The 144,179-nt window shown below is 45.8% G+C and overlaps 3 protein-coding genes, 2 long non-coding RNA genes and 3 pseudogenes across 9 annotated transcripts; 4 read left to right on the top strand and 4 right to left on the bottom strand.

Moving 5' to 3' along the window:
• Positions 1–15,050: 15,050 nt before the first annotated feature.
• Positions 15,051–15,614, bottom strand: LOC136507574 (uncharacterized). The gene has a single exon (XM_066502250.1). It carries the CDS (start codon positions 15,612–15,614, stop codon positions 15,051–15,053), a length of 564 nt encoding a protein of 187 aa, XP_066358347.1.
• Positions 15,615–67,139: 51,525 nt separating this feature from the next.
• LOC136508587 (uncharacterized) lies at positions 67,140–71,285 on the top strand. 5 transcript variants are annotated; one of them, XR_010772034.1, is made up of 4 exons: positions 67,140–67,478; positions 70,233–70,289; positions 70,458–70,590; positions 70,890–71,285. It is a non-coding gene; the product is annotated as an uncharacterized lncRNA (long non-coding RNA). The 5 variants fall into 5 exon arrangements; XR_010772036.1 differs by having other exon boundaries at positions 70,230–70,289; XR_010772033.1 differs by lacking the exon at positions 67,140–67,478 and adding an exon at positions 67,486–69,927 and having other exon boundaries at positions 70,017–70,289.
• A 2,232-nt stretch (positions 71,286–73,517) lies between these two features.
• Positions 73,518–80,509, bottom strand: LOC136507572 (uncharacterized). Its single transcript, XM_066502249.1, has 3 exons — positions 80,453–80,509; positions 76,356–76,775; positions 73,518–75,916 (listed from the first exon to the last, which is right to left on the bottom strand). Exons 1-3 carry the CDS (start codon positions 80,507–80,509, stop codon positions 75,908–75,910), a joined length of 486 nt encoding a protein of 161 aa, XP_066358346.1. The 3' UTR covers positions 73,518–75,907.
• A 12,838-nt stretch (positions 80,510–93,347) lies between these two features.
• Positions 93,348–97,677, top strand: LOC136509360 (cellulose synthase-like protein D4). Its single transcript, XM_066504179.1, has 3 exons — positions 93,348–94,653; positions 94,753–95,578; positions 95,668–97,677. Exons 1-3 carry the CDS (start codon positions 93,614–93,616, stop codon positions 97,477–97,479), a joined length of 3,678 nt encoding a protein of 1,225 aa, XP_066360276.1. The 5' UTR covers positions 93,348–93,613; the 3' UTR covers positions 97,480–97,677.
• Positions 97,678–100,451: 2,774 nt separating this feature from the next.
• On the top strand, positions 100,452–129,989 carry LOC136507571 (uncharacterized; annotated as a pseudogene).
• A 258-nt stretch (positions 129,990–130,247) lies between these two features.
• LOC136507570 (protein FAR1-RELATED SEQUENCE 1-like) lies at positions 130,248–131,386 on the bottom strand (annotated as a pseudogene).
• A 3,474-nt stretch (positions 131,387–134,860) lies between these two features.
• On the top strand, positions 134,861–137,941 carry LOC136509676 (uncharacterized). Its single transcript, XR_010772427.1, has 4 exons — positions 134,861–134,996; positions 135,698–135,744; positions 136,610–137,013; positions 137,303–137,941. It is a non-coding gene; the product is annotated as an uncharacterized lncRNA (long non-coding RNA).
• Positions 137,942–138,325: 384 nt separating this feature from the next.
• LOC136506425 (pathogenesis-related protein 1-like) lies at positions 138,326–139,004 on the bottom strand (annotated as a pseudogene).
• Between the last annotated feature and the right edge of the window lie 5,175 nt (positions 139,005–144,179).

Genomic DNA, 144,179 nt, shown 5'->3' with positions numbered 1-144,179 from the left:
TAACTTGCTGGTTAGTATCATATATATGGTATTCATGCTTAGTTCACACAAGCACATATATGATGTCACAAACCTTTTGATTATCGTTATTTTCTAGATTAAATTGCTATTGAAAATGCCTAAATATCTACCAGACGATGCATAAAAATAAATGGAGGATAAATACATTACATGCATGGCAATTGATCCTACATTTCTCCTTGCAAAAAGTTGTCTCTTCATAGAGCTGGTATGGATATTTTTCACAAATTAATACAACTAGAATTACCCTAATAGCACCTTCGTAAAACCAAATTAAATGGCGCGAACAGAGAAATTAAGGAACAAATTTCTCGTAGATCATGTCGTAGCCGTAGTGGATTAGCAACACCAGTTGTTTGTGTGCCCTCTGTAATAGGTTATGAATGCATGACTTCAAACACTATATTTACATGATTAACTTAAAGACAAAAAAAGCAAAATAATAAATTAGAAATCTGGTTGTATATGCCTTAAATTGCTACTTTTTCGCTCTTACATTAGTATAGTTCTATATCCATGTCTTTGAACAATAAAGCCACATTTTAGTTCTACTTACGTTGAACTCAGATGAACTAATCACATGTTTAAAGTATCTTATACAAAAGGAAATACATATATAAATAAGATCATGCTAAACAATAGTATTTGGTGTATGAGTGACCACCTTTGCCAAGCCTCTATCTCATGCCACGAAAACCCAACCCGGGTTTGGTTCAAAATTGAAAGGCTCGATACTTGTGTGAAACATGTCTCTTTTAAATTGGAGTTTCGTCTGAATTTGAATGGAGATTCTCAACTTTTTGTTAGATTTTCTTTATAGGACTGAACTGGAAATGTATCACTTTTTTCACCAGAAACAGCCAGGGCGAATACACTGAGATATTAATCATAAACAATTTTCTAAACAAGCAAGCTCTCGTAGCTCGGTTAGAGCACCGCTTTAGTAAGCGGGAGGTTTTGAGTTCAACAGTCAACGAGAGCACATTTTTCAGCTTTTTGTCACTTTTAGCTATTTGTTAATTTTTCTTTTGCACTTTTAGCTGTTTGAGCTTTTTTGCACTTTTACCTATTTGATAATTTTTTTTGCACTTTTAGCTGTTTGTTAATTTTTCCCTCTTTAGTGTTTGGAAGGCAATAATTCCTGTTCTTCTAGGTCAAATGTGTTGAGAGCACTTTATCAATAAAATATGTGTTGAGAGCACATTTTTTTCATTTTTAGTTGTTTGTTAATTTTCTTTCCGCTTTTTTTTTGCACTTTTAGCTGTTTGCTAATTTTTTCCCTCTTTAGTGTTTGGAAGGCAATATACTCCCTGTTCTTCTAGGTCAAATGTGTTGAGAGCACTTTATCAAAAAAATGTGTTGAGAGCACTTTTTTTTTCATTTTTAGTTGTTTGTTAATTGTCCCCATCTTTAGCGTTTGGAAGACAATACTTCCTGTTCTTCTAGGTCAATGTGTAACGCATCATCTTGTTTCACGTGTTTATTAATTTTTTCCCCTCTATACGACATGTTCGTTGGTTGGTTTCTGGGTTGATAAGCCCAGCTGGTGCTGTTTGTTGTGAGAGGAAAACACTGTTGGCTGACTGATAAGTCCTGGCTGAAATCAACAATCGAACAGGCTCATAGTGTTTGGAAGACAATGCATCCTGTTCTTTTTTGTTCAATGTGTGTAATGCATCATCTTGGAGGCATCATGCGCTGGCGTTCCGTCTTTAGTGTTTGGAAGACAAAATAACGTCCTGTTCTTCTTGGTCACCAGTTTGCAATGCATTAGATATTTCTGAGGACTGGATGCTTTTGATTCTATGGCTCCGTTTGGCTCGCTGAATCTTGACTGAAACTGATTGAAAATACTGTTTTAGCTGAATTGTTGTGAGAGAAAAATATTGTTCCGGCTGAAAAAACAAGCCGAACAAATCGAATATGGGGTAAGCCGAACGGACCTATATAGCATCATAGTGGTTGGCCATTTTTTATTTTATATATACTTGTGCTGTACTGATGCAGGTAGCTTTGCTGCGAGAAAAACAAAATTCTGATTCTGATCCACCCATCGTCTCTATATATTGGCATCATTCAATAGCCAGCAACATACAATAGTCAACACATGAATCTTGTAGGGCACTTTTTTTCTCTACAACATGTGTGTCACTAAAAAACACTCCCTCTATCCTAAAAAAACTTAATGTTTTATTTTTGTCCTAAGTCAAACTATCTAAAATTTGATCAAATTTATATACTAGAATACTAATTCTTATAGTATCAAATAAGTATAATTAGATTCGTCGTGCAACATATTTTCTAAATGTTAGCAAAATTCTCTGTAGATTTTGTCAAAGTTAAAATAGTTTAATTTAGCATAAAATTAAAACATTAAGTTTTTTTTGGAACGGAGGGAATATTATCTAATCAGTGGGAAAGACAATTTGAAATAATTTAAGTCTACTCTTGCATCATCTCCCTCCTTCATTGTTGCTTGCATAGTCGCATCAGTAGCCTTGGTATGTTTACTACGAGTTGTTTGTCAACACTTTTTGAGTAGATTCTCTGTGAAAATTACTCCTCCTCAGTCAAACAATAAAATCTCGTATCGATTCTGATGGGGAGCGGATAAGAATCACTCTTCCATTTACACGGGGAACTAAAAGAAATCACTCCTCGCTGCCCCATGTTCAATCCCCACTACAATCGCTCCGGAATCAATTCTCACATGCTCCCTCCCTGCCCCCTCATCAGAATCAACTAGAATCACTCTATCGGAGAATCAAGACACTAGAGCTAAGAATCAGGGAGTGGAGCTCTACCGGACATATGCCCTAACCTTGCTTTTACCTAGTTCATTAGGATTGGGTTCTTGTTTATCTCAAAATTGATTTTTATAGAGTAAATTGATCTAGCTTTTACTAAAGAGGCTTTTACCTGTCTGTTATTATAAAAGTTGGTAATTACCCACAAGCCATTAAAAAGTTGAGTTCACAAAGGTGCCACTGCTCTGAACTCTTTTGCCCTACACGCCACTTCCATTAGATTTAGCTCTAACGATGTCAAACTACGGGCGTAAAAAGTCAAAAATACCCTTAGGTTTAAATCTGTAATTAATTTTTTAAGCATCTTAACAATCTCAAATGAAAAAAACTCAAAACTAGAAAGTTGTAGATCTCATCGAGATCTACAATATTTATATAAAAATTATCTTCATTTGATTTCGTACAACAAATATGATTTTTCTAAGACATATTAATCATATCAGATCAATTTTTTTGTACGGAATGGTCGGTGTTTCGAATAAGCACCGGCAAGTAAATTTATATTTATGTGCGTTAGGCCCGGATGGTGCGCTAAAGGACACAAGATTTATACTGGTTCGGGCTGAATGTCCCTACGTCCAGTTTGTTGCTGCTCGTGTTATTAGCACCGAAAATGGTTCGTAGTAGGGGGTACAAACGGTCGAGAGAGGGACTGGTCCCAGGTCTCTGATGAAAGGGTCGAAAGGATGCCAAGAGCTTGATAGCAGCTTGACTGTGTGTGATGTGTGTTGTGTTGCCCGTCAAAAGTCGGTCCCTCTAGTGGGGAGCCCTGCCCTCCCTTTTATAGACCAAGAGGGGAGCAGGGGCTATAGATGGGAGAAAGAAGAAAATAGCAAGAGTATAGGAGGTCCTTTGAAGGAGTCGGGTCTTCCTTTTTTTCCAGCGCCTGCCCTGTATAACATGGCAGACTGTGTCAGAAGTGGTGTGCTGGTTGATCTTCGTAGGCCATGCCCTGGCCTCTTTTAGCAAGTGGGTGCGTCCCATCTCGCCCCTGCGGGCGGCGTATCAGACGGGGTTGTTGATCTCCGACCCCGTAGGGAGCGGATGGCGCGGTGACTGCTTGTTTGTCACTGTAGAAGACGGGAGTCCCTTCTTTGGAACGTAGTGGTTGTCGTATGTCCACGTCGGGTTCTTCGCCCGGAGGCTGAAGGCGGCGCCTACAACACTGTAGGGCGAAGAGCACGCGCCCGCAACATTGTTCAGGCTCTGCCACCCCTAGGAAGGGTCTAAGCGCTCGTCCCGTCATGTCCTGATGGTACTTTCTTGTAGGGGTGCAGGGTATGGTCCTTGATGCCGCGGTTGACCCGAACGTCTTGTCTTACCCTATACCTATCGTCATGAGGGAGCGAGGAGTGGTTGTCAGGCGAGGCAGAGTCAGTCTTTATGGGCGTCGACCGAGGCGAGGTCCATCCTCAGACGTCGAGCGAGGTGGAGCCTAGCTTTTTATCCATCGGGCGAGGTCAAGCCTAGCCCTCAGGGGTCGGCCGAGGTGGAGTCCAGCCCCTAGCCCTCGGGTGAGGCGGAGCTGGCTCATGGGCGTCGGGCGAGGCGGAGTCTAGCCCCTAGCCCTCGGGCGAGGTAGAGCTAGCCCACGGGCGTCGAGCGAGGCGAAACCAAACTCCCATCATTCGGGCAAGAAACGCAGTAGCGCCCTTGTCCGTCCGGGAGTTTTTAACATTCGATGGTTATTAATTCTACCTCCTTGGATACCCTGGTATTACGGTCCCCGACAGTAGCCCCTGAGCCCCCGGGTGATTCAGACAGAATCGCCCAGGGGGGTGTTTTTGATTTCGTCGGAGTTTAATTTGCCAGAGGGTGCGCGCGAGCGCACCCACTGGGTGTAGCCCCCGAGCCCCCGGGTGATTTGAGTAGAATTGCCTAGGGGTAGTATCGGACCCTCCACGGGTAAGGCCAAAAGACTTGATTTTTCGTCAACTAAATATTTTTAAGGGAATCGTGGTGTTCGCGGGAATTTTATTCAGGGCCAGCCTGGCTGGAACCCGACTGCAGATCGAGGCCCTGGTGACGCTTGTGTCCCTAGGTTCTGGTTGCTTATAGGCCCATCCCCTGTCGGGTTGGTCATCGAGACCGTTGGGCCGTTCCCTGGACATTCCAGGCCTAGGTGGGCTAGAGACGAAGCATTCTGACCCATATTCCCTTTTTGGGGAGAGAGTCCAGTCCATTTGGGAAAGCGAACCGTCTAGCATGGTTTTGGTGGGAAATGATAGAGGTCATGGGTGCGTACCATGTGAGGTGACCCCTATAAAACCACGGGGTTCACCCTAGGGTTCCGTATTTCACCTTCTCACCTTCGCGTCTGAATCTTTCGCCATCAATCGCTTTAGCTTCTAGCCCCGTGCTACCGCCGTTGTTAGGTTTGCATCCGCGTCGTAGCCGCCGTCAAGCTCACGCCCGTGTCGCAGCTGCCATCGAGCTTGCCCCCACCTTTTTCCCAACAACTCAATGGAGTTGTGGGGCAGATCTAGAATTACCCCTCGGCGTGTGGAGGGCCTCGTCCGCCGCAGCCTTCTCCGCCCGTTGGCCGCCGCTGAGGGGTGGCTGTTGCTCGGTGATGAGGACCAGCTGTCGCTGCCTGAAGGGTATGTCCTGGCTTTCACTATCTTTCATGAGCGGGGATTCGCCGTACCTACGCATAGATTTCTTCGAGGGCTATTGGATTACTACCAGGTGGAATTACAGCATCTTACTCCTAACGGGGTTCAACATATGGCGGCGTTTGTTGCCCTGTGCAAGGGTTTTCTAGGGATCGATCCTCACTTTGATCTGTGGTGGCACTTCTTTACCATCAGTCTGTCAAAGAGGTGGATTGGGGGGAAGGAGGTGAGTGTGCCGATGGGATGTGCCAGCATTCACCTATGCCACACTCGGGTGAGCGGCTACCCATTGATGCATTTGTTGTCCTCCAACAAGGGGTGGCATTCGCTAGTGGTTTTACATCAGGGATGACGTGAATGCCCCCTTGCCGAAGTATTCAGGGTGCCTCATTGAAGAGGCCCTGGAGTCATGGAAGTGGGGCATCCTGACCAGGGAGAAGAAGCATCTCACCGATCTTCTCGCCGCCCTCCATACTCTGAAGGACCAGGGCATGAAGGGGTCGGGGATCATTGGTGCCTACCATGCAAGGAGGGTGGCGACTGCTGATGGCAGCGCGCGCTCCCCCTACACTAGATGGTGCATGGAGTGTCGTTTGAAGGGATGATGCTCGTTGATGAAGCACTTCCTCCCTCTGAGGTGGCACAGCGCATCAAGGAGGTGATGGAGCCTACGAAGGACTCCGCTAGCGACATCCTCGATCATGTGTATCCGGTGCTGGGGCATCCCCCAATGTGGCCTGGAACTAGGATTTTTTGAACTTCGTAAGCTTTCTTTCCCCACGCTCCTCTTTTCGCTTGAATTTTTGACTCCTTAACGCTAACTTTGGGATGGCGTGATCAGCCAGGGAGACTCTCTTTCAAGGAGAGTCCGGTCCCTGGAGCCAAAGGATCAGGTTCTGATGGCGGCGAATCACACCGCGACTGAGTGGGACAGGAGGACAAGGGAGCTCAAGAAGGAGTTGATACGATAAGCAGCAGGCATGGGACCGAGGAACGGAGGTAAGCAGTGATGACAATGACGACGATGACGATGATGTAGCAGCCTGGCGTGGATTGGGGTGACCTAGAGAATGAGGACTCACTGTCCATGCAGGGACCCCTTCTGTTCCATGCGAAAGGAAGCGAGTCTATGAGGACTGGTGGAGCCGAGCCTACCTCTAGGTCCGGTGGGTGCCGGTGGATCCACCGTCACCCTCGGGGTGCCGTCGGAGGATCAGTGGATGGGAGGGGATGGATCCATGGCTGTCCCTAAGGTGCTGATGGAGGGGGATGGCTTCGACTGCCGTGCCCTATGAGCTGATGGAGGGGACGGCTCCGTCGCCGTGCCCCACGAGCCGATAGAGGGGAGCGGCCCTATCGCCGCACCCTTGGAGACAAGGGAGACGAGCCCCCTGCCCTAGAGCAGGGAGTAGGCCTGAAGCAGTCCCACCCACATGAGTTGGAGCTGGGGGTCCGGGGGTTCATCCTCCAAATGTACCCGTCGCCCAAAAGCGTCAGAGTATGTCATCGATTCCCCTCATTTTCCCTTTTTTACTATTTTGTTCTAACTTTATGTCTTTTTCCCTTTTCACAGATTCTTGCGATGGGGCCACCCTCTAGGACCGGCGCCCAAGAAGAGCCTTGCCCTTTAGGCATGGTGGATGGTGCTGTTCGACATCACCCCTGTTTTGGGCAGGAGCGGTGCTGACATTGTGGCCTCGTTGGCCGATCCGGCGGCACCTGTGGTGGTTACTGAGCAGGCGGCCATGACCATGCCAAGCCGGGAGCAGCTGGACATAGCCACGGTGGTGTTCAAGGGGGTGGCGCATTTCGTGCCCCCAGTGGCCCAAGTGACGGTGCCTGACGTGGACCGGGCGGAGGCGGATGTAGCCGCGGTGGTGTCCGATGAAGCAGAGTAGTTCACGCCACCGGAGACCCAGACGGAGGTGGCCGCAACCACGACAAGCCCAACGGGGTCAGACACCACCATGGTGGTAGCCGAGGGGGTGGCGTAATCCATGTCACTAGCAGTCCAGGCCATGGTGCCCGGGGCAAGCCGGATGGAGGAGGACGTGGCTAGAGGGTCTTCGGGCGTCATAACAATGGTGGGGAGGACCAGAAGGGAGCCACCTTTGGCCCTATTGTCTAGAGGCAACTGCTCCCCCTCATGGGGTGAGCAGCCGGTCCAGTGGATGGCCACCCAGGACCCATCGTCGATTCTTTTTTCGCTTGACGATGCTACCGAGAGCTTGGAGCTGGAGAGTCTTGATGTCGGGCTCTCGGCGGTGATGGTTTCCCTAAGGGAGGCCAGTGGTGCCTTGTGTGAAATCCTCGTTCCTTCTAGCCCAGTATCTGTTTGATCTTCTCGCTTGTTTTCTTCTTTCTTCACACATTTCTGTGTTTTTGTGTCTTCTGATTCCAGTCCTCTTTTCAGAATATTGTTGCTCATAGCCGGGACAAGTCTTGGTTCCTTCGTGAGCAAAAAACGGAATGGGACCGCCTTACTGAGGAGGCTAGGCTACGAGGAGATGTGGGCGTGCAACTTGCTGTCACCCAGTAGCAGGAGGCTAAGGCATGCTGGGACGCGGAGGAGGCTCATGGGATGTTTGAGGATCTATCGGCGAGGGTGAAGCTGGACGAGGAGGATGCCGCCAGGCTTCGAAAGGAACAGGACAAGCTGCTATAGAAGCACACCATGGCCAGTGAGCGGGCCGATGAGCTCCTGGCAGAGCTAGAGACAGAGCAAGACCTCAAGCTGAAGGCTGAGGAGAGGTTCGTGGTGTTGCAGCAGAGGGCGGACCGGGACGCCGAGACAATCACCTGGTTGCACGATGAGCGGGACGAGCTATGTCGGACCGAGGAAAGACTTCGCTTGGAGCATAGTGCAGCCCGTGAGGATTGCGACCAGGCCATCCAAGAGTAGGACGAGGCGCGTGGGGTGGTCAACTCTCTCCAGGCTGATCTTGGAGTCACGGTGAACCGAAGGTTGGACATTGAGAGCGCTGCTGCCAGGCTAGAGAAAGAGCTTAGCGAAGTGAGAGGGATCCTTCAGACCGAGAGCGACGAGCACGACCTTCTACAATCCGCTGTCGGGGTGCTCATCGATGCCCTGGGGGTGGCGCAACTGGTGGGAACCAGCTCGCTCGCGGCTCATGCCGCGGGTATCATGGCGTAGGTGGGCCAACTTGAGGAGGACGCCTTTCACACTAGGATCACCCAAGCCTTTGCTATCGCCCGTTCCCATTATGATCGAGAGATTAACCTAGAGGTGATGAGCCATGGCTTCACGCCTGTCTATGATGACGATGAGTTGGACGAGATGGAAAAGGCAGTGGCTCCCCTTGCACAGAACCTAGCGAACAGTTTGAAAGAAGAGGTTCTCCCTTCATGGAAGTAGTTAGTTTGATAAACACTTATCTGTAATATATGAACAAGTGTCAGTACTTTTGTGTCCTAGAAACGGTTTCGTAATTTTCATTTCATTTGTTTGATCTTACCTTCTCTCTTTTTGCGATAAAAAAGATTTTGACAATCGACCCTTCCGTTTGTTAAGACCGTAGGGCCCAAGGTTTTTTAGGGGAATTTTGATTGTGCTGGTGAGCAAAATTACTGTAGCTATCTGGGCGTGGGATTTTTGCGGTCTTACCAGTCTGTTCCCCCAAACCTTGCCACTAGTCTTGATGCGAAGAGGAAGTCTAATGTAATGTTTTCTCGAAAAAAGAAAGGAGGTACCCATACCTTTATCAGCCCCTGGGTGAGATCCGACCCCTTGCAGTTGTTGGGGTCGGATGTTACTGGAGACCGGAGCAAGGGAGGCGAACTTATGTTTGTATTTACTCATACCCCTTACCAAGGTCTTTGATGATCGCTGCATGACCATGCGTTATGAGCTTGCTAACGGGGATGTTCGAACGGAATCCGATCCCATTTGCTTCGTGGTAGGGTCGGCAAAGCCCTCGGGTGGTGTTCTGTTACTCCTTGGCCTGCCTTTCGATAGATTCCCCCTTAATGGGGTTTCTATGGGGTCAGCTAGAGGCAGGATTGAACAAGAAGGTTGAGATGACCCTATTCGCCTTAATGCGGGAAAGGCAAAGGCCGTTGAGGCTCATCTATGTTTTCTCCCCTGGCTCTTGTTTGACACGAGGCGGCCTCAGACCCTTCGCTGGTCAGCCTTCGAACCTTGGTCTCTCAATCTTGGATTGAGCGGCTCGAGCCCCTGAGCCCTTTAGGGTAAGTTAGGGGCCGGCCGTGTTTTCACGCGCTACCCCGTCCTCAGTTTCTGTGACCGGAGGGGCTAAGTTGACGACATTTGCCTTGATGGCTCAAGTGTCGTGCTCAATGAGCTCACTAACGGGTATGTTCGTGTGGAATCCGGATCCATCATTCGCTGACGGGTCGGTAGGGTCCTCATGTGGCATTCCACTACTTCTTAACCCGCCTCCCAACAGATGCCTGAGCCGTTCGCTGGGCTTAGGCGACCCGTTGGCCTCTCCTTGATGGAGATTCTATGGGTCTGGCTTGAGGTTAGAATTGAATGAGAAAGGTCGAGATGTCCCTGTCCGTTTCTGAATGGGGTCGGGCGAGGCCGCTGGGGCTCATTTTGGTTTTTCTCCCCTGGCTCTATTTGACACGAGGTGGCCTCAAGCCCTTTGCGGGCCAGCCTTCAAACCCCAGTCAGGCGTCACTCATATTGAATGAGGCGACTGCCGCTTCATGACGTGACACAAAGCGTTGAGATGCAAGGATTTGCATATGCAACGTTTGGATGTATGGAATTAGCATATAGTTTAATCGAAACGAAAGCAGGGGTCGGTAATGTTACCTTGGTGGTATGAGCTGTGGGAAGCTCATATAGACATGTCCATGTTAGGTTCGGGTCCGACGTTTGCGATGAGGCTGGTGTAACCTGCATAAGTATCGCTATTTTTGTTTTCGTCTTTTGGCGGCGATCCGAGCCGCTCGATTGATTTTTAAGTGATCTGTCAGCTTCCCCCCTAAAGGGGGGGTCTGTAGGTGGACCCCTCCAAACTCCTTTTGGGAAGGCGGGAGCTAAGGCGTGATGTGAGGAACTATGAATGCGATTATATTGATGAACAAAAAACACCGTAGCCATCGGGGTGTAGGGTCTGGTGGTTCGTCTAGTTGTATTCATCATTTTATTCCCACACGCCATGCTTCTGGTTTCGCAAACGTAAGGAGGGGTCAGTCTAAGAGGGTGTTTTAACAAACAGGCGCTCTTGGCAACCCCCGAGCGACGTCTGTACCCCTGCCGTTGCTGGGGTCGGAGGCTCGGTAAAGAATTTAACACTCAAAGTAAGTAAACAAGGGTGCGTATCTTTCAATTGATCGTTCGTTCGTTATTTTGCTTGGGCCGCCCGATCGACCCCGAAGGCCTGTTGGGCTCCCCCTGGAGGGAGGTTCCATCGTTGGGTTGTTCCATGGTCCTGCCTAGGGAAGCGGAGAGTTGCCTGCAGGTGAACATGCCCCGGTTCCTACGCCCAGGGCGCATTAGTGGCGGGGCATGCCTGGGTGACGTTCTGACTTACTAGGCGGCATCTCGTCGTTTCCGACATGTCCCCTCGGATTCACGTCGGCATTGATTTCCCACCTCCTCGCCAGTCTCTGAGCTACCACCTCTTCTCCTTCCTTTCCACCGAATGCAGTGGTTCCTTGGTTGTGGCTGATGATGATGGCGTAGTCCCTGTACACCCTAGCAGAGGGGCCCTGCAGTCGCCGATGCGGTGCTCGACGTTGCATATGATGGCGCCTTCGAGGATCCTATGGAGCGGTGGGATGTCACCGATGGGGAGCGTGGTGCGGCGGTCGTAGTAGATGAACCGGCCCGTGTACATGCCCAGATGTTGCCGATGGAGAGTGTGGCGCGGCGGCCGCAGTAGTACTCGTAGCAAAGCTAGGTAGAGACTGTAATTGAATAAGTTTGTGGGGGAGCCCCGAGTAGATAGTCTTTGGAATTTATGTGTACATTAGTCCTCTTTGTGATGAAATTACTTTGTAAGTGGTGAATTTGTGCAAAAAATGACTGAACAAATTTTCATCTTTTGTTATGGTAAACAGCTTTTCAGCTTCCCCTTTCTGTAGAAGAGGTTTCGATGCCCTCCGACCCTTCCCATGGTTCAAGTTGTAAGAAACTAGGAGTTCGGATGAATTAATTCTGATCACGATGGTGAGCAAAGAGGTCGTAGCCGCTGGGACATGGGTCTCCCGCCATCCTACCAGCTGTACTCGGAATTTGTTTGCAAAATCTTAGTCCTTAGGACTTTGCTTATGAGAAGAACGGAAAACTTAGAGAGTATTTGCAAATATAATATGGGAAGTTTTTGCAAGATAAATGTACTTGTATCATTCGTATCAGCCCCCGAGTGAGGTCTGACCCCTTGCAATTTGCAGGGTCGGATGTCACTAAAGATCGGGGTTTTGTAAAGACAACAACTGATAAGGAAGAGTATGCGTTTATTTAAGGGTAAAAATGACATAGCTGTTTGATGTTCCAGGCGTTGGTGAAGACCTTGCCGTCGATTGTTTTCAACTTGTAGGCACCTGGATGGAGTACTTCTGAGATGACGTATAGCCCTTCCTAGGGTGGGGAGAGCTTGTGGCGGTCCTTGTTGCTCTGTACAAGGTGGAGAACAAGGTCCTCGATGTTGAAAGCTCGATCCCGCACTCGTTGGCTGTGGTACCACCATAGCGCCTGCTGGTACTTGGTCGAACAGAGGAGGGCGATGTCGCGAGCATTGTCTAGTTGGTCCAAGGCGTCTTGGTGGGATGCCTCGGGTCCCTGCTTGTCGTAGGCTCTGACTCTTGGCGCACCATAGTCGAGGTCTGTTGGGAGGACGGCCTCGGCACCGTAGACCATGAAGAAAGGCGTGTAGCCGGTGGCCCGGCTGGGAGTTGTTCTCAGGCTCTAGAGTACTGCGGGGAGCTCGATGACCCAGCGTGCGCTGAACTTGTTCAACTGGTTGAAGATCCTAGGCTTGAGGCCCTGTAAGAGCATGCCGTTTGCGCGCTCGACCTGCCCATTCATCCAGGGGTGCGCAACAGCCACCCAATCGATCCGTATGTGTTGTTCGTCGCATAATCGAATGAATTTCCTACCGATGAACTACGTGCCGTTGTCCGTGATGATGGAGTTTGGTACTCTAAAACGATGGATGATATCGAGGAAGAACCGCATGGCCTATTTGGATTTGATCATGGAGATCGACCGAGCTTCGATCCATTTCATAAACTTGTCTATGGTGACAAGTAGGTGGGTGAAGCCCCCGGGTGCCTTTTTGAATGGCCCAACCAGGTTGAGCCCCTAGACCACGAAGGACCACGTGATGGGAATCATCTGGAGTGCCTAGGCCAGAAGGTGAGTTTGCCGAGCGTAGTACTGACACCCTTCGCAGATGTGTACGATTTGCTCGGCGTCGGCTACTGCAGTGGGCCAGTAGAAGCCCTGCCGGAATGCATTTCCAACCAAGGTCCTCGGCATGGCATGGTGACCGCAGACCCCACCATGGATATCGCTCAGTAGAAGTTTTCCCTGTTCGCTAGGGATACAAAGCTGCAGCATCCTGGTGTGGCTCTGTTTGTAGAGTTCGCCTTTTACAAGAACGAAGGAGTTGGCACGGCGTGCGAGCTGTCGAGCTTCCGTCTTGTCCGCTGGTAGTGTGTCGTGGAAGAGGTAGTCGAGGTAAAGCATTCTCGAGTCATTTAGTGGGTCGAGCTCTACTGCTGGATCCTCTTCAAGCTCCATGACCTTAGGGTCAGAGGGAGCAGTCAGCGGGTCGGCCTTCGAGGTTGGATCAGATGGGCCATTGTCGGCCCATTCCGACTCCTCATAGCACACCAAGGGTTTGTGTTGGTCGCTGGCGAAGACTCCCATTGGCATCGGTTCTCGACAAGACACCGCCTTCGCGAGTGCGTTGGCTGCCTCGTTGAGGTGCCTCGGGACGTGATTAAGTTTGAGTCCATCGAACTTGTCCTCTAGTCGTCAGACTTCTCGGTAGTATGCCACCATCTTGGCATCGTGGCAGCTGGACTCCTTTATGACTTGATCAACGACCAGCTAAGAGTCACCCCGAATGTCGAGGCGTCGGATGCCTAGCTCGATGGCGATGCACAGGCCATTGACGAGTGCCTCATACTCGGCCACATTATTTGATGAAGGGAAATGGAGGTGAATCATATACCTCATGCGGACCCCGAGGGGTGATACGAAGACCAGTCCTGCACCGGCGCCCTTCTTCATCAGCGACCCATCGAAGTACATCGTCAAGTACTCTTGATCGATGGTTGTCGGTGGCGTCTGGATCTCGGTCCATTCTGCGATGAAGTCAGCCAACACCTAGGACTTGATTGCTGCTCGGGAGGCGTATGTGATGCCCTGATCCATCAGCTCAAGTGCCCATTTCACGGTCCTTCCTATGGCATCCTGGCTTTGGACGACCTCGCCGAGGGGGAACGATGTCACGACCATCACGAGATGTGACTCGAAGTAGTGGCGTAGCTTCCTTTTGGTGAAGTACCTTGAGTGTGTGCCCCTCTTCCTCTAGCTCTACGACCAGGGCGGCGATGACCACCTGCATGGTGGTCGCTATGTACAACAGGAGGTACTCTCCGTTGCTTGGAGGAACTAGGATCAGGGGCCTTGTCAGGAGTTGTTTGACCATGTCAAGTGCCTCCTGGGCCTCAGATGTCCACTCGAAGTGGTTGGCTTTCTTCAAGAGTTGATAAAGGGGGAGTCCTCGTTCGCCAAGGCGTGAGATAAATCGACTAAGGGCGGCGAGGCACCCTATGATTCATTGAACCCTCTTTATGTTCTGAATTGGGCCCATTTTTGTGATGGCCGAGATTTTCTCCGGGTTAGCCTCAATGCCACGCTCGGAGATGATAAAGCCGAGCAGCATACCCTTTGGGACCCCGAAAACACATTTCTCGGGATTGAGTTTGATGCCATTTGCCTGGAGTTTCACAAAGGTTTGCCCAAGGTCGACAACGAGGTGGTCAGCCTATTTGAACTTAACCACGATGTCATCAACGTAGGACTCAACGGTCCGCCTGATGAGGTCCCTGAAGCATCTCAGCATACACCATTGGTATGTCGTCCTGGTGTTTTTTAGACCGAACAGCATTGAAATGTAGCAGAACGATCCGAAGGGGGTGATTTAAGACGTCGCGAGTTCGTCAGACTCCTTCATCGCGATTTGATCGTAGCCGGAGTACGCATCAAGGAAGCAGAGGGTTTCGCACCCTGAGGTTGAGTCGACTATTTGGTCAATGCATGGCAAAGGAAACATATCCTTTGGACATGCCTTGTTGAGACCAGTATAGTCGACGCACATCCTCCATTTTCCATTCTTCTTTCGCACAAGAACGGGGTTAGCTAACCACTCTAGGTGGTTTACCTCCCTGATGAACCCGGTGGCCAACAGTTTTGCTATCTCCTCCCCGATGGCCTGTGCTTCTCCTTGTCGAAGTGACGTAGGCATTGCTTCACCAGCTTGGAGCTTGGGTGGATTTTCAAGGTATGCTCGGCGACCTCCCTCGGGATGCCTAGCATATCCGAGGGTTTCCACGCGAAAACATCTCTGTTGTCATGAAGGAAGTTGACGAGCCTACTTTCCTATTTGGAGGAGTGCGTGGTACCAATGCACACCTTTTTGCCCTCAGAGCTGCTTGGGTCTATGAGGACCTCCTTGGAGCCCTCCGCTGGTTCGAAAGACCTAGTTGATTTCTTGGCGTCGGGCATTTTTTCGGCAACCTCCTCCCTGAGGGTGGCGAGTTCCTTGGAGGCGACGACTGCGATGGTGTGGTCGCAGCATTCGACATTGCACTCATAAGCACGCTGGAAGGAGGTGTCAACGGTGATGATCCCACGGGGACCCGACATCTTTAGCTTGAGGTATGTATAGTTGGGGACGGCCATGAACTTCGTGTAACATGGTCGTCCTAGGATGGTGTGGAAGGTTCCCAGGAATCCCACCACATCAAAGGTGAGGGTCTCAGTCCTATAGTTGGACCGATCCCCAAATGTGACGGGCAGATCGATCTGCCCCATCGGTACGGCCTGTTTACCAGGCATGACGCCATGGAACGGCCCTTGGATTGGGCGAAGGTTCGACCGGTCGATGCCCATCTCGTTGAGCGTCTTGGCGTACATGATGTTGAGGCCACTGCCTCTGTCCATCTATACTTTCATGAGTCGCTTTGGGCCAACGATCGGGTCGACAACAAGCGGGTACCTTCCTAGGTGTGGGATGGCATCTAGATGGTCAGCCCGATCAAAGATTATGGCAGATTTAGACCACCGGAGGAAGGCAGGCGTGGCTGGTCTAGCCGTATAGACCTCACGACGCATGACCTTTTGGTGGCATTTGGAGTCGTAGGCCGTTGATCCTCCAAAAATCATGAGGGCGCCATTCGGTGTCAGAAAGGCGTCGTCCTTCTCCTCGGTGTCATCCGTGGTGGGGGCGGGTTCCTTCCCCTACTCTCCTTTGTTGAGGCCTCCGAACAAGTATTTGCACATGAGGCCACAATCCTTGTATAGATGCTTGGCCGGGAAAGCATGGTTTGGGCATGGCCCCTCGAGCATTTTTTCGAAGTGGTTTGGAGTGCCCTCCATGGGCTTCCAGCCACCCTTGCGGTCGATAGCGGCCATGTGCGAGTCATCGTGCCATTGCTTCTTGTTCTTTCTTTTGGTGGGACGGTTGGAGGCGCCTTCATCGGCGTCCTCGTCTCGCCTCGCCTTGTCGTCGGAACAGTCGAAGATGGCTTCGACCGCCTCCTCTCCCAAGGCATGGCTGGTGGCAATGTCTAGGAGTTCCTCGGTGGTCTACGGGCCCCAACGCCCTAGCTTGTGAATCAAAGACTCGCAGGTCATCCTGGATAGGAAGGCCCCTATCACGTCGGCGTCGGCGACGTTAGGGAGCTCGTTGCACTGCCGGGAGAAGCGCCGAATGTACCCGCGGAGGGTTTCATCAGCCTTCTGGCGGTAGTTCTTGAGGTCCCATGGGTTTCTAGGGAATTTGTACGTGCCCTGGAAGTTCCCCACAAAGATTTCCATCAGATCCGCCCAACTTTGAATGGCGTTGGACAGTAGGTGCTCCAACCACGCTCATGCCAAATCAGCCAAGAATAGTGGGAGATTGCGAATAATGAAATCGTCATCACTTCCACCACCGGCTTGACAAGCAAGTCGATAGTCTTTGAGCCAAAGCCCGGGGTTTGTTTCCCTAGAATATTTAGGGATATTGGTGGGTGGTCGGTACCTTGGTGGGAAAGCAGCGTTGAGGATGTGTTGGCCAAAGGCCTGAGGGCCTGGCAGGCTAGGGCTCGGGCTCCGGTCCTCACCGTTGTCGTAGCATTCACCGCATCGAGGATGATAGCTGTGGTGGGCTCCTTCCCTTGCGTCATCATGGTTGCGCCTGCGGGCGTCGATGGTGCTGCGCATGTCACAGTTGTGGCCTAGACATTGATGTACTGGGACAGCGGTGTGCTACCTGCCGCCTAGCGGTGTTTGGTGAACAGACACGTCCTTGGCGGGGCGCACCAAGGGCGTGCGCTGGCTGGTGTCGGGCTTGCATCGCCGAGACAATGAGCTTTCCGCCTGCTACACCACCGCACGCTCGGGCAACGTGCGAATCTCTCGGTGGGCTCGATGATCCTCGAACGTTGCAGCCTCTGGAAGGCTGTGCAGCAAGGCCATCGTAGCGGCGATGTTCTGGCTCACCCGAGTGAAGTGAGGGAGGATCCCGTCGTCGATGAGGATCCTTTGGTGTACGGTGTGGGCCGTGGCGCGTGCGCGCCCACCGTTTTCACGGCGTTCGATCTCGCAATTGATGTCCATGTACTCCCACACGAGCCCTTGTTCGGCCTCATCGATCTCTAGCTTCTGGGCTCTCAGCTGCTCCATCCTCAAGCGAGATAGGGCCGCTGTCTCTCCCCCCTAGACCCACCGCCAGGGTTGCTTATCAAGGTAGCCTCCTCCTCGGAGACGCTTTCGACGTGCCTCTCGGGAGTTTGCGCCATGAAGCATTCCCGGGAAGGGTGATGGCTACCCCTGCTAGAGTCAAAGCCTGAGGACGATTCTGGCTCCTCCGCGAGGAGCCCATGGAGAGTCCTCGTGTCATGTTCAATTGCCCCCACAAACTCGCTGTCCGTGGGTGGTTGAACCATGCGTAGTGCCAGAAGGTGGCCAGCGGTTGCCGCAATGTTGCGGAGGCTGAACGGAAACGCTGTCAGGGCGCTCCGTAGGTGGCACTCCGGAGGGAGGGTGATGTGGCGTGGGGCCTCCCTGGACGACTGGGGTCCAAGGGAGATGCCGAGCTGGCCCTCAAGCCTCCGATGGCTGAAGTTAACAGGAGGGAGAGACTGGACGGCCGTGTGGGCCAGCGCCAGCTCTCCTCCCAGCGTGACGATGAAATCCAAGCCACCAAAACGCACGTGTGCGCCCAGGACCCAGCTGATTGTGTGGTTGGCCATCCGAGGCCTAATTTGGAATGCGTAAAGTTCTCCTACCTGGCGCGCCAACTGTCGGTGTTTCGAATAAGCACCGGGAAGTAAATTTATATTTATGCGCGTTAGGCCCGGATGGTGCGCTAAAGGACACAAGATTTATACTGGTTCCGGTTGAATATCCCTACGTCCAGTTTGTTGTTGCTCGTGTTATTAGCACCGAAAATGGTTCGTAGTAGGGGGTACAAATGGTCGAGAGAGGGACTGGTCCTAGGTCTCTGATGGAAGGGTCAAAAGGATGCCAAGAGCTTGATAGCAGCTTGACTGTGTGTGATGTGTGTTGTGTTGCCCGTCAAAAGTCGGTCCCTCTAGTGGGGAGCCCTGCCCTCCCTTTTATAGACCAAGGGGGGAGCAGGGGCTACAGATGGGAGAAAGAAGAAAATAGCAAGGGTATATGAAGTCCTTCGAAGGAGCCGGGTCTTCCTTTTTTCCAGCGCCTGCCTTGTATAACATGGCAGACCGTGTCAGAAGCAGTGTGCTGATTGACCTTCGTAGGCCATGCCCTAGCCTCTTTTAGCAAGTGGGTGCATCCCATCCCGCCCCTGCGGGCGGCGTATCAGACGAGGTTGTTGATCTCTGACCCCGTAGGGAGCGGATGGCGCGGTGACTGCTCGTTTGTCACTATAGAAGACGGGTGTCCCTTCTTTGGAACGTAGTGGTTGTCGTATGTCCGCGTGGGGTTCTTCGCCCGGAGGCTGAAAGCGGCACCTACAACACTGTAGGGCGAAGAGCACGCGCCCGCAACACTGTTCAGGCTCTGCCACGCCTAGAAGGGTCTAAGCGCTCGTCTCGTCACGTCCTGATGGTACTTTCTTGCAGGGGTGCAGGGTATGGTCCTTGATGCTGCGGTTGACCCGAACGTCTTGTCTTAACCTGTACCTATCGTCATGAGGGAGCGAGGAGTGGTTGTCAGGTGAGACGGAGTCAGTCTTTGTGGGCGTCGAGCGAGGTGAGGTCCGTCCTCGGACATCGAGCGAGGTGGAGCCTAGCTTTTTATCCGTCGGGTGAGGCTGAGCCCAGCCCTCGGGGGTCGGGCGAGGCGGAGTCCAGCCCCTAGCCCTCGGGTGAGGCGGAGCTGGCTCACGGGCGTTGAGCGAGGCGCAGTCTAGCCCCTAGCCCTCGGGCGAGGCGAAGCTAGCCCACGGGCGTCGGGCGAGGCGGAACCAAACTCCCGTCATTCGGGCAAGAAACGTAGTAGCGCCCTTGTCCGTCCGGGAGTTTTTAACGTTCGATGGTTATTAATTCCACCTCCTTGGTTACCCCGGTATTAGGTCCCGACAGGAATTAAATGAAGATAATTTTTATACAAAAATTGTAGATATTGTCGAAATCTACAACTTTCTAGTTTTGAGTTTTTTTTATTTGAGGTCATTAAGATGCTAAAAAAATTAATTGCATATTCAGACCTGAGAGTATTTTTGACTTTTCACACCTATGATTTGATACTATTAGGGCTAAATCTAACGGAAGTGGCATGAAGGCTCAAAGAGTTCATAGCAGTGGCACATGTGAGAACTCAACTTTTTTAGTAGTTTGTGTGTAATTACCAAATGGCACGTGGGTAAAAGCCTCTTTACTAAAAGCTTAAACATGTTTTTCTACAAACCTTCTTACAACACGGCACAAGTCCACCTAGGAAGGCATATCAACTCACTCCACTCATACTGTCATATACTAGTGAGAACTACAAACTATAACAACTGAAGCAACAAACTAGGCTAAGCATGGACAAAAGAAAGCAATAAGCTAACCCAAGCTAGCTAAACATGCTCACGCGAATAAATGATCACCAATTTGCAAGACCGTCTTCAACTTCTTCAGTAGCTCCTCCACATAAATTGCCTTCTTCCTTGCCATCTTCTTGCAGTATCGTAAGATTACAAAAATTTTATGAACTACGTATATACTTTGAAGATTTGACTAGCATATTAGAGAAAACCCAATAGTTTCTAGTTTTTCATAACCCACAACCCACTCCACCTGAGACAAACAACCATCTCCACCAATTAGTCTTGTCTCCGGCTTCCCTGAGCACCTCTATATACCTAATAATAAAGAGACAAAATTTCTGTCACAATTTTTTTTGTTCAACTCTGATCTCTATTTAGATTATGATTTTTTTGTCTGGTAATCATCTTTTCAAAGTCTCGTTCAGTTTGGATCTTATCTCTATCTATCTATACCTAAAACATATCTGGAACCGTGCCCCAGACGGTAAAAAAAAATCAAATCGGAAAAAGGATGGTGCTGAGCCTGGCTGCTATGCACGACCAACAGCAATTGGGCATGTAGCAGCTATAAAAAAAGGCCAAAAATCAAGGAGCGGGCCAGAAATTAAAAACCGTGCGTAAAGAAGAAAAAAAATCTTTTTACAGGAAACTAAAACTCTAATTAAAATCGTTCCTTTAAATAACTAATATATGAAAATTCAGAAAAGCAAAAAAATCTACACATAAAAAATCACACAAACTAAACTGAAGGCCCGCGGATACTAACAACTAATTGTTAGCTAGCTAAAAATTAACAAAATACCATGACCAATATGTCAAGGCAGCCGAAGCAAGAGGATGCACGCAAGGGCAGCCATGCTTGTTCGCCCCCTAGCACTCACGCTGGGCGGCGACATCAACGCTAGCCAGATCAAGTAACGCCGGCAATCGGTGCCGGCGCAAATAACCATTGTGTACGGAGGGCATGCAACAACGTCCTGAGTCAAGACGTCGAGTTATTTTTTTTTCCGTTGCAACACACGTGCATGATTCTATCTTTAATAATTTTCTGTTCCTTGGTTTGTGTCCCCACCTCCCACCTGATGGACTCTCATACTAATCCAATAGGAGAAATACAATACAGCGACTCAATAAATAAATTGAATACAAATTGGATTAAATTAAACACCAATTATTAAACCATATAAGCAAGGCACCATATCAGCGCAGGCGAAGCGGCATGAAAAGATGCTGAGGCTAGAATGACGATGGCACGAGGCGTGGAGACGACGGCGAGGTCGAGCAAGGAGGGGCAACCTAATGAGACGACGACGTGAGTGAGACCGTGTCGACGAAATATGATCGGCAGTCTACCTAGGGGTATGCCCAAGGTAGTAGATTATCGGCAGACATATGCGCAAGCTACAAACAAGATGGTGACGCAAGACAGACACGAGGTTTTATCTAGGTTCGGCCGCCGTGAAGGCGTAATACCTACGTCCTGCGTCTGATTATATTGCTGTATGTCAATGAGAGATGTTTTTGAGAGGGGTCCCCTGCCCGCCTTATATAGTCTGGAGGGCAGGGTTACAGATCTGGAAACTAATCCTAACCAGCTACAATTGTCATAGGTGGCCGGATAAGGATTCCTATTCTAACCGACCAGGATCTTGCTTGATCTCCAAGTCTGTCTTGATTCCTTATGCGGGACTCCGAGCAGATTGGCTGGGCCGCACGTCGTCTTCTAGTGGGCCAGATCCCCTGGTCCGGGCCGGCCCAAGCCTAGCCGTAAGGGTATAGGGGTTAATACCCCCACAGCTAGTCCTCGAGCACCATATATTATGCTGCGACACGCTGTTCGATCCCCTTCGGCTAATGCGATCCGTCTTCATGTCATCTCCAACTGGTTGAAACATTGACCAAGCGAATGTACCAGTATTCTGGTTAGAACAGAGAGCAGTAGACCACGATTATAGCCGAAGATTCTGGTTGTCCGAAGAATGCATGGTGCTCTAAAGAAAAAAGAAAAAGATTTCTTTCCTGATCAAGTGTGCCCACTTGTATTTCTGAAAAGAATTGTAAGTAACCCTTGTACAGTAGTAGTTATAGCCAATAGTCAGAGTGTAGGGGTCGATAAAATAAACATATTAACCGTAAGGTGAAGTATGCCCACTTAGTCCCCGAGCCTGGTAGTAGGTGACGCAGGCACGTGGTGCCAGGGTCTAAAAAGAATTCCCAATTAAATTAAGAATCCAATCGTCGTACCAGCGATACGAGATACACCGGCAGGTGCATCGTACCGATGTAGTCCCCGAGCTTGCTGGAAGGCGAGGTATCAGCCTTGTAGCAAGGTCTAAGTTAGAAAACATAAATGTCTCTCAACTGTATGCGAGTACTAATCACATGTAGCTGCGGAGAGCGGTCTCCGAGCAATGGTCGGAGAATGGTCGTTGCAGTCCCCGAGCATGGGTAAACAACGAATCCCCGAGAATAATCGTAGTCAGTTTAGTCCTCGTGCATGAGGGTGATCGAGACAGTCCCGAGCACGAGAGTGGTCGGAACAGTCCCCGAGCACGATGGTGGTCTGGACAGTCCCCGAGCACGATGGTGGTCTGGACAGTCCCCGAGCACGATGGTGGTCTGGGCTGTCCTCGAGCACGATGTTGATCGGGATAATCCCCAAGCACAAAAAGTGTAGCAAAAAACCATATGCCACTTATACTATTATTTCATGTATTTATTTATTTGCTCTGACAAGTCTAGTCTGACACGTCTGGTCAAAGAAGTAGACGGGTATAGCACGTCATACTACCTTTTTGTCTTATCAAGCAAACAATTGTGTGGCACCTGTTAGTAGGCGCGTGAGCGTGGGCCCTCCCACACTTGCAACGAAGAGGCGCATATATTGGCGTAGATCTCAAGGCTGTGAAAACAACCGTCTACGGCGCGTGCGCACATCTCCCAAGAATCCTAGGCAGACAAAACGACATAACTCTTGGGTTAAATATAGTATAGGATAGGTAAGTTTTTATTTACTGAACCCCATTGCCATTCGCAACCGCAGCTTTCTTCTTCCTCTCGCCAACCCTAATACATCCAAAATCACCACCAATCTATCCGCCGCCATTTCCCTGTTCACCAGAAAGGCTAGAGCTGTTGCAGAACTGACCAATTTATAAGAGTACAAGTACAATGGCAGCCCGCAAGCGGACGCACTGTCATACTTGAACCCATATAAACCCGGTAGTCCGTCGAGTACCACGACGGGTCTCGATAAATGATTTACAACAACCAAGATCGTACAGGATTCAACATTCATGCCACATATTACATAAAGTCCATAGATACATTTCATCATCAGAGTACGAATAAAAGTTATTACAAACCAAGTTTGATAAATAAAGCGGAAGCAATTAAGTTCGAAAATAAAGTTTCCAACATAGTTTGATACAGTGCCAAGTTGGATCACGGTCCACAAAAGCAAAGATAGGAATTAATAAAGAAGCCTGCCCAAGGCTTACTCCTCATCCACAGCGGGATAGAAGCAACTCTTGCAATAACCATGATACACAGTGCCATCTGCAACAATGGGAAATAAAACCCTGAGTATGAGAAGGTACTCAGCTAGACTTACCCGTCATGAACCAGAAATAAAATGACTCCAAGGATTATGCAAGGCTGTATAAATGGACGTAACTCGATAACATTTTGCATAAAGGCAATTGACTCATTGTACAATTACGATTCCTTTATCAAGTTAATTATAACTATCCATTTCTAGATTAGCAACTATCTTATGCCAAACATGTGGTATATCAATTGAGAAGCATACAATAGTAACCATAGCAGGTATTGTAATTCCATATTCATCCGAACCATCATGTTTCATAACACAGTTGCTACGATGTTGGGACTAGCCAAGTTTCTCACTATCCGGGAGAGACGGCAATTCGAATCGATTTCAACCAGCTGGAAATTTATTCCTAACACAAACCCAGGTCTACCAGCCACGATAGCCTTAGGTCACCTTTGGTACAACTCAGGTACACATTTCGCGGGTACGTACCACGCCGCACAATCTAGAACACCAGATGCCAGGATGCTTAGGCCAAGCCTGCCCTTGGGCTCAGTCTAATCGTTCCCCGAAAGGAGCGCACAATAGAACGGGTCCCGGCCTAGGTTGAATTACTCGGCTTCGTGGTTGGAACGAGTTATCCGGCCAGCTAAGTGAGAGGCATGTGTTCAATCTTGTCAGAAGCGTCAACAACGGTACGGTCCTTAATCGACATAGATGGGGATAGATCCACACCCAAGACCTCCATGTCTTGTTGCTTCTCTATTGACATCCCGCCTGGTCTCGATTTTCTTTTACCCCATGGTTCTGTTCCACGATAGCAAATATAGCCAACCGTGCTCTGGTATCCACCTATATCTCGCAGGTGACAGGATGTCACCCGTCTTCTACCGGTCTAAGCATGGCTAAGCATATATTCGATCCTAGACCTATACCAGTTAAAGGTGTAATATCTGGACAAGGAATGCACGTGCATCAATTGGTTCCATTCAACTCTTATAACCTAATACATCAATCATAGGTACTTAAGTAAACATTTGTAAATTACTAGGAGACTTATAATGCTCTGGGGCTTGCCTCGCAGAAAGGAAGTAGGGCGGTGGTCAGGACACTCCGGAAGCTCTTCAGGGTTCTGCTCCACGCCTTCGGGAGCTGCGGCTTGCGGATTCTCCTGCTGGTCCCCTTCCTCTGCTTCTTCGAATTCCAGCAACATTATCTCTTCCTCCGATCCTAGATGCATGAGTATGGCATAAGTATTATAAATGCATATATGTTAACAAGTGCATCATGTTTATTGAGTAGGTGCATATCTCTTCTCGATTATTTAATCATCTACTTCCACAATGCATCGATTATGCCACAAAACAGTAGCTACTTGTTTCACTCATAACTGGAGTTCTACTAATCCAAATACAGTGATCCTAGACTTTCTGGAAAGCTTATCAAATTCTCTACAACTTTGTTATTAACAATTTTGACAGTACACATCATTTTCAATATGCAACTCATCAAACTCCAGAATCTGTCCGGAAACTATTCAATATGCAATACAAAGTAACAATACTTCTACTTCATGTAATCATTCAAAATTTGACAACATAAAATCTACCAACAGTTTAAGCATACCAAATACATTTAAGATAATATAATGGTACTAGGATTACCTCCAACAAATTTCATGAATTTTGGATTCCTAAATAATTTATAAAAATTTACACAAGGATCTCCTAATTATAAAAGAAAAATCTATAACTACAAATCTACACATGCACTCATCTTCAAATTTTTACCAAAGCTCATATATGCTAAGACTAGCTTACCACAAAAATTTCATAATTTTTGGAGCACAGGAACTCTAGATATAAAATAAACAATTTTGAATGCATTCAAAAGCACATTTCAAATCCCTATTTAAATATCCAAAAATTTCTACTGTAAATGTCAAGAACATATTTTTCCTAAATACTACACTCCCTAAGGAGCACTACCAAATTTATTGCACAATTTTTGAAGCTACCAAACTGAAGATACAAAAATTACAAAACATATGAAATCTACATTCAAAATGAACTGGCTTTAATACATGGAGTCGCTGACACGCAGGACCCACTGGTCAGTTGACCCCACCAGTCAGCGAGACAAAACAGAGCACGACGGCGCCGCTCGACGCTGCGTGGCTGGAGCTCGTCGATGGTGAGTCTGCCGGTGGTGACGTCTTCACGACATGACCCCCACTACTTCCCGGACCTAGTGACCTACTTGACCAAGCCTATTGACGGAGCTAAGTATGGTGGCGGCATTCATGGCGGCACGGTGAAGCTGGACAATGGCGCTATGCCGACGAAGACCACGGTGAGGCACTAAAAGGCGCGGACGAGCTTCCATGGGCTCAGGCGAACCTATCGCGCAAGGTTGCACGGTCTACGGTGGAGGGAGGTGCCCCAGCCACGGTGACGGGCGCGGCGAGGATGCTCCGACGAGCTAGCGCACGGTGCTGTTGCTTACCAAGTGCGGTCAGCGAGCGCGGGCCAAGGCGGTGAGTCACTAGAGCTCAGGTGGAGGTGTTGAAGTGGTGGAGAAGCGATGAGGGCGAGCTGGAGCTGGCGCTAGCTACGGCGACGGTGGAGCTGCTCGGTGCTGCGGGAGCTTGGCGGCTGCGTGCAAGGACGAAGGAGGGCCGGGAAATGCGAAATGAGGGTGCGGACAGGAGCGGGCGGGTGCTGGCTTGATAATGCTGCGCTCCGGCGCATCATGGCCTGCACGGTAAGGGCAACGGCGACACGCGGCCATTGTAACCTCCACGTGGTGCGCGGTTCCTGCCGATGTCGGCCACTAAAGATCTCGATTCAGTCGGTTCAGTTAAGTAAGGCCGAGCCTGACGACGAGTTTTGCAATTGAGTTAACTGAGAATCCGTGGCTCCATTGTGCAACCATCCTAAACCGAATTGGTAGACCTATGTACCAGCTTCAACTATTGTTCAATAATCATGTTCTAATTCCCAACCAACATCGAGTAAAATCAATCCAAAGTCGGGCTGACAGCACTGTCAGTGATCAAGACTTAGAAAAATTTTGTTAAGTGTTGAAATCTTGATTCTTCTGACTTTTGTGGGACCAATTCAAGCATGTTAGAAGCTAAATCAGTCAATGACCCAAAAATAAAAGTTGTTCCTTATGTCAAACACTACAACTTTGCTTTAGTGATCTCCTCCATGCAAGGTCTCTAACACCTAGTTCAAACTTAGTCAAACATGTCACATTTAGGTGATGATACACATCAAAGCATGGCTCAATGACCTTTTTACCCCTAACCATGAATATCAAAGTTGTTCATAATGATACTCTAAACATGTTTAGGCAATTTGCAAGGTTATCCAATCATTTCATGTAGTAGTCACTCATTGAGCTAGTTAGTGTAATCACAAGAAAGCTTAAGTGTTGGTTCATGAAATGTAACCATGAACAAGGTTCTATTTGCTACCCTAGGTGTGGCTACATGTTTGTGTGACTCACATTCACCAAGTACATGTGTCCACTCATGATCATATGCATAGACACATGGAGACATGAAATAATGAGAAAAGTTGCATATGTTTAAGAAACATGCGATAATAAGCAAATGTTGCAGATGTTGCAATCCAATGTTTCAAGTGTCAAAGCTTATATATGAATGCTTTATGATCATGCTCATGCTATGCAAGTCAAGTTATGCAAGGCTAACACCCAAGGTGTTACAGCCCCTCCCCCTTATAAAAATCTCGTCCCGAGATTTGCAAGACCTACCATTCTTGGAAAAAGGCGGGATAAACTTCTCGTAGATAATCTTCTCTTTTCTACGTAGCATCTTGTTCACTATGATTGTTCCACACCACCTTATAGAATTTAATAATCTTACTCTGTGTTACTCTCTCCATCTCCTCTATTACTCAAATTGGCTTTTCTTCATAGGTCAAATCCAATTGAAGCTGCACGTTGGTGGGTGCAATAGCTTCTTCAGGTACTCGAAGACATTTCTTCAGCTGGGAAATATGGAACACATCAAATATTGCACTCATTTCTGGTGGAAGCTGTAACTTGTACGCAACATTTCCTTTTCGTTCCAAAATTTTGTATGGCCCTACATATCTTGGTGAAAGCTTCTTTTTCATCCCAAATCTTTTCACACCTTTCATGGGTGATACTCTCAAGTATACATAGTCACCCACTTCAAAGTTAGTGGTCTTCTTCTTCTGTCGGCATAACTCTTTTGTCTTGATTGAGCTGCCTTCATATGTTATTGGATGATACGTACTTGCTCTTTGGCTTCATTGATAAAGTCAATACCAAAGTATCTCCTTTCACCAGGCTCAATCCAATTCAAGGGAGTTCTACATTTTCTGCCATACAAGGCTTCAAATGGAGCCATTTTGATACTCGCTTGATAACTATTGTTATAGGAGAACTCAGCTAAAGGTAACCATTTCTCCCATGAACCTTTTGAAGATATAACACAAGCTCTAAGTAAATCTTCTAGGATTTGGTTCACTCGCTCTGTCTATCCTGAAGTTTGCGGATGATATGCTGAACTTCTGATTAGCTTGGTTCCCAAAGCCTGGTGTAAGTGCTCCCAGAAACAAGCTATGAACTATGGTCCTCGATCTGAGATTATAGTCCTGGGTACTCCATGCAGTCTCATGATCTGGGAAACATATATCTCAGCGTATTTTCCAACTATATACTATGTGTTCATGGGTATAAAGTGTGCTGACTTGGTGAGACGGTCAACAATTACCCATATTGAATCGTGACCTCGTGGCGTCATTAGAAGGCCTATGATAAAGTCCATGCTGATTTCCTCCCACTTCCATCCTGGAATAGGCAATGGCTAAAGTAATCCAGCAGTTTTCATATGGACAGCTTTTACTCTACTTTAGTTATCACACCTAGCAACATAGGCTGCGATCTCTTTCTTCATCTTAGTCCACCAAAAATAGGTTTTCAAATCTTGATACATCTTACTACTACCCGGATGGATAGACAATTTGGATGAGTGAGCTTCCTCTAAGATTTGATTCCTTAGCTCACGGTCTTTTGGTACCACTAGCCGGTCCTCAAACCATAATACACCTCTTTCATCCAATCTAAAATGTTTGGTTTCCTGCTCTTGCATTTTTCTCTTGATGTGACTTATTCCTACATCTGTCTGCTGTAGCTCTATGATTTTGCCCTCAAGTGAACAACTGATTGTGATATTGTGTAGTACAGCAGGATGTAACAAGTTGAATCCATCTTCCAACAATGCTTCCACAGTGTTGCAATGGGACTTCCGACTGAGTGCATCGGCTACTACATTAGCTTTACCCGGATGGTAATGCACTTCTAAATTGTAGTCCTTAATCAATTCTAACTATCTTCGTTGTCTCATGTTTAGCTCTGGCTGGGTAAAGATATACTTGAGACTTTTGTGGTCAGTATAGATATGACATACATTACCCAACAAGTAATGTCTCCATATCTTTAATGCATGGACAACGGCTGCAAGTTCCAAATCATGTGTAGGGTAGTTGACTTCATGTTTTCTCAATTACCGAGAAGCATATGCAATTACTCTTCCTTCTTGCATAAGCACACATCCTAAACCTATTCCCAAGGCATCACAAAATACATCAAAAGGCTTTTCAATGTCTGGTTGTGCTAGCACAGGTGCTGTAGTCAACAAAGTTCTGAGGGTGTGAAAAGTTGTTTCACATTCTGGTGTCCATTTGTACTTCTCATCTTTCTAAAGTAGTCTGGTCATAGGCTTAGCTATCTTTGAGAAATCTGGAATAAACCGACGATAGTATCCTGCTAACCCTAGAAAACTCTGAACTTCATGAACCGAAGTTGGGGCTTTCCAATCCAGGACCTCTTGTACTTTTGATGGGTCTATAGAGATTCCATCTTTGATAAAATGTAAGCTAAGAAAGGTACTTTGCTCAACCAAAATTCACATTTGCTAAACTTGGCATATAGCTTATGCTCCCTCAGTCTGGATAGGACAATCCTTAGATGCTCTTCATGATCTGACTCATTTTCTGAATAAATCAATATATCATCGATAAACACGACCACGAACTTGTCAAGTTTGGGCATGAATACCGAGTTCATCAGGTACATGAAGTAGGCTGGAGCATTTGTTAGTCCAAAAGACATAACCAAATACTCGTATAAGCCGTACCTAGTAGAGAAAGCAGTTTTAGGTATATCCTCTAGTCTGATCTTTATCTGATGGTAGCCTGATCTCAAGTCAATTTTGGAGAATACCTTTGCCTTCGCTAGCTGATCGAACAAGATGTCGATGCGGGGCAATGGATATTTGTTCTTGATGGTCACAGCATTGAGTGGTCTGTAATCTACACACATTCTTAGTGACTTGTCCTTCTTTTTCACAAACAAGGCTGGACATCCCCATGGAGATGAGCTAGGTTGGATAAGACCCTTGTCCAATAGATCTTGCAATTGAACCTTAAGTTCTGCTAACTCATTGGGTGACATTCTATAGGGCCTTCTAGATATGGGTGCTGTACCTGGCACTAATTCAATCTTAATTTCCATGTCCCTATCCGGTGGTAGACCGGGTAATTCTTCTGGAAATACATCCGAAAACTCACAAACCACGGGGATATCACATATTGTGGTGGTTTGGATAGCACAGGCTAAATGTTGGGGTTCGAAATCATGGGAGAGTGGTACTAGAAAAGCATTCCCTCCCGTGGGTTCTCTCAACATAATAGTATGGGTGCTAGTGTCAATAAGAACACCATGATCCTTCATCCAATTCATGCTTAAGATTACACTTATCGATAACCTCGGCAATATTATCAAATCTGTTGTGTACTCCCTCCCTTATATAGAGATGAGTACATTTTTACTATCTTTTTGGTAGTAACAGTTCCCCTTGCTGAACTTATGTTAAAACCCCCTTTGCTTACTTCAATTATTTCTTGATCATGTCTAGATGCAAATGCTTGACTCATAAATGAATGAGAAGCTCCCGAATCAAATAAAATAACAGCAGGATGCATGTTGACGAGAAACATACCAGCCGTGACAACTTCTCCGGTGGGCACTTCCTCCATAGCGGTATAATGCACTTGTCCCTAACGTGCCTTGGCATTCGCCTGTCTCTGATTGTTCTGATTCTGGTTGATATTCTTCTTGGGGTGGGGGCATTCCTTGGACCAATGACCCAGTTGGTTGCAGTTGAAACATGGTTGATTACTTCTGAATCCGGTGGAGCTGTCCTGACTGCCATTTCCTTTTGGTAAGGCAATAGTAAACGCCTTACAGAATGGTTTCTGTGGCCTATTATTCTGAGCTTTCGGTGGTGGAGGCCTAAACTTGGGTGCAGGTGGACGGAATTGTGGTCTAGCTGTGATAGGCGCTTTTGACTAGAAGGATCTGGATGCACCGGCCTCATATGCCCTCTTGCGACCCTTGGCAACTGCATGCATGTTGTTGTGATTTTCTTGGGTCAAGGCATCACTAATAAACTCATTGTACGTGGCACACCTAGAATTTGCCATAGTCTTCATCAGTTTAGTACCCAAACCTCGCTTGAAACTCTCTATCTTTTTCTCCTCGGTATCCACAAAACTTGGAGCATATCTGGACAAGTTGTTGAATGCGTGCATATATTCAGTGAGTGACTTTGTTCCTTGAGTGAGCCTCATAAATTCGGCCGCTTTCATGCGCATCAGGCCTGGGGGAATATGATGTCCCCTAAAAGCCAGCTTGAACTATTCCCAGGTCACTCGTGCATTAGCAGGCAAAGATGACAAAAAATGTGTCCACCAGATCCCTGCTGGTCCTTGCAATTGATGAGAAGCATACTCAGCTTTCAGATGTTCTGTGACCCTCAGCAGACGAAATTTCTGCTCAATGGTATTTAGCCACTCGTCAGCCTGTAGTGGTTCCTCAACCACCTTGAAGATTGGAGGCTTCGTATCTAGAAACTCCTTGAATGTACTGTGCTGATTTGGCTCGGCCCCTGGCTGATGTGGGTGGCCACGAGCAGTGTTTTGCGCGCTAAGGCGCAAAGCTTCCTCCATTGTCCTCTGGCTCCCTAGGAACTGGGTAAAGAACTCCTGAACAGACGGCGGCGGTGGGGGTGGCAAGTCATCATGGTTGCCATCCTGGCTGCCACCAGCTCCAGCACGGGTGCGCGTCATCTGTGATGTTGCAACAATAAGCGATTATTGGTTGATGTCAAGAGATTGCAGATGAATTAGGTACTCATGCCAAACTGAAATTACTGGAGAAAATTCTCAAAATCACAATAAAAACAGAGGCATAACAATTCATTCTCGCAACATGACATCCCCAATTTGACCACTCATCGCGCTCATAACGCATGCAAAGTTAAATCATGATTACCGACAAAGGACTGGAATTGCATTGATATTCAACCAAACGTGCGATTAATCAACATTACATGATAGTCGGGTTACTAATGCCAAATTCGAACTACAGGTCCATTACATGAATAAAGGTGATACATTAGACCTTCCACTAAGTACTAAGCGATCTAATCCTCATCATGATCACTATCGAGGTCAGACGTAGGATCATCTCCTTCCTCAGGCTCCACTTCTTCTTTAGGCTCTACTTCTTCTTCTTCCTCGTCCCCTTCTAGATCCATCTCTGTGGCTCCAGGTGGGACATAAGGGTGGAGCTAGTTGTTCAGTAGATGAACCTCTTCATGTAGATTATCGTTGTATTCTTCCGCATTGGCTAGCTGCTGCCCTAGCTCAAACTATCGAGCTCTCAGGACATCTTCCCTAGACCAGTCTGCATTCCTCTAGTGAGTTAACCGAGCCATCTCTTCATTGAGCCTCTCAATCTCGGTGTCGTGCTCCCTCTGAAGCTGACGTTGGTCCTCGCGGGCATGACCAAGAGCACCAGACACACGTCTGAGGCTACCTTCTACTCCATCTAACACTCTCATCACTGCGAACATGGCGCTCATGGAAGGGTTATCACTGTTCTGCCCTTCTACTGCACCAATCTCTAAAGGTCTTCCTCTTGCCTGCTGCCATGAGTTAGTGGAGGGGTTGCCCCTCGGAAAGACTCCAACCAAAGTGGCTGCCAGCTCCTGAGGAAAACGATCCATGATATCCCTCAGGATCCCAAAGGCTGCCCTGCCAGCTGCTTCTTCAGCAGTCCTACTAGTTGACTCATAACACCAACCTATCCACTCAGAATCGTCACCTCGGGGATGAACAATGGCCTCCACAGTAACCAAGAGACCTTCTCCCAACTGCTCATTCGCCTAGAAGTAGCAGGGTTCCATTCCATCAGGATAGCCTACATAGCTGAGCACTCTCCATAAGAGTGTAGGCATCCCAAACTATCCAAGAAACATATGACATTGACGGGTACATGGAGCAAGCTGACGGTTGGGAGCTCTGCCTTCGGTGGACTTGCGAGCAGTCTGCTTGGTGCGTGCCATCTGCACCATTAACATGTACCACTTGGTGAGACAATGCCATAATGGATAAGAGTTACATAACCGAGTAAGAATTTTATAAGGGGAGGAACAATGTAATTATGTGAATGGTAATTATCATGATGCATGCTCGTTCCGTACGTCCTCACAAACTTAGAAAAAATTTGTTTCTAACGGTAGACATGGTGGCATACATACGTTATCTCATAAATAGCGTAACTAGTCGAGCTACACGTTTCGTTGTTAGTGTACCTGCATAAAATTTCATCTCAGCCCTAAACCCATAATGAAATATGCAGAATGTAATTGTAAATACTTCCATATATGTATATCCATACATATACCTCCATATCAATCTACCCGACAATAATTTAAACCCACAATTAAATACGTACCATATACGCATGCAGGCATGCATACATAACCATATCAAAGCTAACTCTCCCCGACCGCACGCTTACCTCTTGCGGTCATACACTCATCATCCTACCTTGACATAGAGGCATTTGATCCATACATTACCACTCAAGTGAATGGCATCCATACAATAGCACGCCGTATGGACGACGAAGTAAAAACCCCCATGTTAGTACTTAATAGCCACCTAATAGTCCTTAATTTGGGCATAAGGAAAGTGATCATTGGCACACTTTAGATTTCAAATACCTATTATATAACTATTAGTTGCCAGAGAAGGGTTTTTGGAAAATAAAAACTTTTGTTTTAAATACACTTATGACAATTAACGTTGAATCTTGCTCTAATACCAGCTGTCGCAGAACCAACCAATTTATAAGAGTACAAGTACAATGGCAGCCCGCAAGCGGTCGCACTGTCATACTTGAACCCATATAAACCCGGTAGTCCATTGAGTACCATGACGGGTCTCGATAAACGATTTACAACAACCAAGATCGTACAGGATTCAACATTTATGCCACATATTACATAAAGTTCACAGATACATTTCATCATCAGAGTACGAATAAAAGTTATTACAAACTGAGTTTGATAAATAAAGCGGAAGCAATTAAGTTCGAAAATAAAGTTTCCAACACAGTTTGATACAGTGCCAAGTCAGATCACGATCTACAAAAGCAAAGATAGGAATTAATAAAGAAGCCTGCCCAAGGCTTACTCCTCATCCACAGCGGGATAGAAGCAACTCTTGCAATAACCATGATACACAGTGCCATCTGCAACAATGGGAAATAAAACCCTAAGTATGAGAAGGTACTCAGCTAGACTTACCCGTCATGAACCAGAAATAAAATGACTCTAAGGATTATGCAAGGCTGTATAAATGGACATAACTCGATAACATTTTGCATAAAGGCAATTGACTCATTGTACAATTACGATTCCTTTATCAAGTTAATTATAACTATCCATTTCTAGATTAGCAACTATCTTATGTCAAACATGTGGTGTATCAATTGAGAAGCATACAATAGTAACCATAGCAGGTATTGTAATTCCATATTCATCCGAACCATCATGTTTCATAACACAGTTGCTACGATGTTGGGACTAGCCAAGTTTCTCACTATCCGGGAGAGACGACGATTCAAATCGATTTCAACCAGCTGGGAATTTATTCCTAACACAAACCCAGGTCTACCAACCACGATAGCCTTAGGTCACCTTTGGTACAACTCAGGTACACATGTCGTGGGTCCGTACCATGCCGCACAATCTAGAACACCAGATGCCAGGATGCTTAGGCCAAGCCTGCCCTTGGGCTCAGTTTGATCGTTCCCCGGAAGGAGCGCACAATAGAACGGGTCCCGGCCTGAGTTGAATTACTCGGCTTTACGGTCGGAACGAGTTATCCGGCCAGCTAAGTGAGAGGCATGCGTTCAATCTTGTCAGAAGCGCCAACAACGGTACGGTCCTTAATCGACACAGACGGGGATAGATCCACACCCAAGACCTCCATGTCTTGTTGCTTCTCTATCGACATCCCGTCCAGTCTCGATTTTCTTTTACCCCATGGTTCTATTCCACGATAGCAAATATAGCCAACCGTGCTCTGGTATCCACCTATATCTCGCAGGTGATAGGACGTCACCCGTCTTCTACTGGTCTAAGCATGGCTAAGCATATATTCGATCCTGGACCTATACTGGTTAAAGGTGTAATATCTGGACAAGGAATGTACGTGCATCAATTGGTTTCATTCAACTCTTATAACCTAATGCATCAATCATAGGTACTTAAGTAAACATTTGTAAATTACTGGGAGACTTATAATGCTCTAGGGCTTGCCTCGTAGAAAGGAAGTAGGGCGGTGGTCAGGACATTCTGGAAGCTCTTTAGGGTTCTGCTCCACGCCTTCGGGAGCTGCGGCTTGCGGATTCTCCTGCTGGTCCCCTTCCTCTGCTTCTTTGAATTCCAGCAATGTTATCTCTTCCTCCGATCCTAGATGCATGAGTATGGCATAAGTATTACGAATACATATATGTTAACAAGTGCATCATGTTTATTGAGTAGGTGCATATCTCTTCTCGATTATTTAATCATCTACTTCCACAATGCATCGATTATGCCACAAAACAGTAGCTACTTGTTTCACTCATAACTGGAGTTCTACTAATCCAAATACAGTGATCCTAGACTTTCTAGAAAGCTTATCAAATTCTCTACAACTTTGTTATTAACAATTTTGACAGTACACAACATTTTCAACATGCAACTCATCAAACTCCAGAATCTATCCGGAAACTATTCAATATGCAATACAAAGTAACAATACTTCTACTTCATGTAATCATTCAAAATTTGACAACATAAAATCTACCAACAGTTTAAGCATACCAAATACATTTAAGATAATATAATGGTGAAGCTCAAACTATTTATTTAAATGCCTTTATTATTTTACTGAGATATTTAGGTTAAATAATAAACATATATCAGATGTACTTCATAAATTCTCAAAAAAAATTACAGTGCCTTACTAATGCTATCAAAGGACTACTATAAAAGTTTCATGCCATTTTGCCAAGTAGAACATCCTATACAAAAATGGAAAGGAAGCAAGGCTTGAAATAGCATAAATGGAAAACCCTATTAAAAAGCGTCAAGCAACATATTTCCTATTTTTCTTAGCATCCATATGGTACTAGGATTACCTCCAACAAATTTCATGAATTTTGGATTCCTAAATAATTTATAAAAATTTACACAATGATCTCCTAATTATAAAAGAAAAATCTATAACTACAAATCTACACATGCACTCATCTTCAAATTTTTACCAGAGCTCATATATGCTAAGACTAGCTTACCACAAAAATTTCATAATTTTTGGAGCACAGGAACTCTAGATATAAAATAAACAATTTTGAATGCATTCAAAAGCACATTTCAAATCCCTATTTAAATCTCCAAAAATTTCTACTGTAAATGTCAAGAACATATTTTTCCTAAATACTACACTCCCTAAGGAGCACTACCAAATTTATTGCACAATTTTTGAAGCTACCAAACTGAAGATACAAAAATTACAAAACATATGAAATCTGCATTCAAAATGAACTGGCTTTAATACATGGAGTCGCTGACACGCAGGACCCACTGGTCAGTTGACCCCACCGGTCAGCGAGACAAAACAGAGCACGACGGCGCCGCTCAACGCTGCGTGGCTAGAGCTCGTCGACGGTGAGTCTGCCGGCGGTGACGTCTTCACGACATGACCCCCACTACTTCCCGGACCTAGTGACCTACTTGACCGAGCCTATTGACGGAGCTAAGTACGGTGGCGGCATTCATGGCGGCACGGTGGAGCCGGACAATGGCGCTACACCGACGGCGACCACGGCGAGGCACTAAAAGGCGCGGACGAGCTTCCATGGGCTCAGACGAACCTATCGCGCAAGGTTGCACGATCTACAGTGGAGGGAGGTGCCCCAGCTATGGTGACGGGCATGGCGGGGATGCTATGGTGAGCTAGCGTACGGCACTGTTGCTTACCAAGTGCGGTCAGCGAGCACAGGCCGAGGCGGTGAGTCACTGGAGCTCAGGTGGAGGTGTTGTAGTGGTGGAGAAGCGACGAGGGCGAGCTGGCGCTGGCTACAGTGACGGCGGAGCTGCTCAGTGCTGCGGGAGCTCGGCGGCTGCGCACAAGGACGAAGGAGGGCCGGGAAATGTGAAATGAGGGCGCGGACAGGAGCGGGCGGGTGCTGGCGTGATAATGCCACGCTCCGGCGCGTCGTGGCCTGCGCGGTCAGGGCAACGGCGATGCGCAGCCATCACAACCTCCACGCGGTGCGCGGTTCCTGCCGGTGTCGGCCACTGAAGATTTTGATTCAGTCGGTTCAGTTAAGTAAGGCTGAGCCTGACGACGAGTTTTGCAATCGAGTTAACTGAGAATCCGTGGCTCCGTTGTGCAACCATCCTAAACCGAATTGGTAGACCTATGTACCAGCTTCAACTATTGTTCAATAATCGTGTTCTAATTCCCAACCAACATCGAGTAAAATCAATCCAAAGTCGGGCTGACAGCACTGTCAATGATCAAGACTTAGAAAAATTTTGTTAAGTGTTGAAATCTTGATTCTTCTAACTTTTGTGGGACCAATTCAAGCATGTTAGAAGCTAAATCAGTCAATGACCCAAAAATAAAAGTTGTTCCTTATGTCAAAAACTACAACTTTGCTTTAGTGATCTCCTCCATGCAAGGTCTCTAACACCTAGTTCAAACTTGGTCAAACATGTCACATTTAGGTGATGATACACATCAAAGCATGGCTCAATGACCTTTTTACCCCTAACCATGAATATCAAAGTTGTTCATAATGATACTCTAAACATGTTTAGGCAATTTGCAAGGTTATCCAATCATTTCATGTAGTAGTCACTCATTGAGCTAGTTAGTGTAATCACAAGAAAGCTTAAGTGTTGGTTCATGAAATGTAACCATGAACAAGGTTCTATTTGCTACCCTAGGTGTGGCTACATGTTTGTGTGACTCACATTCACCAAGTACATGTGTCCACTCATGATCATATGCATAGACACATGGAGACATGAAATAACGAGAAAAGTTGCATATGTTTAAGAAACATGCGATAATAAGCAAACGTTGCAGATGTTGCAATCCAATGTTTCAAGTGTCAAAGCTTATATATGAATGCTTTATGATCATGCTCATGCTATGCAAGTCAAGTTATGCAAGGCTAACACCCGAGGTGTTACAAGAGTCATGGCGAAAAGTGATGCGCAGAAGAAAGCAGGAGTCATGGCGAAGGAATGGTGGAAATTGAAAAGCAATGAGCAGACCACTAAAGACCTTGTCACCATGGGGGTACTCCACAACAAGGAGCTCGTAGGATGGCATGCACTGGAAGGCAAGGGGTACCCCGATCCACATCTAGGTGAGATCATGGTGTTCGAAGATTTCTTTAAACGGGGATTTGGGGTTTCGGTACATTCGTTTCTTTAGGGGCTCTGTCTTTACTATGAGATTGGAATTTGCAATCTGCATCCCAACTCGGCCCTCCTTGTCACCACTTTCATTCATCTCTGCGAAGCATATGGCGGCTTCTAGCCCCATTTCAATTTTTTCTACCATCTTTTTTGTCTACGAAAGAAAGGAAGCGATGGTTCGAAGATAGCTGGGGTGTGTATCTCAACCTCCGTGACGACATGAAAGCCCAGTACCTGCACTGCCCATGGAACACATCGCTCAACGACTGGTACAAGAAATGGTTCTACATTTGTGAAGAGCCAAACACGATCATGCTGTGCGACATGGGCTACATTCTAGAGAAGAAGACAAGCTAGTCGAAGAAACCTGAGCATCTGGAATAGATTCCAGAAATATTTGGAATGATCCCATGGAAAAAACTTGATGGTCCGAGCATGGTCGGGAGCTTCATCAGCCGATGGATCCAGCCCTGCTAGAGGAGGGTACATCCTGGCTATGAGTATCAAGGTAGCGCGGACCCAACGAGGGCGAGGCAGGAAGCGCTTGACAAAATCGAAATCAAAGCTAGAATTGGTGAGCTATTTAACTTAGCTGATCCAAATTATGCCAGATTGAGCGACATCGAGCACGCTTTCAAGCTTGCCCGACCTCCCCCAAAGGTAACTCATATTACCTTGTACCCATAGTCTTATATTGTGGTAGGATAAGTGGAAACTTACTCTGTTCACTCCCTGTTGTTACCCAGGTTAATGGTCGGGATAGAGCGATAGTGTTTGTGTCGCCACCCCCTGGAGTAGAGTGGCCACAAGGAGCTAATCCCACCACCCAGACCAGCATCGAGATTGAGGACGAGGACGTCGACTGGGCGATGCTTGTAGCGGGAGAGGAGGCAGCGGCCAAAGCCGCTGGTAAATGGCCGGCTGCCCCCAAACAGTCAAAGAAGAGATCAGTAACCACCCTGCTCACCGGGGGGCGCTAAATATCAATGAGCCCGAGGGGGACCCGAATGAAAACTCAGCCAGCAAGCGTTGGCAGGTGATTTTTGCCTGGCCGAACGATGACGTAGAGGAGGGAGAAGATGTAGACGCCTTTCAACTTGTCCCTCAGAAAAGGAGGAAACAACTGGAGTCAATGGAGCAAGGAACGTGGCCAGCAATGGAAGCAACAACTCAACTGAACACACCACCGACCACTGCAGCGCGAAGGACAAGCGATGGAGGAGTCGAGGACCAAGGCCCAGCGATAGTGCTGGATGTAGAGGGAGACCAGGAGTCATCCGCACAGCACATGGAGCAAGTATGGCCAAAGAGACGCGCCTTCTCCACATCATTCCGTGCTTCCAACATGTAAGTATTTGTAGTCTTGATATAAATTAGCAATTTGCATTTAATATGATTGCCTTATGAACTTATCTCGGATGTACTAGGTCGGCGTCCACTGAAAGTCCGGACCAGCTAGTCGGAAGTGGCATGGCGCCACCAATAAGTGTAGAGTAGACTGCCCAGCAGCCGACCACCAAGGAACCCATAGTAGATGATCCGTCGGGGCCTTAGCAAGCAAGCAGTCAGACAACAGTCCCTGAGTAGGTGGTCGAGGGAACAGCCGAGCCAGGCATGAGTGCTCCTAGCGCTAAACCTACTGAGGGCAACACCTCAGCATCGAGGGTAATAGAGCAGACCAAGGAGCAGCGACCGGAGGTGGGTGTACAAACCACGTTTATCGACGCTGCAGCCCGTGGGAAGGCTGTGGTGATCACAGATGCTGCTGACGCCGGACCAGCACCAGGACCCAAAGAAGGGCCCAAAGAGGACGAGGTGGAGGAGGTCCTAGGGCATCCGCAAGATAAGCGACAATATGTTTATGTGTTGTCTTGGTGGAACGACCAATGAGTTGTCCATGAGGAAATCCTGGAGGTCGAAGAAACCAAGAAAGTTGAACAGACGGCGAAGCGGCTTGTTACGGAAGTGCAGGTAAGCTTCGCTTCACTGGTTGGTCTTGCTGTTTAGTCGTAGTTGTCTTACTTAGCTATCTACACTTAGGACTTAATGAAGACTGCAAGGTACCATAAGAGATGCTTCGACCAGATTGAGGGGATCACTGCAAACAACAAGGAGCTGACGGTGGAGGTGGAACGCTTGCGCCAGTGACTTGAAGCCACCAATCATGAAAAGGCGGTGCAAGAGTCCCAGAACCAGAACCTGGTCATGTAGCTCAGTAATAAAGAGTGGGAAAGAACAAGTAAGTAGCCATTTTATCATACCAACTACTCACAAGTGTTGTTGCATTGTTGGTAGTAACAGCTGTAGTGCAGGCTTAGAAGCTGAAGTGATCCGTCTCTGAGAGGAGAACAGTCGTGTGGTCGGGGAGTGTGATCGCTTAAACGAGGACAACAGAAAACTGGCGCAAGACCAGTCATAGCTTCGGGACCACACGACCAAGATGACAGAGGAGCTAAAAGGCAAGTTGTCCAACCACCTTTGCTCATTTTTGTTGCCTACCGTAGTTTGGTGTAGCATAGCGTCTTAACAGCATGTGCAGTTTGCAGTTATAAAAATCAATGCAAAGAAACATCTGGAGGCCATGATGAAAGACCGTGACGGCTAGAAAGCGTAATGCCATGAGATCACCAAGGACTGTGACACCTGGAAAAGTTGGTGCTAGGAGGTGGCAAAGGACATTTTGTCGGTCCTTAACCTCGTTGATCCGGCGCTAGCAGAAGACGTGCTAAGGACGCCACAGCTAGGATTGATCGAGAGATGCCAAAGGGCGTGGGGATGGTTCTAGGAGTTCGTGAAGGAGGCGGGAGGGTACGTAGGCACACATGTGCTAAGCATGGTACGTGCTCACTACCCCTTGATCGATCTCAAGCACCTAGAGGCTGGATACTCGAAGGAGGTAGATCCAGACAAGGCTGAGGAGCTATGGATGACCCAGCTGGACTTGTCGGCAAAAATAATTGGTGATATTAGCCTGTGTGGAGGTGCGACACCACCCGTACAGGGGACGCCATTAACAAGTTAGCTGGGAGCGCCGTCATTTTCAAGCCAACCGGCGAAGCCTGCGGTCTCGACCAACCAGGCATCGGCAGGGCCATCTTCTTCAGCTCGATCAGTGCCAGAGTCCCCGAGACCCTTGCACGATGTTAGGCTCAGCAAGCAGCAGGTGCCACATGCCCTGACTAGCCAATAGTATAGGCTATAACTGTAGAAGAAGATGTAGTTGTGTTATTGTAAACTTGGACCTTTTCAGGCAAGCTTGTAATAATGTAATGTATATCAACATAAGCTTGTTTGTTTTGTAGAAAACGTGTTTAAGCTCGGATATCGTGTTGATGTAACTAAGTTAGAACGTGTTGGCATTCTGTTTAGTTGTACCAGTTTAGTCGACATGTCATCCTGAAAGGTTTGTATGGCCCTAGTTTGTCTTGTGGTCGGAGTGTAAGGTGCGTCGCTTGTGCACATGTACAAACACGCAAGTCAAACCAGAGAGCGCCTGCCGATCACCCGTAGCGTAGAGAGCGGATCCCATGCACGCATTGGGAGGAATCAGAGACAGGGCCTGCTCCGAGAACCTGAGAAGGAATGGTGGTCGGTTTTAACTAGTAGAGTTAGAATAACAATAGACTTCGAAGTGACACATTAGAGTGGTCGGAGAAATCATAATAGCTTCATTGAAATAAATCAATAGTACAAGAGGAGGTACATATCTTAGTAGCTAAGCATAGAAATGCCTCAGCTTGTCGATGTGCCAGGAATTGGGTACGTCTGTGCCATCTAGGCGAGCTAACCTATAAGATGTAGGGTGTGTAACCTCTTTGATCATGAAGGGTCCTTCCCATGGGGCTGCGAGTTTATGGACACCAGCCTGATTCATCTTCCACTTCAGGACCAGGTCCCCAACCATGAAGAACTGCTCCTTGATGTTTTTGTTGTAGTACCTGCGCAAAACAGCAAGGTATTTGGCTGTACGTACGCAAGAATCAAGTCGCTTCTCTTATGCACTATTCACTTCTAGCTCCTGTACTTCATTGGCCTTGTCTTCGTCAAAGTTCTCTACTCGTGCTGATCTAAAGGCTATATCTGCTGGGAGCACTGCCTCAGTGCCATAAACCATAAAGTATGGTGATACGCCGGTATTGCGACTAGGCTGGGTTTTGAGACCCCAGACCACGGCTGGTAACTCTTTGAGCCATCTTCCAGGAGCTTTGTCATTCTCTCTGTACATCCTCTTCTTGAGTGCGTCTAGGATCATACCATTTGCTCGCTCGACCTGTCCATTAGCTCTAGGGTGCGCCACCGAGACGTATTTTACTACTATGCTCCTTTCATCGCAGAAGTCCCAAAAAGCGTTCCCAGTGAATTGAGTACCCAGATCAGTAATGATGCTGTTAGGTATGCCGAAGCGATGGATGACTTGGTCGATGAACACGATAGCCTTTTCTGAAGATGCCTTGACCAGGGCATGTACTCTATCCACTTGAAGAATTTGTCGATCAGCACAAAGACGCATGTAAATTTCCTAGGGGCTGGTTTGAAAGGCTCGATCATATCTAGTCCCCAGCATGCGAAGGGTGAAGAGGCTGGTATAGTCTGAATCTTATGTGCTGGTACATGGATTCTCTTGGTGAAGAACTGACAACCTTCACAATGGCAGACTAGCTTCTCTGCATCGGCTACGGCTGACGGCCAATAGAACCCTACTTGGAAAGCCTTGCCAACCAGCGTTCTCGAGGCTGCATGGTTGCCGTAGGAGCCAGAGTAGATTTCATCCAGGAGATGTTCACCATCCTCCTGGGTTATACACTTCATCAAGATTTCCTCCTTCGCATTCTTACGCCATAATTTGCCATCGACGAGCAGATACTGCTTACTGCGACGCATTAGGCATTCGTTTTCTGTCCAATCAGTGTAACCGCTACCATCTATTAGGTACTTGATGAAAGGTACTCTCTAGTCAGGCTCCTTAGTTGTCGGAGGTGGTTCGGTTGTGTTTGACACCGGAACCGTAGCCACTAATAGCTGGTCTAGAGGCTTGTCGACCGCGGGATCTTCTTCTTTGATGGAGAGCATGAGCAGGTCTTGAACAAATACACCATGTGGGACTTTGGCTTGGGATGATCCTAACTTTGACAGCGCATCTGCTGCTTGATTTTTGTCCTGGACCACATGTGTGTACTCGATGCCATAGAACTTGTCTTCTAGCTTTCTGATCGATTTGCAGTATGCGTCCATCTTTTCGCTGGTCGTATCCCAGTCCTTGTTGAGTTGGTTGATGACTAGAGCTGAGTCTCCATAGACATAGAGATGCTTGACACTGAGTTTGACCATGATGCACAGACCGTGTAGGCATGCTTCGTACTCGGTGGCGTTATTAGATGCCAGGAAATGAATCCTGAGGACATATTGGAGCTGCTCCTTGGATGGTGATATGAAAAGGACTCCTGCCCCTGTGCCATCGATGTTGAGAGAGCCATCGAAGTACATCTTCCAATACTTGGTGGGCCCCTAAGAGGCAGGTGTGCTTAAGTCTGTCCACTCGACGATGAAATCGACAAGTGCCTGAGACTTGATTGTAGTACGGCTTGCAAATTCCAAGGAGAAAGGGCATAGCTCCATTGCCCATTTGACGATGCGCCCATTCGCATCCTTGTTGTGAATGATGTCTCCCAGAGGGTACTCGGTCATGACTACCACACGATATCCATCGAAGTAGTGTTTCAACTTTCGGGATGTAATTAGTATGGCGTAGATCAGTTTCTGAATCTATGGGTACCTGGTCTTGGATTCATTGAGCACCTCACTGATGAAATAAATTGGTCGATGTACCTTATAGACGTGGCTAGGCTCATCGCGCTCGACCACCATAGCAGTGGAGACCACTCGATTAGTTGCCGCAATGTAAAGCAAGAGGGTTTTGTCTTCCCTAGGAGCAGTGAGGACCAAAGATGATGTAAGGAATTGTTTCAGCTATGTAAAGGCAGCATCTGCTTCCTCCGACCACTCAAACTTCTTGGATGCTTTGAGCAGCTGAAAAAACGGTAGTCATTTTTCACCTAATTTTGATATGAAATGACTGAGGGTAGCCATGCATCCGGTAAGCTTCTGAACATCCTTCACCTTTTTGGGCGGCTTCATGTCCAAGATAGCTTTTACTTTCTCTGGGTTAGTGCATATGCCATCATGACTAACGACATTGCCGAGCAGTATACCAGATGGAACACCAAAGATGCACTTCTTTGGGTTTAACTTCCACTGGAATGTGTTAAGGGCTGCAAAGGTACGCTCTAGGTTGTCAACAAGGATGGACGCTTCCTTGGTTTTGACAACTACATCATCAACATAAGCCTTGACAAGGTTGTCTTTTATTTCGTCTTTGAGGCAGGCCTGTATGGCACGTTGGTAGGTAGCCCCGGCATTCTTGAGCCTGAACAACATGGTCGTGTAGCAGTAGGCACCGAAGGGCGTGATGAAGGATGTCTTGATCTGGTCGTCCTTTTTTAGAGCGATCTAGTGATAACCAGAGTAGCAATTGAGAAAGGAAAGCAGCTCACAACTGGCAGTTGAATCTACAACCTCATCTATGCGAGGTAAGCCGAAGGGGTCTTTAGGGCAGTGTTTGTTGAGATCAGTGTAATCAACGCACATTCTCCATTCCTTATTCTTTTTGCGTACAAGAATTGGGTTGGCTAACCACTCCAAATGATACACTTCTTTGATAAATCTGGCTACTTAAAGCCATGTAACTTCTACCCTAATAGCCTCCTTTTTGTCATGAGCGAACCGTTGTAGCTTCTGCTTGATGGGTTTGGCCTTGCCATCGACATTTAAGGAGTGCTCGATCAAGTTCCGAGGTACACCGGGCATGTCAACGGGTTTCCATGCGAACACACTCACATTGCTTCTCAAGAACCTGACGAGCACGTCTTCCTATTTAGGATCCAGGTTGGCCCCGATAAGGGCCGTTTTGCTAGGATCACCGTCGACCAGCTGGATCTCTTTGTGCTCTTTAGACTTGATGTTCTTGCGAGGAGCCTCGAGCTCTGGGATCTTCAGGTGATTGGCTGGGGTCTTCTTGGCATCGAGTGTGGTCTCGGCCATGCGAATAGAGAGGTCATGAGCCTCTGCTATTTTGAAGTTGTCATCCTCGCAGGTGTAAGCGGCGTATACGTTGCCCCTGAGAGTTAGAACCCCCTTCTCAGTAGGCATCTTGAGCACCAAATACCAATAGTGAGGTATGGCCATGAACTTGGTGAGCGCTGGTCGACCAAGGATAGCATGGTAGGTGCCTTCAAAGTTGGCGACCATGAAGTTGATGTAGTCGGTGCGGAAGTGGTCTGGGGTACCAAATTGCACAGGTAGCGTGATCTGCCCGAGAGGTGTATAGCTCTGTCCAGGGAGAACACCCTAGAACTATGCCTCGTATGGCTTGAGATCAGCCTAGGTTATCTTCAGGGCTGGCAAACTGTTCTTGAATAGTATATCGATGGAACTGCCGCCGTCAATCAGTACTCTATCGAACTGAACCTTGTTGATACAAGGATCGAGGACCAGAGGAAAATGCCCTGGCTCAGGTATGGCGGCCCATTGGTCCTTTCTACTGAAGGAGATCTCATGGTGGGACTAAGGAGGGAGGTGTGGATCGGTGATGAGGTTGTCGGCATTGGCCATGTTCAAGCAAGCATGGGCGAGCAGCTTGTGTTCTCGTTTGGTCTCGATGGACACTCTGCCCCCAATGATGGTGTGGACATGGTCGGTTGGCTTGACGTACTTGTGACGGGGATCTGCGTCTTCATCATCGTTGTCCTCGTTATGCTGCTCCTCTGCGTCGTTAGGCTTGTCGGATGTATCCGGAGCCTATTGGCGCGTGTAGATAGATTTGAGAACATGGCAATTCTCCATGGTATGGTTTGACTTGGAATGGAGCTGGCAGGGTCCTTTCAATGCTTTGGCGTAGTCTTCTTCGTAGTTGCGATGTCCGCCACCTTTCTTAACAGTGTTGACTTCACCGTCATCTTCCCGAGCACGCTTGCCCCTATAATCGTCACGGCGATTACGCTGGTCGTGGTGGTTGCGGGAATCGTTGCGCTGGTTGCGTCGATCAAAATTGTCGTTCTAACCACGGTTGCCGCGGTAGTCGTCGTGGTGTGGTGGGTGGTCGGAGCGTGGAACCCATGCTACTTCTTCTATGATTATCTTTTTAGCATCATTGGCATCCGTATATTTTTTAGCAGTGGCTACGAGCGCTGTGACCAATTTAGGTCTTTTGCGGAGGAGCTTGTCCCTTAGGGCATCGTGGAAGTGGAAACCAGTGATGAAAGTTTCGATTGCCTCGTTGTCGAAAATTGATGGGACTTTGATGCGCATCTCCGAGAAGCGTTGGACGTACTCGCGCAGTGGCTCATCTTTGCGATCTCGAATCTGCTGCAGATCATATTTGTTGCCGGGTTGTTCGTAAGTAGCAATGAAGTTGTCGATGAATGCTTGCTTGAGCTCTTGCCAAGAATCAAAGTAGTTCGCCGGCAAGCTGACCAACCATTGGTGGCCTGCATGGCCGATGGCGACTAGGAAGTAATTAGACATGACGTGCTCGTCAGCCATGGCTGATCTGCATGTGGTTTCATAGAGCATGACCCATAACTCGGGGTTCTCCTTGCCGTCGTACTTCTGAAGTTTTTCAAGCTTGAAGTTCTTGGGCCATATGACTTGGCGAAGGTGAGGGGAAAACTGCTTCAAACCCAAAGGGCCGTGGGTGGTATCATATTCCATACAGCGATAGCTTTCATGGGATGCACGATCGTTGGCTCTTTGGTTAATGCGATCGCGCAGATCACGTTCTCCGAGGTAATGGTGGAGATCGCTATTGCCATCACGGCGATCTCGATTGCCCCCCTAGTTGACCCTGCGACCGCGGTTATTACGACGATTGCTGTGGTTGTCTCGGCGATTGTCGTCCTGGTAGTCGCGGCGGTTGTCATCCTAGTAGTTGTGGCGGTTGTCGTCTCGACCACCATCATGACCACCGTTTCTGCCTTGATGGTTGTCTGATGGGTCGTTGTTGCATGAGCCACGTTGGTTGGATGGCTGTGAGCGACTTGAGTACTGGTGGTTGTGGCTTGATTCGACTGAGACGGATGGAGCCTGGGCTTGGTTTGCAATCTCTACGGTCTGGTCCATGGCAGCTGTCAGGTAAGCTTGTATATCATCATGAACTACCTAGATTTCTAGGGTATTGGGTAGTCATTGCATTGTCGCCATAGCAACAGCTACGTTGGCGATTGGAGTCCTGAAGACCTGCTTGTCCCCTACCCTATCAAAGGCATTGTTAAGATCGCGTGGCTAGACCCTTATGCGTCGTGCCTCCTCTTCTGCCTCGGCTTTAGCTTGTCGGCGATTAAATCGATCAATATTGTGTGCTTCGCGTGCTAGCCTTTCTTGTTCTGTTTCGCCAACTGCCGGAGGCTTGTCATTACTGACGACATTGATCAAGTCTCCTTGCCTTGGTGGGAAAGATGGGAATCATGGGAAACCTAGGGATTGGTCTAGGATATCTAGATCATACTCAACTTCTTCATTGTCATGACACTGGAGCTCAGTGTGGACGGAGCCAATAGATGCGATGCTAGACGGGGAGCTTGAACCACCCTCTTGAACTGTGTGGACTGACCCTTCTTGATATTCCTCGATCCGAACCATGTTGACAAAGTTGCACAGGCCGTAGGGCTGAGCCTAGAAATTCTCCATCAAGGCTTCGCACTCGGAGAGCCGGAGACCCGTTGTGGGGGTTGATCGACGACGAACGGAACGCCCTTTAGGAGTAGGCGTGACCACGAGATCCGTACCAAGTCGTGCAGGATGACTGGCCCGAGCTGGTCGGGTAGATCTGTTGTGGGTAGTGGTTACCTGCTCGGTAGGTTGATTTTGAATCGAATCTACCAGAGCTAGGGTTTCAGCAAGCTTGGTGCCGACTTGATCGATGGAGTCGAGCAGGTCGGTGTTGTCGATCTGCCTCCCTTTGTAGCGAGGAAGCGGACGATGGGTTGTCAGCGTGGCCAAAGACGATGCTGGCGTAGCCGGAGCCAGATCCAACGTGGTCGGAGCCGTAGCCGATGCCGGTGAAGCAGTGGTCGACGCAGATCGGATCCGCGCCTCCTCCGTGGTCATGGCGATGAAGTTGTCGGAGCCAGTGGTCCAAGTGATATGGCCGATGGTGAACGTGAGGCCGTTCGGCGTAGCCATGGATCCGGGGATGATGACCATCTTGTTCTTCTGGGGAGCAGTACGCACACCCCCTACCTGGCGCGCCACTGTCAATGAAATATGGTCGGCAGTCTACCTAGGGGTATGCCCAAGGTAGTAGATTATCGGCAGACAGATGCGTAAGCTACAAACAAGATGGTGATGCAAGACAGACACGAGGTTTTATCCAGGTTCGGCCACCGTGAAGGTGTAATACCTACGTCCTACGTCTGATTGTATTGTTGTATGTCAATGAGAGATGTTTTTGAGAGGGGTCCCATGCCCGCCTTATATAGTCTGGAGGGCAGGGTTACAGATCTGGAAACTAATCCTAACCAGTTACAATTGCCATAGGTGGCCGGATAAGGATTCCTATTCTAACCGACCAGGATCTTGCTTGATCTCCAAGTCTATCTTGATTCCTTGCGCGGGACTCCGAGCAGATTGGCTGGGCCACGCGTCGTCTTCTAGTGGGCCAGACCCCCTGGTCCGGGCCGGCCCAAGCCTAGTCGTAAGGGTATAGGGGTTAATACCCCCACAGACCGAGGCAAGGAGGCAAGGTCATGGAGAAAGGAGACGGCGATGCGGGCGAGGCTGCCAAGTCGTTGGGGTGTGTGGCTGTCGGGGCTCCGTCGCATGGACTTGCCAGGCTACGGGGACGCTGTCTCGTGGAGCTGCCTGGGGCGTGGTCGCGTCGGGGCTCCGTGTGGTCGATGGGGTGTTGTGAACGTCAGCCCGTTAGTGCTCCATGGTCACCTTGGCAAGGCTTCAGGCAGACGAAGTGCCTTGGAGGACTCGGTGCGAGTGGATGAGGCCTCTCGTGCCTCCGAGTACGAGCTAGGAGGTAAGGATGAGAAAGAAGAGAAAAAAAATAAAAAGAAAGATGACAAAAAAAGAAAGAAAATAAAAGATAGTAGTATGAATATTTTACAGTTTTCAACTACCATAAGGAGCTGTTTAACCAAATATTTCACCAAAATAGCTTCATCTCCATCACTGGAGCTACTCTAGGTCATGGAGCTGAAGTAAAAAAAAAGATGCTTCACTGGTGATATTCCTCATTGATTAACTGTGTGCGATTGGTCTCGACTTTAACAAAAATTACAAGATGAAGTGTTTATATACTATGTAAATTCACTAATATGCAGTATGTTCCATTACATTTGTTGATTCTTTGATGCTATAATTGGAAGTGGAAGTGAAAATGTGCGCGCCTTGGCCCTTCGTGTTTGTAAGAGAGTCCCTGCGCTGTGGCATAGATGCAGTTGATTACTTAAGTAGAAGAAAATATATTGAGTCAAAAATATTTATATATATGTTTTAAAGCATAATGTCAAGTGCAATAAAAATATAATGATATAAATGAAAAACTGTTGCTTTCAAGACAACACAAGACATAGACGTTAAAACTTTGGATGACATTATACATTTTCTCCCGTTACAACGCACGGACACTTTTGCTAGTAATCTTCAAAGCTCTTGAGGGAAGTAGGAATTTATTGTTAGTTTAAACATCTTGGCTTTTCCCTTTGAGCCATCATAAAAGTGCAAAATTCTATATGAGCCATTAAAAAAGATTTTCAGCATTTAGTAACACTGGTTGAAGCTTTTTTTTTTTTTTTTTTTGCCCTACATGACACTGCCATCTATTTGGTCTCAGATGGTGTTAAACAGGGTGATAAAATAACCAAAGTACCTTCAACTGGCTTCAAAATCTTTTTAGTTTCCTCTCGTGCCACTCGGTCATTGTCTCGGTTTGAGTTATATAGTGGGACCCGCATGATGAATAAAAAAAGTATTTCTATCTTTCCCGTAACTCTGCCCCCGCTCAACTCCATGTCTGCTCTTCTCTCAAACTAGCAGTAGCAAAGCAAAGCTCCAAAATCTCTTCGGTTCTTCTTCGATCGCAAGTGTTGCTGCTGGAGGCCTCATGAGCGTCGCCATAGGAATCTTTGGTTTTCACTTCAGAGCTTCATGAATGAAAGTGAATATCAGAAGGTTCCTCCTGTTTGCCAGTACCATCATCAGAACAAGGAGAGGTTTCAGTCGACGTTAAAGACCTATCCAAAGAACTGTAGAATACAATCTGCGGGCGTGAATACATCCTTGAAAGGCTGCTGGTAGTTGGCAAAGAACAATCAATTAACAAGACTATTTCTGAGCTGGAAATGCTTGTACAAGGTGTTACATTTATGCATATCACTTGCAACTCTACAATTGATACAGATGCTGAGATTCTACTCATATTTACATTACAAAATGTATTCCGTTGCCGTTGCAAAAGATTGTTTACAAAGCCTGCAACTGGCTTACATTTTTTTCTCTCATTGATTCCTATGATTTCCATGGTGTTCATTTCTTCAGATTCATTTCGAGCTTTTGTCTTTCACCCTCCAGGCCTCCACCTTGGCGAACTGCAAGCTGAGCTCTGGGTACCTGCCCTGCATCTCCTTTTGCTCATTTTTCACAGCCATCAGCCTCCTCTTCAACTCCATAGTATCTTGTATCAGTTCATTGATGTCCCTGATGTTAGGTTGATTTCCACCAATTGGTCCAACGGTTAATTGAGCCCTTGATCCGTGCCCTGATCGGGGGCGCTCAGTCTTTCTACTGGCTAATGAGCCCCTTGTTGCGCAGCGCAATAAATAGGAGGTGGGAGCTAGGGCTCGACAAAAAAGGTTCACCGTAGCCGCCAGCCCCTCACCGATGTCCTATCCCTAGACCGATCGAGAGGGGCACTGTAAGCAACGGGAAGCTCCATCGCCTTCACCGCTGCCACAACACCGCGCCTGCACTGCTGTTACCTACAACGACCTAGCGGGCACGTCACGGCTACATCTTGTGTGTTTTAATTTTAACCGAGATCACTCGGCTGCAATATTAGGCTATGTGAATAAAAAGGCTTGAGTCAAGCCGGTTCAGGACTATTTTTTTAGTTTACTAATTTTCTGATTAAATTGGAACCAATGGAAAGATTTAATTGGAAAATAAAGAAATAAGTGAATGTTTTAGTCGTCATGACTAAGTTTTCATTACAGTAAATTGTGTATAGATTTATCCTGCATGGGGACAAGTTTTGGCATAGTACTTATGCTAGTCAATTCTGCATGGCGGGAGAAGTTTTATGATGATTCACATGTTTTGTATCCCGCATAGCGAGAGAAGTTTGGGTAGCTCTTATGCTGTCCTAGTATTGATCGTGGCATAATAGAAATGCATCGTCATGGTCAATACTAACCAAAAGATAAGACAATATGCAAGCGTGACTTGCAAAAGTACTGCTAATGAAAGACCTTGTTGAGTTCTTGAAGTGAAATAAGGAAAATGTACTCCTAAACGGATCAAGAAATAACTTTATTTACATAACATAATCATGTGAATGAAGTAAGTTATAAGTGTCTCCTCGTTAACAAGTTTTTTGAATAGTTCTCGAAATTATGGCAGTAAAGTTCATGCCATATTTCGAGGGAAAGAATATTAAGATCAATTAAGAAAAATACTCTTCATTAAGAGTGAGATAAAGATCAATTAAGAAATATACTCTTAAGAGTGAGATAAAGATTAATTAAGATAAATGCGACTGTTGGAGGAGTACAACGGTCACAACAATGATACCTCTGAGCGGAGAAATAGCTAAATTCCTGGACCTTTTAAAGTTCCGATAGGAAGATAGCGTAGTCAGCCTCAAAGATGTTAAGGTGGTGCTTAAAGCGCCATACGAGGTTTTAACATATCAAACCCAAAATAAGATATTTGAAGATACACCATTTTTAGAAAAGATGGGAAGATCTAGGGGGGCATGGTATGTAGAGGTATGTAGAGACCTAAGACTTGAAGAGAAGAGGAACTGTGTGCCCACTCCAGTGACTTAGGAGCAACAAGTTTCTCAATACCTGTTGATGTTGTATGACTAATACAACACTAGTTGTTAGCTCTTCGAAGAAGATGAATAATGTAAACAAGGATCTTGTAATATAGGAGCCTATAGAATTAATTGCCTCTTGACAATGAAGAGTAACAACAGTCCCATATGAAAGTGTCAGTAGCTGAGGCCCCAGAAGGTCTTAAAGAATTAGTAAATCAGTTTTTCTGATGACCATGAAGTCTATGTTAATAAAGAAATTCAAATGAGGGTGATCCCACCTCATTTAAAGAAACCATGAGAAGCATTTACTCATTTAAATGGCAAGAAGCTATGGAAGTTGAAATAAATTCGATGAATACCAACGATGTTTGGAACTTAGAAGAAATTCCTAATGGAGCCAAAACAGTAGACTGTAAAATGGTCTACCACACAAAACGTGACTCCAAAGGAATTGTAGAAAGATATAAAGCACAACTTATAGGAAAAAGGCTTTACGCAAAGAGAATAAATAGATTACAATGAGAGTTTTCTCTCCAGTCTTATGCAAGGATTCTTTAGAATCAAAATGGTGTTATTGGCACATTATGATTTAGAGTTACATCAGATGGATGTAAAGACGGCATTCCTCAACGGGGATTTGTATGAACACGTTTATATGGCACAACCCAAAGGTTTTATCGTGGAAGAAAAAGAACGTATGTGATGTCGCCTGTAGAAATCCATTTATGAGTTAAACAAGTCAAAAGACAGTAGTATTTGAAGTTAATGAAACAATGAGAAAGTTTGAGCTTTAAAGAAAATGAGAAGGACAATAGCGTTTATGCGAAGTTTAAGAATAAAAAAATTATTTTCCACATCCTGTGAATAGATGGCATTCTACTCACTAGTAGTGATGTTAATCTGTCATTGGAGAAGAAGAAGTTTTTATCCTCAAGTTTCAATGTGAATGATCTTGGTGAAGCATCATTGGTTCTAGGAATCGAAATTCACCGAGATAGAAGAAAATGGGATATTAGGACTATCGCAAAGGCATACTTAGAAAAGATTCTAAAGAAATAAAGTATGCATGCGAGTAAACCTACGACTGCTCCTATAGTCGAGGGTAATAGATTTGGGAACTTTAAGTGTTCAGAAATCGATATGAGATCGATCAAATGAATATGGTTCCATATGCTTCAGCTGTTGGAAGCTTGATGAGTGTACAAGTGCAAGTAAGAACTTACCCTGACGTAGTTTGCGTATCCAGGATATTTTGGCAGAAGTCCGGTCCAGATATAGATCACTGGAATGGAGTTGAAGAATATCTTGCAATTTTGTAAAGTATCATAGGCCTCATGCTGAGTAAGAAAGAACAAGTAATCTCAAATAGTTGATGGTACAAATGTTAAGTCTTGGCGAGATGTGTAATGAAATCTACAGTAGTTGCTAACACTCGTAGTTAAAGTATTATTGTGGAAAAGCTTTAAAGAAACAGTTATGGTGTCATTAGTGATGCATACCATAGTATAGCTTGACATGAGGCTTAAGGAACAAGCAAAAGAAGGTTAAGAGAATTAGTACCCAGATTTAACAATGATAGTCAACAACAATAATCATTTAAAGTAGTTAACTCCTTTACAACAGGTCAAGTGTGCTTGTCAAACACATTAATGTTAAGTTATATGTTGTAAAGAAGAAAATCCAGAATCATTTTGAAAGCATTGAGCATATGAGTACCAAGCAAGTACTTGTTGATCCGCTTACCAAAGGCTAACCACCCAGTGCGTTCAGAGAACACACAGTCGACATGGGTTTACGGGAAAGCCTATGATTTTTGGATACTAAGGGCCTAGTTGAGAATCTGTTTCAAAACAGAGAGGTGCATTGTAGCTGTTTAATCTAGTGGACAACTGACCGTGATGACGATGCACACTCTATGCACTGATCTGTGATGGAATGGGAAAAAGAAAAGAAAAGTTAAGTTTAAGTCATAAGGTGAGATCAAGGGGATGAATGTTAGGTTGATCTCCACCAATTGACCCAACGGCCAATTGGGCCCTTGATTCGCGCCCTGATCGGGGGCGCTCAGCCTTTCTACTGGCTGATGGACCCCTGTCGTGCAGCGCAATAAATAGGAGATGGGGGCTAGGGCTGAAGAAAAAAGGTTCACCGCAGCCGCCAGCCCCTCACCGATGTCCTATCCCTAGACCGATCGAGAGGGGCGTTGTAAGCGACGAAAAGCTCCATCGCCTTCACTGCCGCCACAGCACCACGCCTGCACTGCTGCTACCTACGACGACCTAGCGGGCGCGTCACGGCTACCTCTACTCCGACCCGCTGTGGCTACTACGTCATCGGCACCTCGGCCGCGACACGGTTTAGTGAGATACATCAGCAAGTCATCTCATCTAAGTCAAGTTTTACCCACTAGATCTGTATATAGAGGCCTAGTAAATCCTATCATCTGAAGCTTTGGAAGAGTAATGCTTCATCATTGTGCTGCTTCCAAGAATGAACTAACAAGGAGCAAAGGGAATCAAAGAGATGGTGTTTAGTTAAATTTGACTGACTTGTTTTTACTAACAAGGAGCAATGTAAATTGTAGTTTCAATCTAGGTAAGAAAAGGCATCTGCTTCATTAGATCAGGGATGAAAAGAAATAACAACAGTTCTCTTCGAATGTACTAGTTACCTCTGGAAAAGAATGTCTGTTTTCTTCTTTGCTTGGAGAGCTTCTGCAAGCTCTAGTTGCAAAGCCAGTACTCTTTCCAAGGCATTGCCAGAACCAGGAAGCTAAGGAAAAATATTTTGCAAATGCTCATTTGCCTAAAATAGTAACAAATGCAAAAATACATCTGCTTTTTTGCGCAGTCTGGGCTTCATCTGCTTTTTAATCGGCTGATTCGTTTCACAAATGCAAAAATGAGAATGAGATATATCATAGTACAGGTTCACGTTTACTATACAGACAGGATATACCATATCATGTTGTGATAATGTCCTTTCCAAACCACCGAGTGATGGGCCAGTTAGATTAATGTCCAGGGGAAGAAGAGACAAATTCTCATTTTTCAATCTTTTCAGCTGCATATAAAAACAATTTCCATTTAAATCAGCTGTATGAGCATGGGGAAGAAATGGTATATATGACAATATCTCAGCACCCTGTCGTAACACTACACATGTACCAGCTCCTTCTGGAAAAGGCTGAATTCATTTGCTAATTTCTTGTGCTCTTGATAAATATCTTTGAGAATTGCTAAACAACACTAGGTTGTTTAGCCCCCTCTCAGCACTCGATTTTCTCCCCCTCTCATTCTTCTTCCTCTCCGGCTTCTCCCCCTCTTCTTCCCCAACTCCGGCGGGCTTAGAAGGGACCAGCCGGGGGAGGCAGGCTGGCCAGGCGGTAGGGACGATGGCCGAGCGGTTAGGGGCCCTGGCGGCCGGTCCAAGTCGGGGCTGCGACGCCATGGCTAGAGCACGCCATGGAAGCCTAAGATCGGGGAGGGGAAGATGAAGGCCGCCGCGGTCACGCTAGGGTTTCGCCGGAGCTCTGCAGCCGCGGCCGTGGAGCTCTGGCGAAACCCTAATGCGGCCGCGGCGGGGCAGTGGGCGGCGACGGTGGCGAGGTGGAAGATGATCAGTGCAAAAGAACATCAATTCTTTTAATGCTATGGTTGCCATTCAAATTGTTCTCTGTTGACGAATCCATTTCCTGATAGCAATTTTTGTCACAACAACAAAATAAAATCAGTTGACTAAGTTGTCAAGAACTCACCACTGCAAATGTTATTCATCAGGTAAAAACAACAAGGACAACAAAGACCCAAAGTTTTTTATGAATTGATGTTGAAAATGTATACTGACCACATGATAATATCTTTTGAGACCTTTTACAATGGTTGGAATCACTTTCTATCGTCTCCCGTCGTCTACGTAAAATACTCATTTTTGTTGATTTTATTCGTCGCAATACGGTCGGTTGCCCACACCCCTCTCGCTCCCACCCCACGCCCCCGCCGCGCCCGAATTTTTTACTTTTTGGCCCTTTTTTCAAAAGTTTCTCTCAAATAGACCCCTGGCGGAAAGAATTCCAGAAATGGACCCTTGGCTCGGCGCCAGGGTGAGTGGCGCCGAGCTCGGCGCCACGGTGACTGGCGCCGAGCTCCTGGCCACGGGCAAACGGCCTGCAAGGGGCTCGGCGCCATCCACTCTGGCGCCGAGCTCGGCGCCGTAGATCTTGGCGCCACTCACTCTGGCGCCGAGCTCGGCCAAAATATCTACCCGGCCTTCTTCCCCATCTCCTTGCCCTAGCCAGCCCCCACCGCCGCCGCCGCGCCCACGCCCGCGTCCGGCCGCCCGCCCGCACCCGACGTCGCCCGCGCCCGCCCGCGCCCGCCCCGCGCCGCGCACGCCACGCCGCGGCACCCGCCCGCCCGCGCCCGCCACGCCGCGCCGCGCGCGCCTACCCGCACCGAGCCCGCGCCACGCCGGGCCCGTCCGAGCCACTGCTGCTCCGGTGGCCTCGCCTGAGCCTGCACCGCGCCGCCGTGCCCTCGCGCTGTTGGCCGTTGGTTGGCTGCAGCGCCGAGCCGCCACGCCCTCCACCGTCGTCGTAGCCTTTGTCTCCACCGCCGGCCTCGGCCTCGCCCCGCCTTGCCGACGTCCACCGCTGTCCTCGCCTCGCCCCGCCTCCCGCGGCCGTCGAGCCGGTCTCGTAGCGCAGAGCGCCGGCCACCCCGCGACCGCCGCGCGCCACCTCTATCGTTGGCCGCGCCACCGCAGTCCCGGATATTCGCCTTGACCTACGCCCATCGTCCGTCGACCCGAAAAGGTATAAAATATGAATATGCAATGTACCTATTTAGTTGGTGTATGTTATTGACTAGTTATATTGTCATGACTTTGTTAGTTGATTTAGTTATATATATATATGTAGATAGATAGAAACATAGATACATTGATAAATAGATATAGTTAGATAGCTACTTAGATATGTAGTTATATTTGTAGTTAACTATATATGATCTTGCTATTTAGTGAGTACACTATAAATATATACGTAGTTATTATCATGATTACTTAGTTTGTAGTTAGAAAGTACTTGTTAGGTACTATCTATCGTATAATTTGGACTAAAGGACATGTGTTTCGTTACATTTTTTAAATAGATGGACAACCTAGTGACCATATATCATGGAGGCACGGTTGAAAGCGATCGTTATGGATATGTTGAGTTTCTTGACATGCAAAGCGTGCCTGTGCTATTCAATGATAGGCCTTCATTTAGTGATATGGTTGCAAGGGCTCGGGAGGAGCTGCATTGCTTTGGAGATGATGACATTGCAGTTGATGGTGTACTGCACCTAGGTTGTCCTCCGAACATCTTCAGGCGAATGATCTCAATTGGTTGTGCGGATCAGTGGGACAACTATGTGAGATCGGCTATGAAAAGCCAGCTGCAATGTTTGGACGTGGTTGTTCGTTGGGTGTTAGTTGATCCAATCCCTCATGGGTTTACCCCAGCAATGGATCATCCGGCACACATCGACCCTCCCAGTTCCGGAACCTTATCTGCATGTGCAGATTGCGCCTACGGTTCCTGATGCTCAATCTGCCCCCAATGCGTTATTTGGAGATGGTTGTCATACTCATGTTTTCGTGGCAGATCCTCCTTATGAGATCCCTTTGACACAGAATCATCCGAGTAAGTGTCTTAACCGCATGGTTTTTGAGGAGCTTATCCCGTTCCTTACATCTATTTATTTCATTCTTTCCTCATTTCTGTAATGACATTGCAGGAGACATTCCTGAGAATATCGATATGCCCCATGTTGCTGCGCAAGTGCACTTTTTCAGATGGATTTCGTGGCTCCAATAATGTTGAAATTATAAATGATTCGGAGCCATATGAGATGGCTAGGGCTCTTGATTCTGATGATGATCATCCTATTGGAGAGCTGACGGAGAGTGATATTGAGATGATGAGACGTATCTTTCCCGACCGCCGTGATCCTAGAGTTCATGAGTTTAGTGATCTTGCTCATTCTGATCTGGCGTTTGCAGAAGGACGTGATGATGAGCTCCTAGAAGCTCTTGAGGCCGGTCCTAACATGGTAATTGAGGAGGGGAGGGTGTTCAATGACCTCCCTGCTTTGAAGAGGTGGTTGCAGGCTTTTGCAGTGATACGAAAGAGGCCTTACAGGGTATTTGCATTCATATGTGGAGCGCCGTTACACAGTTGTGTGTGACAAGGAACGCTGCCCATGGAGGGTTTGTGCAAGGAAGCAACAGGTGACCGGAAAATGGAAGATCACAAAAGTAGTTGGGCCACACAATTGTGCTGACCATGAGCTGACACTGAGGCATCGGCAGTTGACATCTACCCTCATTGCCAAGCGGTTGATGGGAATTTTGCAGGGAGAACCCAACATGAAGGTGAGAACAATTATCAGGACCGTTGAGGCGTTGTATGGAGGATATGTGATAACTTATGGTAAAGCATGGAGGGCTAAGCAGCGAGCGTGGAACATGATATATGGGGACTGGGAGGATGGGTATGAGCAGCTGCCAGTTCTTTTCAATGCAATCAAAGCGGTGAATCTAGGCATGCATTATGAGTACATCCCAAAACCTAATGCATGGAAGGATGGGAGGTAGATATTTTTCCAGTGCCTTCTGGTGCTTTCCTCAGTGTGTCGAGGCCTTTAGGCATTGTCATCCCGTCTTCTCCATTGATGGTACGTTCTTGATTGGCAAATACCAGGGCACACTTCTTATAGCCATATCCTGTGACGCGAACAACAAGTTGGTTCCTTTGGCATTTGCTTTGGTTGAGAAGGAGAACAATGACAGTTGGGGATGGTTCTTGAGGCTAGTTCAGGATACATGTGGTTGGCCCTGGCAGGGAGGTTGGCGTCATATCTGATAGGCATCAGGGCATACTTAATGCCGTGCGAGAGCAGTTAGAGGGGTATGCACCTTTGCACCATCGTTGGTGTACTCGACACCTTGCCGAGAATCTCCTACGGAAGGACAGTGTCAAGAAAAACTTTGATCTGTTGCAGGAGGCTGCTCGACAGCTTGAGGACAAGTACTTTAGGGAAAAGTTAGAGCAGGTCAGAACCACATCAAATGCAGAAGGTAGACAATGGCTCACAGGTTTGATGAGGGATTTGGAGAAATGGACTGAGAGCTCATGACGACGGTGGCTGGAGGTACGAGTTTCAGTGCAGCAACATGGCAGAGTCATTCAATAAGTTGCTATTGGGGATACGTGGTATGCCCGTGAATGCAATTGTTCAATTCACCTTCTATAAGCTTGTTGCCTGGTTCAATGATAGACACGCCCATGCATTGCAGTTGAGTAGTGATGGAGAGATATGGGCTCCGAAACCAAAGGCACACCTAGAGAAGGCAAGAGAAAGGGTTGGCACACATGAGGTTGCATGCTTTGACCACGCCATAGGGACTTATCAGGTCGAGCATAGGGGCGGTACAACGTCCGATGGCGAGGTCCGAGAGTCGAGGATACATGTGGTTGTCCTCCAAGATTTCAAGTGCACTTATGGTAAACCAAGGCAATACCACTTTGTATGTTCACATTTGGTGGCAGCAGCTAGGCATCGCAACTATAATATCGAGAGGAGGATACCTCATGAGTTCAGTGTCAACACGCTTGTGAACACATGGAGCCCTCGCTTCGTGCCTTTCCAGGACCCTAGAGAGTGGCCTCCTTATGATGGGCCGAAGTACATTGCGGATCTAGCTTACCGTTGGAACAAGCGTGGATCAAGGCAAAGGACGAGGCATAGGATGGTTATGGATCAGATACCCAGAAGAACTAGGCATGGGAGAGGAACTCCATTTGTTACTGATCCCGAGCAGTACGAGTGCGGCAAGTGCGGTAGACTTGGCCACAACTCATGAAGTTGCCATTGGCAGATTAGTGAGGTAGGACTATTGGTTTATAGTATTATTTTATATTTTGTCGTATCATATATTTAATTATGCATGTCTCAATTTATGCTTGTATTTGTGTCAATTATGTATACATTTATAAGTTCATGTTTCATTGTACATTGCAATTCTAATTCATTCACTTTTTTTGTAGGATGGAGCAATTCCACCTGCTCGACCCGACGTACGAGGAGACCCACAGAGGACGTCTCAGTTGCGCTAGGGCAGGTAATAATCTATAAGTTTTATTCGTACATGTGTTCGTGAAGTAACATGTGACTATGTTATATTCGATGCAGGACCTTCCGCACCTTCGTTCTAGGACCCACAGTGGGTTCTTGGACATTCGGTACGACGATAGGTACACTCCTTTCCTGCAAAGAGCTGGCCTAGATGTCATCTCCTTTTAGGTTCGTCGTGGGTTGCCCAAGTTCAACTCAGCGGCGATAACTACGTTGGTAGACAGGTATTAAAGTGAATCATTGCCTCCATTCATGGCCATTTGTTAATGCGATTGACTTTTTGACAAGTAATCTTCCTTGGTCTTAAATATAGGTGGTGACCAGAGACTCACAGCTTTCACCTACCTTTCGGAGAGATGACAGTCTCGCTTTAGGACTATCAGAAGATGCTAGGCCTAAGGATTCATGGGAACCCAATCACCGAGGCAGTGCAGGTCAGAGGGATGGAGAGCACGAGTGGAGGCCTTCCTTGGGCATGAGCTTGGCGAGCAAGGGGCTCGCACTTCTAGAGTTCCCATCTCATGGCTACGTATAGAGTTCGCACAGTGCCCTGAGGAGGCAGATGAGGAGACGGTTGTGTACTACTGCCGGGCAGTGGATCCTACACCTTTTTGCTTGCGTTCTCTTTCCCGACGCAACGGGTGACAATGCGTCCTGGATGTGGATCCACTGCCTCAGTAACTGGGACTAGGCGGGTCAGTACAGCTGGGGCTCTGTAGTCTTGTGTTTTCTATACCAGCAGCTGTGCGAGGGGTGTCGTCGGTCTACGGCGAACCCATCACTTGGTGGATGCGTGTACCTGTTACAGCTGTGGATGTGGGCTTGTTTTCCAGTTGGTCAGTCCAGAGGTACTGGCTCAGTCGTGAGTGGTTCCAAGGTCAGCCTCCAAGTTGCCAGCCGACGTGGGTGTACCTTTGGGACCTAGGTCAGGGTTTGCACACTGAGGATAGATCAGGGCGTACATTCAGTACACAAACAAGCTAGATTCGCTGACGGCGTCTAGTGTAAGTAAATTTTATTTTCCATGCAACCTATTAAAAAGATTAGTATACCATCTAACATCTTATTTGAACATGATGCAGGTAGAGTGGGAGCCATATGGTGGAGAGGATGCACTACTTTTTCAGCTGAGCACCGTATGTGGGGCCGACGACTACTTCTATAGGATGAGGTGTCCTCTAATCTGCTTCTATGCTATCGAGTACCACCTGCCAGATAGGGTTGCACGCCAATTTGGAGTGAGACTAGCTTTGGCCTATGCCTCTGTTCTCGACTGGCGTTGACTTACACAAGTAAGTGTTTTGATATTTCAAATGAGTCATGATGATGGTCCATTTATTATAATATGGTGCCACGTACGTGGATTAATGTAACGATGATATACAGTGCAGGTTGGATCGTCAGAGGAACAAGAAGATTTTTGACTGGGAGAGGCACCACCAGTCCTACATTGAGGAATGGGAGGAGATGCACGACAACCTGGACGACAACAACGAGCCGCACACTGAACCGTGAGTTCAGGCGGTACCAAGCTTGGTACCAGCGTTCGACAAGGTGCGGGCTCAGACTACAGTGGACCGAAGCTGACTACAGCCGACATCGAGTCCTCCGACGATGAGGACACGACGTACGACCGGTCCACTCGTGCAAGAAGGCAGGTGGAGGCAGGACCGATCTTGGATAGAGTGGTAAGCCAATCGACTTATTTTGTTATGTTTAGTTACATAACAATACATTAGGTGTTCTTAGACCGACTGTTAGGAGTTATCTATTGTAGTTATTGCAACCTTCGCGCTGTATAACCCTTGTAATAAGTTACATTCTTGTACAAAAGAAAACAAAACTAAATATATAACCCTTGTAATACATTAGGTGTTCAGAAGTCTTAATATTGAAAACATTGTTGCAGGGCAATACACTGAGAAGCTCAGTTGAAGAGATCGAGCGCGTTCGGCCTAGAGTTAATGATGACTACATACTTGGCTTCCTAGATGTAAGATTACAAATATTCTTTCAAACAAATCATTAATACGTTATATTCTTTCACTTAACATTGTTTTGTACAACAGAGGCTGTCACGTCGTCTACGCCATGCGGCTGGTCGTTGTGGTTGCAGGACAAACACGACGCATGACGTGTACGATCCTTCCGTAGGAAGAGGAGCCTTGGGTTCCTCTAGTCAAGCAGCTACAGGGGACGAGGAGGAGGACGAGGAGGCCGACGACGACGATGACATGGACAAGAGGCACGATGAGCTTGGGCCCTCTCAGCTCCATGACACTCCATCGACTTATCCTACACCACCTCTAGGCACTAGGCGACTGCCTGTCCCCATGACCCTTACACTCCAGGCACCAGCGCTCTAGGTCACAAGGGTAGGGGCAAGAGTAGGAGACAGTGAGGGACGTGGTAGATGTTACTATGAACTATTGTATTTACTTATCTTTAATTATTCGGGACCGTATGGATATTGTGGACTATTTGTACTTTGCATGACATATTATGTTAGTTGTGATATTCGTTGTGGTTGCATTATGCTTGTTGGATGAGTGAATGTTTAGAATATATATTGATGTCTCTGTTTGTAACTGTGGATGCTTCTAATACAAGACCGTATCTTGTGAATTTTTTGCGTGAATCTTTAATCATACTATACTTGTACAAAGGCACAAATGTAGTACACAGATTAACTATAAATTTATTACTGTTTATAATCCAGGGATATTTGTACATACGCTGTGTACAAGAATCTATGCATTTCAGAGAATCTATGCTTTTTAGAGAATAAATATAGACTTTTCAGATACACGGACATCATCGAATTATCACATCACTGATATAGACCTCTCAGCTGCAAGGACAACATGCAAGGAAGCACAACTAAACTCTATCTCCATCATCCATCTTATGACTATTTGATCCAAGGGCTGAGGTAAAGCGGCACACGGATCGCTGACATGGCACATTGACAGGCCTCCATTTCCTCCTCTCGACCTATAAATAACCACTCACTCCCTCTCATTCACACAAACAATAAGGAAGAAGAACACTCCTCAGCATTTGCTTTCGTTGTAGTACCAATGTCTGGAGGGTCGTCCAGAGGGAGAGGAAAGGGGAAGAAAACTACCTGGGGGTGGGAGGGTCCTCTTGGTCCCAATTTCTTTGAGGAAAGCTCTTTATGAGAGGTTCCCAGTTGAGAGCAAAAGTAATTTCACCAAAGAGGCACCACTGACAGGATACGATGAAAGGAAAGAAGAGTGGCCAAAATGCATGCATGGTGAGGACTGCCTAGTGCAGATGTTCACCGAGGGAATAGATGGAGGTCGTCGTTTCTTCAAATGCTCGCGAGCATGGGTAATTTCTTTTACTATTTGTTTCTTCAATATGTTTGTCTTGTATATCACTTACACGACATACTTTTTGTAGTCTTCCTTGACAGAAGAAAACTGTGGGTTCAGTAGGTGGGTCGATCCTTGACCTATTTATCCGCATGCGGAGTACATCTACTACCTACAAGACCGTATCTTCGATCTAGAAAGGGAAGTTAGCAGCGGCTTACAAGGATGACGAACAGGACGAACAACAACAATGGTGCCGATTCACAGGAGGCACTCTGCAATGATCCATATTGCACCTGCCCTAACCACAAGAAAAAGGGGTCTCCCCCATCACCCCCGCCACCACCACCACCAACAACTGGGAGGCTACTATAGGAGAAGGTGCAACACAATTTGCTATGTGGCCACACTACTAGGATGACTTTATGTTTTTCTTGTGGAGAATCCCAGGTTTAATTATCTAAGGCATGTTAGGTTTAATTACCGAAGGCATGGTTTAATTACCTAAGGCATGTTAGGTTTAGTCAAAGAAAACTATTTACCCAGGTTCGGTACCTGTAGTCACATGCCATTTAATGTGTTTCGTGTGTTGATTTCTATAATATCGTATGTCGTTAACTGTTTTTTACAGCACGTGTTCAAATAGAAATAAGTCTGTATCATTAAGCGGAATATTAAGACCATTGATAATGAAAACAACCACATAATGAAAAGTTAGATACTATGTCATATTACACAACATATTAATAGTATAACTAAGTGCCGACAGTAGACAAAGGGGCAAATGCACTTCCAAATCCTTAATCTGAAACGTACTGAGTAAGCAACTTATCATCCGAGTACCAGTCCTCTACTACAACCCTGTTGCTGTGGCTAGGCTCAACTACGTTGCTCTCACCTGCCTGTCGCTTGTAGTAAGCGGCCTCCACTTCGTCTGCGGCCGCTACGGCCTGAGTGAAGAACGCGTCGTCATCCTCCTCTGCCTGTAAGCCTGCCTCTGCTAGAGCGATGAGCTCGCTCAGTCTGCCTAGTGTCGTCGTCAGCCTCCTGCGCCTGAATGCCTGCCTCTGCTAGAGAGATGAGCTCACTCAGTCTGCCTGTGTCGTCCTCAGCCTCCTGCGCCTGTATGCCCGCCTCTGCTAAAGCAATAAGCTCACTCAATCTGCCAGTGTCGTCCTTATCCTCGTCTCCATCATCACACATCACAATCGGTGATTGAACGGTACGACCAGCTCATGATCTATGGGCATCTAACTTCTTCTCCTCATATCTTGCACGAGCCACCTCTACAGCAAGTTCTCCGCTGCAACCTAATCCCTTGATGTATAAAATGCAATCAGTTAGCAACTCGATAATATTATATTTAAAACCAGGCAACGAAAAAGGTTTTCAAGCACTCACTGGCACATAATGTAGCAACATGCTTGTCCAAGACCTGCATCTATACTCTTGTCTCCTCCTTTGCCTCATTCCTTGCCCTCTCCTCCTCTAACGTCGTTCGCCTCTCCAATCCCCATTTGTTAAGCCCAACATCGATCGGGTTACAAATACCGTGCTGTCTAGCAAACTCACACATCTTTTCTTTGTGATGTTTAACGAATAGGTTGATGTAGTCAGATCCATATCCCCTCTTCCGTGCAATTACTTGCCTCTTCTTCAGTTCATCCAAGAACTTAGCTTGACCATCATAACATTCCCAACTGCATTTCCTAGTACTCTGTTCAAAACAAATATTATATCATATATGTATTAGGAAAACAAACAAAATACGATTTCATGTTTACCAGAATTATAACAAACCTCATCATACTCAATCATATGGCCGCAATAATGACCTATTCCAAGCTCCGAAGGGACTAGGCCATAGTTGGATTTTACACCACATTCGCACATGACAGGAGGTGCTTTGTAGATTACACGTTTTTTTCTTCTTTTCCTTAACCCTCCGCGGTTCTTTCGGCCATTGGTTCTTAGGACCATACAACCACTCCTTGAAACTGACACTTCGCCATTGAATACACCTAAATAATAAGACATTAGTACATAAACACATATAGCTCAAGATTTTAACACATACACTTTGCACTTACTTCATGCTTGTTTGGACATACAAACTCCAATGTATTCTCAGGGTTTATCACAGCTCGATCTTCCGCAATCGCACAGAGGAGGTTCCTCGAGTCGTCTAACGGCGGCTAGGTGCTCCTTAGCCATCATTGCCGGAGGGTTAGGGGGGATGGAACCCACCACTTGAAGTGCTCACGTGGATGTCTCCCTCTAAACCAATCGTCAAAAAAGAGGTACCTAGGATCAAACTTTTCTGCACCATCGATCCACTGAAAGAAAAAAGCACCTCTCATGGTCCTACACAACGAGATTCCAATAATATATTAGTACCATACTTAAACAAATAAAGAAAAAAGATAGTACAAATAATTTCTTACATTAAACCGACTACATGTGTAGAAGCAACGCGTGGCTGTGTCCGGATATTTCGATTGAAAAACATGGGCCGGGAAACCACAATTACAGTTAAGGACAGGAAGGTCAGGAGGAACAGGGGCATCTTTGCTAGACGCATCGGGGTATAATTCGTGAGGACGACCCCAGTTTTCGCCAAAACTCCTCCCGAAACATTTCTTGCATCTAACAAATAGGATGTAATTTAGCAAACATAAATAAAAACATCACAACAAAATATCAATGAGAACCATAACTACAATACAATCAATTTCGTTATAAGAACCAAAAGCAGTTAATATTATACCCTAAACCTAGGGTTTCTCATTTCATCAACAACAATAAATCCCATAACATAACTACATGCGGCTTGGTTTGCTAGCATTTTTCACGCCTTGAAATGAACCTACGGTTGTATAATACATATATTGAGGGATACAATGAAACCCTAAGTGATGACGATTCTTAGGTTCAAAAATCCGACTAATATATACCGAATCTATACGAGAAAAACAAGGAGGTGAGCGAGTATACCTTGCTCTCGAAGATCTACGGATCAAATCAAGGTTTTCAAGGTCCAATATGTCGATTCGTGAGGTAGGATGAAGTGACGAGAAAAAAAACCCTAAGGAGAAAGAAGAGGAAGAACGTTCAGGGAAGAAAGGCTGGGCTGGGGTTAAATACAGGTAGCTCGGCGCCAGAGTGAGTGGCGCCGAGCTCGGCGCCAAGATCTACGGCACCGAGCTCGGCGCCAGAGTGGATGACGCCGAGCCCCTTGCAGGCCGTTTGCCCGTGGCCAGAAGCTCAGCGTCAGACCACTCACTCTGGCGCCGAGCCAAGGGTCCATTTCTTGAATTCTTTCCGCCAAGAATCTATTTGAGAAAAACTTTCGAAAAAAAAGGGCAAAAAGTCGAACCGGTCAGCACGCGACGCTGCTTCTCTCACTCGCATTAGCCGCCGCCCTGCTCTCTCCGTCGCTCTAGCCGCCGCCGCCGGCCTCGCACGGCGTCGCGGCAGCCGCCGTGCCCTATCCCTCGCTCGCCGCGGCAGCAACCTCGCCCTCGTCCTCGCTCGTCGGTGGGTTTCACCGCTGAAACAGCCGGGCCTACAGAGACTGGCATGACTTCTCCTCCCGATTCCGCCGCGAGCGAGACCGGGACCGCCGCCGCCGCTATCGTGGATCTCCACCTCTATCGTCCCCTCCGCTGCGTCTCCTCGTCGCATCGAGTTCCACGGCGGCGCCAGCACCTCCGCGCACCGCATCTCCCTGCCCTTCTAGGTCTGTCTTCACCTCTCGTCACACCGTCTTTTTTTTAGAGGTTAGTACTGAAGGAATACTCAAATTTAAGCAATGGTATGCTTCTACAATATGAAATGGTAACAGATGTGCAATTTTCATGCACAGTAATGCAAATGAAGACAATTGTTTTTGTATTTTTATTAGCTGACATAACTTTAAATTAAATAATTGATTAATTTTCATCTTCAAGTATTTCATTGAGTGGTTCCATTCATGCAAATAGGTGCTGAAACCCATTTGACAATGCATGATTTAACACAGAATGTTTGCAATAAATACTGACATGGATAGCTAGTTGTGTATAATCTTTCACTGGGTCAGTTAATCTGCTGTTTCAGCAAAATTGTATGGATGCTATCCACTACTTTAATAATCCTTAGGAGATTGACATGTCAGTTTGCTTGGGATGAGTTGGTTTGTGCTGCAATGTGTGTAGTGTGGCTGTGTGAGAAATGAAAATGGGATTTACAGCTAGCTGTTGGTGATTGTCATGGTAGCTTGCTGTGCCTTGTTCATTGGGCCCTTGTGCATATCAAATGTCAGTTTTTTTTTGTTCTATTTTGTTCCCCGGGTTTTAAGTTTTAACAGGAAAGTGAAAAAATATCTATTGATAATCAGGGGATTGTTTATATTCAGAGAGGAGAAATGTCTGAAAGATTAGTAAAGCTGATTAGGTTCGTATGTCTGTCGTGTAGTTACAGCATTTCTTGGGCAAATGTTTCAGTCAGCTGTTTGGCATGCTATTTAGCTATTGTACTATTAGCCGTCAAGAGCTAAGCCTTTCTTTTGCTGAGTATAATACAGCATTCTCGAACTAGGACTTGCTCAGTATTATACTCTTGAGACAGCTATCACAAATGGTCAAATATAGGCGTATAGATTTTGCAAGTTTTCAATAGAAATACGGAATAGGTTTGTCCTAGAAAAGGAACTAGAATATGCTTAGTCAGTTCTGATTTGGTTAATTGTCAGTGCACCATTCATAAATTCAGAATTCCTTTATACTTGGACTGCTTGGTTAGTTGGTAATGTCTGAGGCCCGATGTGGAATGTGGATACTCTGCTGTGTCAGTATATTTTTCGTCATAGCTATGTGTGAATTTCTGGATATTCGAGTGAAATTTTTATGTTATAGCTATGTGTGAAGCTGGGAAGTTGCACACAATCTGAGTAGGTATAGCAAATATCTGGCCATGTTATTGCAGCCGAGATCCTCATAGTTGAAATGGCTTAGTTGCTGTACCTGTATGCACATAGTCAAGAATGGACTTATTTCCTTCTTCAGGTTATCTCTCATTATCCCATATATCTTCTCGACATATGCTGTCAACTGTTGCTTGAACCGAAGTGCTGGATATTTTGCCTCTACCATTGATGCAGTGTTAGGCCTTCCCACCATTCCACTGTATCCACTAGCTATGCCTAATCTTGAACAATTGAACAACCTGCTATGTGCTAACCTTTCTTTTTTTTTCTAGATGAAGCATGTGCTATCTGTAATGTAATGCAAACATGTGCTATGTTCTCAACCTGCTATGTGCAAACCTTTCTTTTTTTTCCTGAAGTGAAATATTTACTGTTAGATCCAGTACAGATGCTTGCTATGCGCTAACCTTTCTTTTTTTTTTCTAGATGAAGCATGTGTACTCAAGCATCTGTAATGTAATGTGCAAACATGTTAAGATGGTTCCTCCTTGTTTACATTTTTTGACATTGCAGTACAGATGCTTGCTGCTGGTAGTTATAATTTTTTTTAAAAAAAAACAACAACAAGTGAGCGCTACTGAGAAAACTTTTTCTGCCGTGTCTTGGAAATCTCGATGACACTAGTTTGAGGTCAGCTCCCCTCATTGTTGCCTGAATGTTTGTGGAGATGTTTCGTTGTGAATTTGCGGCTATCAGTGGTCCCTGGCTGTTGTTGGTTCGTTGCATTTCAGTAGTCTGTTAGCTGATAAGATTGCCAAGTGAATCATGTGTGGCTGTGTGAAAAAAAAATTCGCGTAAACAGGGTGGTCTAAAATAATTCTGTGTAAAACGATCTTTTGCACTTCTAGCATCAGTTTGTAGGGAATTGAAGTCCACATACTACGTACGTAGTAATCCCCATGTGCTCTTACAGTCTTACAGTCTTTCTTGGGAATTGGGATTCGTGAAGAGTAGATAGAATTGGATTAAGATTTCAATTAATTTAATACCACGATTAAGAACGGAATTAGCTGAGCTTAGTAGGATTCATGAAGAAAGGCGAATGAATCACAATGATCAGTTATATAACTTATAAGGCCTGCCAGAAAAGAAGTATATGCTTTATTAGTTACTCCTAGACTGAATTTTATGAGAATGCTCTCACTATTGGAACTAACTCTGCATCTTGGTGTCTGCAGCTACATCTATTTGCTATTTGCTACATAAATATTTTAAAATTATGGTAAATTTATTTTAACATTCAAATAATTAATTATCGAATCTCTTTGATTATCTATTATTGAATATGACTAAAGTCCATTGCTCTTTCAGGTTTTGGGGGCTCTAGCTATTGCCAAGCTATTGTCATACTTGCTCCTTTTGTGATTGATTTGATCTTTGATTCTTAGTTGACAAACATGATGCATCTTTATTAAAAACGGAGAGTAATGCAACTAAATTAAATGATCCAAATGCCATATTTATTCTTCATTCATGCCTTACATCATTGGCTACTTGGAACTAATTTTGCTTTATTTTTTTTAGCAGGGTAATGGATTGGTTGCCTGGAGTAAGAATTGCATTTATTGGAAATGGACCATATAGGTATGACCAATGCAGCACCTTACTTTTATCAAAGTTTTGTCTGTTAGCATAAAAACGCAGTGAGGGAAGTGGTGGAGACTTAGGAAAATGCAATTCCTGTAAAACAATTCACCTATGTGTTCAATTCCTTACAAACAATTCATTATGGCCTGTTCATTCCTGTAAAAGAATTCTAGCAGGTTGACTATCTGGATTGTTATGGTGATCCTGAATTTATTGGCAAGGTTGGTGCATTTATGGCAAGAAAGATCCAGCTTGTGTGGCAAAAGTGAAGAACCTCTACAAAGAACTTAACCTAGAGGTCTGTCTCTACCCTTGATGAGGCTTTCTATTTATCTGTAGATTGTAATCACTTGCTCATGTAAGCCCACCATAAACGTAATGCAGTAAATACTGATTAAAGATCAATGTGACGCCCATGTTACTGAAGTGATATTGATGCTTTGAAGACTATACCCCGTGTGCAATGTGACACTTACTGGACGAAGTAGCAATCAGCCACACTTATTCTTACTTCTTTGTCTGAAAATAGGATGACATACTAAAGCACTCTCTCAAACCTTACTAAAGTCTGAAATTTTGTTTATCATTTTGTTCCAGGCGGTATTTCAGGAGTATGAGAATGAGAGCTACAAGAAGCTGATTACAGACATTGAAGCCCAGCCAAGCATCGCGGTTCAGAACGTGCTGAAGTCCTTGCACAAGATCTATAAGAGGCAGAAGTAGGGTGCTCTTGGATAAGGAGCTCAGGAGCTGTTACTCCATCGCATGCTTGACAGATAAACCGGACTTCCTCACCTTGCTGCTCTAGTATGATGTGGAGCTTCTAGTTCAAGGGGGAAAAAAATCGATGTAGTATGATGCACCTTGCTGCTCTGAATATTAACAGGCAACTCAGGCAAGATGCTGTTTTGGTTTGGTGGGCGGCATGTTGCAGACAGTAAATTGGTTGTTCTGTTATTTGCATCTTATCGACTTCTTTGCTTCTTTTGGCCACCGCCCTCCTATACACCCTGATCGCTTGATCGTATCAGCCATGCTTATCAGCTATGATATAATGTTTTTTTCTCACAACAAAACAGCATCAGCCGGCTTATAAGCTATAAAAACGATCAAGCGACCGGGTGCTAGTCGCTTTCAAATAAATTTCCCCTGCCACTTCTGTGCTTCTCTCTTTTTCTTTGGCCACCGCCCTGCGTGTCGCTTTCAAGTGAATTTCTAGCGTGCCCAGGGTAAATCTCTGTTATTGTCTAGGAAATTAGTAGGCTAAGGTGAAATGGTGAAACTAAAGTGGACTTTACATGATCATGGAAACAAAGGATTTTATGGGCCAAACGACGCTTAGTATACGCGAGAAAGCAAGGAAAATGCCCGCATCTTCTATGACTTTGTGGTACACTATTTTGGAAACAAAAGTGCCATGACATGATAGAAGAATATTCCAAAACCTAAATTTCAGGAAATGATTCTCCAACATGTCCGTATTATATTAGTGGTTCAAGTAAGGGCAAAAAAGAACAAGTTACAAGCGCCTGTTTTTGGAAGCAGAAATCCAGCTAGAGTTTGGAGTAAATCACCAAGACAACTTTATGCGCGTTATGAGCACACCAATTTAACAGGCAAATGTATTAGTAGTACATATAAATAAGAAAGGGAGCACAGCAAGTATCTGCCTGGAACTGTCATTACAGCAATTTAACAGGCAAGTGTATTAGTAGTACATATATAAATAAGAAAGGGAGCACTACAACAAGTATCTGCCTAGAACTATGTCATTGTTTCCCCAGATGGTAATGAAGTGATTTCATACATGACATCTGTCTTTTGGACAAAAGAACAGGATATAAACATTTGCTAAGTTAACATATATGAAATTCCATCCCTTCTTTTTCCACGCACCTAATCCTATTTCGATTGGTTGGGAATCAGCTGACGCAGTTGCAAACATTGCTCGACGAGGGGCCCATTTCAATGCTGTAATAGGACCAATGTGACTGTTCCAACAAGCAATCTGCAAAAGAAATCCGACACTAAGACATTGGGATATTAGCAAAAGGATGTAAGATCAGAAAATGTGCACCACAAGGATTGGTATCTGAAGCACAGAAAAAAGGGAAGATAATATAACTCAACTTATCCCCTCCATATGCATCCAGAACATATATCGTCCTATTCGCTTGGCTTATAAGTCGTACTTTTTCAGCCAACGAATAATATTTTTCTCTCACAACAAATCAGCCAACAGTACTTTCAGCCATAGCTTATCAGCCAAGCGAACATGGCATATATTGTTGTTAGTTGTTGTCAAGCATAGACTTGCCATCGTTGCTAAATTTGATGTCAGAAACTTCAGCTGTATCTCCACCAACCAAGAAAGTGTCAAATGGACCCTGAGGGCCTGTTTGGAACGAAGGAATGGAAAACATTGGAATGGAAAAAAATGCAGGAAAGGAAGGTGAGTGTAGTGGCAAAACTAAGGAAAGGAAAAACACGGGAAAGAAATAGGAGGAGGTGTTTGTAACATAGGAATTTGTAACACAGGAATTCCAAAGCATATGACTGATAAAAGGCACTTAACACATAATGATAAATCTTTGTAAAAACGTACAATGATAAACTAATACCCATGTATGATTGATTATTTTTATTCTTATTTAATGGGTGGGAGAAGCTACCCTGAGGTACAACATATGGCAGCATATGACCTTAAAAAAATGACCTCCAAAACGTATGGCAGCATATGCCGGCCTGGAGTAATCTCGCATTGATGTGCTCATGCTAATCACGCTGCACGCCTCGGGCTTCCGCGAAGAGAAGAAAAACCAGAGCACAAAGTGGATTTTTTCATTCCTGTGAAATCTTGAAGAGACTACAGTATTCCATAGGAATGGAAAGGATATTTTCCTATGTTCCAAACAGCATATTTCCTTTCCTTTCCTCCGTTTTAGTTTCCTGTAAATTTCCTACGAAAAACCTACAATCCAAACAGGCCCTGAAATTGGATTGATTCACAAGATAAATATTTCACACACCTTCCACAAATACATGGCTGTTCTCTATTATTATGTTCACTACATACCTTGTCATACGATCGGGAATCAAATAACTTAATAGCACCCCCTTCCATTGCTACAGCAAAAACAAGTCCCTGCTGATCCATATGCAACAGAGGTCTACCACGCAGTCTTAGAGGGTGTTTGGATGACCCATATGCAACAGAGGTCTACCACGCAGTCTTAGAGGGTGTTTGGATCCAGTGACTAAAATTTATGAGGTGTCAAATGAGGGTATCGCATGAGGTGTTCGGATACTAATAAAAAAGCAAATTACATAATCCGTCGGTACTCCACGAGACGGATTTTTTAAGCCTAATTAATCCGTCATTAGCACATGTTAACTGTAGCACCACATTATCGAATCATGAACTAATTAGGCTTAAAAGATTCGTCTCGTAAATTAGTCACAAACTGTGCAATTAGTTTCGTAATTAGTCTATATTTAATACTACATGCATGTGTTCAAATATCTGATAGGACAACGACTAAAATTTAGGAGGAGGAACCAAACACCACTTTAATATGCCCTGAATGATACATGAGTAAGAATGAAAGAGCTTAGAGGATAAAGGGCATCTTTCATCTCATAAATGCAAACTAAGCATAGTTGGTTGCTATAGTGAGCTCATCAACTAAGGTAGTTTTTGGATTCAGTGACTAAAATTTAGGAGGTATGTCGAGAAAATATTGTATGGGGTGTTCAAATACTAATAAAAAAACAAATTACATAATCCGTCAGTACTCCACGAGACAAATTTCTTAAGCCTAATTAATCCGGCATTAGCATATGTTTACTGTAGTATCACATTGTCAAATCATGAACTAATTAGGCTTAAAAGATTCGTCTTGCAAATTAGTCACAAACTATGCAATTAGTTTCATAATTAGTCTATATTGAATACTCCATACATATATCTAAATATTCGATGTGACAGAAATTTTAGGAGGTCCTGCAGGAACCAAACAACCCCTAATAACATCCAGGCACACCCTCACAGCTAGCTTCTTACGTTGCTTGCCTCCATTTGGTTGGGCCTACCGGGCCAAAAAACAGTTTTACAATGCGGTATATATTTTGAATTGAATGAATTCTGAATTTTGAATTGAATTGAATGTGCTGAATCTGAACAAAAAGTAAAAAACGGTTGGAAAACATCTAAACCGTTTATGAATTTGGTACTTCGTACGATTTTGGGATTTGTATCCAGCACGCACGCAGACGGGTTCTGTCAGCAAAAGACCGTAGCAGTACTACGTCTCAAATCTTTTGAAATTCCTAGAAATAAATTAAAATTTAAAAATAAAAATGATATCAATACTTGTATATGAATCTACCTTAAACTGAGCCTTATTTACGGGAACTAAAGCATGTTATCCATGTGCAAGTTGAAAACCATGAGAAGATGAAATTCACCTACTTCGCCACTTATCAAGCCTTGAAACTATCATCCCCAAGTGGAATGAAAGCTACAAGACATCAGAAAAATGATCCTTTGCAAATGAAATGCCTCACTGCAACATGCCCTACATTGCACTACACATTTGTTCGGTAGCAACCAAATTCTTTTTTCTCCTAAAAGAAGACTAAGGAAGCATGAAAGTGAAGAATATCATCCTTGGCCCAGCAAGAGATGAAGGGGCCTACCTTCTGCTACTTGCATAATGATGGTCATAGTAAACAGACTCGACAACCAAACTAAATTCAGTTCAGGACACGGTAAGATGATGCAGGGTGAGGACAGCGCCTTGAAAATTAGCCTTTCAGTTTAGCAAACCAAGTGAACTACACAGCTGAAACTCAAATCTTTCCTGTGACAGCAAAAGAGATCTAGCCCTATTACAGATATTAAGTTTCATAGATGTCTGTCGCCATCATCTTGCTTAATGGGGCTAGAACTCCTCATCCAGCAGACCACCTTATCCTCCATCTGGAGAACTTGATTTTCATTGGGAACTTACACTTCCAGCAGACCACCTTGTTCTTCATCTGTTTCAATGGTTCAGCTAGGGGGCCACTATACAATACTTTAAACAAAATGTACTGCCATGAAGAGTGAAAAAGAACCTCCTCCACCCACGTTATTTTGAATTTCTTTTTCTAAAATAAATATTCTTCTGAATCAAAGTATATATGTTCACCGAGTAACATAACAAGGCACTTAATGTAATTAAATACCTTCACAATGTCTGAAGAAGTATAGCAGTACATTTCTTTAATCCTCCTTGCTACATCAAAAGAAGTATACCAGTATGATATCCACTTCTCCAAATTAACCACAATTTTGTAATTCTATTATGTTCTATTCTCTGTTGAACAAAGTACTGTTTTCTGGAATCTTTCATTTCCTTTACATCTGGTAAGTTTCTCTAGATAAGTTGAAAGTTGAGTAGTATCTTGTGACAAATTGACAATCAACAAGAAAGCAAAGGAAGCTACCTTTAGAAGTTGATGAACAAACTGGGTAACATCCTTGCCTGTAATTGGAATTGATCTGATACTGCTCCCAATGACATATCCGTCAGCAACTGGAACAATGTGGGTAGCCCCATCACCCACGTCAACTACAACACCTGTCATTTCACAAAAACAAAGCATGAAGTTTCTCATAAATATAAGAGTGTGACGAATGTTCGCAAAACTCTGAAGTAATTCACTACTGCTCCGGGATGAACTAACTACTAAAGCTAGATCAGGAAGAGTTAGGCGCTAATCAGACAGTTTTTCCATCCAAACCATTTGAAATTGCTTGAGCATGAGTCAACACGAAATTCAGGGCCTGGGCAGATTTACATTGCACTAAAGTAACAGGACGTTGACGAATCATTTGAAGAATACAGCAGGAGTTAGGCGCTAATCAGACAGTTTTTCCATCCAAACCATTTGAAATTGCTTGAGCATAAGTCAGGACGAAATTCGGGGCCTGGGGAGATTTCCATTGCACTAAAGTAACAGGACGTTGTCGAATCATTTGAAGAATACAGCAGAAGAAAGAGAGGACCGCTTAAGGACCTGGTACTCCCACTCGGCGGCGATGGCCATGGCGAGCGTGGGCGAGGGCAACTTGTGGGGCCGCTTGGCCGGCGACTTGAGGGTGCGGTAGTCCAGCATCACGGTCCACCCGTTGCCGTCGTCGGCGCGCCGCACGGTGGTGTCGCCGTAGAAGCGCTTCCCGACCACCGACCCGTCATGAACGACGTCGGCATCGCCATCGACGTCTCGTCCCTCGTCGTCACGGCCGCGGCCGCCGCCGGCTTCTTCACGTAGATCGCGTCGCCGGATCCACCTCCCCCTCCTCGCGCGCAGCTCAGCAGCCTTGGCGACGGCAGCCTGGATGTCCTGGCGCGAGGTCGAGAGCGCCGGCGGGAGGTAGGCGGCGGCGGAGGAGGATGCGGTGGCCTGGATGAACCTAGAAATAAAATGTTTATCTAACTATATTACTATACTACTCAACAAAATATATATTTAACTATAGTACTTAATTAAATCATACACCATAACTATAGTACTCAAAACATTTTTTTTGTAATTATGGATTTACCCTTTTACCCTTTATTAAATAAACGAATTATGAAAAAAGGAATTACTACTCCTTTATTTGTAGTTCTAATGCCCTTAATTTTAGAGGCGATGGGAGGCGACGTGACGCATATGGGCCCACCGACCATAGACACACCTATCACCTCCCATCGTCTCGCTCTCATCGCTTTCTGCCTTCCTAGCCGTCCGATCGTGCGACGTGAGCCATCGAAATTCTCCCAACCATTGTAAAAAAATTCATATCTTTAATATATTTGCTTTGTCGGTAAAGGAGAAAGGTAAAAGGCACATTGTGTGGTCTCTAAGGACAGCTTCAATATAATGGTGTTCTATAAGCTAGCTCTAAGCATATTATTGCATATTTTAATAGAGGAGAAAGAAAAACTATCTCTTTATCAGGAGCTACTCTCGTACACACATTTCAAGATCATGTGAGGTTACACATATTACAAGTTAGGTACTAAGAGTCAATATCATTGGATAAGTTGTCTTAGAGCTAGTAACTATTTCCTCCATTCTAAATTGTAGGATGTTTTGGCTTTTTTAGGTTCATAGCTTTTGCTATGCACTTATATATACACTGTCTAAGTGCATAAAAAGGTGTATCTAGAAAAGCTAAAACATCTTATAATTTAGAAGAGAGAGAGTAGCTCATAATATTGAGGTGTCCTAACATTATCTAGATGCAAGTAGTTTAAGAACAATATTTTTAATTAACTATATATTAAGCATGCATATTTAATGTTTATAACTCATAAGGATGCAAATTAAGAACAATATTTTTAATTGATTGTATATATTAATCATGAATATTTAATGTTTATATATAACTCATAAGGTTCTGGCAATACGCGTTGGTATACCAATATAGTTCATGAAAATTGTCACTTTATCCCCTTACAAATTCATACAGGAGTACTTTTACCACTAACAATTAGGTCGATAGCTGGTGAGATAATTGTTAGAATCTATTTGGGTCCCTCAAAGCTATCCATCTCGCTAGTGTCTTGCGTATCACCCAGTTAACAATTAGCTGTTAGTTGGTTCTCTCTAACTAACACGGCTAATAGTTAGCTACTTCCTCTGTCCAAAAAAACATAATTCTAGCTTTAAACCCGGACACTGGACGGAGGGAGTACGTGCCTACTTAAAAATTAGATGGATGCCCACCATATGGTAGAACCTCTTGAGAAATCGGGCCCACGTGCATCTATCGTTGTCTCAACAGACCTTTGATAGCGTACACGAGTTCCCAACAACTTAACAGGTCTGTCGGGTGTCCTCGGAAAACCTGAATCATCCACGAATCTTTTTCGAACAGGATCCCAATCACAGTCATTGCAAATTACAACAGTTTATTCAAATATATACATCAGAGTAAAAGATAGCGGAAGTCTTAAGATAACATAGTTTACAAACCAGATGTTTTCAAACTTACAATACCATAAGTGTCATACAACCATAGTAGCGGGATAATATTACATTAACATTATTTATCATACAAACTAGTGCCTTGTCCAAAGGTCATTCATCATTCCGCATTATCATTGACTTCAAACATAGACATGCAGCAAAGACCAAAACAAGCCTACGCATGCGACTCACCTACAACAAGGGTTAACAAACCCTGAGTACAAAAGTACTCAACAAGACTGACCCGACGTAACAGGGGGTGATAGACTTTAAAGATGTAGGTGTTGGGGCAAGGTAAGGATGTAGCAAGATTCAAAAGTTCTTTGCCAAAAGCTTACTATTCTTCATCCTATTTTCAAGTTTTACCCCTAAGTCCTTTTAGTTCATTATCTCAAACTATATGTACATTTTCCATATTCCAATCCTTCTCATTCCATTCTTTTTCTCATGTTTTAGTAATTCATCAGTCCTGCATTGCTTCTATAATGAATCGAGTCTCCATATCCACGGAGCACCGGCAATTCGAATTGATTCAAGTCCCAACTGGGGATTCCTTATCACACGACATATGTAGAACTTAATCTTGCATATACCAACCTCGCTACCGGATCCTCCTATACTAAGTCATCTCCACGCCACTCGAGAGCACAGCACACCTCAAATTCGGCCATATTCCAGCCACAAGGGTACACGCTACTCCTGCCATCTTTCCACTCCCAGTGCGTGGGCATTCATCTTAGTATCGGATTAGCCGAAGTAGGCTTACCGAAGTATGTGACCAGTACTACAAAGTGTTTCGTTCAGAAGATCCACAATGAGTGGCCTTTAAGCGACATAGTCGGCAACATTACCCAACATTCAAGATAAGTTACCCGACTAGTCTCTAGTTCATTCTATCTTCTTTCTTTCTTTGGCCAGTATGCCATCTTTGATTGTATCGAAACTTTTACTTTGAAAGCCTACCAATAAGCATACTAAGCATTCTATGCCTTTATAAAAGAAAACATCTTCAAAGATGGTAAACAATTAACAAGGTAGGCAATGCATCAAGTAGGTAACATTTGAATTAAGCAACTTAATGCAATAAGTAACATAGGTGATAAACTTTTCAAAGTAAACAAGGTAATGGTTTAATGCATAAACCGAGGCTTGCCTTCGTTGACGATCTCAGGTTTCGGATCAGTACCACAATTATCGAATCCCGTGACAACCGGGGATTCTTTCAGAACTTGCTCAACTAGAATCGTTTCACTCTCGGATTCTACACGAAATGATAACATATGCTTTAACATGATGATAATGTAAACATGATGCTGTCATGGTACATGAAATATAACAACACCTTGAATACAACTGTTTTTCACGGTACAGTTGCAAGCCAACAAAACCAACTTGCAATTCTACCGTCAAGGACCACACATGTGACTTGACCAAACTGATCTTGAAACCCTACTAGTCACAAAACATGATCAAAACAAGATCAAACACTAATCAAACACTTAGGGTTTGCTTTTATTTATTTTTGAATTAATTTGGAAATAAGCCCAAAAATGAACTTGTTCTAAATGACCTCAAAATTTTAGGTAAGCTTCCTCATGACAAATTAGTGTACCAAAACAAATTTCATAATGTTTGGAATTATACAATGGCCTACAAAAATTATGAAAATTGCATTTATCAATTAATAGACTAAATTTTTGAACATTAAAAATTTATTCAAGTTTCATATTTTTAAACCATAATAGAACATGTATAGAAGCTACACATAAATTTTTAGAATTTTTAGAGCTGTAATTAATTTCCTATAAATTTCCAAAGTGGCTGCACTATTTAAAAATCAGAAATAACAAAACTTCACTGCTCTCTCTCTCACTGACAGCCAGGCCCCGCTCGTCAGTGACACAGAACAGGAATACGGTGGCGCTGCCATCACCGATCGACCAAAACGAGCCGGTGGTGATGCTTCGGTGAGGCAGACCGCACCCACATGACCTACACAACCATGTGAACGTACCCCGACCCTCAAAACAGCAGCAGGCGCACCAGAGTGAGCTCTTCGCCGGCCATGGCGGCGTGGGCATGACGGCGCATGGCACAACCCCGACCATGGTGCGGTAGAGGCTAAAGTGGAGCGAGCATCACACTCAGGAGCTCACCACGATCACGCTGGTGTGCTTGGTGAAGGCGGAGACGGACTGTAATGACGTGGCCATGGTGAGGTCGATGGTGGCGGAGCTCTGGACGGTCTTGGGGAAGAACGCGTTGCGCCGGGCGATTTCGGCCAACACAAGCGACGCGAGCAAGTCGAAGAGGAGCGCAAGGTCAAGGCGATCACGCTAGCATAGCTAGGCATGACGAACGCGGTTCAACGGTGGCTACGGTGAGCGGCGGAGCTGATCGGTGGCAGAGCAGAGCAGAGGGGAAAACGGAGGGCGACGGCGGCGGTGCTCCTATTTATAGCCGGGGAGAACGCGCCCGGCATCGACAGCTCACGCACGAGCTCGCCACAGAGCTTGTTGCGTGTCAACGCGCGAGAAAGCAACGCAAAACGATCGGCGGCGACAGCTGCGTGGCGCCGACGGCAAGCAGGGAGGTGGCGCTCGGCTAGATTTTGATTTTTGAAGTATTTATAGAATTGCCACTGCGTTTATTTTGCAAATTACTCACAAATTTTCTAAAGAAGTTGAAAATCTCCAAAAATGAAAGTTGCTCAACTTTTCAAACTCTACAACTTTGCTTCAAGGAATATTTTCAAATTCTGCCTCTATTTTGAAATTTGAATTTGGGGTGCATTTGAGCATTTGAATCATTTCAAAATTACTCCAAATTTTATATGTAAACTTGAAAAACTTTGAATACCAAAGTTAATCCTTATAAAATAAGCTTCAACTTTGCTTTTTGTCACAACCCAAAATTCCAAATGGATTTTGAATTAGACAAAAGGGGCAAAAAGGACTTTTATGATTTGAATTTGAATTCAAATTTGATTTGTTTACCTTTTTACTTTAACTTTGATTTTTGACCAATAACATGGCCCATTAGGGTTATTTGAGTCAAATGACACATGGCCTCACATGATCACATGAAATTTGACCCTTGTGGCCATGATCTTTATTTATAGTTTGAATCACATCACACATAAAATAACAACTTATGAAATAAAGCTTATTTAGTGAATGCATTCAAAATTTTCTACTTTATGAATGCTTTGCAATGCATATGATGACATGTCAAGTTTTAGTGGTAGGTCAAAATACCAGAGGTGTTACAACCCTTCCCCCTTAAAGAAATCTCGTCCCGAGATTTAAAACCTAAGGCTAAGTAATGGAAAAGGAAATGTGTCAAGCTAACACATCATAACTTTATTCAAAAGGCTAGTGAGAGGGTTTTCCATTCTGTTGACAAACAAGACAAGTTACAATATAGGCAAGGTATTGCAACTAGATAGAAGCGAAGAAGTCAGGAAAGTTTTCTTCTAAGTAATCCTCGGACTCCCAAATAGCTTCTTCTTTAGTGTGTTGATTCCATTGTACTTTGTAGAACTTGATTATACGTCTTCGTGTGACTTGATCTTTCTAATCTAAGACTCTAATGGGGTACTCGGCATAAGTCAAGTCAGGTTCTAGTTCTACATCATCAAAGTCAATCACTTGGTCAGGTACGTGAAGACACCTCTTTAACTGAGATACATGGAAGATATCATGCACAGCTAACATATGATCTGATAGCTTGACATGATAGGCGACCGGTCCACATCGTTGTTGGATTTGAAAAGGACCAACATAACGGGGTGCCAACTTTCCCCGAATCCCAAAATGATGAACTCCTTTCATCGACGATACCTTGAGGTAGACATGATCTCCCACTTTGAATTCTAGCGGTCGTCTCCTCTTATCAGCATAGCTTTTCTGTCGGGATTGAGCTACCTTCATATTAGCTTGTATGAGTTTAACTTTCTCTTCAGCTTCCTTGACCACATCCGGTCCAAAGAACCAACATTCTCTAGCTTCTGACCAATTTAAAGGTGTCTGACATCTACAGCCATACAATGCTTCGAATGGTGCCATTTTAATGCTCTCTTGATGGCTATTGTTATATGAGAATTTAGCTAAGGGAAGGCATTCATCCCATTTAGTACCATAGGAAAGGACACATGCTCTTAACATATCTTCAAGAATTTGATTTACCCTCTCAGTCTGTCCATCTGTTTGTGGATGATATGTAGAACTACGGATAAGTTTGGTTCCCAAAGACTCATATAGACTTTTCCAAAACTTAGATACGAACAATGACCCTCTGTCAGAGACAATGGTCTTAGGTGCCCCATGCAGACTAAAGATTCTATCAAAATAAAGCTTTACATACTGTTCCACTCGATATTTATCTCTGACTGGTAAGAAATGAGCTATCTTGGTTAGGCGATCAACAATAACCCATATTGAATTGTAGCCTGCAGATGGCCTAGGCAATCCTACGATGAAGTCCATACAGATATCTTCCCACTTTCAAGATGGAACTGGCAATGAATGTAATGGACCTGTAGTCCTCATGTGAACCGCTTTGACTCTCTGACAAATATCACATTTGGCCACATATTGAGCTATTTCTATTTTCATTTTGGTCCACCAATATCTCTTTCTTAGATCATGATACATTTTGTTGCTACCCGGATGAATGGAGTATCTTGTAGAATGAGCTTCATCAAGAATCTACTTTCGCAGCTCTGAATTTTTGGGTACTACCAATCTATCCTTGAACCATACAACATCTGATTCATTAATCTTGAAACACATTGGTTTTCCAGATCTAACTTTATCTTTGATATGGGCTATGCCCTTACTTTTCTGTTGAGCAGCAATGATCTAATCTTTGATAGTGGACTCAACTGCAATATTGGACAGGGAACCTTGTTCTATGATTTGTAAATTCAGATGCTCCATCTCTTGATACAATGTTTGTTGCATAGGTTCCACATTCAGACAATGGCAATGAATCTTGCGACTTAGGGCATCGGCAACCACATTAGCCTTACCCAGATGATAATGCATTTCTAAGTCATAATCTTTGATAAGTTCTAACCATCTTCTTTGCCTCATATTCAACTCTGACTGAGTAAAGATGTATTTCAAACTTTTGTGATCCGTATAGATATGACAGATATTACCCAATAAATAATGTCACCAAACCTTGAGTGCATGAACAACAGCAGCTAATTCAAGGTCATGGGTGGGATAATGTTCTTCATGCTTCTTGAGTTGTCTAGAAGCGTACGCTATGACTCTGCCTTCTTGCATAAGAACATAGCCAATACTAATTCCAGATGCATCACAATAGATATCAAATGACCTCTCAATATCAGGTTGTGCTAATACTGGTGCAGTTGTCAGCAACTTCTTCAATGTCTGAAAGGCCTTCTCACATTCTGTTGACCATACAAACTTAGTTTGATTTTTCAGCAGTCCAGTAATTGGCTTCACAATTCTAGAGAAGTCAGGGATAAACCGACGATAATACCCTGCCAACCCTAGAAAACTACAAACTTGATGAATAGTTGTAGGTGCTTTCCAGTTAAGGACTTCTTCTACCTTGCTCGGATCAATAGCTATACCTTCAGCAGATAACACATGACCCAGAAATTGTACTTTCTCTAACCAGAATGCACATTTACTGAATTTGGCATATAGTTGGTGATCTTTTAATCTTTGTAGAACAATACGGAGATGTTCCGCATGTTCCTCTTTGCTCTTAGAATAGATAAGAATGTCATTAATGAACACCACTACAAACTTATCCAACTCGAGCATGAAAACTGAGTTCATCAGGTACATGAAATGAGCCGGGGCATTCGTCAGCCCAAAAGACATGACTAGATACTCATATAGACCATATCGGGTAGTAAACGCTGTCTTCGGCACATTCTCTCGTCTAATCTTAATCTGGTGATAGCCTGATCTCAAGTCTATCTTCGAGAACACCTTAGCCCCCGCAAGTTGATCAAAAAACAAATCAATTCGGGGTAAGGGGTATTTGTTCTTTATGGTGACTTCATTTAACGGCTGATGGTCAACACATAACCTTAAGGTTTGGTCCTTCTTCTTCACGAAGATAGCAGGGCATCCCCAAGGTGATGAACTAGGTTGAATGAAACCCTTGTCTAACAACTCTTGTAGTTGCATTTTTAATTCTGCTAGTTCTTTGGGTGGCATCCTATATGCTCTTCTGGACACTGGTGTTGTTCCTGGTTTCAGATCAATTCTAAACTCTACATCTCGGTCTGGTGGTAGACTAGACAGATCATCGGGAAAGACATTCGTAAATTTACATACCCCTAGAATTTTCTTGGCTTCTTCAACAGTAGTTGCACAGACTATTTCCACTGTACTTTTAGGAAAGGGAAGTTGAATGAAAAGTTGGGTTTTGCTATCAGGTGCATTTACCCTTATGGTTCTACGCAGGACATCTATGATAGCCCCATGTTGGGTTAACCAGTTCATACCAAGGATCACATCTATATCTTGATCCTTTAATATCAGCATATTGGTAGGGAACTCATATCCTCCCAAATCAATAGGTACATGCTGAACTACCTCCCTTATACAGATTCATCCCCCGGGCGACTATATATGATATGGTTCTTTTATTTCCCCAATAGCTATCCCATGCTTCACAATAAATGTACGATTGATGAATGTATGGGATGCACTAGAATCAAATAAGGTAATTGCAGGATGCTTAGCAATGGGAAACATACCCATCATTACTGGTTCTCCTTCTGGAATAGATTCCACCTGAGTATAGAAGACCCTTCCAATTTTCTTCTCAGCCTAACCCTTCTAACTATTCTGAGCATTGCCCTTGTACTAATTCTGAGCTTGAGTAACAGGGGCTTTGGGTGCATCAGGATTGTTCTTCCTAGGATACGAACATTCTCAGGAAAAGTGTCTAGGTTTACCATAATTATAACATGGAAAATTGTGATTCTGGGGAGTAGCATTGCGGTTTGCATTATTAGTATTATTTTGCTGCTGCGGTGCTTGATGAGGATAAGGCATATTAGTTGCAGGGCGAATAAAAATTTGCTACCTGCCTTGGCTTTGTTGTGGGCAGAATGGCACACGGCCATGATTCTGAGGATGGTAGACTATTTTCTGACACTATCCACTCAACGATCTGGAAGCAGATATTCTCTTTTTCTTCGCCTCCTTATGTCAGCGATAATTCTCCTCTGAAGCGATAGCAATGTTGACTGTCTCATGATAAGTTGCATTGCCACAAGTTGCCATCATGGTCTGAAGTTTAGTGTTCAGACCTCTAAGAAAATGATTCTTCTTCTTTCTGTCAGTATTCATATACTCTATAGCATACTACGATAGGTGATTAAAGCGTCCAACATAGTGCATCACCGGGTGCTCCCCTTGCTTAAGAGCCAAAAACTCTTCTAACTTCATGGTCATCACACCATCTAGAATATAGTGTGTCCTGAAGGCATCCTTAAACTCCCTCCAGGTGATTTGGTGACCAGCGGGCTGTACTGCTACCAAATTTGCCCACCAGGCACCAGCGGCTCCTCGGAGTTACTGTGCCACAAACCTTGGTTTCTAAATCTTGGTACAGTGAATTAGTTCAAACTTTTGCTCTATTGTCCTAAGCTAATTGTCAGCTTTTAAAGGCTCTTCTGCCTTAGAGAACACAGGCGAACGTGTGTCAGTTAAATCAACATAGGTTGACTCATCATTTCCATTATTATGGTGGCCACGATTAGGGTATGGTGCCTGTTAGTTCTGAGCCAATTCCCTTAACAACCTAGCATTCTCTGCCATTGCATTGACGAGTGTGGCTATGGCATCTGCCATAGTCGAAGGCATGGGTGGAGGATTTGGGAAATCATCCTCGTCATGCGAGCCACTAGCACCAGCTCGGGTGATAGGATGAGGCATCTGTTAGAGAAAACACATTTACTTACATTACTATTTATTGAAAGCAGTTAAAAGGTTTCATGCTACAAAGGGTTACTTATTTAAATTACATGTCTTGTATCCCATAAGACAACCCTAATTTTCTAGGAAAGTAGTAAAGGAACTATTACTACTTCGTGCTCTTAGTCATCGGCGTCCGTGCCCATACCAGACGAAACCTCATCTTCATCTGAGAAGTACACTACTCCTCAGGATCCTCCTCCTCTTCTTCATTCTTGACTTCTCCTAGATCTACAATCATTTCTTCATTTGTAACTTCACCATCCCCATGAGGAGGATGAAGTTGAGCATACAGCATGTGGACATTCTCATGAAGAATGGCATTGTCCATCTCCAGGTCTTCTACATAGAACTCCAACTCATGGACGCGTTCATTGGCCGCATCCTCTCATGTCCAGGCTTCATTCCACAGCTCCATGGTTATGGTGATGCCCCTTTGCATTTCCACCAGCTCTTCTTGATCTTTGGCATGAGCTTGACGAAGAGTGTTGAGCTCCTTGATAAGGTTCTCGATGTTGGTGGGATTGCTTGAAGCTCCTTCATCTCCTAGAGTCTTGAAACTTCTTTCACCAAGCTCATGGTTTCATGGTGCCAACTGGTGACGAGGGACTCCATGAGGTCCTATGGACTTGCGTGCGGTTACCTTGGTCTTTTCCATAACCTGTAGAATTTAGGGTAGGACTATAAGAATAGCTTGAGGATAATGGAGGTTAGCAAGAATGGGATTGACATTACTTACCCAACCACTTCTTAAGGGGAATTATTATGCAAGGTGTTCAAGCATGATGCATGAATCGATCTTATGAATCTAGGTACAAAAGATTTATATAATCATAAGTACTAGATTTTTAATACATAGGACAAACCTAATCATATTATCCGCCACAAACTTTCAAATAAGACAGGATTGAGGCTAGATCAAAGGTAAGAAAGAAAGAAATTTGTACTTTAAAATATCAAGTTTACTTTCTTTGATCCAAATCAATTTGAAGGTTTTCCAAAGTAACCTACAATGATCTTAGATAGGAACTGCTCTGATACCAGCTGTGGTAGAATCTCCTGAGAAATCGGGCCTATGTGCATCTATCATTGTCTCAACAGACCTTTGATAGCATACACGAGTTCCCAACAACTTAACAGGTCTATCGGGTGTCCTCGAAAAATCCGAATCATCCACGAATCTTTTTCGAATAGGATCCCAATTACAGTCATTGCAAATTACAATAGTTTATTCAAATATATACATCAGAGTAAAAGATAGCGGAAGTCTTAAGATAACATAGTTTACAAACCAGATGTTTTCAAACTTACAATACCATAAGTGTCATACAACCATAGTAGCGGGATAATATTACATTAACATTATTTATCATACAAACTAGTGCCTTATCCAAAGGCCATTCATCATTCCTCATCGTCATTGACTTCAAACACAGACATGCAGTAGGGACCAAAACAAGCCTACGCATGCGACTCACCTGCAACAAGGGTTAACAAACCCTGAGTACAAAAGTACTCAACAAGACTGACCCGACGTAACAGGGGGTGATAGACTTTAAAGATGCAGGTGTTGGGGCAAGGTAAGGATGTAGCAAGATTCAAAAGTTCTTTGCCAAAAGCTATTCTTTATCCTATTTTCAAGTTTTACCCCTAAGTCCTTTTAGTTCATTATCTCAAACTATATGTACATTTTCCATATTCCAATCCTTCTCATTCCATTCTTTTTCTCATGTTTTAGTAATTCACCAGTCCTGCATTGCTTCTGTAATGAATCAAGTCTCCATATCCGCAGAGCACCGGCAATTCGAATTGATTCAAGTCCTAGCTAGGGATTCCTTATCACACGACATATGTAGAACTTAATCTTGCATATATCAACCTCGCTACCGGATCCTCCTATACTAAGCCAGTCTCCACGCCACCCGAGAGCACAGCACACCTCAAATCTGGCCATATTCCAGCCACGAGGGTACACGCTACTCCTGCCATCTCTCCACTCCCAGTGCGTGGGCATTCATCTTAGTATCGGATTAGCCGAAGTAGGCTTACCAGAGTATGTGACCAGTACTACAAAGTGTCTCGTTCAGAAGATCCACAATGAGTGGCCTTTAAGCGACATAGTCGGCAACATTACCCAACATTCAAGATAAGTTACCCGACTAGTCTCTAGTTCATTCTATCTTCTTTCTTTCTTTGGCCAGTATGCCATCTTTGATTGTATCGAAACTTTTACTTTGAAAGCCTACCAATAAGCATACTAAGCATTCTACGCCTTTGTAAATGAAAACATCTTCAAGGATGGTAAACAATTAACAAGGTAGGCAATGCATCAAGTAGGTAACATTTGAATTAAGCAACTTAATGCAATAAGTAACATAGGTGATAAACTTTTCAAAGTAAACAAGGTAATGGTTTAATGCATAAACCAGGGCTTGCCTTCGTTGACGATCTCATGTTCCGAATCAGTACCACAATTATCGAATCCCGTGACAACCGGGGATTCTTCCAGAACTTGCTCAACTAGAATCGTTTCACTCTTGGATTCTACACGAAATGATAACATATGCTTTAACATGATGATAATGTAAACATGATGCTGTCATGGTACATGAAATATAACAACACCTCGATTACAACTGTTTTTCACGATACAGTTGCAAGCCAACAAAACCAACTTGCAATTCTACCGTCAAGGACCACACATGTGACTTGACCAAACTGATCTTGAAACCCTACTAGTCACAAAACATGATCAAAACAAGATCAAACACTTAGGGTTTGCTTTTATTTATTTTTGAATTAATTTGGAAATAAGCCCAAAAATGAACTTGTTCCAAATGACCTCAAAATTTTAGGTAAGCTTCCTCATGACAAATTAGTGTACCAAAACAAATTTCATAATGTTTGGAATTATACAATGGCCTACAAAAATTATGAAAATTGCATTTATCAATTAATAGACTAAATTTTTGAACATTAAAAATTTATTCAAATTTCAAGTTTCATATTTTTAAACCATAATAGAACATGTATAGAAGCTACACATAAATTTTTAGAATTTTTAGAGCTGTAATTAATTTCCTATAAATTTCCAAAGTGGCTGCACTATTCAAAAATCAGAAATAACAAAACTTCATTGTTCTCTCTCTCACTGACAGCCAGGCCCCGCTCGTCAGTGACATAGAACAGGAATACGGCGGCACTGCCATCACCGATCAGCCAAAACACATCGGCGGTGATGCTCCGGTGAGGCAGATCACACCCACATGACCTACACAACCCTGTGAACATACCCCGACCCTCAAAACAGCAGCAGGCGCACCAGAGTGAGCTCTTCACCGGCCATGGCGGAGCGGGCGCGACAGCGCATGGCACAACCCTGACCACGGTGCGGTAGAGGCTAAAGTGGAGCGAGCATCACACTTAGGAGCTCACCACGATCACGCTGGTGTGCTTGGTGAAGGCGGAGACGGACTGGAACGACGTGGCCACGGTGAGGTCGATGGTGGCGGAGCTCCGGCCGATCTCAGGGAAGAACGTGTTGCGCAGACAATTCCGGCCAACACAAGCGACGCGAGCAAGCCGAAGAGGAGCGCAAGGTCAAGGCGATCATGCTGGCGTAGCTAGGCATGACGGACGTGGTTCGACGGTGGCTACGGCGAGCAGCAGAGCTGATCGGTGGCGGAGCAGAGGAGAGGGGAAAATGGAGGGCGACGGCGGCGGTGCTCCTATTTATAGCCGGGGAGAACGCGCCCGGCGTCGACAACTCACGCACGAGCTCGCCACGGAGCTTGCTGCGTGTCAACGTGCGAGAAAGCGGCGCAAAACGATCGGCGGCGACAGCTGCGTGGTGCCGGCGGCAAGCAGGGAGGTGGCGCTCGGCTGGATTTTGATTTTTTAAGTATTTACAGAATTGCCACTGCGTTTATTTTGCAAATTACTCACAAATTTTCTAAAGAAGTTGAAAATCTCCAAAAATGAAAGTTGCTCAACTTTTCAAACTCTACAACTTTGCTTCAAGGAATATTTTCAAATTCTACCTCCATTTTGAAATTTGAATTTGGGGTGCATTTGAGCATTTGAATCATTTCAAAATTACTCCAAATTTTATATATAAACTTGAAAAACTTTGAATACCAAAGTTAATCCTTATAAAATAAGCTTCAACTTTGCTTTTTGTCACAACCCCAAATTCCAAATGGATTTTGAATTAGACAAAAGGGGCAAAAAAGGACCTTTATGATTTGAATTTGAATTCAAATTTGATTTGTTTACCTTTTTACTTTAACTTTGATTTTTGACCTAGTAACATGGCCCATTAGGGTTATTTGAGTCAAATGACACATGGCCTCACATGATCACATGAAATTTGACCCTTGTGGACCATGATCTTTATTTAGAGTTTGAATCACATCACACATAAAATAACAACTTATAAGATAAAGCTTATTTAGTGAATGCATTCAAAATTTTCTACTTTATGAATGCTTTGCAATGCATATGATGATATGTTAAGTTTTAGTACTAGGTCAAAACACCAGAGGTGTTACACACCACAGCTAAGTTTTATTAGTAGTTAATTAACTATTAGCTGGCTGGATCTAAATTGGACCTTAGCAATACTTAGCTAGTATAAGAGCTAGCCAATAACTTTTCATTAACTAAATAGTTTCAAATAAACTGTTAGTTGGGCTACTATTAGCTAGTAAGATGTTAAAATCTACCGGAGCTATTTTGGACCGCTAACTACTAGGTACCTGTTTAGTTGGCTGGTTCGTTTCGTTGCTGGTTCGTGAAGAACTACTGCTGGCTGATTTGTGTGAGAGAGAAATACTATTCCAGCTGAAAATTTACGATCATTTACGACAAGCTACAACCAAGCGAAGAGGCTGTGGCTCATCAAATTTAGACGGAACCAAACCCACCAACCGGTTTGTACGGAATCTCCGTCACACCTGACAAGGAAATGGATCCTAAGCTAAGGGCCAGTTTGGATGCTAATTTTTTTGGCAAACGCTACTGTAGCGTTTTCGTTGTTATTTGGCAGTTAGTGTCCAATCATAGTGTAATTAAGCTTAAAAGATTCGTCTCGTGGATTTCGTCTAAACTGTGTAATTAGTTTTATTTTTTATTTATATTTAATGCTTCATGCATGCGTTTAAAGATTCGATGTGACGAAGAATCTTGAGAGAGTTGGATTTCAAACGCCGGCGCCCAAACAGTTTGATTTTCTAGATGCTGAAACGAGTCAGCAAAATACGCTCCAACGGCTAAGCAGCACCCGACTACCAGAGCACGGTCAGTCAAATGGAAGGGCAAAAGGGGTTGACTTTCACACTGTACAATGCACTCCAGCGTCACACAGGTTGTTCGGCTGACCGTAAACGATCGTATATAATTGCGGATTATAAGTTGGAATATTATTTTTCTCTCACACCAAACCAGCCAAATCAATCAACAGTAAATAATCCACGATCCAACCTAGCCTAGAGGAACAATCGGTGGGACCCGGGTTAACGGCACAAAGCCGTCTGAATTGCTCGTGATATCAACGGTTGGGATCAATCATTCGGCAATCGCGAGGATCAAATGATTGTCGTTGAGCACATGCAAGTTAACCAAGTAAAGTCGGCGGTGAACCTTTTTTTTCTATTAACTCGCTGACGAGTAGAGTACTAATATCAAATCGGGAAATTTCTGTCTTGGTTAGCAAAGTGTGACAATTAGCGGTGGCCCGTCTATATATAAAAGGACAGTAGAAAAGAAAGCAAGAACCTTCTATTCAACAAAAGTTGATATATGCCTATGTATTTGGTTTGTAGCACCTCCAAACCAAGTCAAATTTTGGCTAAGGTCATCAATTTGTTGGCCATAGATTTGTCAAAATTTGGCCAACAAATCTGGCCCCGTTCGGCTGGCAGAATTTTGGCTGAAACTGGCGAAAAACACTGTTCTGGTTGAATTGTTGTGAGAGAAAAACACAGTTCCGGCTGAAAAAAGAAGCCGAACAAACCGAATATGAGGTAAGCCGAACGAAGCCAGAATGAACTAAGATGGACAAAGAAGTGTGCCAAGCCAAATTTTGGCTCGGCTCCTAGACCAAACACAAACATACTGTAGAAGCTAACTAGGTAAGGCTTGAGTCCATTATATAGGCCTGTTTAGTAGAGCTTCGCTCCTAGTTTTTTCAAAGCGGATTCTATGAAGCTCTACCAAACGGTTAAAACACAACTGAATTTTGATCACTTATCGATTTACGTTAGGAGTAGATAGCTAAAAATTATTGCTCTCCTTTTAATCTCCATCAGAATTACTTTAGAACTTTCTCACCTACTTTGCATCATGCTACAGTCACTCCAGAGAATCAAAGAGTGAAAACTCTAGGGAGGAGACCACCAAACTAGCCTTAATCCCACGGGCCCACCTGGCGGTCTCAGTTAACGGTTAACCCTGGTAATATTTTTCACAACCAATGGTACGAATACAAGTACGAGGTGACTTCTTCTTCTGTGTATAATTGTGCAGTTAATCACCATTCAGCACGGAGTAAGCATGTTCAGTTGGCTGGTTTGTCGTGAAGAAGTACTGCTGGCGTTTGTGTGAGAGAAAAATATTATTCCAACTAAATATTTACGATCGTTTACGACAAACCAAAGCCAAACGAATAGACTCGCAGACAATTTCATTCCATCACGAGCACCCTCAACAGTCAACACACATGCCGGCTGCCGCCGAACCCAAGCCCCTTTCATATGGCCCACCCGTCAGTATCACGCGGTCCCCACCCCCGCTCTCTCTCTCTTGTCGCGTGGCCCCCAATAGCTTCCTCCCCTCTCTTCCCAAACGGCTACCATCCTCATTGCCCGCTCGCGTCAAACAAACGTGCACCGTCCGATGACACACAGACGGCCGGATCCGCCTCGCGCCCCCGACCGTAGCGCGGCCACGTCAGCGCGACCCGACCGTTGGGGGCGGCCGGCAACTCTGCTCGCCGTTTCAAAAAGCGACGGCGAAGAATCCGACGGAATAAATACAGGCGCTGCCACGCCCTGCGCCCCACCAGATCATCCTCCTCCTCCTCCTCCTCGGTGCGCGAGCTCATCGATTGATCACTCATCCCCCACGAGCTCCAGCCTCCAGAGGCGCTATAATTCCCGGCCCGATCCTTGGGAGGAAACCTTCTCCGAAATTCCACGGGTTCATGGGAGCGCGAGGAGTGGGTGCAAGCTCCGGCCTTTCCTGGGCGGATCTGAGCTGAGCTTTGAGGGATTTGTCGATCGAGCTGGTCTGGATCGGTAGTTTCGTTGGTTAGTGGGGGAGTCGATTTGATTTCGGGGAGCGATGTCGCGGCGGCTGTCGCTGCCGGCGGGGTCGCAGGTCACGGTGACGGTGTCGCCGACTAGGGGCAAGGCGGAGAGCCCCGGGGACGGGGTGATCAAGAGGAGCGGCGGCGGGATCGGGCTCACCAGCCCGGTGCCGAGGCACTCGCTCGGGGGCGCGGGGTCGTCCACCGTCGCCACGCTGCAGCTCTCGCCAGTGCGCCGGAGCGGCGGCGGGGGCAGCCGCTACGCGTCGCTTCACGGCGGTGCCGGCGTGGATGACAGCGCCGACGAGTTCGTGCACTACACCGTGCACATCCCGCCCACGCCGGAGCGGACGGTGGCGGCGTCCGCTGAGTCCATGGATGCTCCGGCGCCCAATGCGTACGAGGACGGCGGCGCGGCGGAGGTGCGGCCGCCGCAGAGGAGCTATATCTCCGGGACCATCTTCACGGGCGGGATCAACCAGGCCACGCGCGGCCACGTGCTCAACACCTCCGCCGCCAGCAGCGCCGCCGCCGCGGCCGCGGCCTCCGCCAACATGTTGTGCAAGATGCGCGGCTGCGAAATGCCGGCGTTCCTGGCCTCCGGCGCCGGCGGCGAAGGGCCGTGCGACTGCGGCTTCATGATCTGCGGCGAGTGCTACGCGGACTGCGTCGCGGCCGCGGGGAACTGCCCCGGGTGCAAGGAGCCCTACTCTGCGGGGAGCGACACCGACAACGACGACGACGGCGAGGACGACGAGGCCGTCTCCTCGTCCGAGGAGCGGGACCAGCTGCCGCTCACCTCCATGGCGAAGCGCTTCTCCATCATGCATTCCATGAAGTTTCCCAGCAACAACGGTGGCGGCGGCAAGCCGGCCGATTTCGACCACGCGCGCTGGCTCTTCGAGACCAAGGGCACCTACGGCTACGGCAACGCGCTCTGGCCCAAGGACGGGCACGGCGGCGGTGGCGGCGCCGGCTTCGCTGGGTTCGAGGAGCCGCCGAACTTCGGCTCCCGCTGCCGCCGGCCGCTCACCAGGAAGACCAGCGTCTCTCAGGCCATCCTCAGTCCTTACAGGTACCAAATCATTGGCAAGAGATTTAAAAAAACTCTCTGAAATCCTCAGTCCTTACAGGGTACCAGCCTTACTCTGCTCGTTTCTGTGTTCCGGTGCAGGCTGCTGATCGCAGTCCGTCTGGTGGCGCTGGGGTTCTTCCTGACATGGCGCATTCGGCACCCGAACCCAGAAGCGGTGTGGCTGTGGGCGCTCTCGGTGACGTGCGAGGTCTGGTTCGCCTTCTCCTGGCTTCTCGACAGCCTCCCCAAGCTCTGCCCCATCCACCGGGCCGCCGACCTGGACGTCCTCGCCGAGCGCTTCGAGCTGCCCACCGCGCGCAACCCCAAGGGCCACTCCGACCTGCCCGGCATCGACGTCTTCGTCTCCACCGCCGACCCGGAAAAGGAGCCGCCGCTCGTCACCGCCAACACCATCCTCTCCATCCTCGCCGCCGACTACCCAGTCGAGAAGCTGGCCTGCTACCTCTCCGACGACGGCGGCGCGCTGCTCACCTTCGAGGCGCTCGCCGAGACCGCAAGCTTCGCTCGCACCTGGGTGCCGTTCTGCCGCAAGCACAGCGTCGAGCCGCGCAGCCCGGAGGCCTACTTCGGCCAGAAGAGGGACTTCCTCAGGAACAAGGTGCGTGTGGATTTCGTCCGGGAGCGGCGGAAGGTGAAGCGGGAGTACGACGAGTTCAAGGTGAGGGTGAACTCGCTGCCAGAGGCCATCCGCCGGCGCTCCGACGCGTACAACACCGGCGAGGAGCTGCGCGCCAGGAGAAGGCAGCAGGAGGAGGCCATGGCTGCCGGCACCCTTCCCGGAGCATTGCCTGAGTCAGCGGCGGCCGTGAAGGCGACATGGATGTCTGACGGGTCGCAGTGGCCTGGCACCTGGCTCACCTCTGCGCCAGACCACTCCCGTGGTGACCATGCCGGCATCATTCAGGTGACTGATTGCTCGATTGATAGAAAAATTTACAAATTTGTTCAGTTGTTCATTCGAGATGCTGATGTGTGTCTGAAATTGAGTTGCAGGCAATGCTTGCGCCTCCGACGTCAGAGCCTGTGCTGGGCGCGGAGCCGGCGGAGTCCGGCGGACTGATCGACACGACGGGCGTGGACATCCGGCTGCCGATGCTGGTGTACGTGTCCCGTGAGAAGCGCCCCGGGTACGACCACAACAAGAAGGCCGGCGCCATGAACGCGCTGGTGCGCACGAGCGCCATCATGTCGAACGGGCCCTTCATCCTCAACCTGGACTGCGACCACTACGTGCACAACTCGGCGGCGCTCCGCGAGGGGATGTGCTTCATGCTCGACCGCGGCGGCGACCGCGTTTGCTACGTCCAGTTCCCGCAGCGGTTCGAGGGCATCGACCCCAACGACCGGTACGCCAACCACAACCTCGTCTTCTTCGACGTGGCCATGCGCGCCATGGACGGGCTGCAGGGCCCCATGTACGTCGGCACCGGCTGCGTCTTCCGCCGCACCGCGCTGTACGGGTTCAGCCCGCCGCGCGCCACGGAGCACCACGGCTGGCTCGGGAGGAAGAAGATCAAGCTGTTCCTGAGGAAGCCCACCATGGGAAAAAAGACGGACAGGGAGAACAACAACGACAGGGAGATGATGCTGCCGCCGATCGAGGACGACGCCTTCCAGCAGCTCGACGACATCGAGTCGTCCGCGCTGCTCCCACGGCGGTTCGGCAGCTCGGCAACATTCGTGGCGTCCATCCCCGTGGCGGAGTACCAGGGTCGGCTTCTGCAGGACACGCCCGGTGCGCACCAGGGCCGCCCCGCCGGCGCCCTGGCCGTGCCCCGCGAGCCGCTCGACGCGGCCACCGTCGCCGAGGCCATCAGCGTCATCTCGTGCTTCTACGAGGACAAGACGGAGTGGGGGCGGCGCATCGGGTGGATCTACGGGTCGGTGACGGAGGACGTGGTGACGGGGTACCGGATGCACAACCGCGGGTGGCGGTCCGTGTACTGCTTGACGCGGCGCGACGCGTTCCGCGGCACGGCGCCCATCAACCTCACCGACCGCCTCCACCAGGTGCTCCGGTGGGCGACGGGGTCCGTGGAGATCTTCTTCTCCCGCAACAACGCCCTGTTCGCGTCCCCGCGGATGAAGTTCCTCCAGCGCGTGGCCTACTTCAACGTGGGCATGTACCCGTTCACCTCCGTCTTCCTCCTCGTCTACTGCGTGCTCCCGGCCGTGTCCCTCTTCTCCGGCAAGTTCATCGTGCAGTCGCTCAACGCCACGTTCCTGGCGCTGCTGCTCATCATCACCATCACGCTTTGCCTGCTGGCGCTGCTGGAGATCAAGTGGTCCGGGGTCACGCTGCACGAGTGGTGGCGGAACGAGCAGTTCTGGGTGATCGGAGGGACCAGCGCGCACCCGGCCGCCGTGCTGCAGGGCCTCCTCAAGGTGATCGCCGGTGTGGACATCTCCTTCACGCTGACGTCGAAGCCCGGCGGCGCCGGCGACGACGGCGAGGAGGACGCGTTCGCGGAGCTGTACGAGGTGCGGTGGAGCTTCCTGATGGTGCCGCCCGTGACGATCATGATGGTGAACGCGGTGGCCGTGGCTGTGGCGTCGGCGCGCACGCTGTACAGCGAGTTCCCGCAGTGGAGCAAGCTGCTGGGCGGCGCCTTCTTCAGCTTCTGGGTGCTGTGCCACCTCTACCCGTTCGCCAAGGGCCTTCTGGGCCGCCGTGGCCGTGTGCCGACCATCGTGTTCGTCTGGTCCGGGCTCATCTCCATGACCATCTCGCTGCTCTGGGTCTACATCAGCCCTCCTGCGGGCGCCAGGGAGCTCATCGGTGGCGGCGGATTCAGCTTCCCGTAGTAGTGTCTGGTTTGTATCGCCCACATGAAGGTGTGCTTGCTTCATGGGGTGCTGTTACTCGTTAGCAATTACTAGTTGTGATGGATGGTGGACTGTGTGATTGATTCTTCAGTAGCTGACGAGCTACTGCCATTATTGTATCAAAATTGCAGACCTGCTTTAGTTGGTTTATGCTGTTGGTAAGGGTGGTTTGCGAAATGAAAAGTTTTGGGAGTCATATGGACGTGTCGGAAGGATTGTGAGGAGTTTTTAATATTAATAAAAAAATAAATTACAGAACAAATTGTGAGACCAATCTAATGATACTAATTAATCGATCATTAACACATGTGGGGTTACTGTAGCACTTAAGGCTTTTCATGGACTAATTAGGCTTAAAAGATTCGTCTCGCGATTTTGTCGAGAACTATGTAATTAGTTTTTTTCGTCTACATTTAGTACTCTATATATATGTCGCAAGATTCGATGTGACACTTTGGATCGAAAATTTTTGAAAAGGGCCTAACTGTATACTGTGGCTGACGTAATGTCACATTTTCGTACTGTTTGTCGCTCAGATGCAATGTTTCTGACAGTGCAGTGCAGTCCTGTAACCAAGCTAATGTTCCAGAAGTTTTTTTTTTAGTACTAGGCCTTGTTTAGATTTTAAGTTTTTTCACTCTCATTGTTCCATCAAATCTTTGAACACAAACACGGAGTATTAAATGTAGAAAAAAATAATAATTAATTACATAGTTTAATTGTAAATTACGAGACAAATCTTTTGAATCTAGTTAAGTCATGATTGGACAATATTTATCAAATACAAATGAAAGTGCTATAGTGCCAAATACTAATTCCCTGCCATCGTCTAAACAAGGCCTTAGTAGCAAAATCGATGTGAAAATTCTGGTTCTGGGGGGTCGTCAGAATTGACCAAAAGGTTCATGAAGTCATAATGATTTTCATCTTGCTTACAACGATACATAAACTTTGACCCCTGGAATTCCGAAGTCGTTCATTCTTACAAATGCAAAAACTTGTCAGAGATTTAGTTGTGAGGCGAAGTTGGCCAAATCGTTAGTGATTCAGTTTCACATTTCAGAATTTGGGTGTGCTGCTAAGCTGGAACCGCCTTTTACTTGGATTTGGAATTCTGCGACCATATACTAGTAATCTTCAGCTAACAAATCAGTGTCAAAAATTGGGAAAACTGTGTCCATTGCTAGATCGTCCAGGTTATCAGTGAGCGATCCTTAAATCTGAGGTTGTAAATTCTAATCTCCAATGAGATATTCGTTTTGTCCTAAATCAAACCATAGCTTTATTCCTCACAACAGTAGAACATAAGTAAACGTTCTTCTCACAAACAGAGGAACACTTCCTCCCATTATTTCCAAACAAAAACACTCATGTCAATATGTCATGAAGTATATATATATATATATATATATATATATATATATATATATATATATATATATATATACAAAAATGCTAAACAGTGCCCGGTTGTTTTGTTTTTGCCGAGTAACCCATTTCATTTCGCTTCGTCTTCTTCGAGACGAGTCGGGGCGACTCGTCGCTCCCCCGTCGCGGCGACTCGGCGGCCCCCGGTCGTGGTCGACTCATTCTTCGCCGTCGTGGCGACTTGCAGCTCCGCGTCTTTGTCGAGCTAAGTTATCTCATTTGCACGCCCTTTTTCTATGTTATTCATTGTGTTTCGGCGATGTGTGGACTCTGTGTTTGCTTAGATCGGGCGTTCGACACCCCGTCGATGTTGTTTTTTCTGCGCAGATCTGGGGGGTGGAGTTTAGTTTACTTATGTTCAGGTTCTAGGCTGTATGTGTGTTTTTGTGTACTGCGTTTAGGCGACAGGTATCGCAAATTTGGTGTGTATTTGTGTTACTCTTGTTCAGATTCTCGTCTTAATGGCAGTTGTGTTTCATTTTCGTCGTCTAGGGTTTCTCCCATAGTGGTTGTTGCAGGGGATTCAGTTTAGTTCGATGTTGGATATGAGAATCCCATTCTGTGTTGAGTTTTAGGAGTTTTTGGTATTCTCCTTGTGTTTTTGGGGTGTTCGATGCAGGACACCATGTTCATTTTGTTTGATTTTGAAGTGCAGTATTTTTGTGAGTACTAGCTAGTATTTGATCTATGATCCATCCATTGTTTTTGCCTTACTTGCCTCGGTTGGTAGGAGTAAGGACCTAGCTAGATTTGCTTGCTTGCTGCTAGTATTTCGCCCACCTGCTCTGCCTCTGCTAGTCTGTTATTACCTACGTCATAATATTTTGCCTACCTGCTCTGCTCTCGTAGTCTGTTTTACTGTCATTTGGTTATGGTTGGTGACGATTGCAACGAAACAATTCGATTCGTCTCGGCATGCACCCCAACCACTAACACATAGGTAAGACTCTGTTGTCATTCCATTTTTAGTTTTCAGTTTCATTTTCAGTGTTTTTTATACTTTCAAATGCTACCTGATGCCCGAAATTGTATGGGTTAGTTTAATGGTATGTCTTTGATTTAGTTTAATTGCAGTTATCTGAACACCAGTTACCTGTTTGCTTGATTTTGCAGTTTTTATTTATGTATGCTCATTTGTTTTTTTGTTTTATTTCCATTAGATGATCTGCAATTTCTTTTCATTTTTAATGTTTTATATGTAGGTTAAATGTTCATAATTAGTTTCAGTTTGTATTGGAGAGGGAAGAAGAGCCTGATTAAGTGTTTGAGGTTTTCAGATTGTATAAAGTATATGATTTTTTTGTGGTGTTTTGGTATGTTTTTTTTATCTAATTAGGGTAATCCCATATATGTGTTTTTTCAATTCAGGATTTGTGTTTTTTGGTAAAATTGGACTTCATTGTTAGGCACCTATTTTTTCATCAATGCAGATTTTTCCAATCTTTTTTTGAAGTGGCCAGCATTTCAATTAGTCCTTTAACTCGGCAGGTTAATTTTTTTTGTTCTAATTTTTTCAGGTACCGATGGCTGATAGGAGCAATTGTTTCCGTGTAGTTGAGGAAAGTACTCTAGCAGCGCAAGGTCACAAAGGTTTTGAACCTGTGTGTGTTGTACTAGTTGTAGGAGTGATAAATATTTTGTTCTTATTTTTTGTTTTGCTTTTAGTCATTCATTTCTACTGCAAATATCAATTTGTTGGAGGAATTTCTTGTTTTTTTTTGCAAATCCAAGGTATTTTTTCTGCACCCCCCCTATTTTTCTGTTTTCCATTTTTTGGCTCGTGCAACAGTTTGTTTTTTCTACATTCTTTTAGAAAATGAATGAGGCCAACGGAGTCCCCCGAGAAGTTAATGGAGTTTGTAATGATCAAGATAAGGTTTGTTTTTTGAGTTAGTTTTTTTAATGTATTCTTTTTTTGCACAATATAGGCTAATGGTGAATCAATGGGATTCAGGGAGAAGCTTACTATGTATTTTGGTGATTTTTTGCCTGAAAATGTAATTTATTTTGTCTATATGCTTTTTCTTTTTATGTTGCTTGTTTATTTTCACTTCATTTTCATTGTTTTTCTTTTTTCCTTTAGGTGGTTGATGAGTGATGCAAGCTTGTTCAGAAGAATTCATATGGAAGTGTAGTTTCTGTTTGTTGCCCACTGAGAGTCTAATTCTCAGCGTTCTTCAGATTCTCTTAGATGCTGCACAGACCACCAATGAGGTGAAAGAGAAAAACGTTGTCCCCCTGCTTTCCTCAAAACAGCAGAGTCAATGATATTAATAAGTCTGTTCCATCAGTTGTGAGAGGTATTCATTTTCTTTTTTGGTTTGAATCTTTTGCTAATCACATTACTTTTTGTAGTTTTGTATGATATTTTAGAGTCTGTTTTTAACAATGCAAATAATCGGCATAGTTCAGATATCAATGAGCAGTCCAATAGACGCATTGTTGAAGAAAATTTCAAAGCCAGCAAGCCTATAGGAAACAAACAGAATGTGGATTCCACTTATCCATATAATATGAATCCTCGCTTGCAGTTTTTTTTTGTTCAAATGTTTTGTTGAGTTAATTTTTCTTTTTTTTGTTGAACCTTTTTTTTTTGCAGAATGCAAGTGAATCCAGAGAAGCAATTAAATCTGGTGATGGCAATTCAATGAAGAATCCCATTTTGGTCGTGGACACTCCTTTAGTGATGGCTCATGGCAATTCTCAATCTAGTGAGTTTGCTTTCTGTGTCTTTTTTATTTTTTTGTTTTTGTTTTGTATTGATTTTTTTTCTTTTTTTCATCTTTTTTTTGCAGGGAATGTTTCTATTATGAATAAGAAAGCTAAATTTGAATCTCGTGCCAATTAGATGTTAAATGCTCCTAAGGTAAAAAAAATTTCATGTTTTTTATTTTTTTAATCCATAATATACAAATCAGATGTGTTTTCTTAAATTTTTTTGTTTTCTATGATTGCATTTGTTGTTTTGTTAGTAAAGAGTAGTACTGCTTATAGATAGTTCACACCTTTTTTTATTTTTTTTGGTGTCCGATATGTCTATGTTTTAATTCCAGTTACAGATGGATGAATGTCACATGCGAGAGTTATCTAATACATGATACCTTAATGCTATCTGAATGCCACTTCTTTGAACATTGAGCTTGTGTGTTGGTGATCTTTTTTTTGTTATGTGAATGTTGGAAAACCGTGTCATTCGCTTGTTTAGTGACACAGGAGTCTAATTTTTGTTGATCTAGCCCCATGTAAGTTGGTTTTTGCTTGATTATGAAATTGGTGAAAGTCTTCAATTGGCCTTTTTTTCCTTTTGATTCTCAACTTTTGCAATTGTGATCAGTAGGCTGAGAAAATTATCTAATTTTTTGGTAGGAATTCGACTGTTAGTCTAATTTGTTTTGTTTGGTCACACTTAAATCTGCATGAGTGAAATTAGATAGTTTGTGCCATTCTTTTTTCGCCCAGAAGCCTTGCATATATATGTGTTTTTTGGAGCATCTGATGTCCACAGCAAATGAACCAATCCTTCTATATATTTGCTGGTTAATTTGTTTGTTTTGCCCAATCATACAATAGCTGTAGAACCTAGAATTGTCTGCCTGATTAACTGTTATTTTACTCTGTGTGTCTCTGAAATTAGTAGTTTGTTGTTTGTCTACTTCTCTAGACAAGTTAAAGGATCTATGCTATCATCTGTTTTGATGTTTAGTTTAATCATTATTTAAGTATGCTATATGCACTGTTTTGTAATATCAGTACAAATAATGCAGACGGGATGATTTTTATTGTTTTTATTGTTTTTTTTCAAGGCATGTCCTGATGTTGAAGTTTTGGGTGCCCCAAGTGTTAGAGACCGTTGCATGCAATTAGGAAAGTTAACTAATGATCTATATAATAGAAGAACTTTCAATTCTATGCGAGCCCCCCAAACAATTGATTTCAGGCCTCAGAATCATATTACAAGTGGACATCGTTTTTTGTAACTGACAAAGAAAAGTGTTTCTATAATATTATTTATGGACTAGCTCACAGCTAATGGAGCTGATATGTCTTTTTTTACTATTTTTGGTATATTCTTTTTTAAGTTCTTTTGTTTTGAGAACTTTTAGTCATTATGAATTTTGGTTTTTATTTTGTGTTTTTCCTTTTTTGTAGTATGAAGGCAGTTGAATTTGCCAAGACTAGTGTTACGTATTGTTCTTTAGGTCAATCTGTGCAACCTATGGGTAAAGTCGACAATTTTTTCGTTGCTGTTATGTGTCAGTAATTTTTTTGAGGATCAGCACCCAAGGCAGTCCAAGAAACATTTCTTCTATCCAAAAGTTGGGGTAAGTTCTTTATTTTTTTCTTTTTTTTGCTAGTTGCAGCCTCGTGTGCATTTGAATTTATTTTTTATCTGTGCCCCAACAATGCTTGTCTATATCCGACGATGGGGTGTCATGTAATTCTGCTATGGGTCTGTCTTTTTTGTATGTTGCCTTTTGTCATGTTTATTTTTTTTTCATTTGCAGGGTTGTCTTTACACCTACAATTGCGACTATGACATTGACACAGGGAAGAATTTTTTTTCTTGGAGCCAACTCTGCTTACAAGCTGCATTTGTCAGACAAGGTTTTTTCTTTTTTTAAGATTTTGTTTTTTATTTTTTTCTATGTATTAATTGTTTTTTATGATGCAGCTGTGCTTTCCGGTTATCGTACACAAGCATTGGTTTGCATTCATTGTTGACTTGAAGAACAAACTGTTTGTGTTTTTGAATTCTTATTTTCATGGTGGTGATCACTTTCAAATCCAAGCAAGGACCTAGCTTGTAAGTTCATATTTTTTATTGTTCACTTTTTGAAATTAAATCAATCTCCCTTTTTGTTTAGTTCTAAATTTTCCCTTCACTTTTTTAAGACAAATGCATTTAGGGAATGTTGGTACCAACACGCAGAGGGTTATGTAGATGTTGATGCGTTCTCTATGCTATATCCTCCGGTTCCAAAACAAAGTAATGTATAAGTTTTTTTTGTCAATGTAATGTATTAAGTTTGGTTTTAGTTCATGTATGTGTGTATCTATTTGTGACGGTACTCAGGACTTCATCACAGTCACCTTTGGTTTGTCAAAATAGCTGGGGTTTGATGTGTTGGGTGTTCTATGCAACTGATTTTTTTGTGGCACCTTTTTTAGAATGGGATTTTGATAAGAAGATAGACTTTTTTTTTGCCGTCTGGTGTGCATTTATGTGTGTGTGTAGATTTTAGTTGCGGGATGGTTTAAAATGGATTTAGGATAATTCAAATGAATGAGCATACTATACCAGTATTGAAGTATATGTTAGTTTTGTGTCAGTTTTTGTGATCTGTGTTGTGTCTCGATAGTATGTGTTTACATGTTTTTGGGGAACATTTTTACTTCTTTTTGAAAAGCAAAATTTTTTTGTCCAAATCTAGGTACACCAGGTATACCCCCTGTCGGGTACCATAAAAAGGGGTCCCCTAAGCAAGAACCAGAAAAATCGCTTAGACCTTGTAAATATCGAAGTCAAGAGACAACCACCGGCAAACCCCCCACCTTATCCAAGGCTCGGCTGGACCACCCGACCCACCTCGGACAGTATCCCGACTCACCCGAAGCGGGCTCGGCCCAAAATAAAACCACGAGGCCTCGGACGATGTACCGATTCTCCGCCTTACCCGAGGCCCCACACATAAGGCCTCGGATGAAGTACCGATTCTCCGCCTCGCCCGAGGCCCCGCACATAAGGCCTCGGACGAGGTATAGATTCTCTGCCTCGCCTGAGGCCCCGCACGTAAGGCCTCGAACGAGGTACCAATTCTCCGTCTCGCCAAAGGCCCCACACATAAGGCCTCGGACATGGGTACCGATTCTCCACCTCGCCCGAGGCCCCGCACGTAAGGCCTCAGACGAGGGTTACCGATTCTCCGCCTCGCCAGAGGCCCAGCACGTAAGGCCTCGAATGAGGTACGGATTCTCTGCCTCGCCCGAGGCCCCGCACGTAAGGCCTCGGACGAGGTACCGATTCTCCACCTCATCAGAGGCCCCGCACAAAAGGCCTCGGATGAGGTACCGATTCTCCGCCTCGCTCGAGGCTCCGCACGTAAGGCCTCGGACGAGGTACCGATTCTCCGCCTTGCCCGAGGCCCCGCACGTAAGGCCTCGGACAAGGTACCGATTCTCCGCCTCGCTAGAGGCCCCACCCGTAAGGCCTCGGACGAGGTACCGATTCTCCGCCTCGCCCGAGGCCCCACATGTAAGGCCTTAGACGAGGTACCAATTCTTCGCCTCGCCCGAGGCCCCGCACGTAAGGCCTCGGACGAGGTACCGATTCTCCGACTCGCTCAAGGCCGGCTCGGCATAAACCCCATCACTCCCGCCTTGACCGACTTCTCGGATGGGATGTCACATCTAGCCAACGCGTCCAACCACTCCCGCGACATCAACTAAATGACGGTTTGATACAGCGGAGTGGCCGACGAGATGGGAGTCACATCGACGCCATACCGTCCGGGACAGGACGGGGCAGGGGTTACCGGCCGCTGTGCTCGGCACTATGCCCACGACTAACACCCATGCTGCACTATGCTACCTAACACCTGCTCCAAGGATAGCGCGGCCTGGAGAGTCATGTCCGGGTCCCTGTAGCCTTGGAATCGACATACAAGACCAACTGCTCCCTCCGAGCCTCGGCTAACCGCTTTTGGGCTCCTGTAGCCTTGGGACTCGCACTCGCCAAGCCCCCCACAATGGTTTAGCCTCTACACCGACTGGGCCTCGGCTCTCTACATTGTCAATATACAGCGACCGACACGTCGTCTGTAGTACGCACCATGCCCTGCGCCAAGCCGCAGGAGCTCCCACGTCGCACAGGATCAGGCGTGACCGGCGCGTCGCTCCAGTGCACCGAGGACAAGGCTGCTCCACCGACCATGCCGCCACAATGATGAGCTACAGGGCTCGGCATACTGCCTCCACTCACAAAATGCCACATAGCAAATACATGTACCGCCCCTGTGCCTCCCTTCAAATATAAAAGGGAGTGACCGAGGCCACTTCTAGGGGACACACACCCACAGGTGCAAGCAACGCACAACGCTCTGTAACGCACACACTTCATCACTGCAAGAGATCAACATCTCCAGCAACCCATGCCACTCCACGCAGAGACCAGGGACTAGCTCCCTCTCTCACTCAGCTTGTAAGCCCCTACTACAAGCACCTCAGTGTAAGGAATACAAGATCGCTCTCTCAGACTGGACGTAGGGCACCTTTTGCCTAAACCAGTATAAACCTCGTGTCTCTTTGCATCACCATCCGGGATTAGGGGCACGCAGTACATTTTCACTGGTTGGTTGAGGATCCGCCAGACCTAAAACACTGACAGTTGGCATGCCAGGTAGGGGAGCTACTACGTGTCAGCTTAGTCATCCCAACAAGTTTCGGATGGCAGACCCTGTGTGACCACTGCGTCATGGCACGGTGATCTAGTTCGGAAGCCTAGAGTTCATGTCTCTAGGACATGAGTATGATATGGTACTCCTCCCACCTAGAACCTCATCGACCGACGATGACATCGCGCACTAGCAGCCTAGGCGCAGGCGACGCCTAGGCCACCGCTCTCGTCGCGCTCGCTAGGCATGACGTGGGCAGGACCACCCCGACACCATGTGAGCTCAGGGTGATGCACCGCACTCTGCTAGTATCCCATACCCGGCTGTTGGTACAGAGTCCCTAGTTGGGGACCTGTCTAGCTGAAGCCTAGGCAAGGGAAGGATGCTGGTGGCGTGCAACACTGCCCTATCATCAAGCTCTACCCTGCCACCTCCTGAGGAGTCAACTCCGGTAGAGCGGAGCCCAGCGATGGTACCATCCCTGTACCCCTTTGGGTTGAGCAATGCCGCCGCCGCCTATGCTTCCGCCTACGCTTTCGCTCACGTGGAGCCCTCAAGACGCCACCAACATTTTGCCCTCGACCTCATCGCCACAACCTCGACCCACACCCACACTAACTCCTCGGAGGAGGACAAGGCGTGGGCCAAAGTGGACTTCTCTAGGCTTCGTGACCCTGAAGCCATGCGCCGCTTCATGGCCACAAGCGACTACTCCTTTGGCTACTCCGACTCTGATGATGAAGGCACTTACGATCCCACTCATGAGTGCTTCAACGTCGAACTCGGGATGCCGAGCGTGGGCGGTGAGGATAAGGGGGTGGGCGACGCCACACCTCCACGCGTCGAGCCCCCAGCGGCGCGGAACGAGAACCCCACCCATGAGGAACTTCGACGTCTAGACCTAGAGAAGCTCTATGAGCTTTAGGCCAAGGTCGAACAAGACTGACTCCTTCTGCAGCAGCTCCGAGACGAAGGGGGTGAACAACCCCCTATCTTCAATTGCACCAGCTAGAACGTCGTGGCAGTGGTGATGCTACTCTGAACGATGCCTAAGCCTCTACCTTGGAGGGGCGATGGGTCCACGGTGAGCTCCGAGACCTCCTCAAGACCGCCGTGGTACAGTAGGCTGAAAGTTTTGCCTCTCAACGGCGCGGAGGCGCCTCAGAACTACCCATGGCACCGCCTCGGCAGGATAGAGAGGCCTCGATTTGTCCCAAGCCTGCTCAGGCACCGACAGCCAACAAGGCCCCCTCGGTGCACGATTGCCTCAGCGACCGACATGAGGCGCAAGGCGACCACGATGTGGTCAGCAGGCGATAGCGCCATGACAACGAGGTGCCTATCCAAGGCTACCACCCACACCGAGGTGGTCACTATGATAGTGGGGAGGACCACAGTCCTTCTCCTGGGCCACCTGGCCCTCGAGTCTTCAGCAAGGCCATCCGCAGCGCTCACTTCCTGGCCCGTTTTCGGCAACCGGCCAACCTCGCAAAGTACAGCGACGAGACCAACCCCGAGCTGTGGCTGGCCGATTACCGCCTGGCTTGTCAGTTAGGTGGCACGGACGATGACCCGCTCATCATCTGCAACCTCCCCTTGTTCCTGTCAGACTCGGCACGAGCCTGGCTCCAACACCTCCCTCCCTTATAGATCCACAACTAGCGCAACTTGGTAAAGGTCTTCGTCAAAAATTTCCACGGCACAAACGTGCACCCCGGGAACTCCTGGGACCTCAAGAGTTGTCGCCAGAGGCCGGACAAGTCTCTCTAAGACTTCATCCGACGCTTCTCCAAGCAATGCACCGAGTTGCCCCACGTCGACGACTCGAAAATTGTCCAGGCGTTCCTCTCCGGCACCTCCTGCCGCGACCTGGTCTGAGAGTTAGGCCAAAACATACCGACCACGGTGGCCACACTCCTCGACATCGTCACCAACTTCACCTCGGGCGAAGAGGCTGTCGGGGCCATCTTCCCCGACATTGGCGCCAAGGGGAAGCGAAGGGACGAGGCCCTCGGGGCCTCGACCCCTCACCTCCCCAAGAAAAAGAAAAAGGGTCGCCAAGGAAAGCAGGAGGTCCTTGAGGCTAGTCTAGTCGTGACCGTAGATCGCAAGAATCCCCAAGGCCCCACCAGAGGCCCCGGGCTCTTCGACGATATGCTTAAGAAGCCCTGCCCTTACCACCAGGGCCCGGTGAAGCACACCCTTGAAGAGTGCACCATGCTCCGGCGTTACTATGCCAAGCTCGGGCTCCCCAGCGATGATGCCAAGAAGAAGGACACCGGTGATAGGGATAACGATAAGGACGACGGGTTCCCCGAGGTGCACAACGCCTTCATGATCTTTGGTAGGCCTTCAGTGTGCCTCACGGTGCGCCAGCGAAAGAAGGAGCACCAGGAGGTCTTCAAGGTGGCCACTCCCTGGTACCTCGACTGGTCTCGGGAGGTGTGGCAGAACCTCCTAAATTATAGGACCCACATGCATTGTCACTGTCCAACGACCTTTGACAACTATGCATATGTTCCTAGTAACTTAAGAAGTCTGTCAGGTGTCCTCAGGGAACCTGAATCATCCACGATTTTCGAGCAGGATCACATTACAGAGTCATTGTATTATTACAACATTTATTTAAATATATACATCAGAGTAAAATAGCGGAAGTCTTACGATAACTTAATTTACAAACCAGTTGTTTCAAACCTTACAAACTCAGTTCGATAATTATTACAAACCATAGTAGTAGTGGAGTGACATAATTAACATAAACGTAACACACAAAATAAGCATCCTACCCAAGGATTACACATTCACTTATCGTCATCGATAGGAACAATAGTCATGCAGCAAGGTCCAAAACAGACCTGCTCATGAGGCTCACCTGCAACAAGGGTCAACAAACCCTAAGTACAAAAGTACTCAACAAGACTTAACCAAAATAAAAACTGAGAAGACTTAGGAATGTAGGCTCAAGGATTCAAGGTATGTCTTTAGCAATACTCAAAGTTCTTTTGCGTAAAAGCTCTTTACAAAATTTTAGTATTTCAATATTTAAACTTCATAAGAACAATATATGAATCTACCATGATCCGTAATGAGATCATGAACTTCATATCAAACTCTTTCTCAAATCCAGCTCTAGTTTTAGTTATTAACTACGATGATGAACAGTGAGTTGAGTCTCCATAACCGAGGAGCAATGACGATTCGAACCGATTGTTAACCCAGCTGGGGATTCCATACCACACAACATATGCAGGTCCCTGACTTACATATATCAACCTACCCTCGGATCTTCTAAAACAAGCATAGGTCCGCGCCACCTGAGACTACAGTACTCCACCAATCCAGCCCATTGCCACGTGGGTACACGCTATTCCCGCCATCTCTCCACTCCTAGTGCATGAGTAGCCATTCTCATAATAGAATAGCTGAGTTAAGGCTTACTGGAGTATGTGGTTAGTACTACAAAGTCTCATCTCATGTAATTCAACAACGGATGGACCTTAATTGACACAGGCGGAAAGAAGCCGCTCACAAGACCTCCATGTCATGTGGCTCTCACACACCGAGTCCGCCCGGTCTAGATTTATTACTTCCATGCTCATATCTCATGATAACATAAGTAACCAAAGATCTATTTAAAATTCTTAGGTGACAGGTAATCACCCGACTAAGCATGACTAAGCATAACTAGATATTTACGAATATAATAGGTAATCAAGGTAGATATGGAAAAACAAGGTTGGTGATGCACCAATTAGGTTTCCACTTGACTCCTAATCACTTAATGCAGTAAAGAAAAGCAAAAGTGATAAAATTTGTAAAACACAAGGTAGGGTTAAATGCATCCGGGGCTTGCCTTCGTTGACGGAAAAGTTAGGTTCCTACGACGTTCCACAAGTATCAGATCCAACCTCAACAGACGGATTAACCTCCTCCGCAACTTGATTAACTACCACGTGTTCACCTTCGTTCACTACACATAGTAACAATCCCATGTTAAACATGATACGGAATACGAAATATGATGCTTGATGATGGATGTAAAATTAACAATTCGAATACAACTTTCCTTCGCGGTACAATTGCAAGTCAACCGAACTAAACCTTTTTCATAACACATACATCAATTGCCAAGGATCATTACCAACTAATGATTCAAGGTCATCACTCAATCCAAAATTTCAAACAAAACCTAAATCATTAAAGGTTACTATTTGCTTTTATGAATTAAATATTTAATTCAAAATTACGAAATAAATCAACTTATTCCAATTGAGCTCAATTTTTTTTAAATGTTCATCACATAATAACTAAGTGGCAAAACAATTTTCATAATTTTTGGATAATTAGTTAAGCCTAGAAAAATCATGGAAACCCATTTATTAATTAATTGAGCAATTTTTATCACATTCAAAAAGTACTGAAAAACAACATTTCATATTTTTCTTAAATAACATACATCACAGAGAGGTCACACAAAATTTTTCATAATTTTTGGAACTATAAATAATTCTACACAAAAATAACAAAAACTATCACTATTCATTCAAATCTGAAAAATATAAAATTCATTTTTCAGCTACACAGTCGCTGACAGGGTGACCCCACATGTCATCCCCGACCTCCCGCTTTGACCACGATGGCAATGGCGCTGACCGATGAAAACTCGCCGACGGTGAGACCAACGGCGACGGCCAAAGTACTAAAACACTCCCCACACCACCCCGCATCGCTTGAAGGCACTAGCTTGAGCAATTATAGCGAGTTACAAGCTTGACGTCGGCCATGGCAGACGCGGTGGCTCGGCGATGCCACACCGGTGAAACAAGGCCAGTAGAGTGTAACAAAAGGCACGGGAAGGTTCAGCAGCTCACCACGAACACGTTGGAGCAAAGAGCGAGACTAGAGAAGCAACGGCGACGTGGGTCGACGTTCACAGCGGCCACGGCGGAGCAAACTTCGGCGACGGGGGTGCTCAGGCGACTGTGATGGACAAAATGAGCAATCAACCGGTCATAGAGCATCTCAGGAACAAGGTGGAGCTAGAGGTGCACTGAGCAAGAGCAAAGGCTCACCGGAGAGCGCTGGCCATGACGGCACATGCATGACGGAGAGGTTGCCGGCCGCGAGGAAGAAAGGCGGCTAGCGATGATTCCCGGTGAAATCAAGTGACCACAGTTGGATGGCTAGGCGCGCAAGGAGTAGGCGAAGCTATTGAGGGCTTTGCTACGATGGCACAAACGCTGGTTCGATGGCAAGGGCTCGACGGAGATGATCGACGACGTCGGGAAAAGCAGAGCAAAGAAAGGAAGAACGACGACGACATCTGAGCTTTATAGAGTGGTCAAGGGATCAAGGAGATGACACGTAGTGGCCTTCTCCACGCCAGCGTGAAGCCAAGAGCAGCCACAGGCGTGTCTGGAACCAAGCAGAAGGACGCCGGCGGTGGGGCGGTGGTCGTGGCACTGTTCCACATAATTATAGAATTACCATTCATTTTAAAATCCAAATTACTCCCAAATTTGTATAACAACTCAACAATCTCCAAAAATAAAAGTTGTTCAAAATCCAAAGTTCTACAACTTTGCTATTATAACCACCCCCTAATTCGGTCTACATTTTGAAATGAACCTTTGAATTCAATTAGGGGACTTTTAAAGAATTTTGCCTTTTCAAATTACTTCAAATTTTTCATAACAACTTTGAAAACTCCAAAAACAAACTTTGTATAACTTGACAAGCTCTACACTTTTGCTTTAAGGCTCAACCCCAAAATGTGCTTAGATTTTGAAATGAGTTTTCAGGGTAGGATTTAAATACTGAAAATCAGGGTTTTCTTGAAAATTCAAATCCAAACAAAATTTTGAACTTGATTCAAACAATATAATTCAACACATACCACATAAAAGGTAAACTTGTTTTAGTGTATGCATATCAAAATTTTCACTTCCACATGAATGAGGTGCTATGCATATGATGACATGACATATTTTAATATTTAAATACCCGAGGTGTTACAATCCTTCCCCCTAAAAGAAATCTCGTCCCAAGATTCAAAGCCATAGGGTAAGTAATGGAAAAGGAAATGTGTTAGTCCAAAAACACCCAAAACATGTCCATAAAATAGCTGAGGTCCCTTTACAAAACACAATTTGTAACAACTGAGCTCAACTAACATTACTCTATATTGACGCAAGAAACTCTGGAAATTTTTCTAGCAAGTAATCTTCGGATTCCCAAGTAGCTTCTTCTTCGGAATGTTGATTCCATTGTATCTTGTAAAACTTGATTGTCCTTCTTCGTGTGACACGATCTTTCTGATCTAGAACTCGGATAGGATATTCGGAATAGGTCAAATCAGGTTCAAGTTCCACTCCTTCAACCTCAACATTCTGCTCAGGCACTCAGAGACACTTCTTCAATTGAGAAACATGGAACACATCATGTACAGCTAAAAGATGTTCGGGTAGTTTCAAGCGATATGCCACTTTTCCATACCTCTCTAAAATTTGAAATGGCCCAATATAACGAGGTGCCAACTTGCCTTTAACACCAAAATGAGTAACTCCGTTCATTGGTGATACCTTTAGATATACAAAATCTCCCTTGTTAAACACCAATGGTCTACATTATTTATCTGCATAACTCTTTTGTCGGGACTGAGCTATCTTCAAATTACTTTGTATTTGCCTAACCTTGTCTTCTATTTCTTTCACAAGGTCAACTCCAAAGAACCTTCTTTCTCTAGGCTCAGACCAACCCAGTGATGTTCTGCATCTACGACCATAGAGTGCTTCAAATGGAGCCATTCTAATGCTCTCTTCATAACTATTGTTGTATGAGAACTCAGCCAAAGGCAGACATTCATCCCACTTCTTGGAATAGTTAAGGACACAACACCTTAACATATCTTCAAGTACTTGATTGACCCTTTTAGTCTGACCATCAGTTTGTGGATGATAAGCTATACTATACAGTAGTTTGGTACCTAACGAAGTATGCAAGTGTTTCCAAAAGCTGGAGACAAACTGTGTACCCCGATCTAACACTATGGTCTTTGGTACTCCATGTAGACTCATGATTCTTGCTAGATACATCTTGGCATACTGGATAGTAGGATATATACTCTTGACTGGAAGAAAATGTGCTGACTTAGTTAGTCGATCTACAATGACCCATATTGAATCAAAACCTTTTGATGTCTTGAGTAGACCAACAATAAAGTCCATACTAATATCCTCCCACTTCCAAGCTAGAATAGGTAATGAATGTAACTCTTCAGCAGACCTCAAATGTATAGCTTTCACCTTTTGACAAGTATCACACTTGGCTATATACCGGGCAATTTCTATCTTCATTTTGGTCTACCAAAACCTTTGTTTCAAGTCATGGTACATCTTATTACTTCTCGGATGAATTGATAACCTAGTAGCATGTGCCTCTTCAAGAATGGACTGTCGCAACTCAGGATCTTGGGTACCACTAAGCGATTCTTGAACCATAACACACCTTCATCATCTACTTTAAAGCATTCCGCTTTCCCATCCTTGATTCGTTCTTTGATATGGGCTATACCCTTGTTTTCTTTCTAAGCAGCAATAATCTAATCTCAAATAGTGGCTTCAACAGTTATATTGGCCAAACTACCTTGTTGAATTATCTCTGATACCATTCTATGGTAGAACCTCCTAAATTATAGGACCCACATGCACTTGTCACTGTCCAATGACCTTTGACAACTATGCGTATGTTCCTGGTAACTTAAGAAGTCTATCGGGTGTCCTCAGGGAACCCTGAATCATCCACGATTTCCGAGCAGGATCACATTACAGAGTCATTGCAGTATTACAACATTTATTCAAATATATACATCAGAGTAAAATAGCGGAAGTCTTATGATAACTTAATTTATAAACCAGTTGTTTCAAACCTTACAAACTAAGTTTGATAATTATTACAAACCATAGTAGTAGTGGAGTGACATAATTAACATAAACATAACACACAAAATAAGCATCCTGCCCAAGGATCACACATTCATTTATCGTCATCGATAGGAACAACAGTCATGCAACAAGGTCCAAAATAGACCTGCTCATGAGGCTCACCTACAACAAGGGTCAATAAACCCTGAGTACAAAAGTACTCAACAAGACTTAACCGAAATAAAAACTAAGAAGACTCAGGAATGCAGGCTCAAGGATTCAAGGTATGGCTTTAGCAATACTTAAAGTTCTTTTGCGTAAAAGCTCTTTACGAAATTTTAGTATTTCAATATTTAAACTTCATAAGAATAATATATGAATCTGCCATGATCCATAATGAGATCATGAACTTCATATCAAACTCTTTCTCAAATCTAGCTCCAGTTTCAGTTATTAACTACGATGATGAACAGTGAGTTGAGTCTCTATAACCAAGGAGCAACGATGATTCGAACCGATTATTAACCTAGCTATGGATTCTAGACCACACGACATATGCAGGTCCCTGACTTACATATATCAACCTACCCTCGAATCTTCTAAAACAAGCACGGGTCCACGCCACCCGAGAATACAGTACTCCACCAATCCAGCCCATTGCCATGTGGGTACATGCTATTCCCGCCATCTCTCCACTCCTAGTGCGCGAGTAGCCATTCTCATAATAGAATAGCCGAGTTAAGGCTTACCGGAGTATGTGGTTAGTATTACAAAGTCTCATCTCATGCAATTCAACAACAGACGGACCTTAATCGACACAGGTGGAAAGAAGCCGCTCATAAGACCTCCATGTCTTGTGGCTCTCATACACTGAGTCCGCCCGGTCTAGATTTATCACTTCCATGCTCATATCTTATGATAACATAAGTAACCAAAGATCCATTTAAAATTCTCAGGTGACAGGTAATCACCCGACTAAGCATAACTAGACATTTACGAATAAAACACGTAATCAAGGTAGATATGGAAAAATAAGGTTGGTGATGCACCAATTAGGTTTCCACTTGACTCCTAATCACTTAATGCAGTAAATAAAAGCAAAAGCGATAAAATTTGTAAAACACAAGGTAGGGTTAAATGCATCCAGGGCTTGCCTTCGTTGACGGAAAAGTTAGGTTCCTGCGACGTTCCACAAGTATCAGATCTGACCTCAACAGACGGATTAACCTCTTCCGCAACTTGATTAACTACCACGTGTTCACCTTCGTTCACTACATGTAGTAACAATGCCATGTTTAACATGATACGGAATACGAAACATGATGCTTGATGATGGATGTAAAATTAACAATTCGAATACAACTTTCCTTCGCGGTACAGTTGCAAGTCAACCGAACTAAACCTTTTTCGTAACACATACATTAATTGCCAAGGATCATTACCAACTAATGATTCAAGGTCATCACTCAATCCAAAATTTCAAACAAAACCTAAATCATTAAAGGTTACTATTTGCTTTTATGAATTAAGTATTTAATTCAAAATTACGAAATAAATCAACTTATTCCAATTGAGCTCAAAATTTTTGTAAATGTTCATCACATGATAACTAAGTGGTGAAACAATTTTCATAATTTTTGGATAATTAATTAAGCCTAGAAAAATCATGGAAACCCATTTATTAATTAATTGAGCAATTTTTATCACATTCAAAAAGTACTGAAAAACAACATTTCATATTTTTCTTAAATAATATGCATAACAGAGAGGTCACAAAAAAATTTTTATAATTTTTTGAACTCTAAATAATTCTACACAAAAATAACAAAAACTATCACTATTCATTCAAATCTGAAAAATAGAAAATTCATTTTTCAACTACACAGTCGCTGACAGGGTGACCCCACATGTCATCCCCGACCTCCTGCTTTGACCACGATGGCGATGGCGCTGACCGACGAAAACTCACCGATGGTGAGACCAACGGCGACGGCCGAAGTACCAAAACACTCCCCACACCACCCCGCATCGCTTGAAGGCACTAGCTTGAGCAATTATAGCGAGTTACGAGCTTGACGTCGGCCATGGCGGACGCGGCGGCTCAGCGATGCCACACCGGTGAAACAAGGCCGGTAGAGTGTAACAAAAGGCATGGGAAGGTTCAGCAGCTCACCACGAACACCTTGGAGTAAAGAGCGAGACCGGAGAAGTAACGGTGACGCGGGTCGACGTTCACAGCGGTCATGGCGGAGCAAACTTCGGTGACCGGGTACTCAGGCGACTATGATGGACAAAATGAGCAATCAACCGGTCATAGAGCATCTCGGGAACAAGGCGGAGCTAGAGGTGCACTGAGCAAGAGCAAAGGCTCACCGGAGAGCGCTGGCCATGACGGCGCAAGCACGACGTAGAGGTTGCCGACCGCGAGGAAGAAAGGCGGCTAGCAACGATTCCCGGCGAAATCAAGTAACCACAGTTAGATGGCTTGGCATGCAAGGAGTAGGCGAAGCTATTGAGCACTTTGCTGCGATGGCACATACACTGGTTTGACGGCGAGGGCTCGACGGAGATGATCGGCAACGTCGAGAAAAGCAGAGCAAAGAAAGGAAGAACAACAACGACGTCTGAGCTTTATAGAGCGGCCAAGGGATCAAGGAGACAACATGTAGTGGCCTTTTCCATGCCAGCGCGAAGCCAAGAGCGGCCACAGGAGCATCTGGAACCGAGGAGATGGACGCCGGCGGTGGGGCGGTGGTCGTGGCACTATTCCACATAATTATAGAATTGCCATTCGTTTTAAAATCCAAATTACTCCCAAATTTGTATAACAACTCAAAAATCTCCAAAAATAAAAGTTGCTCAAAATCCAAAGTTCTACAACTTTGCTTTTATAACCTCCCCCTAATTCGGTCCACATTTTGAAATGAACCTTTGAATTCAATTAGGGAACTTTTAAAGAATTTCGCCTTTTCAAATTACTTCAAATTTTTCATAACAACTTTGAAAACTCCAAAAACAAACTTTGTATAACTTGACAAGCTCTACACTTTTGCTTTAAGGCTCAGCCCCAAAATGTGCTTAGATTTTGAAATGAGTTTTTAGGGTAGGATTTAAATACTAAAAATCAGGGTTTTCTTGAAAATTCAAATCTAAACAAAATTTTGAACTTGATTCAAACAATACAATTCAACACATACCACATAAAGGTAAACTTGTTTTAGTGTATGCATATCAAAATTTTCACTTCCACATGAATGAGGTGCTATGCATATGATGACATGGCAAATTTTAATATTTAAACACCCGTGGTGTTACAGGAGGCAATCACCTTTGATCAGGATGATCACCCCGATTATGTCCCAAACCCCGAGCAGTACCCACTCATCGTTGACCCGATCATCGGCAACACCCGGCTCACCAAGGTGTTGATGGACGGAGGCAGCAGCCTCAACATCCTCTACGCCAACACCCTGGAGCTCCTAGAGCTCGACCAGTCACGGCTCTAAGGCGATGCCGCGCCCTTCCACGGCATCATGCTAGGGAAACACACGCGACCCCTCGGGCGCATCGACTTGCCCGTCTGCTTCGGCACTCCCTCCAACTACCGCAAGGAGGTCCTCACCTTCGAGGTGGTTGGGTTCAAGGGGACCTATCACGCCATCCTGGGGCAGTCGTGCTATGCCAAGTTCATGGCAATCCCTAACTACACCTACCTCAAGCTCAAGATGCCGGGCCCCAACGACATCATCACTGTTGAGTCCATGTACGAGCATGCATATGACTACGACATCGAATGCATCGAGTACGCCGAGGCTCTTGTGGAGGCCGAGACCCTCATCATCAACCTCGACTGACTTGGTAGTGAGGCGCCTGACTCCAAGCATCGTGCCGGGACTTTCGAGCCCATAGAGGCCATCAAGCTCATCCCGGTCGACCCCACCTGCTCCAACGACCAGGCGCTGAGGATCAGCGCCACCCTCGATAGCAAATAGGAAGCCATGCTCGTCGACTTTCTTCACACGAATGCCGATGTATTCATGTGGAGTCCCTCGGACATGCCAGGCATACCGAGGGAGGTCACCGAACATGCCTTGGACATCTGGGCCAGCTCCAGACCAGTGAAGCAGCGCCTACGTCGATTCAATGAGGAAAAGCGCAGGGCCATCAGTGAGGAGGTGCAGAAGCTTTTGGTGGCCGGATTCATCAAGGAAGTGTCCCACCCAGAGTGGTTAGCTAATCCTGTATTAGTTAAGAAGAAAAATGAGAAGTGGAGGATGTGTGTAGACTACACCGGTTTGAATAAAGCATGTCCAAAAGTTCCATTCCCATTACCTTGAATTGACCAAATCATCGACTCCACCGCGGGATGCGAAACCCTATCTTTCCTTGATGCGTATTCCGGTTACCATCAAATCAAGATGAAAGAATCCAACCAGCTCGTGACTTCTTTCATCACCCCATTCGGCATGTACTGCTATGTGACTATGCCATTCGGCCTTAGAAACGTAGGGGCCACATACCAACGGTGCATGACCTAGGTCTTCGGTGAGCACATCAGGCGAACCATCAAGGCCTACGTGGGCGACATCTTGGTCAAGTCCAAGAAGGCCAGTGATCTCATCGGTGACTTGGAAATAGCCTTCAAATGCCTTAGAGAGAAGGGCATCAAGCTCAACCCCAAGAAGTGTGTCTTCGGGGTCCCCCAAGGCATGCTCTTGGGATTCATAGTCTCAGAGCACGGCATCGAGGCCAACCCAGAGAAGGTCTTGGTCATGACCAACATGGGACCAATCCAAGACATCAAGGGAGTGCAGAGGGTTATGGGATGCCTTGCGGCCCTGAGCCGCTTCATCTCACGCCTTGGCGAAAAAGGCTTGCCTCTGTACCACCTCTTGAGAAAATCCAAATGCTTTTCTTGGACCCCTAAGGCCAAAGAAGCCCTCACCAAGCTCAAGGCACTGCTCACCAATCCTCCCATCCTAGTGCTACCGGCCAAGGGCGAGGCCCTCTTACTCTACGTTGCCGCAATGACCTAGGTGGCCAGCGCGACCGTAGTGGCCAAGAGGTGGGAAGAGGGGCATGCTCTACCCATCCAATGACCTGTTTACTTCATCAGTGAGGTGCTCTCCGAGACTAAGACACGCTACCCCCACATCTAGAGCTAATCTATGCCATAGTCTTGGCTCGACGCAAGCTGCATCACTACTTTGAGTCCCACCCGGTGACCGTGGTGTCGTCTTTCCCTCTGGGAGAGATAATCCAGAACTAGGAGGCCTTGGGTAGGATAGCTAAGTGGGCCATTGAACTCATGGGGGAAGCCCTATCTTTTGTGCCTCAGAAAGCAATTAAATCTCAGGTCTTGGCCGATTTTGTGGCTGAGTGGACCAACACCCAACTGCCACCTGCTCAAGTCCAGGTGGAATGCTAGACCATGTACTTTGATGGGTCCCTGATGAAGACTAGGGTAGGCATGGGTCTGCTCTTCATCTCACCCCTCAGAGTGCACATGCGCTACCTGATTTGGCTCCACATCGCCGCCTCCAACAACGCAGCCGAGTACGAAGCCCTCGTCAATGGCTTGCAGATCGCCATCGAACTTGGAGTATGACATCTTGACATACGGGGCGATTCATAGCTCGTCGTCAACCAAGTGATGAAAGAGTCGAACTACCATGACCCCAAAATGGAGGCATACTGCAAGTTGGTGCTTCGCCTAGAAGACAAGTTCGATGGCCTCGAACTCAACCACATTGCGTGAAAATTCAACGAAGCCGTGGACGAACTGGCAAAGATGGCATCGGCATAGGCCTCGGTCCCCTCGAACATCTTCGCTAGAGACCTCCACAAGCCTTCCATAGGGCCCATCAGTCGAGCCCACCACAGGGCCCGAGGCCCCCTCTGTCACTGAGACCCCTGTGGCCGAGCTCGAGGCCATGGAAATCAACGCGGAGCCTCCTAAGGTCAACTAGGGCGTGGACCGGCGAGTCCTGTTCCTTGATTGCCTCATTCAAGGAGAGCTTCCTATAGACAGTACCGAAGCCCGATGGCTTGCGCGATGAGCCAAAACTTACGTCCTCAGCAACGGCGAGTTGTACAGGCAAAGCCTATCTAGCGTCCTCCAACGGTGCATCACCACCAAGGTAGGCCAAGCCCTACTTTGGGACTTGCACGTAGGAGCTTGTGGGCACCATGCAGTGCCTTGGACGCTCATTGGAAACGCCTTCCGCAATGGGTTCTACTAGTCGACGGCGGTTGCTGACGCCACCAAGCTGGTACGCTCCTGTGTGGGATGTCAGTACTATGCATGGTAGATGCACCTCCTGGCCCAAGCCCTCCAAACCATCCCCATTACATGGCCATTCGTCGTGTGGGGGCTGGACATGGTTGGGCCTCTGTAGAAGGCCCCCGAGGGCTATACCCATTTGCTGGTAGCGATCGATAAGTTCTCCAAGTGGATCGAGACTCATCCGATCACTCGAATCAAATCCAAGCAAGTGGTGTTGTTCTTCACTGATATCATCCATAGGTTTGGGGTTCCAAACACCATCATCACTGACAATGGGACATAATTCACCGGCCACAAGTTCCTGATGTTCTGCAATGACCACCACATCCGTGTGGCCTAGTCGGCCGTAGGACACCCTAGGACAAATGGCCAAGTAGAACGTGCCAACGGCATGATCCTACAGGGTCTCAAGCCAAGAATATACAACCGGTTGAAGAAATTTGGCAAGAAATGGCTTGCCGAACTCCCGTCGGTCATTTGGAGCCTGAGGAACACTCCGAGTCGAGCCACGGGGTTCACACTATTCTTCCTAGTCTATGGAGCCGAGGCCATCCTCCCCACTGACTTGGAGTATGGTTCCCCGAGGCTATAGGCCTACAACGAGTAGAGCAACCGCACTGCCTGCGAGGACGCCCTCGACCAACTAGAGGAAGCCCGAGACGTTGCGCTGCTACACTCGGCCTAGTACCAGCAAGCCCTACGATGCTATTAAGCTCGACGCATTTGAAGTCGAGACCTGAAGGTGGGCGACCTGGTGCTAGGACTGAGGCAGAGCAATAAGGGCTACCACAAGCTGACCCCGCCATGGGAAGGTCTGTACATCGTCGCCCAAGTGCTAAAGCCTAGGACCTACAAGCTAGCCAATGAGAAGGGCGAAATCCTCACCAACGCTTGGAACATAGAACAGCTACGTCGCTTCTACCCTTAAATTTCCAAGCATTGTATACATTGTTTCTCGAAATACAATAAAGAAACGTTCTTTAGTTGTTCTAATTTTTCAAGAAACCCCCCGAGCCCATCGATGGGGGATCGGCGTTACGATAACGCTATAAGGGAGACTCGGCTCTACCTCTGTAGAGGTGCCCACCGTGGGGCTCGAACAAGACTCGGCTCTGCCTCTGCAGAACCAAGCCTCCCTCGGGGGCTAGAAGGGGGGACCCCCCTAAGTCCTAGTCACCATTTTTAGTCGTTTTTTGAAAAAAAAATCTATGCCAAACTCTCTCGCGTACTCTGGCAAATCGATTGTAAAAAACCTAAGGACCGAAAGTCTGTCTCAGGACCAAAAGGCCGACCGAGCCATGAGACGGCCTATGCCTTTAGGCTACGGCAACTCCCTCACCACCTTTTGCCCAGGGGGTAGCTTAGGCTCTGAGGAAGTTTTTTGTAAGAGATATGTTCAATGACGAGACAGAGGGCAGAGGCTTAGAAATACAATAAAAATTATTAAAAAGCATATACACACAAGTACTTTAAAAGGCCTCGATGGACACAAGTGTTATGGTACAATAATGTAAGTCCTAATCTATTTACATGGCCCCTTTGGCCCAGGTCAAAACTCAGGGTCACCAGCGTCGGCGGTTGGCGTAGGAGGAACCACCTCCTCTTCAAACAACCTGGCTAGTGTCGTGCTAGGGGCCTCAGCCACCTCCACCAGCTTCATGACCTCCTCCTTGGCCTTCTCATCATCCTCAGCCATGACGTAACCATCGCTGATGGCCTTGAGGTCAATGCCGGTGTAGTGCGAGGAGACGACAGCCAGGGCACGCTTGATGCCCATATGCAGCACCCCCTAGAGCAGCTCATGGACTCGGCCGCTCAACGCGATCAAGCGGCTCCCGAGGGAGCTACCCGACTCGATCCCCCAACCTCTAGGGCCTCGCAGGTAGTATGGGCGGTTCCCTACAGTGCGTTGTGCTCTTAGATCTCAGCCTCGAGCACTACCTACACTACGACGGAGGCCTCATCTGCCCGGGTGACCTCCTTCTCCAACCCTATGCCAAGATAGGTGGGATGGGGTTAAGCACAAAACAAAACAAGCGGAACAGGGGTGCAAGCCTATGGGACTCACCCTCAGCTTTCTCCCTCTAGTTTTGGACCTCAACTCGATAGGCCTCGGCCGCCCTAGAAGCCTCCCTCTCCAACTCTGCATCACATCGGGGAGTCAGGGGTCAAACGCAAGAAAAACAAATAAAACTAGGGGCATGCCTCAATGGGACTCACCCTCGGTCTTTTCCTTCTAGGATAAGGCCTCGACCTAGGAGGCCTTGGCCACTTTGAGGGCCTCTGCCAAGGCACCTTTCATCAGCAGGTGCGCGCCTTGCTCCGCCCCCAGCTACCTGGCGATGGCCTTGGCAGAGACCTCCACTTGTTCAACCTAGGACCTAAAGGTGTCCCGCTCACCGGCCACCTGGGTCAACTCCTCCTCTAACTCCTTGATCCGCGCCACCAAAGGGACAGCCTGCTCCCGAGCCGTGGTGGCCTCGGCCTTCACATCAGCACAGCGAAGGCAGAGGTCCTCCACCTCCGTGCTCTGTGCCGACAGAAGCTCATTAGCATTGGCAAGCAGGTCCTTCTACTGCCGGAGCTAGTCCTAGACGTCCCTCTCCCACCAAAGGAACATCGACTTCCCAAGGGACCGAGCCTTGAGCTCCTAGATAGGTAGAATAAACATCAAGCACTGCAAGAAAACTCAAGAAAAGATGACACAACACAAGAGAAGAAGGCGCATACCTGGGCAACACCGGGCAGGTCATTAGCCATGACAGACAGTGCTATCCGTAGTGACCACTCCGCTAGATGGTGGTATTGCTCGAAAGAACCCTAGTGCCCCCCCCTTGGCTGCGTCCTCGAGGGCGAACAGAGGCTCCCCCTCGGGGTCGTCCCGGCTCCACCATAAGACATGTGGGCTATCCCACCCGCAGGGCTTGAGTTGTACCTAGATGAGGGCTAAGCTCCCCTCGCTAGAGGTCAGAGCTGGTTGCTCCACGGTGCTGGCCGCCTCGGCGTCCGCCACCTCCTTCCCCCAGGAAGTATCATTGGAGGAGATTGAATGAACCTCCACCTCTCGGGTGCTCTCCTATGACGGCGGTGGGTCTTGGACTAGGTGCAGTACCGAAGCTTGCCCCACCTCCATCTTTGCATCCTAGGCCACCGGCTCCGCCGTGCCCAAGCCGACCTCTACCGCCTCAGCCTCAGTGGTCCTAGGAGCTCCAGCCTCTGCCACCTCAGCCTCGGTGGTCCTGGGAGCCCTGGCGTCCGCCACCTCAGCCTTAGAGATCCTAGGGGCCTCGGCCTCGCCCTCGATGGCCTCAACGATTGAAGGCGCCTCGGCTTCACCTGGCTTGAGGGCCCCGGCCTCGTGGGGCGTAGGTGCCTCCTCCCCTGCTGGCTTCGTGGCCACCTCAATAACCTCTCCTTGGGCGACCGGCTCCTTTGGGTCAGCCTTGGCCGATGCCACGCCACACTGTATGGCGGCCTGTACCTCCACCACCCATCGGGCGGTGGAGCTGGTGCTCACCTTGAGTGCCTTATGTGGCGCCAAGGCAGGTGCTTCTGCCTGACGCTTTCGACTAAAGACAAAACACTCACAAGGTCAGCATACAGCCCAAGAACGAGTGGAAGATGCTGCAAACTCCACTGAGAAAACACTTACCTCGAACAGGGACATAATAGATTCCGCACTGCGTCCTTTGTCCTCTACAATGGCGGTGGCGGTGGCATGGCCCTCATGTCCACCAGTGCCGGCTGGCCCTCGCTAGACTCCGATGCCCCCTTGACCCTCTACGAAAGCTGTTGGGTCACCCCTGTCATCGCCCGTTCCACCTCCGCCATCGAGCCCATCAGGCTAACGGCACGCTTCCATAATGCTCGTGCCTCAGGCGTGTCGGCCTTGGCCCTAGGGCGTGCAATCGCTAGCCCTAAGGCGGCCTCTCCTCCTCCTCCTAGAAATGCTAGGCCACTCGCCAATGCCCTAGGCATAGTCCCCCTAACGTCAGGGAGATGGTCCAGAGGACCCCACCCCACCTCGCTCTCGTCGTCATCGCTCGAAGAATCCGTCGACGACGGTGACGGAGATGGTTCCATCGAGAGACCGTTGTGCCTCTGCTACCGGTGATGTTTCTCTAGCTCATCACGCTCGAGGCTCTTCCTCTTGCGCCTTGCCTCCTCGGCGTCCTTCCATTCCTTGTACGCCTCAGCATGCGCCCTATTCACCGCCCGCCGCTCTGCGTCCTCGGGAATGGGTGGTGGGGAGGCTCACACATCCCTCATCCCCTACAGGAATGACAAATGCAAATAAGGGAACAGATTGAAAATGTAAGGAGTGAGGAGGCCTCGGGGGCCGTAGTGGCGCATGACTTACCAGAGAGATGTACCCTCACGACGGGCGCAACAGGAATGGGGTCAACTCACTGCTCCTCTACCGCCCCTCCGGCATCTCTCTCACCTGATGTAGAACCTCCTTGTTGGAAAGGGTGACAGCGGACAACCGAATGCCGTCGATCGGCTCACCCGGTGTCATCTCGAATAGGCATTACCACTGAGCCATTAGCAGCACCCTCCAGCGGTGGAACACCGCCATGACCACGGCCACCATGAGGCCGTAGCTGTGCAGCCTCTCCAGCACCTTTAGGAGTGGCTGCAGCTTAGGCTAATAAACCAATAGGATGTCGTACCTCCACCTCTCTGGCTGGCTCTCCACAACCCGCTCGGTATAGGGGGGAAGCCCACCGTCATCATTGTGGAGGTAGAACCAGCTGTTGTACCAGCGGCGGTTGGACGATGCAAGCTAGGCTGGGATGTAGAAGGGCTGCCTATCTTAGTGCACTTGGAGAGTGCAGCCGCCGGCCCTCAACGCCTTCCGCATGCCCGTCGTGCCTGCCGGCTTGGTGTTGAGCCCTGCCCGAAAGAAGTGGAGCCACAGCTCCTAGTGGGGGGCGATGCCTAGGTACCCCTCGCAGACGGCGATGAAGATGGCCGCCTACACGATGGAGTTGGGGTTGAAGTTGTGAAGCTCCATGCCGTAGTAATGCAGGAGCGCCCACATGAACCGGTCCACCGGCAAGCCGAGACTGCGCTCATGGAAGGACACAAAGCTCACGATGTAGCCATCACGTGGCCTTAGCTCTGGCTCGCCCCCCAGAGCAATCCACTCTGGTCTGTTGGGGTCAGTAATCGGGCAGAGGAGACCATCATCGACGAGCGACTGCAGCATCGCCGCAGACACGTCAGACGGACCCCAAGGATCTGCCTAGACGACAACAGCGCCATCGACCATGGGTGCGATGGAGAATATGGCTATGATGGTAAGGCGTGCTCTCGCTATCCCTCTCTCTCTCGTCTTTCCTCCCCCTTCTCCCTTCTCCCCGGTGCTCTCTTCCTCTATTCTTAGCAACCGCTCGAGGGTAGAAAGGGTGAACATAGGTAGGCAAGGTAAGGAGGGGCGGGGCGAGGCTCATCACATATTTATGAGGGAGGGAAGGGAGTGAAATGGATGGGCGATGAAACCAAGGAAGTTTCCCTTAGATCTAGCATAGTTAATCCAAATCTGACTAAACCGCCCACACGTCCACCTTTCCCTTATTAACCGCATGCACACTGTAATGTCCCATCCATAGATGTCGCATTGCATCCGACCACAGTGACGGCAGGCGCCGTTCTATCTCCCTAAGGAACTGCCTCAAAAGGCACACCCGCTGTTGTCAGCCGATGGGAGGGGAATATCCCCCACCCAATTCCTTTCAGACTAAGGAACTGGGCACCAAGCCTGTTACGGTTTAGGGGTTCAAAGGCTGGACCCCTAAGGGTCTCAACAGCCGCCCCAGGACAAACAGAGTCAGGGATGACTATGGGTGAGCCCATACATGGCCAAGGCCTAAGAAAGCAATTGCTTGGGATGTCCTAAGTCGTGTCCGAGACCAGCAGGGAGGTCTCTGAATGGGATCCCACCATAGGGAGGCATTGAGCCCTCGGGGCCAATCAAACAGCCCTGGGACCCACTAGAGAAGCCCTCTGGTACTTTTGGAGTGCATCTTTGGACCACTAGCCGACCCCTATAGAATGGGGCATGGACCTCCACTCGGACTTACCCGATAACAGCTCACCGGAGGTGTCACTACTCACGCCCACCGAGGGTAGCCTAGCATACACCACCCCTCCTTCTGAACGAAAAGGATGCACGAGGGCCACACAAAAAAGACAAGGAAACTCTTGATCACCCTCTTGCTCCACGCAGAGGCTCGGGGGCTCTTCCTACAAATAAGCCGAGGCCCAGCAACCTAAACTCACACTCGAGGGCTCAGCAAACGTGACAAAAGGCACCGAGCCCATTACGGTCCAGGGGTTTGAAGGTTGGGCCCCCGAGGGTCTCAACAGCCGCACCAGGACAAACAGAGTTAGGGATGACTATGGGCGAGCCCGTACATGGCCGAGGCCCAAGCAAGCAATTGCTTGGGATGCCCTAAGTCGTGTCCGAGACCAGCAGGGAGGTCTTTGAATGGGATCCCACCGTAGGGAGGCACCGAGCCCCTGGGGTGAATCGAACGGCCCTGGGACCCACTAGAGAAGCCCTCTAGTACTTTTGGAGTGCATCTCTGGACCGCTAGCCAACCCCTATCGAATGGGGCATAGGCCTCCACTCGGACTTACCCGATAACAGCTCACCAGAGGTGTCACTGCTCGCGCCCACCGAGGCTAGCCTAGCATACTCCACCATTCCTTTCGAACTAAAAGGATGCATGAGGGCCGCACAAAAAAGATAGGGAAACTCCTGATCGCCCTCTTGCTCCGAGTAGAGGCTCAGGGGCTCTTCCTACAACCAAGCCAAGGCCCAGCGACCTGAACTCGCACTCATGGGCTCGGTGAACGCGATAAAACCCCTCGCTCAATATGAGAAAAGCCCCTAGAGGAATAAATCCACTCCTCTAGGGCCTCGGGGGCTACACCCGATGGGTGCGCTCGCGCGCTCCCACTGAGGCCTCGAGTACGAAATACCATCCCGACAGGAACTGCCGCGAGCCAAGTCTCGTCAAAACCTCAGGAAGAGCGCTCACACTCTCCCTGAGGCTCAGAGGCTACTATCGGGTACCATAAAAAGGGATCCCCTAAGCAAGAACTGGAAAAATCGCTTAGACCTTGTAAATATCTAAGCCAAGAGTCAACCACCGGCAAACCTCCACCTTATCCAAGGCTCGGCTGGACCACCCGGCCCACCTTGGACAGTATCCCGACTCACCCAAAGCGGGCTCGGCCCAAAATGAAACCACAAGGCCTCGGACAAGGTACCGATTCTCTACCTCACCTGAGGCCCCGCACGTAAGGCCTCAAATGAGGTACCAATTCTCTGCCTCGCCCGAGGCCCTGCACGTAAGGCCTCGGATGAGGTACCAATTCTCCACCTCGCTCGAGGCCCCGCACATAAGGCCTCAGACGAAGTACCGATTCTCCGCCTCGCTAGAGGCCCCGCACGTAAGGCCTCGGATGAGGCACCGATTCTCCACCTCGCCCAAGGCCCCGCACATAAGGCCTCGGACGAGGTACCGATTCTCTACCTCGCCTGAGGCCCCGCATGTAAGGCCTCGGATGAGGTACCGATTCTCCGCCTCGCCCGAGGCCCCGCATGTAAGGCCTCAGATGAGGTACCGATTCTCCGCCTCGCCTAAGGCCCTGCACATAAGGTCTCGGACAAGGTACCAATTCTCTACCTCGCTAGAGGCCCCGCACGAAAGGCCTCAGATGAGGTACTGATTCTCTGCCTCACCCGAGGCCCCGCACATAAGGCCTCGGATGAGGTACCGATTCTCCGCCTCGCCCGAGGCCCCACATGTAAGGCCTCGGACGAGGTACCGATTCTTCGCCTTTCCAGAGGCCCCGCCCATAAGGCCTCAGATGAGGTACCGATTCTCCGCCTCGTCCGAGGCCCCGCACGTAAGGCCTCGGACGAGGTACCGATTCTCCGACTCGCTCGAGGCCGGCTCAGCATCAACCCCATCACTCCTGCCTTGACCGACTTCTCGGACGGGATGTCACATCTAGCCAATGCGTCTAACCACTCCCGCAACGTCAGCTGAACGACAGCTCGATACAACGGAGTGGCCGACGAGATGGGAGTCACATCGACACCATACCATCCGAGATAGGATGGGGTAGGGGTTACCAGCCACTGTGCCCGGCACTGTGCCCATGACTGGCACTCGTGCTGCACTGTGCTGCCTAACCCCTGCTTCAAGGACATCACGGCGTGGAGAGTCATGTCTGGGTCCCTGTAGCCTCGGAATCGACGTACAAGAACAACTGCTCCCTCCGAGCCTCGGCTATCCGCTTCCGGGCTCCTGTAGCCTTGGGACTCGCACCCGCTGAGCCCCCCCACAATGGTTCAGCCTCTGTACCGACTGAGCCTTGGCTCTCTATGTTGTGAACATACAGCGATCGACATGTCATCTGCAGTACGCACCATGCCCTGCGCCAAGCCGCAGGAGCTCCCACGTCGCACTGGATTAGGCGTGACCAGCGCGTCGCTCCAGTGCACTGAGGACAAGGCCGCTCCACCAACCATGCCGCCACAATGACGAGCTATAGGGCTCAGCATACCGCCTCCACTCACAAAATGCGACATAGCGAATACATGTACCGCCCCTGTGCCTCCCTTCAACTATAAAAGGGAGTGACCGGGGCCGCTTCTAGGGGACACACACTCACATTTGCAAGCAACGCACAACGCTCTATAACGCACACGCTTCCTCACTGTAAGAGATCAACATCTCAAGCAACCCATGCCACTCCACGCAGAGACTAGGGACTAGCTCCCTCTCTCGCTCAGCTTGTAAGCCCCTACTACAAGCACCTCAGTGCAAGGAATACAAGATCGCTCTCTCAGACTGGACGTAGGGCACCTTTTGCCTGAACCAGTATAAACCTTGTGTCTCTTTGCATCACCATCCGGTATTAGGGGCACGCAGTACATTTTCATTGGTTGGTTGAGGATCCGCCGGACCCAAAACACCGACACCCCCAAATATCAGTAGTGTTTACAACTTTTGATTACCTGAATGCAATATTTTTGGGAGTTCCAAGATTACCTGAGTTCATCATGTGCTAAGAAATGGACACCCTTAGCCTTTAGTCTTTTTTTGTATAGTACTTATTTTTTGTGTGTTTTCAGTGTTGATTGTGGTATATATGCTTTGAAGTTCATGAAGTTATGGGACAGAAACATCGATCTCATGCGCATGATTGACTAATCTGATATCCCCAACATACGGGTGAAGCTTGCAGTTAATTTGTTCTTTAGCAAAGCAAACTGCATTGACAAATCACTTGTACTTAACTTATATGAGCAAGTATTTTTCTTTTTGGCATTTTTTTTATATTACCTAGTGGTTCGGTTAGTAATTGTTTGAATTTCATTTTTATTTTTTCCCTGCACTTTTTTTGTAGGGTGTTGATCCTCGTGTCTGTACTTAGTTTCTGAGTTCTTTCTTGATCTCAGATAATCAATGTAATTAGTTTTAGGTTCATGGCTGCAAATTTAATGTTGTTGAGCTTTTAAAACTGCTTAAAAAAGAAAGTAGCGCATGTAGTGGATGTCGCCTTACATATCACAGGAGAAAATCCTGTATTACAGCTTGTAATACTATTATAGAATTTTTACATATTTCTCATAATGTTGCTAAGTTCGTTCTTTCTTCTTTTTTTTGATCTTTTATGCCACGCTTGATCCCCCTAAGTTGCTTGGCTGTGTACCATTGTTTTTTGATGTTGTTTTCTTGACCCTCTTGGACTTTGGCATGATTGGTGAGCCTGCGGGGGAAAGGAAAAGTTATCCTTGCTGTAGTTACCCATTTTTAAATTGATGGTTGTTTTTTTACCTGAATTCACGGTCGATGTTGCTTTCTTGTTCTTCTTGCTCTCTTGCTATATTATTTTCTCCCTAACCTGTTCTATTTGAGTCTTCATTCTTTTTGGCAGTGTTGGTCTGCCCCTCTTTGTTGTTGTATGTGGATCTTCAATGATAGCCTCAGAACTATTTAGTTCTCTATTTGCAGTCCCATTTGTTTGTATTTGTTCATGTGATGTTTGTTCATTGTGACCTTGATGACTTGTTGGAGGTGCTAGCATCTTGTTCAGGTGCTCTTCAGTTCTGCACATTTCTCCCAAAAGGTACTCTGTTGCTTCTTGTTGCTTAGCTGCTTTTGAATTTAGTTCTGTAGATTTTCTTGATAGTACATTGAATCTGAGTAGCGAACTTGTCTCAACTGTTTTCTCATCCATTCTTTATTTTATCAATCTCATATCATTTTTCCTCCATCTATCTATTATGTATTTATCTGGTATCCTGATAATTTCTTTTTCTATCATCACTTTCAGGATATGAGAACATAGTATGCCATCTTTGCTGAATTTGGCGTAGATGAAGCTGAATTCTTCTTCCCCTTCAACGAGGTTAGTTAGCACTATATATTTCCTTACCCTCTGTAGTGTGTGTACCTAGTTACTTCTCTGCTAAATTTCAAACACTTTGCCTTCTTGAATTTCTTTGTAAGCCATTGTTGAAGTAGCACTTAGTTGCACTTGGAATTTTTTGTATATGTTTCTATTATACAGTTCCTGTGCTTGCTTCTCAAAGGTGTAGCCAAATAGGAGTTCTTTTGGTTGTTGTAGTGGTCTTCTAGATTCTCAGCTCTATCTATTGTGTCAATTATGCATTGGTACTCTCCCAAGAAACTAATAGTACTATATGTTGGACCAACATTGTCTTTGAATCTTTTGTTTGTAGCCTCGCTTCTTGATGTGGTTTGAATGAAGGGGAAGAAATCATGTTTGTAGTAAATTGGGATGAATCTTTTCCTTGTCTCCCACATCTTTGTAAAGTATTTATTGTTCTATACCTCTCTTTCCTCAATCATCTTCCCCCACAAGTACTTGAATTCCTCTTCTGTTACATAGTTGTTAACTATGTCTTCAAATTCTTTAGAGCCCTTCCTTTGCTGCAAATATTTTGATATTCTTCGAGTAGCACTTTGTTTTGATGTAAAACAAGCAATTACTGTGCCTTGTGTTTGGCAACACGTCTTCAATAGCTGCTTTCTTTGCCTTATCTTGGTCTGTTATGATAGTTTTTGGGTGCTTTCCCCCCATAGCCTCTAGGAATGTTTCAAACACCCATTTGAAAGTTGTCGCTGTCTCATCATGTAGGAAAGCACATCCAAAGATACAGGTTTGTGCATGCCTAGTGATACCCACAAAGGGTGCAAATGTTAATATATATCTTTTTGTCATGTATGTTGTGTCGAAGCTGACAGTCTCCATATTTTGCGTAATATTTCAACGACGATCCATCTCTCCATAATATATTTTTGACTTTGTTATCGTCATCTAATTCAAACTTGTAGAAGAAGCTAGGATCTTCTCTTTTCCTATTCATGAAGTTTTCCAAGACCTTTGCCATACCTGACCCCTTTACTTCTATGTTAATTTTTGTCCTGAAGTTGCTAACATCTTTCTTCTTTACTAGAAGTGCTGTGACTCCTCCTCTAAGATAGGACATTATAGAGATCATTTTTCTTGTCGGAATGTTGTTATCATTCAATGTCCTAATGAGCACTTTCTCCAAGTCCGTCATATACTTGTGCCCACTAAACTGTTGTTCCCTGTGCCCCAGCTGCAGTTCATGGTTGTGATCTAAATCAAGTCTGATAATCTTCCAAACCTCTTCTCTTCTTTGACAACCATAACACATGGGCAGTTTGTTTTGATCACCACACTTGTCTTTCTTTTCGGTCCTTTTTGTTTCCCGATGTCTTTGTCCACTGCTACTTCCTCCTGATCTATTGTCTTTGGTTCCTCTTGTTTCCCAAATTTGTTACACTTGACTGTAATTTTTGTGATCTCATTGTTTCTTTTCTTGCTTGAAGTTATGAAGACATGCGCAACGACATTTTCGAATCCAGCAAGATATGCATAGAAGTTGAAGAAGTGCTGAGCATCATCTTTGGTCTTGAACTGCATCGCTAACTGTGGGGTGTATCTGCTGTTCATGTCTGTGTTGTTCCCTTCAGAAGCTGCTATCTGTTCTTTCAAGATAAAAGCATCGACTTCTTCTTCAGTGAGTTTTTGGCTCCCACCTAGCTCTGTACTTTCTACCTCTTCAGCTGTGACAAGTTGATTTCTTGCTGATTCTGTATTTGTTTTTGTCAGTTGTGAAAATGTATTTGACAATCCTTCTTCCATTACTCTTGTAGGTTCTTCTATTTCTTGAATTTCCATATCTTTGAAGATCCCAATTTGCTAGTGCTCCTCTTCATGCTCTGATAAGTAATCCTGATCCCAGTCCCTAATCTGGTAGTCCTCGTATTCTAGAAATTGTTAATGTAATAAGTATTCTTTTGTTATGAAATTGATTGTTGCTGTATTTGAAATTTCATTTTGTACTATGAGTTTATTTTGTTATTGAAATCCCTATTTTTTACCTTATATCCCAATGTTGAGTAATTGGAATTGTTCTCCCTTTCAGGAATGTTGCTCATGTCATGTAGAGCTATCTGCAAAACACAATGTTAAGAAATCAGGCAATTTTTTTTTATCTTTTAAATGTGTTTTTTTGAACTGTACCTGCTTTCCTGATATGATGCTATTTATGTCACATTGTTCTCTTTTGTTGTTGTCTGATATTTTTTATGGATTTGTAGAGTTTCCTGCAAATTGTGATTAATATATAAGTCAGCAATTTTGTGATTAATGAAAAATAGCTGCAACTTTTATATAATGTGTATTTCACAATTTTTACCTAAAAAATCTGTAGGCCCAGCAGCAAGCTTGTGTATGATCCCTGCATTTCTTGAGATAACTAAAAACATGCACCAAGTTTTTCAATTTTGTATTAGTTTTTTTAGTTTTTAATTTTTTTTGAAAGTGTAAATATGTTCTTACCGAGTATATTTCCTCTTGGGAGTTCCCTTGGGAGTTCCTGATTTGCTCCATCAGTAATCATGTTAAGCTTTCCTGTCATAATGCATTTTTTTAGTTTTGCTTTTGCCATCTTTTTCTTTAATGTCTAATGCATTTTTTTGCTAGGTGAAGGTTCATGTCACCTTGCTGCTGCTATGTAGATAAGAAAGGTTTGTACTACATCCATCCATTCTTGATGATTCATTTTTAAACTTGCCCGAGACATAGTTGTAGCTCCTTCTGTATTGGGTGTTTGTGTTGATGCGTCTTCATTTATCTATAAAAGAATAGATTGTTTTGGTTGTTTTTTTTTTCCAAATTTTTGATGTAAACTTTTTTTCATTTTCCATACCTGCAAGCTGTACATGAGCCCAAATTGCTCCTGCCAGCTGGTCATTCGAGTGCTTGAAGATCCTGCTGCAAATGGATTTGTGGCAAGGTAGTTGTTCCCCACCTATGTTATTTTTTCATGCATATATCAATGTGATACAATTTTTTTTTAAAAAAAAATTGAAATGTAGATCATTGAAATCTTAGACATTTTTCTTTTACAGAATATACCTACGACTGATTTTGTAGTACTGATGTTGTTGCATCCTTGTTGTTATCTGTGTTCCCCTTTTGTCTCTGGATCATTCAAAGCATAATCATTTGTTTTTGTCAGTAAAAAAAGTGTCTGATTTTTTATCTGGTTGATATAAGTTGACATAGATATCTGTATTTTGAATTTTCAGACTAAAGAAACTTTAATATGTCAAGTAGACATCGAGATTTTTGTGATCTACATATATTTAGAATAGGACAATTTTCAACACTGAGCTTTGTAACTTTTGTTTGCAGATTTCATTTAGGTGCACTAATTATATGCATGGTGCTTACCTCTGCTTGTTGTGCATCTCCCCGTAGCTGAAGTCTGATTGATTGATCTGGAGGATCCATTTTGTCTCCCAGACCCCCTTTCTCCTTTTCCTCAAGCCTTCGTGTTCAGATTGGATCTGTTCAGTCGCTGGTTAGCCTCCCCCCTCTCGTCCCTGATCTTCTTGTTTGCCAAGTCTTATCTTTTTTTGCTTTTTGGTCCTTTTTTATTGTATTTGTTTTTGGCTCCTTTTTTTTACAGACACCCATGGCCATCATTTTGGGCCTATTCTTTTTGAGTTTGGGCCTTTTCAATTTGGAAGGGCAAAGCCTATTATGCTTATTTAGTATGAGGCCTGCCAGTTTTTTAGGTATGAGTGCACTATTTTTAGTTTGGTGGGGCATTTACTTGTACCGTGTTGGTTTTGACTGTTCCCATCTTCTCAGCATTTTATTCTCGATCTATTCACCTCCCCCATTTACTCCCCACCAAGGAGTTTCCCCCTCTTCTCGATTCACCCATCATTTACTTCCCATTGAGGATTTTTTCCTTCGTTTTCCCACCTGCATGGTAGATGACCATTTGTCTCTTTCTTTTCTCCTATATATATCACACGGCTGCCTCTCCCCCATTTTCATGTGTGCACGGAGCCATCTCCTCTACTACATGTAAGTTCTTTTTGAGATATGAATATTTTTTTCTTGTTTCTGTTCTTTTTTGTATCACTTGTTTCAGTTCTAACCAACTAGGAGTTGGACGACATTTTTGTTGTTGTGTTTGTTGTTTTAGTAGGAGTAAGTTTATGATTCTTCATTTCAGTCATGTTTGTGTTTTAGGTTTTATGTCTTTTTTAAGTTTAGAGTTTTTTTGTTCAGTTTCAGTTATGTTCATGTTCAGGTTTAGGTATTTTTTTCTTATTTTAGTTTTTATTTTATGTTTAGGTTCAGTTTTGTTTAGCACGGTCATTCATTAATTTGTATGTATTTTCATTTAGATGTTCATGTTCAGGTTTAGGCAGTTGTTAATTTTTGGTCTTCAGTCTTAGTAAATTTATTCTGTGTTTCATTTTTTCAGTGTTAGTTCATTTCATGTTTAGGTTTAGGTAGTTCATTATTAGTTTTAGTTTTTTATTATTTTATGTTGTGTTGTCATTTTATTTATGTACAATGTTTAGGTTCAGTTTTTGTCTTATTTAAGTTTAGTTCAGTTTTTAGTTTACGTTTAGGTTCAGTTTTAGTAGACTGTATTAGTTTCAATTTTAGTTCTGTTGAGTTTTAGTCGGATAGTCTTATGATTAGTATTGAGTCTGCTATATTTTTAGATCAATAGAGTTTCTTGAACACTAATGTTCTAAACTTTTTTTTCCCAGTTTTTCTATATCATCATCAGGGGAGCTACTCCATCGTGAAGAGCAAGGTAAGCCAATGATCTAGTTCAATTAGTGGTAAAGTAATTTTTTTCCTCAGTTTAATTTTTTTTGTTCAGGTTCATGTTTAGTTAGTTCAGTTAGTACTTCAGTTTTAGTTTTATTTTGTAGATATTTCAGTTTTAGAATGATCCTCTTAGTTCATTTTAGTTTCCTTTCAATTTCAGTTTAGTTTCAGTTTTAGTTACCTCTTAGTTGAGTTCTCATTCCTAGTTAAGTTTTTTTGTTAGTGTTGTCTAAGGTTAGTTCCTTTCAGTTCAGTTTCACTTTTCTCCCTCATTAGTGATATAGCAGTTTCACTTTCTCCCTCATTAGTTTATGTTTAGGTTCAGTTTTAGTAGACTGTATTAGTTTCAGTTTCAGTTATGTTGTTCTCTGAAAAATGAATGCTCTGTTGCTCATAATGTTAAGTTATCTCAAATAGATGATCATTAGTCGCATGCATGAAGGATGAAGCTCCGATAGTCTGATGCATTTTCGATCATGCACTGCACAATTTTTTTGTGTTAGCGAGTAGCTTGTGTTTTGTCGATACGTATATGTCAAAAATGCAGTGGGCTTGTTCTCTGTAAATTTTCATTTCAGTATTGTGTCCTTTCCATTTTCAGAATGATCCTCTTTGTTCATTTAAGTTTCCTTTCCATTTCAGTTTTGTTTAAGTCATATTTACCTCTTAGTTAAGTTTTAAATGTTAGTGTCTGCGTCAATGCCATGTTTATAGGATTTTATGGGCTATTGGCGATGGGGGGAATAATTACTGAAATTAATCTTGTTTTGTTTGGAGTAGCTGACTAGGATGTTTCTTCTCTGTTCTGCTCGAGTTCTGCTAAGATTATTGTCTAATTTTTTTGTCAGGTGTCTGATGTTGTTACTCGGGATATTTCAAAGTTCGTTTATGCGGACAGGCCTGTGTCCAAGTATGTTTTTGAGGTGTTTGATCTTGAAGTTGGTCCGCAGAGCCATTTGATTGCTGTTCCAAGGGTGGGTGGATTTAGTGCAGTTACATCTCAAGATAAAGTGACCAGTGTTGCATGTGCTTGTAAACAGCTTATCCCTCATACTTTTTTCCCGAAGTTGAAATTCTGTTATGATGAGGCCGATAGGACAATGTATTGCCTTGCTGCTAATGATCAAGTTGCCGAAACCCCGCTTACTCTGTTCGAGTTGGTGAAGTTAATGTCACATTTTGTAAAGTCAGTAGTATTGTGATGAGGAAGAATTCAGTTACATCATACTTTGATGTTGATATCACTGTTAAGGTATGTTTTCTTATTATTTTTCCTTTTTTTGTTTCTTATGTGTCGATGTTAAATATTCTTGCATGTTTCTATTTATCTTTTTCTTTATATCATTTTTATATTTTCATTTTAGCTTAGTTTTCATTTTTATATCAGTTTAGGTTCTGTGTATGAGTTTCACTTTAGTTTCAGTATTCAACTGCCATTTTTCAATAATTAGCATCGACCGAAAGTATTGCTGTCTGTTACTTAGACTAGGAAATTGTGTACCTATTTATTCATTTTTGAATTTTTCATTTTTTTTGTACAGGGAAATTGTTCTAGTGCTATTCTTGAAAACGAAGTTGTCTCCATGTTTGTTTTTGAGAACCTGGACTTAATTCCTGGAGACCAATCCAGTGTCATTGCTATGAAAGATTTAGACGCCGAAGATAAGGTGAAGCTAGTTGCTAGGCTTGTCAAGCAAAGCCGTGGGCCTTCGTTTGTTTCCAAGTACAAGTATGCTTTGGATTCAGGGAATCAAATTGTTTATGTGCTAATCGCTGACGTTGAAGATGCTAAATCTATGACTGGCCGTTCTTTTTCGAGTGGATGGTAAACATCTGTCTTTTTCCCGTGTGCTTAAGATGGAAAAGCGAGCTAAGGATGATGACTTTATTGCACTCAGATTTGGCCTATGCGACAGTATCGTTTTCAGTAATTTCCCCGAGAGCTCTTCTGTGCCTTTGGACCTTATGGATGATGAAGACTTCTGTTTCCGATCATTTCTGCTATGTTTGAACTTGTTATAATTTGTAGTCTGTTGCAGTCTGTCCTGTTTCCAGTCAGTTGTGCATTTTGGACCTTATAGATGATGAAGACTTGTTATAATTTGTAGTTTGTTTGAATTTGTCTTTTTAAATAAGCTAGTTTGTTTCAGATGATGGTTTTCAGTCTTTAGATTGAGATAGTGCTTCCTGTGCTCATCCTTTTTGCTTTTGTCCGTGTGTCAGTCGTCATTTTTAGATTTTTGGTTATTTTGTTGCTTTTTTTATATCACTGGTTGTTTTGAAGGGACATAGCAATTGAATACTGAGGCTATATAAATTTGGTTGTTTTGTTGCTTTGAAATAACTGGTTGTTTTCAAGGGACAAAACAACTGAATATTTGAGGCTCAGAATTCGGTTGTTTGGCTTCCTCAAAATAACCGGTTGTTTACAAAGCACAGATATACTTTGCAGCAGCACGGGTACACAATAGTACTTATAGAACACAAACAAATGTTCTTCTCACAAACACAAACTGACAAACGTGTCGAAGCAACCAAACAGAGGAGCACTTGCTCCCATTATTCCAAACAAAAAACACTCATGGCAGCACAAACATATATGCATGTAATTTGTATATATTGTAGCAGCACACGGGTGCTTTCTTCCCAGCCAGGAGCCAGCTGCGGCGATCCTCTCATCTCAGGCGAGCTCGTCCCGGTGCGCGACGAGGTAGGCCTCCACCATCTTGACGAGGCGGACGTATCCCTGCGCGAGCTTGGCGTGGTCCTCGGGCGCCAGCGGCCCGCCGTCGTGGCGCTCGTAGTCCACCTTGACCCTGGCGACGCAGGCGCCCTCGCCGGCGGCCTCCACCTTCACCTTGGCCACGTGCGTCTTGAGCTGCGCGCTCACCGTGCAGCCCTGCAGCACCTCCGTCTTCACCACGCGCGCCGCGGCGTCGAACGTCACCACACGGCTCTTGAGCGTCTTGATCTCACCCAGCGCTGCCACGGCACGGCTCCGCGCGTCGGGTCAGTTTTGGTAGCCTATATCAGTGACAATCGCAAATGGCCTACATACATGGGTTCAGTTTGATGGTGGTGACGCTCCCGGGTGCGCCGTCGCCGTCGACCTCGTCGGCGTCGATGTAGCCGGCGCAGGCCTTGGGCAGGAGCGCGGACTTGGTCTCGGCGAAGGCCCACCTTCCACATGCGCTCCGCCGGGACGGCCACTGCGACTTCCTCTCTGATGCTGCCGGCCACCATCGTGCTAGGCTGCTGCTAGTCCAACAACTGCTAGCTGCTACTGCCACTTCTCAGTGAGAGTGTTTGTGTTGTGCTGACAGTTAGTGATCAAGAGCTACTGCTTATATAGATACGTGGCATGTGGGTGTGGTGCGCGGGCCAGGCAGCCCGGCAGGGCAAGAAGAAGAAGGGTGCGTGGCAGTTCAGGGCCTCAGGGGACCCGGAGAGATCAGGTGGGTTGGGCCGTGAAAAAATACCCAGGTACGTTCAGAACGAAGGAATGCAAAACTTAGGAACATAGGAAATACGTAGGAAAAATAGAGAATTTAGTTCCATAGGAAAGGAATGGAGATGACACGTTTGGATCAAAGGATTCGGAGGAAAACTTTCCAGAGGAAAGGCAATAGAGATTGTACTTTTGAAGGAAAGAAAAAATGTGCTCAGAGCTAAGGGAAATTTTCCTACGACGCTTGCTCGCTTACGCAGCACACTCCTTCTAGTTATTTTCCATGTTTTTCCTGTGTTATGGATTCCTGCGTTCCAAACACCCCTTCTAGTTATTTCCCGCGTTTTTTTCTTTCCTCCGTTTTACCACTACACACTCACCCTATTCCTGTGTTTTTTCCTATTCCCGTGTTTTTTATTCCTGCGTTCCAAACAGGCCAGAATAAGAAAAAACATATGAAAGACATAGGATTGAGATGAGAAAACAAAGGATTGTAAATCCACGGGAACATAACAATAGATGCCATTTGGAACACATGAATCAAAACATAGGAAAACTATTCATGTGGGTTCCACCGAGAGAAAAAAGAATCGGCAGTTGGACAACACTCTCACCCTCCGTGAAGAGTTCTGAACCACCAACAGCATGACCAAGGAAACCAGTGGGTCCCAACAGCATTCACTATTGCCTTTCTCAAACTGCATTGCGCTGCTTCTCTTTTTCTTTCTCTCTCGCTTGTTGCCTTGGGCTTACGCGAAGAAAGAAATCCAAGGGATTGGAGTAGATGTTTTGTTTCCTATAAATTCAGCATCCCACTACAGTAACCAGAGGAAAGGAATTTGTTTTCCTCCAATCCAAACGCCACTTCTACTTACTTTCCTCCGTTTTGGGATTCCTATGCTTTTCCTTTGAGTTTCCTCCAATCCAAACGGGGTCAGAGGTTGGTCAGAGAATTCGGAGGTGGACATGAATAGGGAATAGTACATGGTCTAGCACAAGTGTTGAAGAAAAGTAATGTGATCTGTTCAAATGGATCTGGGTAAGCTGGATTGTAGAGTCGTCTACTTGGGATTCTAGAAGGCTGATCATATGAGAGCGTTGGTGTAAAATATTTATATACACAAACAAATGCACTTAAGGCGTGTTTGGTTGCGTGCCCGATGGTGTCACGCATCAACCTCAGCCTTAGGCGTCCGAAATCAGACACCTAGAAGTGCTACCGGGCTGGGCGGTGCCTAGCAAGCAAATACCAAACTCCCTTAGGGCTTGTTTGGAAAGAGCTCTGAGCTCTTTGTCTGATGTTGCCTATAGTTCCTTGTTAGACTGCCGCAGGTATAAAAATCATATGATGTTTGGTTGAAGGTCTGGTACTCTTGCCTGCTGGGATAGAGCAACCAACCAACTCAGAGGAGCACCTAAGCGATCGATTTTGTAAGCCTGGCAGCCAAGTAACTGAGCTAGGCAAGTTTATACACGCAAAAAACTCAGGGTTGCAATCAAACATACTCTAGGAAAGTCACAGGTAGAATCTTCAGCTAGGCAACTAAGCTCAGGATTCCATCCAAACATTTGGATTCAACTGCATTGGGGTTTCTTTCTGCCGCTGCTTCAGTGTTATCGCCCGCAAAGAGGAGAAGGACATGGGGAGTCTTTTGACTAAATCGGTGAAGAAGACCCCTTTCTTCTGCATCGACCTTCCTTCCAACATAGTGGATTGGAAGAAGAAGTGGTTTTATGTTTATGAGACCAACGCGCCGGCATTCTCCCATGATTATCCCCGGCATATGCTCCGACCCAAGGCCGACCTGGGTGAGCTCGAGTTCGCCAAAGCGGAGCAACTGCTACAGGATGGGGTCTTCCATCGCCAGTAGGGTGGCTCCGCCGCTCCGGTGAAACTGTGTGCAAACCTTCCTCATGAGATGGATTCAATCACTTCGAGCATTACTTTGGATATGGAATTATGCGATACTTTTCAGCTAACAAATCAATGTCAAAATTTGCAAAAAATGCGCCCTGATGTTTGAGTATGTTGAATCGGAAACTCCCTCCAGCAAACCCCAAAAATTTCATTTTGGGCTGTGAATAAAAAACACAAGATAAAATAAAGGACTTAACATTTTTTTCTAATTTTTTCCAAGATTTATTTATCTTGTTGTCAATTAAAGTCAGAAAAAGTGCTTTAGAAAATTTGTACAAAGTTAATGAAAGTGTGTTTGTTGCATTCATGCCTTTGCATTAGTTTTATTGTGTGAAAACTGAATTTCTAAACTCGATCCAACCACGAATAGGCTCCCTTCTGTTTTTGAAAAGCAAAGCTTCAAACTTTTTCTTCAAAATTAGTTTTAAAAGTAAGCTCAAATTTTGATTTTGAAAAGTATTTAAAAGTGCTTTCTAAATGTGTTTAAAAGAAAAGGAGTTTAAATTTTAAAAATATTCTAAAAACATATTCCAAAAATAATCTCAAAATATGAATCAAATTTTGGTTTTAAAACTTATTGGAAAAGTGGTTTTGATCCTTTCAATCAATAAAAAGGAAAATCATTTTCTTTTTCTCTCTTGTTTTCGGCCTGCATCCCCTTCCGCCCTGCTAAGGCCCAGCAGGCGCTACCGCCTTCCGCAGCCCGCCCTGCCGGCCTGCTCCCTAAGCCCGCGCACGCGCCCCTTCGGGCCTCGGCCCAGGTGCAACAGCGCCTGCAGCCTGGGCCACGGCCATTCAGGCCCCGCTCGTCAGCCGAAGCGGCCCGCGTTGGCTTGGTTCCGCAGCCGCTGCCAGATGGGTCCCGTCCGCCAGCCGCGCTGAGCCGCTGACATCTCGGTCCCACACGTCAGTAGCACACGGCTTCTTCCCTAATGGAATCCCGCGCAGGAGACGGAGGACGCCGCCGCCGCTCGATCAGCTCCGGATCCCGCCGGCGTGCAAGACGAGGATGGACGCGGCCTATAAAGGGCTAATACTATGTGCCCCGCCGCCATTTGAAACCCTGTAAGGAGCCGCCGCCGCATCTCGATTCTCCTGCGTGCGCCATCCCTACGAGCAGCCGCCGCCGTCGATCTCCTCGCCTGCGGTGCCGCGTCCCCGCCGGCGAGGCCTTCACGACGACCTTCGCAGAGAGGTGAGGAACCTGTCAGTGCCTGTCCCTCCCTCTCCCTCTCCCTTCCTTCCACGCGCACGAGCTCGCCGAATCCCGCCGTCGTTACCGCCGTCTCCGGCCTCCGTTCGTCGTCTAGGACACCGCAGCGGAGTCCGCAACGTCAATATCTACGCGTAGGAGTAAACCCCGTTCCCGGCTGAGCTCTTTAGCCCGAGCGCCGCCACTTTCCGGCGAGCTCCTGCCGCTGCCCATGGCAGCGCCACCGTGCCCAGCTGCGCTACCGCCGGCGCCACTGGTCAACCTCGCGGGAGACGATCTTCAACCGTCCGATCCGGAACCAGTGGGCCAGATCCGATCTGGCCCGGTCAACAGAAGTCAGCAGAGCTGACTAGGCCACCACGTCACCTGCCACGCAGGCGCCACGCGAGTACTAACCCAGTCAACTCGGTCAGCACCGGTCAACCCTTGCTGTTTTGCATGAAAGCCTCCACATTTCTTCAAAATCAACCATCCGTCCAGCGCAGTTCATAAGTATTTAGAACTAAGCCCTGTTTTTATCGTTTTAGCCCCTGATGTTCTAGGTTTTAGCAACCGCAGTCCAAGCCTTTAATAAAAGTCAGTTTGGATTGTTTTAAATGCGAAAATACTTTCAGTAATTCACTGTTTTGCCACTGGACCTTTGTTTTAGCTATATCAAGTGCGTTTTAGCTCTGTTTAGGCCCGTTTTTGTTGCTTTAGCTTCATAACAACGTAAGCTACGTGTTACCGACAATGTCTTATATTTCTGAATTTTATTCATTTAATCCTATTATAATTTGATTAGTGTTTATTCAATACCTTTTCAAATTAAAAGCAACTTAGGTTTATACTTTGATCTTTGATAAATTCAATGATTAACTTGATTAATACCAACTTAAATGTTTTTTAATTTTAAATTTGTTTAGTTTAAACACGAAATATATAATGATTCAATTAGCTGCTCTCACATGTTCTATTTTTTTCTTCTAAATTTCATGTTTAAATGGCTTCAATACTGTAGCAATATTTGTAAATAATATATGATTATGGTTTTACTCTAGTTCTATAACTCAATTTAATTTGACTTTAGTATATTTCTTTGGAATGTCTACCACATTGTCTTATTAAATAAAGTAAATGCAAAATATAGTCTGTATTTGATAACTTAAATCCTTTGGCAGTCGTTTTCCCTTTCGACGATAGCTCGGCTCCGGTTTTAGTCATTCTTGCGCTCTCACGATCGTAGCAACGAGTCGTGCCATTTAGTACGCTCTTTTCAAAGTTTTCGCTCTTAGTCCTTTTGTGTGTTTGCCTGTGCTGTGGTTTGCTACGACTTGCGAGTAGTATGTAATATCGATTTTCGTTGCCTTACCTGACTATACAAAAATGATACTTTGCTTACTTGGTGATTATTATCCTATTGGTCCGGCTTCCATGCCAGCGCAAGGCAGAAGCCTGCATCACCTCATGTAAATTTTTTAAGTACATATCCCACCTACCGGTCTATTGATCTTCCTTGCTCTCAATGTTGTCTATATATATTCATCATAACTCTTTGTTTTGCAGGATACATAGAAATTGGAAATCGAAAGTGCTCCACCAACGAATCTAGATCAGATAACCTGGGCGAAACATCAGGGTAACACAATCTTTCAATTCCTACTACTATTCTTGATGCATTCAATCCCTGGAAGAATGAAATAACACTACCTAGGCGTATGCTCCACCTTACTGCTTCGCCAGAATAAGAGTAAGTCAGTTGCAACAATTTCCTGCTCCCGATGTATAGATCGATCACAAATTTTTGTTCAGTCTTAGTGCACATACTAGTAATTCTTATTTCCATTTCTAGTCCACGAA

The sequence above is a fragment of the Miscanthus floridulus genome, chromosome 15 (genome assembly GCF_019320115.1).
Source record: "Miscanthus floridulus cultivar M001 chromosome 15, ASM1932011v1, whole genome shotgun sequence".
NCBI classification, from domain to species: domain Eukaryota; kingdom Viridiplantae; phylum Streptophyta; class Magnoliopsida; order Poales; family Poaceae; genus Miscanthus; species Miscanthus floridulus.
Note: the sequence above shows the minus strand (reverse complement) of the source record. Positions and strands in the feature narration are given on the sequence as shown.

Coding starts and splice junctions, on each gene's coding strand:
- LOC136509360 (XM_066504179.1), top strand. CDS start 93,614: ATGTCGCGGCGGCTGTCGCTGCCGGCGGGGTCGCAGGTCACGGTGACG. Junction 94,654..94,752: donor GCCATCCTCAGTCCTTACAG/GTACCAAATCAT, acceptor GTTCCGGTGCAG/GCTGCTGATCGCAGTCCGTC. Junction 95,579..95,667: donor ACCATGCCGGCATCATTCAG/GTGACTGATTGC, acceptor ATTGAGTTGCAG/GCAATGCTTGCGCCTCCGAC.
- LOC136507574 (XM_066502250.1), bottom strand. CDS start 15,614: ATGGACAGAGGCAGTGGCCTCAACATCATGTACGCCAAGACGCTCAAC.
- LOC136507572 (XM_066502249.1), bottom strand. CDS start 80,509: ATGGCCACGTCATTACAGTCCGTCTCCGCCTTCACCAAGCACACCAGC. Junction 76,776..80,452: donor AGCACACCAGCGTGATCGTG/GTGAGCTCCTGA, acceptor ATAGTAATATAG/TTAGATAAACATTTTATTTC.